Source organism: Meles meles, chromosome 14 (assembly GCF_922984935.1).
Source record: "Meles meles chromosome 14, mMelMel3.1 paternal haplotype, whole genome shotgun sequence".
In the NCBI taxonomy this organism is placed as follows: domain Eukaryota; kingdom Metazoa; phylum Chordata; class Mammalia; order Carnivora; family Mustelidae; genus Meles; species Meles meles.
The window spans coordinates 56603813-56747991 of NC_060079.1; the positions used below are offsets into that span (position 1 = coordinate 56603813).

General features: G+C 40.4%; 2 protein-coding genes across 3 annotated transcripts; both read right to left on the reverse strand.

Moving 5' to 3' along the window:
- Positions 1-34551: 34551 nt before the first annotated feature.
- Positions 34552-36884, reverse strand: POU4F1 (POU class 4 homeobox 1). The gene is made up of 2 exons (XM_045978374.1): positions 36593-36884; positions 34552-35907 (listed from the first exon to the last, which is right to left on the reverse strand). Exons 1-2 carry the CDS (start codon positions 36713-36715, stop codon positions 34762-34764), a joined length of 1269 nt encoding a protein of 422 aa, XP_045834330.1. The 5' UTR covers positions 36716-36884; the 3' UTR covers positions 34552-34761.
- Positions 36885-46442: 9558 nt separating this feature from the next.
- Positions 46443-89854, reverse strand: OBI1 (ORC ubiquitin ligase 1). 2 transcript variants are annotated; one of them, XM_045978556.1, is made up of 7 exons: positions 89733-89832; positions 85773-85826; positions 76578-76713; positions 74410-74501; positions 70982-71230; positions 67172-67260; positions 46443-49437 (listed from the first exon to the last, which is right to left on the reverse strand). In XM_045978556.1, the coding sequence occupies exons 1-7, from the start codon at positions 89802-89804 to the stop codon at positions 47922-47924; spliced, it is 2208 nt and encodes a 735-aa protein (XP_045834512.1). In that variant the 5' UTR covers positions 89805-89832; the 3' UTR covers positions 46443-47921. The 2 variants fall into 2 exon arrangements, with proteins under 2 accessions (XP_045834512.1, XP_045834513.1); XM_045978557.1 differs by lacking the exon at positions 85773-85826 and having other exon boundaries at positions 89733-89854.
- Positions 89855-144179: the final 54325 nt, after the last annotated feature.

A 144179-nucleotide genomic window follows, 5' to 3' on the forward strand; every position in this document is an offset into this window, starting at 1 on the left:
AATTGCTGATTGAAAAAAGAAAATGTTCTGCCAGAAATTCTTTTAAAAAGTGAGGTTGACAACATGAGTAAGTGTACACTTATATCCTGTAGTCTGCAGCATACTGCTTGGAGGATATCTACCCCCCAAAGCTCAGTTATCCAAAAAAGCAAGGACTAGGATGAGAAAAGACTTCTATACCATAAAATAAACATCAAAGAATGGCAGGTCAGACTGAAAGGGCTCAAATCCAGGCATTGCCACATATGAGCTGCGCTTCAAAGAAGTTACTTAGTGGTCTGGAGCATGTTTTCAACTGTATCCTAACTTTATAGGGCTATTATTAGGGTTAGTGTTAATACAAGTACCTAGAAATTGCTGCCACACAATAAGCTCTCCATGGAAAGTGATTAGAATAGTGTTATGAGCTGAATTGTGTCTCCCCACCCTAAAATTCATACGCCAAAGTCCTAACTCCCAGTACCTCAGAATGTGACTGTATTTAGAAAAAGGGTCTTTTAAGGAAGTAGTTAAGGTAATATGAGGTCATACAGGTGGAACCTAATCCAATATGACTGGTGTCCTTATGAAAGAGGAGATTTGGACACCAGATCAATACCATGGCATCCATACCAAGAGGGCAACCATACGAAGAAGCCACAAGAAGGCAGCCATCTTCAAGCCAAGGGGACCTAGGTGTCAAAAAATTCCGACACACCCACACCTTATTATTGGACTTCTACCCTCTAGAACTGTGAGAAAATAGATTTCTGTTGTCTGAGCCCCCCCAGTCTGGCGTGATTTTGTTATGGCAACTCTAGCAAACTAATACCTACTCTCATCGCCATCTTTGTCAAAGTAACTTTGCTTGAGGGGGACCAGAAGTCTGTCAGTTGAGGGCCAATGGGTTGATGTAAGCTTCTGAACTTTAAGCTTCTGTATGGGTCCAGCAGCCAGTCCGGTGGCCTGGTGCATATATGTTCTTAATAAGTACTTGTTGAATGTGTGTGTGAGTGAATGAATGCACACATGCATGACTTCATGAAGGAACATTAATAAGATGATAAGCCTCTAGTGCCAGGTATAGTACAGCAGACAGCTGACAGTCACAGGAACAATGGCTAAATGCTTATTATATCCCAGGCACTGTGCAGTAAAAACTATAAAAAGCAAATACAAGAACATAAAACCTTAGGAGTCTGAGGGGTTTTAGAGTAAGGAAAAATGGCCCACGTTACCACTTCATTACCTTTGCAAACACCGCTGTGTAATCGCTGGTCCAGAGAGGCAGTGCTGTTTATGGGAAGGAACGCTAGGCTTGAAGCCAGAAGATCTTTGTGGTGTGCTTTCTTCTTCTGTCACTTATGAGAGATTCTTGGGAAAGTCATGTAGCCACCCTGAGTCTCAGTTTCCTCTTCTATGAAGCAAGAATATTGATACCCACCCCACCTCTGACATAAAGCTGGGGTGAAGATCAAATGACAATGTATGTGTGTGAAAACGATCTATACACCACAAAACTTTATGTGCATTAAAGGCATGCCATAACCTGGATAACCTGGAATGATTAAGTAAACATTAGCTTGTATTCTGCATATTAAATCTTATATGAAAGGATGTACATGAAAGATTTTTATAGTATTCCATTCCAATCGATAATCTTCTTTAAAATTTCAGGCCACTTAAAAGTTTATTTGGATAAGTCACCTATGTGGTAACAACTCATGCCTGATGATCCCAGATAAATGTGGTCACCCTTCATTTTTTTGAGGGTATTTCTGATGAAAATTATTTGAAAGTTTTCTGTTATGGGCAATTCTGACCCTTAGATTTCTGATTTTCTGAGTGTCATCGTAGTACCAATTAGCAGGTTTCAGAATTTATCATTTTGACTGATAGATGAAGAAAAAAAAGACATCTGTGAAAATAATGATGTATTTTATATTTGTTTAGTTGTTCACTGTTAACATATTTTTCACTTTAAAGAATTTAATACAGGGGCACCCGGGTTGCTCAGTGGGTTAAGCCTCTGCCTTCGGCTCGGGTCATGATCTCAGGGTCCTGGGATGGAGCCCCACATGGGGCTCTGCTCAGCAGGGAGTCTGCTTCACTCTCTCTGCCTGCCTCTCTGCCTACTTGTGATCTCTCTCTCTCTCTCTGTCAAATAAATAAACTTTAAAAAAATAGAATAAAGTAAATAAAAAATTAAAAACTTAATACAAAAAACAGAAAACTTTATTTCACAGACATATCCACAACACACTTTTCTTGCATTACATAAAACTAATGGAAAGGAAAACAGAAACAAGAGAAGAGAGGATCAAAAAAAAAATAAATATAGGTAAGTAAAATCAATATTTAGCAAAACCCTGAGGTAGAATTATGTAATTCGTTTTTTTTTTTTTTTGGAATACTGCCAACACTCTAATTTTCAATAAATGGTAGCAAAAATTAATAAATGTTTGGACCTCCACTTGATATTTGCAACACAAATCTTTTCAACTTCTCTTTTTTCCTTATTTTCAGTGGAGAAAATTCAGAACAGCTCCCCTCCCTGTTTCCTTTTTTTCTTTTGCCGTAATATTGAACTTTTCTTAAGCATTCAGGTCCAATTGTCTTACACAGACTATCCTACATTCTGGATGTAACTGGCTGTCTCCTCGAGGTGCCCTTTAACTTGCACCCTGACGTCCTGTATTTCCTTAAACTGGAAGTTAGGTGAGAGGCTCGATTAGATTTAGATTAAACAATTTCGGTTACAATACCTCATAGGTGGTACTGGATACCTCACATTTGATTATATAGTAACATATAAGGTCAGCTTGCCCCTCTGCAAGTCATAAGGCTGACCATGTGGTGAAGGTAGTGACCACTTGACCTCTCCACTGTAAACTTACGTGTTCTTCTGTTTCAGTTACAACCATGAAAATATCCTCTTCCTCAACACCCTTTCACCCAATGACTTTAGCATCCACTGATCATACTCGCACGAATTGATTATGACATTAAGGACTACAAAATGGTGCTTTTCTAATTTTATCCTTTCTTCCACATTTATTAGTTGACATCTTTTTCCTAAAGAATTTTCCTCTGCTTTGTTTTGTTCCCCCCCATTTGATGGTTATTTCTATTATTTTATATTTTAGTCCTCGTAACTCCTCTAATATAAATAATGTCACCCCTATTTTGTAAGTGAAAAAACTGAAGCACAGGAAGTTATTTGCTCGGCTCAGCTAGTAAATGGCAGGTATAGATGTGGAACTCAGATGTCACTCCTATTCCAACACTGTGGCCAATTATATCATCACCTCATAGTATACAGCCTCACTTTATATGAGGCATCTGCTCAACCCCTTCATTACCAAAGGTCTTTCTCTTCAAATACTTCTGCTGTGGAACCATGACTAAGCCTCCCATTGGAAAAGTTCAAGAATGAATACCTAAACGTTCCCATTACTGGCTCTAGGGGCTGGGCCACGATAAATGAAAAATAAAAATAGATCATGCGCTGGCCAGTAATGGGGATGACATCCCTCACACCACACTCCAGTCACCAAAGACCACATTGAAAAATCTGGAATGCCCTTGGAAGGGGGGGGTAAATGGGATATTGACCCAGCACAGTTTGTAGACCAAGTCCCTTGAAACCAGCAGTTACACAATGTCCAGGTAATTCTATTATTGGCATTGGGGCCATCTCAGAATCTGGCTGGGGAAAGATGAGTTGTTCGACATGAAGCTAATTTTGTTCTATTATAACTAATTAAAACCACAAATGTTGGATGTATTTGCACCTTGGCAACCAGTACAGTCTCCATCTACCTATTTCCTTCCCCTCTGATTCTTCTTTCCTTCATCTCATTCCACAGAGCAGTTTTATTGTATAAACCCCTGACAGGAACAGTCTCACCAAATCGGTGATTAGCACTAGGTGCTGAAGTATTGCATGACTCAGAGATGTGCACTGGCTCTTGAATGGCTCAGATGACGTGTGAAAGAAAATACAACCATTTAAACTAAGACTCCCTGTTTTACTCTCCCTGCAACTATGAGTGAAACTTAGGATACGCAACTCTCACTAACGGGATATATTCCTGGCATTTATTTCTGGTGGGGCTTATGACTCAACTCACTCACCTCTGGTTTCAGCTCAAAGTGTGCTTCGTATCAGAGGAATGAGCCCGTTTATTTTCCTATACTGGGGAGCGTCCAGTCAAAATCCAATGGAGGATTTGATTGACTACTTTATTGGTGATAAGAAGTTATTCTTTACAAAGATATGCTGGACAGTAAGTGCCTTGAGAGATGGGAGGACCAGGCCAAGTCAGGCACCCAGTGGAGACCTGATGCTTGTGCAGTCTACTTTCCCTACCACCTGGCCCTGGTTACGGCTGGATGTGTCTGTAACATGACTGCCCTGGCTATGACGGGGTTCCTACCAGCTGACTGTAAAGAATTTCATTCTAATGTGCACATTTTAAGTGTTTGGCAAATATTTGTTAAAAATAAATTGATAAATACATACTTTTGTAATTGAAAACCTTCACAAACCCAGAGGAAATCTGGTTTATACATCTCTCCCTGCGGCTGGGCTTGTAACGTTATCAGCATTTCCTTGGACCTGAAGGGTCTGTGAAGCACAAGTTTGAATACCCTTTACATTTCTGGGGGTTCCCGTGTCCTGGTCAGTGGTTAGGAAAGCACCAACAGTTGGTGACAGGGGCAGGAAAGGATTTCTTGTGGGTATCTGGAGGAGATATGTTTTGTGTGTGGGAGAATTCTGGGCTCAAAAGTGTCTAAGTCAGCCAACATTTTTGATCATTTACCCAACAGGGAGTGACTGAGTGGGAAGCACCAAAGTTAATTGATTAAAATTATAATTCAGCATTTTTATTTTCAAAGTACTTTGTGAGTGCTAAAGAGTGAGCCTGAGAGGAAGGTCAGTGTCTCCATCCCCATTGTACAAATGAGGAAACATAGACACAAGATATTAAGTGACTCGTTCAAGGTCACACAGTAAGTTCACCTAGGAAGAGGCTGGATTGAACTTTAGGAACTGGCTGTTTACAGCTGGGCTCAGGATACTGGGGAGAGGTGGGGATTCCCAAGCGGAGTTCACTCTTCCTGGGGCTCTGTTGTTTAGAACTGTGAGTTGATGCAGGTCTGAGATCTTCTAATGACCTGAGTGCAAACATCCCCACGCCTGAAGGATGTCAAAATGGTACTGGTGGCTGAAGAATAATTCTGGGAACACACCACTCTGGCCTGTCCTGAGCTGGGGTTGTGCAAATTCTGCTTGTGACAATAATTTCTAGGGTCCCAGGGTCTTCACTCTCACTGTTCCACAAATCTCCCAGGAAATCTTTTCCTGCAAGTCTACTCTCCAAGATCAGTTCAGGTTTATATTAACATTCTTTTTAGATTGTTCTTTGATTAAGGTAAACATAATACCATATCGTTTTGTTGTTTTTTTTTTTAAGGAAATGAAGCAACTGTTCCTTCTGAATCAGGGCTTGTGAGAGACACAGAGCTTCAAGAGATTTTGGGGTACTGAGAATGTTTCTTCGTCTGAGTTCCCCAAGTCACGAGCAGACATTTATTTTTACATTTGCATTACAATGAATAATTTCTCTGCACTTTCTGGGGAAAATTTCACTACTTTTTGTCTCTAAGGTCTTGTAGCACTCCTGTCAATCATAGGCATTTAGTATTAAATGCTTGTTCCTAGAAAAATAAATTTAGGTCTCCTCCCTTGTTTTTATTTTATTTTTTAAAATTTATTCTTTTTTTGTACAAGTGACCAAACTGCTTCTTTCCAGGAAGGAGTAACAGGAGAGTGAGAAAGATGAAAAGAGCAGAAAGGAAAAATAGAATTGAAGTAAAGAGGGGTAGTGCCATATACTATCTGGAAGCTTAATTAATATTACCATATGTGGTAAGAACAAAGAAAAAAAAAACAAAATATTTCCCTCTATCCCAAAAAGTTTCAGAAGTTTCAGAGTTAATAAAGTTCAGTGGGCTTGGAGAGTACAGGCCCACAAACAGACTATCGTTTTAAAAGAATTCAACTCCCTAGAACCACCATTGGAATATTGCCACTCACTATGATGAGATACAGGACAAAATTCTAAAAATGGGTATGTAGGCAGGTGAAATGCGATATGGATTTCTAAAATAGTTATCAACCAAGTTTACATATGTTAGCAAATATTTGCACTTATTAGTATAAACAGGTTGTCATAAAATAGTAAAATGACACAAAATGAAATGACATACAATAAATTATAACAATGTAAATTTAGTCCTTGGTTCATTTTCTTCTTTTTTCACATTTTTCTAAATACTTCTGAAAATATTCATGTGCCATCTGTTATTGATTTAGAATACTATTTTTTTTTTTGTTTTTTAAGGCTATATTCTCTTATTCTGTACACAGAAAAGACACAGACTAATTTTTATATTATTCTATATAACCAGCCTTCATATATTGGAAGGCATGTTTGGAAGCAAACATGCACTCAATTTAGCTTTCCCGAACTGCTATCTTACGAGACAGGGGAGATCAAACATTATGTCCTTGATGGAGTGGGAGCAAACAGAAGCAATCTCTCGCTCTTCCCTCCTCTGTTTCCCCCATCCTATGCCTTTCCCTCTCTCTGTCTTTAGGCCCTCTGGAACAACAATAAAAAATGTTAGAAAAAATCAACTTTTCAAACATTTTACCCAAGCATTTTTTTCTTTTCATTTAACAGTGTGTTCATTATCTATCAGTGCATATAAAATCAGCCCCATACATAGCTTCTTAATATAACAAACATTTATGCTTTCATAGTTCCTGTAGGTCAAGCATCCAGGTATGGTTAAGCTGGGTCCCTCAGACTCAAGATATCTCATGAGCTTGCAGTCAAGCTGTCAGCTGGAATACGGTCACCCCCAGCCCCAAATGGGGCTGAAGGTTTTAATTTCACTCACAATGTTGTAGCCAGGCTGAAGATCTGCATGCATGGCTGGTCTCAGCTCCTCAATATGCCTTATGGGTATCTCCCTAGGACTGCTCACAACATGGTAGTATGTTTTCCCTAGGGCAAGTGGTTCCAGGGAGTGTGCAAGAGGGCACTACAAAGGAGGTCACAGTCTCTTTGCAACCTAATCTCAGAAAGGACTCCTCAGCACTCTTGGCATAGTCTATTCATTAGAAGCGAGGCACTAGGTCCAGCCTCAGTCAAGGGGCTTAGTTAGCACCACGTATCATTCTTAGATCACTCTAGAAAATGCAAAACAATGACAGATGAGTTTATTTCTGCTGAAACAAAATTAACATGCTCAGCATGACTAAATCCACTCAGAAGGTGTCTTTGATTAATCGAATTTTTATCCCCAAAGAACCTAATTTCTTCAATTTCAAAATTGTTTCTGATCAAATCCCTAAACAGTAGAGACTAAAATATGCCAGGCGCTGGTGAAGGTGCTGACTGCAGGAAGTGAGACACAGCCTCTGTCGTTAAGAAGAGGACTTTAATTTTGAACTCTGTTGTTTATTTCTAGATCTTCAAAAATCTTTTTAAATGCTTTAGTTATTTGGATTTTGTTTTGTTTTGTTGAAACAAGGAATGATTACCCTACTAAATAAATATGCAATTAATTGTGCTCTTCCAAAGAGCTTCAAAGCACTGAAGTGTCAATATCTCCCTGGATCTTAGATTCCCTAAATAAATAGAGATTCAGTTTATAGTGAGATAAACTAACACATAAAAGATTAGGTTTCCTGTCCTCTGCCACAAAGGTAAGAACAGATCATGAAGTAAAAGAATCAGTCCCACCTGAATGGCTATCCATTTCCCTACTCACCAGGGATTACTGCATTTCTCTGAGCTCTACATACCAGTTAGAATCATTGATGTCACAACCTACTCATGTAATTCACTTTTACTCTTTCACCTCTTTATCCCCTGACTTACTATAATCTAACCCTTTCAGCTTTTCCCTGCCCTTATCTTCGCCTGAAAGCATTAACTTTTGCATCATCGAGTTGTTCCATATCTCTCTTTTGTTCCAAACACACTCTGCTTTACACTAAATCTTTGAGACCACTTTCAGAAATCCATTTCAGATGTGCTCTTTGGAATTCTTTTTTCTTAAGTGGTACTGTTATGGACTTAGCTCTGATTAAGTCTCTCTTAGTTGACAACAACATCTTCCCAAACTAAAAGACTTTGAGCTTCATCTCCATGCACCAAACCAAACATGGCTATTCCAACCATTCACATCAGAATTTCCACTATCTCCAGAGTTTACCTCCCTATCTAAAGAAAGGTAGTGGAAGAGTCTTCAGACAAAGTAACAGTCACTGAAGCAAAATACTTGAGTCCTAAGTCAGAGTTGGCTCCTTAAAGTCATTTAAGGAGAATTATAGTAACATGGCGTGTTAATAGTCCACCCACATAAAAGTGAATAAATTCAGTTCTATTTCTATCATATTTTAATATAACAAGGTAAAGATTATACAGCAAATAGTAAAAGAGTCTGCCCCATTGATATTGCTATGTAGTCAACATTTTCATGGTAATATAAAATGCCACAATATGTTTTTCTGGTGTTTGACACCACATCTGCCTAAGCTTGTAACATTGCTGGTCTAATTCATATGCATCAGCATTGTGACTTTCAGGAATCTGGAATTCTGAAAAACGTAAAGAGAAAAACATTTTTTTTACGATTTTATTTATTTATTTGACAGAGAGATCACAAGTTGGCAGAGAGGCAGGCAGAGAGAGAGGAGGAAGCAGGCTCTCAGCAGAGCAGAGAGCCCGATGCAGGGCTCGATCCCAGGACCCTGGGATCATGACCCGAGCTGAAGGCAGAGGCTTAACCCACTGAGCCACCCAGGTGCCCCGAGAGAAAAACATTTTTGAAAAAAAGGGCTATAAAACAAAGATAGTTGTTCACCCAATTGAATTATATAAACATCACTGGAACCATGAGTTAATGACATAAAATCGAAATGTGCTATAGTAGGGAGTGGTCATAAGAGCTGTCACTGACAATCAGGCAGTCTGGAACCTGTAGGGAAACTAGATGTGTTCATGGCTTCTACTGTGGTTAGCACTATACAATAAACAGCAAAAATGGGCCTCCAGAGGGAATCTGCAAAAGGTTGTAGACAGATGTTCTGAATCTCAGAGTCCAACAGAAGTGTATTTAGGTCAAAGAATAAGGTTGAACAAGGAGAGAAAGAGCAGAAACAGAATTTGTTGGATGACCTCTAGAAGCTGTTTCAATAGAAAATTGTCTTGATGCTTTCTACAAGAGAAATGAGATTAGCTGTGAACTACAGTTAAACTAACATTAAAAGTCTGGATCTAAATGGAATTACATTGAAAAATGTTGTAGCATCTGAGAGTTCTAGGACAGCGTCCATAGAAAACAATTTTTTTTTAAAAAGAGGATTCATTGAGCCAAAGAGCAATATCATTTTCTTAAATGAGGCTTGGTTTTATATCAGTTGTTCAGTTAAACTGAACTATCTTAGAAAAGTTGTTTTAATTCTTGTACATACCCTTCTTCTTTCTAATATCTATGTGAGGATATGGAAATTGATGTAGCCAATAAAAGCATGAGTCAGATTGGTGTGACTGGGATTTCTTTTCTCCATTATATATGTAATTTTATTTATAGATGTAGTTGTATTTCTCTTATTTATAGATGTATAATATATACAAATATTTATTTGTATTTATTATCCATTTTGTATATATAACATTTTTCTATTATATATGTGTGTGTGTGTATGTGTGTGTGTGAGTGTATATATAAAAGCAAAATTGCATTTGATTCCCTAGAGAGAATAAGAAACACAGCAGTAGAATCCTATGTAAACTCATAGGATCCTAGGTATAATCTGGCCATTCCTATATAGAAGGAAACTGTTATAATAGCTAATGACATTAGTAGCTCAGATAACAGATTATTTAAGTAATTACAATAATAGCTATGTTATCAAACTCCCATCTTTTTCCTTTACGTTAACTTACCACTCCCTTGTTGCCACTACTTGCTCTCCCAGCCTCTGTCTCAGACACACTTATGACTCACTCCAGGCCAGATCATCTGCTTGGTTTCTAAAACTCCTTCGAGGACTAAAATGATATTGTATTTCTAGAGTTTACATGACCCCTACCTTCTAATCCTCTCCACCTCTATCGTGAAGAGAATGAGAAAATGACATAAGTTGTCCCCACATAAAAGGAGGCCCATGCAACTTCTCAGTAACAGACAAGGCTCATCATATTTTCACTCATTCTCCCCTCCATCTTTGGGTGATCCCGATGAAGGACAGTTTGTTGATGGTTAGGTTCTAACTCCACAAACTGGGCCTCCTACAAAAGAGGACCCATGTAGTGATCTCAGCCTAGATTATTTCTTCCTGCCTCTGAAAAGTACACCAAAGAATAGCATTGGAATATCAAAGTATTTCTACCATAGCCAAAGTGATCTGTTGCAAGAATAATAAAAATATGTTTACACATTTGCACTACATTTCTACTCCTGTGTTTGGAGCCATGGAAATTCAGGAAGATGAGGAATCATTTACTATAGCATTAAAATATTAAAAAGTGACTTAAAATAAACTTATAATTGTTATAATGGGGATAATGGGGATAACAACTTGTTTTCATTTGACATTTCTGGAAAAGAGTGACAAACAAGAATAAATACATTGTACCATATCAAACTAGTTGAAAGCTCGAACTCTTTGTAATTCCTATATGAAGCTAAGGGCCACAAAATCTTCGAACATTCAAGGACAAGTGAAAGAGGAAGAAAGGACTCTAATCAAACACCAAATCTGAGTTTTATTCTACTATTTAATGCAACTCTCTTTTTTTGTTGTCGTTGTTTGTTTCTCTAAGTAAGCTCTCGTGGAGTTTGAATTCATGATCCCAAGATCAAGAATCGCATGCTCTACAAAATGAGCCAGGCAGGCACCCATGTGCAACTCTCTTTTGTGGTCCTAGCACATTCTGTTGACCTAGTTTACCAATTGCTTTCTTTTCTTTGATAGCAGACAAGAGCCCAGAGACAAAATCAGAGATAAGTGGGGTCTGTATCACCTTGCTGGTGGCAGCAGTGTGGACTGTGGACAAGAGCTCTAAGTCTCAGAAACAGAGAGTTGTGCTGATGCCCATTTTTCTGTTGCCTTCTGCTCTGAGATTAGAGATATTCATAAGATTCAGTAACACACCTCTTCTAACCAACTAACTATTGGGCTGACCTTCATGGTAAATTTTTCTTGCTGCTTAGCACATTAGAAGAGACATTTTTATTTTGTGAAACTATCAATCCATAAGCAGTGGTTAAATGTTTCTTTATTCTTAGTTCTTTCTTGGCATTGTTGGGGATGGCTAAAAAGAATAAAGACTGCCCTCTATTTTCTATTGTTTAACCTATTACTGAAAAAAATACAAAACACAAATTATGACAAATGCATAGTACTTAATCGGAATATACACTGCACTCTTTGGATTGTATTAATCCATTAAATTCTCCTACCACCCAATGAAGTAAAATACAATTAACTCTTGAACAATGTAGAGGTTAGGGATGCTGTACAATTTTTTAGTTCCCCCCAAATTAACTAGAAATAGTCCACTGTTGACCAGAAGCCTTACCAATAAAATAAACAGTGAATTAGCACATATTTTGTATGTGATATATATGATATATATATGTGATATATATAATATACTGTATCCTAACAATGAAATAAGCTACAGAAAAGAAAATATTTTGAAGAAAACCATAAAGAAAATACATTTACCATCCTGTGCTGTATTTATCTTAAAAATCCACATATGAGTGGACCCACACAGTTCAACCTTGTGTTGATCAAGTGTCAACTGCAGATTATTATCTCCACTGCACTGATGAAAAAAGTGAAGCATGGAGAATTTATCTAACTTGGCCAAGGTTATATAGCTAATAAACTGCAGATCCAGGATTCAAACCCAGACATTCTGATGCTCCAATCTTATGTTCTTATTCAGCATGCTCTACTAACCCTTGAAACAGTCAAGTGTGACATGAATTTAAAGAAAAAGGAGATAAATGACACTGGAAGAGGTTCATGGGCAAAATGGAGTGGACTTGAAACTTGGCAAATAAGGAGACCATGGCCAGGCAAGGAGTAAGGAATTCTGGCAAGAAGATGAACAAAGCACGTGGAGTGTCCACAGGGGAGCAGAGGAGCCAAACCAACCAGAGCAGATGGGTATGAGGAGAAATTAGATGAGATCATTAGGATGGGGAATATTATGGAAATCCAGAACATATCTAGTGAAAACTGAATTCCTAACAGGATAAAGTAATAATTCGTTTAGAAGACATTACCTCAGAAATGTATTTTGTTTCATTCCAACACAAATAAATCTTCTCTATAGGTGTGGAGATCTCTCAATGATCATTTCATTATTGCCAAAACTGAACAGGGGAAAATATGGAGTGCAAGGTAAAGTGACATAGAGGCGTGTTTATTTTTAGGTAGCCTTGGAGAATGGCTTCCAAGGAGCTAGAGTTGTCTATCTTGACCCACAGTGCATTCTGATTTGGACTCCATCTTTGTGATATCTGACCACCAGGGATGTACCACACTTGTATTAAAGCTGAAATGGGGTTAAAGCCATGAGGCCTGCCTGAAAGACAACATACAGAGGAAAATTTTTCCCATGCCACCTGCTGTTCTGGAAGATCACTCCTAAAGTGAAATCAGCTAAGAGGCAGCAAGAAAATGCAGTCTCCCTTCAAAAAGCAGAAAGGGAGGTGAGGAAGGAGAACTTGAAACACAACTAAACCATCTGGGGTTGGGGAGGATACTATGAACAGGTTTGCCAAAAACAGAATGAAGCTGAAGAAAGCAGGCGTTCTGAATGTGTCACCAGAAAAGTTAAGCAAGAAGGTAAAGTAAGCTAGCTCAGGAATATGGCCAAAAACTTAGAAGGAGAAGAGGGAACAATTTCATAACCTCTCACTCCTTCCAACTTCCTACAGTGTTCCAGAAAAGAGAAAGTGTGCTTGATAAGGATGATTTATTGAGCAATTATCTCTTTCCGCCCTCAGCTCTCTGTAACTGGACAGCAGACAAGTCTGGTGAATTATATTTGTGGAGTTCTCCGGAAGAGCTTCCTCTCAAGGATGCACAACTTTCCAGTTAGTCACAAGGCAGCTCTACTTTCTGCACAATTTCTATTATTTTAACTTACCCTTCTCTGTCCCTTTTCGGTCCTTGCTCATTTGCCACTGATTTAGGATTGCTTATTGCACCTGCTGCCGGGTGCCTGGGTGGCTCAGTCGGTTAAGCATCTGCCTTGGCCTCGGGTCATGATCCTAGGTTCCTGGGATCCAGCCCTGCATCGGGCTCCCTGCTCAACAGGGAGTCTGCTTCTCTCTCTGCCTCTGCTGCTCCTCCTGCTTATGAGCTCTCCCTCTCTCTCTCCCAAATAAAATCTGTAAAACAAAACAAACAAGCGACAACAACAAAAAGTGCTTCCTCCTTTTTTTCCTTGTCCTACTGTTCCTTCATGCTGGTCCTACTTTGAACAGTCTGTTCTGAAAGCAAATGGGATGCCCATGTGCGGCTCCAGCTTCCCTCCCTCCTCCTCCAGCCATGCTCTCTGGCTTTCCTCTTCTGCCTCATGGCAAATACCCTGCAAAAGGAGGTCTTATGGGTTCTACTCTTCTAGTAGGTTTCTTCACCTCCCAGAATCCCAGGTCTTCACTTACCCTTGTCTATCCCCCCTTAATAGAACCGCAGTGGTTACTGCTGACAAGCATGGGAAGCAGGATCTCAGGAAATTTGTGCTTTGGTTCAGTAATTGCTCAGGTTTGATTTGGGTAGCCTGATACTGCCGAAAAGTCTATTTCGGCTTGAACATCGTACAGTCCCAAATGTGGTGAGCCGGTCTCGTTTTTCACCCGCTGTCATGGTTAACTGGCAACTGGCAGGCATGGGGTGACTGTGTGGCATCTCGAGCACACATGCAGACAATTACATGAAGAACGCCAACAGATTACAGACCATCAGGGTCATGTTTTAGCAGAGTTCTTCCAGCAGGGAATGCGTGCCAGCATCTTAGATCAATTGTGGCACACTGTTTATTTTAGAAGCTTTGTTCCAGAACTGTTGGGCACCTGATCATTCCAGCATTTTTCTGCATTACAAAGTCCAAGGAAAAACAAGTTTGGGGCTGAGGGTTCTCAAGCACCAGTGACTCAATGACAGGCACCAAACTCATTCCACTTAAGACTGTAGAGTGAACTAAAATTGGGGTCCCTGAAGTGAGGGACCAGATCCTTTATCCAGTACATTAAAGGAAGCATTTCTTATTTCTGTTAAACAATCAGGAAAGGAAAGATCACGCAACAGCGGGAACAACACTGCAAATATCAGGGTTACCAAGAGTCACCCAGAAACCTTTAAAATAATTTAAAGTGGTGATAGAACAAGTAACACAGTGTGTTTCTACTGATGCAGTAATCCTTAACCCTTGAACTTAACTTGTACTTGCACCAAGACGTCAGTAGAACTGTTTCTAGTTGCTCTACCAAAGTAATTTCCCATAGTTAAATTGATCGGGAATGGTGCTGATTTTCTCATTTAAATGATCCACAGAGTACTAAAAAAAAAAATGTGACTCTTTGCTGGAATTACTTTTCTATGAAAATAAAAGTGGGGAGGGCCTCGTAAAGGGATGGAGATCATACTGCACTGTGAGCTCTAAATACATCAGAGATAGTCGGGTATACCAGAGCTCTGATTTCCTCAATTCTTTCCAAGGTAATCAAGGCAATTCCAAGAAGTCTTGTTTTATCAGAAATTGGATTTCTTAAATATTATCCACCTGAGTTCACAGTGAGCAGACAGCTATCTTGAAAGTGGGATGAAGAAAAGATAAAATTCGAAAATCTGAAAATAAGTAATGGAGAAGCAAGATGCTTTGACTCATTACCAGCACCACACATGCACATCGAGATACAAAAACGCTAAAAAGGCCAGGACAAAATTAAACAGTAATGATGATTTATAGTAAGATACTCTGAGACATGACAGAAGTCTCAGTACACCAAAAGGAAAATCTTGTTTGCTCAAATTATTTGTTTCTTCTGTCTAATGAATGTAATTCTAATATACAAGTGATAACACTGGCATTTCTTTGAAATGTTGATTCAGTTTAATTATGAAAATCACCAAGGTATTTCCTAGCTGCTGCATCACTCCCTGTACTAAGATTAATCACATCAACATCATTCATTTAATCTTCAAAGAGGAAGCAGTTGTCCACAAAAGCCTTCAAATAGCTTCATTAGTGCAATTTTTCAGTCTCAAACACTTGGCTGGCAGCATATGATTGAGAGTAAGGTCATTATATTCAACTATTTCCTAATCTAATTTTTTTAATGTTTCTACATTTAATGTAGAAATGTGTAAGTGTGGAGTTTTGGCCTTCTCTTTGTTTGGCAAACAGCTCAAAACGTGAAGAGAAGATGGACTGTGATTGACAAAATATTTGGCTGCTGTGGCTTCAATTCAGAAAATGTAATGTGCAGGCCCCACACGAATACATGTCCCTTTTGGGGTTTGCTCAATGTGAAAAGGATTAGACATAGACACGTTGTGTTTTCTTGTCTCCTGCAGACAAAGAAAAACTTGAGCATGAGAGATATTCCTTCTGCTCTGGAACTAGAGTTAAAAGAGTCATTGAAAATACAATTTCTTTAGTGTTTTAAAATGCAGGTGGATTTTGTATTTAAAAACAGAAATGGTCAACCTCACTTAGGTTTTATTACTAAAACCCACTTTTAGCATCCTCCTCTTTAATAATTTCTTCCCATATTGGGAACTGATAAGCATCAGAGTTCAATAAAATAACACAATCATAATTGATGCATTGATCAAATCTCAGTATCAATCATTAAAAATAACCGTTGCAATCAAAAGCATCCTCAGAGACTTAGAGCAGAGCCTGACACCAACAGGGGTGTGGTGATTGAGTTATTTGTAATTACTGTACCTGCTCTGAAGTGTTATGAAATGTGTCAGAAAGTAAAGTTTGTTGAACCCTCTTACCGAGAATCAAAACTTACTGAGTGCTACTTTAAGCTTTGCACCAAGAAATGATTTATTTGATTTTAACTGGTCCACTTGCAGAAATTATTGTATGGCAATATTTAGTGAGTGTGGAAAGGAGAAGGAAAAGATAAACCAAGTTAATATATGGGGACTATATAATGCCAGATTTTGAAGATCTGCCGGTGTTGGAAACAGTAATACAGTATGTTGAGGATTAAGGCAAGAGGATTAGGGCTTTTGGTCATGAGGACAGTTCATAACCATGCAATGATCCGAGGCAATTGCTCAAATTTTGTTTCCACAAATTATATAAAGACAATTACGTTATTTAAAGTAAATTTTTTTAATTGCTTTGAAATAAAACTACAATGAGTTTTTGTGGAACTAAATTCTAACTGATACAACATACTTTTAAGATAAAATATGAAGATGAGAATAACCCCAGCTTGAAAAGTTCAGTGTTGCACTTTGCCCAGCCACATGGGAAGTCACCAGGTTGAACTGCAACCTCATCTGACCTCTTGAACAATATGAGATCCACTGATATGCAGATCTTTTTCAATAAATACAGTACAGTTCTGTAAATGTATTTTCTCTCTTTATGATAGTCTTCATAACATTTTCTCTAGCTTACTTTTTTAAGAATACAATATATGATACCTATAACACACAAATATATGTTAATTGTTTATGTTATCAGTAAGGCTCCTGGTCAACAGTAGGCTGTTAGTTCAGTTTTGTATGCCAAAAGATAAGCAGACTCTTGACTGAGCAGGGGCTTGCTGTCTTTAAACCCTGTGCTGTTAACAGATTAACTGTATGTGAAAGTGGAGTGAGAGGCTGCCTTATTTACATATGTGTACATTATTTACATATTCACATATGTTTCAATATGATGATCAGGAGAAAGAGCTTCCTGCATTCCTTAATTCACGCATTCATGAAGTTTTTTTACCCACTATTGTAATAGTGTGTTAAACATTCCACAAAATACAAAGATAAGAAAAATAAGACTCTTCTCTTGAGAAGCTTTTACTGCTTCTCAAGAAGCATTGGTGTCCTCTGCAAAGAATGATAAAAGTTTTTATCTTCACATGTGTCAAAATGTTTTTTATAACAGTAAGCAAATAAATTTAGAAAGACTCAATGTTCGCTCCAGTTGGTACTTGTAAAAATAAGTCTGAAATACCAATTTTAATGGTTAATGTCAGGCATTTAAAGCAACTAATATTAAGAGATAAAAACAAAAACGAATAAACCTGAGCAAGTGTACTTAAACATATTCTAAAAAAAAGAGGTGTCTACTTCTCAAATAACAAAATAAATTTATTTTATTCATGTAAAATTTGGCTGGAACTAAAAATGATCATAATTTAGAGAAAATGTTTAAAACTGTAAATCATGTAGCTTCATGGATAGTTTTATTGTTTCTTCCCTCCCTCTCTCTCTTCTCTTTCTCTCAGGGTATACACACATACACGCACACACATAAATGTATTCCCCTCATTCATAAGGATAGCATTCCTATGAAGTCTATCATGAGCCCAAATGGTGCAAGCAAAGATGCAATTATCATTAATCTATATGGAAAATTTTTTGAGAGTCCCCAGACCCAAAAAATTACCTCTCTTAGACTTTTCTGATACCTTAGCATACATCTTGTTAATGGACACATGCAATAAGTTGAGATAAAGCACAGCTTCTCACAGGCACAGCTCAAAGCCTATGGCAGGTGTGGCTCCCGGGAAAGGAGCTGGGGGTGCCATTCTCATTGCTTGGAGGGCACACTGCCTTTATAAGTGCACACTGCAAAACAAACACGGAAGGCTATTTTTGCGTCTCACCTTTTTTCATAAAATCAAAAATCTTCAGATTTCTTCTGGTTAGCAAAACAAGTACAAATGTGGGTCTCTCATAAAAGCAAAGTAGCATAAGTGAACTTTTGAAACTCAGGGGATACCTGTATATTTCAATGGATGCCTGAGGTTGAAGGTGGAAATTTGGTAGTGGATACAAGTGAATCTCATCCACACACCTGTAGTAATATGGGATCCAAATATTATTTAATAAGGGGTAGAAAATAAAACAAATAATTAATAGAGCTTACTGAATTCATCTAATTCACAAGCACTTTTGGCACGCTTCTGGTAATTTCAATGAATCATCTTAAAAGTAAGAAACCTGTCTTGCAATACCAGATGATACTGGAAAATTAACAAACCAAAACAGTCTCAGGAATAATAGTGTATTCCTGTTTGCAAGCATATAAAGGATAAATACAGGGGGCTTGACAAGATACAAAGAGTCCAGGAAACAAAAGTAATTATATACAAACTAATGCCTAATCTGGGTCTTATCCTGAGTGTCTGGAATATGTCTCACTGATACAGAATACGCAGTGGCTCTTTTAACAGCAAGTAACTGAGAAGCTTCTTTCACAGAACTCTAAGGAGCTTAGAATCACCTTTCTGACCATCTTTCCTGTCTTCTATATATCCTCATAAAATATTTACTGTTCTTCTGAATGACCACTCTGATTATCCTTAGACTCCTTTCAGATTCCCTGATGATGTCATGGAAATGTTAAACCCATTATGCTAAGTTAGGACCTCCATCTGCAGTGACCTCTTGGCACAAGCTTCGAGGACAGCATGATATTTTTACATAAAAGTTAGTCTTCATTCAAATCCTCCAGGTCTGATCCTGAAAAAACACTGACAGCTCAATCAACCCTAATAAATACTTAACTAGGTCCATGGAAAAAATAATAATACAATTCCCCCCAAAATCCATTATATATTCACAACAGAGTCATAAAAATGTCTATTAAATGTACAATTATTTTATCACATTTTTATTGGAAAACAAGCATTTATCCTAATTTACAGGTTTAACCCAAAGGTGGTACATGACATTCCTTTTCATTAAGCTATTAGGAGAGTGACGAGTGATGGCGCCCAGCTCTAATTATCTTTAATGTAGTGTTTCAAATTGATCATGCATAATGCAATTACAAATCATAATTAAATTAATTTGTATTGATTTAAGATTTTATAAGTTGCTAATAACTACAGTGTAGTACCTCTATTTCCACAAGCTAACATTAATATTCTCAAATACCAAAGCACTTCCTCCTTTTTTACTCCAGTTTTGTTCTCATTAAAAAGTTCACAAACTTGTCAGCACTCTACGGAGGTGAAAGCTAATTTCAAAACCCTGTAAGGAGAAGTTTTGAGTATTTACATTAGGTTTCTCCAAGAAATGATGTCTGATGCATTTGTAACTTTAGGGTCATCTAGATTTAAAAACTTATCTGTCTCTGAAACACCTTGTCCTCCTCATCTCCTAACTCTCCCACCCAGGACAACTGCATTCCTGCCTGGCCAGTATAGTCTTCACACATCATACCAGCTTCTGATTGCCTGATTGAGTCCAGGAAACCAATGGAAGTGCAAAAGTCCTTTCCTCAACATTGGGGGGGGGGGGGGTGGAGAAGAATCTGGAAGCCAAGAGGAGGCTCAAGCAAACTTTACCCCCACAACAAAACACAATTAATTTGAATTAACCACATTCAAATTCCCTCAATAATCTCCACTTCTGAAGGCAAAGTCCTAATAGACATCTGTCCCAGTAGACAGACATACAGGCAAACCAGGAACACCTCCTCCCCCTGTTTCTCTCAAGAACTGAAGGGGAAGACGGGACAAGGAGAAGAGTGAGACAAAAGAGCAGGATGGATTATTAATGAAGCAAAAAGCCCCCAGCAGTATGCTTTTGTAACAGGAACAAATATTGGACAAATTCGCCAAATCATCTGACCCGTTTTGTCACGTCTAAAAAAGTATTCCCTCACCTCCTAAAACTGTGGATTCAGCCAGCCCCAAGGGATAGAGCGCAGAGAGACATAATCTGGTCCTTCCGCCTGCTACCAGTCTCGCAACTGTTGTTGCAAGATTGTTGCTTTCACGAGGAAGGGTGGGCCTAGAGTTAAAGGTGGTTTTGTTTTGTTTTGGTTTGGTTTTTTGCGTGTCCTTCTCTGGGTATATTAAGCGCCTTAAGATCCTATACGGGGAAATGAACTAATCAGATGGGGGTGGGGGCGAGGGGGGCTTGGAAATGGAAGTGAAATGTGTATGAGAAAGGCTCAGAAATAAATACGACGGGTAGAGCTTCCCGATCCCTGCAGCCTCTCGCTGGGACCAGCCAGTAACAGGCGCCTGGTGAGCTTCGGGAGTGCACACTCCCAGCAAGTTGAGTGGCACCAAGTCAACTCCGCCAGGCGGACCTCGCGGCGCGCGGAGCTTGCTGCTCACTAGCGACCCCTCCAGCTCTCCGGGCGAACCAAGCCAATGCCGGAGCATGCCCCCGACACCCGACCCGGGCGCGGAGCCCAGCTCCTTTCCGAGGGTGGTCCCATCCCGGAGCGCGGCAAGCCGCCCACCAGCCCGCCACTACGTGGAAGCGGATCCAGAGCCCCGCGCTGGGATCGAGTTCAAGACGTTGGAGAAGAGCACCCCACTCCCCACCATGATAGAGAAGCTGAAGTCTCCGAAGTCTGAGAGTCAGCTGAGCAGGAGACGGAAATGCACGAACACCACACTCAGGTGGAACCGACGCGGGGCTTCGAGGGAGGAAACCTGGCGAAGAGCGAGCGTGGAAGCAGAGGGAGCTAAGGGACTTTCCCCCTAAATTGGCCACCACCGGCCTGAACTCTAACAGATGGGGTCAAACCACCGCGATGGCTTCCGATGAAAACAAGCTTGGGCAATACTTTCTCTACACATCCTCCACTAATCGAAAAGTATACATCCACACATACAGACACACGCCCTCCCGCAAGAAAGGAAAAGCAAAGGGGGTCCAAAACTTGACTGGGTTGCGAGGCCGGACTCCTCCCTCAGCCAAGGTGCAGCTAGTCTACACCGCAGCCTCCCTGACAAGTAGGCGGGACTCCATCCGTAGGACACGCCACGTGGATAAATGCAAGCTTCCAGGTTTCTGAGGCCTCAGCCCAATCTCTTCACCAACTGGCAAAACCAGTTCTCCAGCCTGACTTCGGAAGACGTCTCTTTCTAGTCCAGCACAACAGATGGGGTCCTGGTGGTGTCTCCTTCTCCCCAACACTACACAGAGAAACTCTGTAATGGACCCTTGTGCCTTAGTCAAATAGTTCAGAAAGAATCTTGAGTTGTGAAGAGGTCTCTGCACTAAACGGTGCTGAAAGGAGAAAGAGTAGGAAAGGGGTGGGACAAATATTTTTCAGGCAATCTCCAAACACAGTGTATACTGGAGAATAAAATTAATTCGATCAAACACAACACATTATGTTCCTTAACTAGGAATACTCAGAAATGAAGATATGGATTTCCTTGGACTTGAGTTTGGCAGTAGACACAACACTCAGCTTCAATCCTGAGACTGAAGGCACAGCCATTAATTCCCCTGTGTGCCTTGTCCCTGGGATTGAGATGATGTAGCCCTACCCTCCAGGAATTAGAACATTTTTGGGGGGAGAGGGAGGGCTCCATCTATAAAATAACTATTTTAAGATAAAAAAATGATACTCTGGTTTTAATAAAGTCTTACAATTGAGGCTGAATGTTAGGTGTTTGGAAAAGGTGGGTTTCATATTTTGTGGGTTTTGGGGTGGGTTTTGGTTTTTGGTTTTTTGGCATCGGTATGTGTGACTAACAGTGCAGGTTGTTAAGTTTCCAAGCAGGAATCAGCTTAAAATGCATGGATTCTATTATATGTACAATTTAATCACAAGGTATTTAAAATAGACATTTCCATCTAAAATCCAATCAGAAATCAACACAGTTCCTCCAGGCATTAGATGATCATCTCGATTTTGCATTTGTAAACTGGGAGAAATAAATGTGACTTGTGGATACCAAGAGGTCAAGTACGGCTGCTCAAATATTTTTCTTACAAAATGACGGATTTATTAGACAAATAAGTAGCCCGGCTGATGCAAAACCCCCAGTGATTGAATTTTGACGTTAAGTCAACAACAACTCGAACTACATCAGTGCTTCAAGATTTAGTTATGATGGTAGAGATTACTGAACAAATAAGAGCCAGAAATGAATACAGATTTCTGAGGATCTGCCCCTGGCACCCTCTTCTTGACATTCTCCTCCATATGCTCCCCTATCCCGACTGTATTCTAATTAAAGGACTTGCCTAAGCCTTGTGATTGGAAAATAACTTCAAAATAATTAGGCATATTTTCTGTTAAAAACAACAACAACAAAGAACAGGCTTAGAGAGAAAGCCAATTGAGTTTCATTATCAATTCTTCCGTGGCTTGAAAGTCACCCACAATTAGAAAGGAGGGAGCATGCAGTGGGTGCTGAGTTTTGTTTTCTAAAGATCTTATTGTCATTAAGAATTTCGATAACCTAATCTCCTACCCTTTCCACCCTTTCTCTTAAAATTCTGCTCCATAACAGACTTGAATAGATTTAAAGATTTGAAGTCCCATACAGGACTTGGGCCATGTATAGTAGCCCACTCGCGGACCTGAATCCACTGCTAAATAATTAAAACCCCCATAGACTTCCAGGAGTATTTAGATTTCACCTTTCGGGGGTCAGTGGCTACGCTCCAGCTCCACCCCACTGCGGCAACCCCCCCACCCTCTCCCGCGCTGCGATGCCGGGGGGATGGGAGTGGGTGGGTGTTGGCCATGGTGCTGAAAATCCTGCGTGAATCTTGTGGAGAGGGCACTTCTTATTTTTTCATAGAGAAAGGGGCTAATCTGGTCCTAGTGTGAAATTTTTTTTTTTATTTATTCTATGTGGGACTTCCTTATTGCTGTGGAATTGGTGACTTAATTTCCATTTAAGTCTTCTTGAGCTATCCAAGAACTCATTCCTTCCACCTTCTCTTTCTCATTTTCATCAGTTTTCGGCTATACTATGTTCCCCTAGTCTATGGAACTGCTTATTTTGCGAGGATAAATCCACATTTGATTTCAAGGCTTCATTTGATCAAAGGCTTGACACAATTTCTCTCTGTAGCTAGAAATTTGCTTTCTGAGTATCCAGGCACTGACTGCTAGAGGCAATAAACTGGTACCAGATCTTTATCTCAGATTTTATTTAAATGCAGTAATAACTGTACTCTGTTAAATAAGTTGCCATCCAGGCTTCTCTCCCAGTTTGTCATATTCTCCTCCCACATATGCATATACCCATAATTTCCACAGATGTTTTCATCATGCTGGTTTATAAAATCGCCTGTTGTATTAGTTGTTTTCACAAATAAATAAACTTGAAAATGCAAAATTGCTAACCCTGAAATAGCAATAGAACTCATAAGAAAAAAAAAAGTTTCAGAATTATTTGCCACTCCCCAGGATTAAGTAATAAGTTGTGTATTTGAAGCCTTTCTACTATTTCTCTATGCTTCTTCCTTTTTAAATATTGAGTAGTACCCTTAGTCCACTAACACATCTGTTTACAGTTTGCCTGAACTTGTTTCTGGATTTATATTTCAATATGCTCCTTAGGATGCAAAATTCCTGTCAAATTAAAGAGTGCTCATGTCTTGCCCGCTTCCAGCAAATCACTTGCAGCACCTAATAAATCCAGCTGGGGTTCCTTCCATAGCCCGATGCTGCCGAAATCATTATTGTCCTGCCTTGTTTCATGTCAGAGGCCTCTTCGCCTCATCTGTCATGAAACCAATTTCACTTTATTTACATCCATTTGCTAGTTTAATTACTGTGCTGATGAATAGCCTGAAGGAATTAAGTTACGAGTCTTTGGAAACCCAAAGCGACAGATATATGGGCTACCTTTTAACTACAGGGAAAGAAATGAAGGCTAGTGAGGAAGTCACCAAAATTTAAAGATGATAAGTGTTTCTCTCTACCCAGCTACTCTTGAAATTCAGGATGATCTTGTTTTTATATATTCATCATCTCCTGGATGAAATTCAGTGCTTCAGAGCCCCTCATATTTACACATTCACTGCAGTTCTCTACAATACAATTCTCCATTTTTCAATGCTTTTTTTTTTTTTTCTAAAAGAGTTACTGATGATTTTCTAGCTGAATCAAATAAGCTAATGTGCTGGTGTTTTGGTACCTGCCAATGTTAACCTTTCCTTCTGAGAGCCTTACTTCTATATAAACACAGATAGGTGCTTTTGTAAAAATAAAGAATATTTAATATATCATATCTAATATACACATAAAATACTCCATTTATATTCTATAAATGATATAACAGATGTCATTTATAGAGTTTTTGTTTTTCACTGAGCACAATTTCACAATTATCTTCTTCAATGTATTTTTTAGACAAATAAGGGCATCCTGCTCTCTCTTTTGCAAGTCCAATATAATAGAGTACTGTGAATCTATATTAATGACAAAGGTTTTTTGATATGGTTGTATAATCTGTGCTCTCAAATACATATAAGTAGTCAATCATTTGCATATATATTTAAAAACTAAGATCAATAAACTTTTCAGTCATTCCATTATCCTATAAATTAATACTGTAAATCACACCTACTAATCATGACATTAAAAATCATCTTCACTTTATCATTTTATCATTAATTATAGATTTTTAAACTTAAAATTAATAATCCAGAAATCAAGTCCTCATATGGTTCATCACCATTGGTTACCAATAAACAACAATAATATCTTAATTGACATTTGATTTTATATTTTCTGTATCCCCAGGTAGCAACACACAAGAAAAAAATGCAACTTTTAAACTTAAGTGATTATATGTTTTCTTTTCATTGCTCTGTTTCTGACATTTTAAAATCAGTACTTTTGTAATGTGTTAAGTTTATGGCACATGACAAAATACATTCATCATTTCAAGAAAGAATGTAAATTTTTTTCTTATAGACCTGATGCTTTATTCATTGATACCATCTTACTCATTTATACCAGTTATTTCCACTATCTCCATGCTGAGTACATAGTTACTTCTAAGGTTATACAAACTTTCTAAACTATCTATCTAACCAAAAATTTTTTTAACAATCAAGGGCAAGAGATACTTCTAAACGAAGCAGAAATGAGAAAGATGGGAGATTTAAATGCTTTCTCATTTCCTGTCCTCCTAAAGCAATTAAATACTTTTTGTACCCACTAAACTCTGCAGTTTCATTTATCATAAAGGCAGCCTAAAGGAAGGGATGAAAATGTACAGACGTTTTATTTACTATCAGAAGAACTAAAGGTGTTGAAAACGCTACTGTACATGTAGATAAAATATTAATAAATTATATATTCATTACAAATCCTCTGGGTGCCTCCCTTCAGGCCCCCTTACATCTCCTAAATGCACATTTGCCCCATTCCCCCCCTCCACTTTTAATAAAGCTCATCTACAAAACAACCTAGGACACAAAACAACACTTTTTGTATCAAGTGCTACTTATAAAAGTTTTGCAATAAAGGAACCCTTAACAAGATCCTTCAGGTAAAATGCCCTTCTATTTTAATAGCATCAGATACTCTCCCAATTCTTCTAGTAGAGATTTTTGAACAGTCTTTAACTTGACAGAAAGAAAATCTGCATTGGCTGAGTCTTCTTTAGCTATTTTTTGTTCATTTTTTTATAAAAGAAATGAGAAATGATGGGGGTTTAAAATGCTTTCTCTTCCACCTCCTCCCCTCCCCCATTGCTCTCATTCTCCCCCTTTCGAAGACCCTCTCCTCCCTCTCCAGCTCTTTTGATTAATAGATCCATGTGGCTAACGGCCTGACATATGGTGTGCGAAGCAGCTTGAGATAGTACCTTAGGCATCCCCTACGGCCATTAACATATTAGGGGCTTATGTGCAGTCAGACAGTCAGACCTCATCCAGAGCCGGCGTTTTCAGAAAGGCTGCACCCCAGAGCTGTTTGATAGAGAGTTTCAATAATGCACCACTCTTCAATTTTAAGCGTTGTGTCTGGTGCTGAAACATTGGGACAGAACCAGAATAAAGTTTAGAAATGAGACTCAGTTACATTCAACAACAGTAAAAATTGTGCCTGTTTGTATATGGAGATGCACGTGGAGGCGCAGCTTCGAGCTCACAAACACACACCAGCTCTTGAGTATTATCAGTAAACAGGCAGCATCACCTGCCTGGATTTATTTTGTTTAAGGATTTATTTTGTTTAAAGTCCTCTTTCTACCAAAAATACTGACAGTGCAAAACAGCACAGGTGCTGCTGGAGATGATTCAAAAGCAAAAATAATCCTTGAAGAAATAAACTTCTCGGAATCATGTAGCCTGATGTTTTTCCCTAGTAGAAGAAATTAAATATATTTTCACATCAACAGCTTTGAAATATGAAAAAGAGGAAGAAAAGCATGAATATTTTAACTGTAAAAGATGTGATCATGTTTTAGATACATTTGCAGATCAAATCTCTTGAAAGCTAACTATTCTTGATCCACAAAACCTGAAAGTTTACAAACAAGCCAAAGTCTTGACCATAATTCTATAACTCTGAAGGTGGGGAGAGCCTCTAGGAGATATATATATATTTATTTATTTATATATATATACACACAAATATATATGTAGGTACATATGTATCTATATATGTACTTCGTGAGGGAGATGATATTCAAAATCAAAGAAGACATCCCACTTGAAGCTTATTTCATTCACTTTAACGGTTTAACAGCATAACTGAAGCTTGAAATTCGCTTTACCCAACGTTCTCATTCCAGCCTCCTGCTGATAAACCACTGTACCCCTTTTGAACTGTACTCTGGCTGTTTGCTTGGCAAATAAATGCTGTTCCGCCCTATTAAACCTTTTAGGTAGTTTCATCTTCGGATTTCTCAAATACAGAGCTAATAAGTAGGTGCTTTGATGCTGTTTTACTTTCAAACTATAGCCTGAAGGCGTTGAAACGCGCAAAAGGTAACCGAAAAAGTAAATTGCCACGAGCAAGGCGCACCCTCCCTTTCAAAATCGCTCCGACCCTCTGCAGTGCACTGCGTGGCAGCCAAAAATCTCCTGTTCTTGGGCAGAACTATGTCCCGTTGGCAGCCCCTGGGGTTCTGAACCCGTGCCACGTTACCAGGGGGATGAGGAGAGGGGAAGCACTTTTAAGTTTAAAAGCCCTGAGATCCCTTGGGGGAGGAGAAAGACAGGAGGTAGAGACGGCAAAGCTTCTCAAAAGTTGATTCTAGGCAAACAAATATCAGTCGGGAAGTGAAGATTAAGATACAGCATCTTGTTTAAGCAGCCAGTAATAAAACTTTTGCATAAGGCGTGGCGGCGGTGTGCAACTGCTTGCTCACGGGCGCTAAGGCTGATCTCAAACACCGGGCTCAGCTTCCACTTTGGAGGGAAGACCCCGGCGCGTACTCATGCCTCGCACACACTTGATTCCACTACACACGCGCGCACACACACGCAAGCAAGCAAGTGCACACGCGACCGCTTAGTTGAATATAAGCAAATGAAACAATTGAAACATATCTGTTTTCTTTAAAACTGGGATGAAAGAGTCTCTCGCTCAATAGAGTCTAATTTCCTCTCAACTTAGGTGCATTTTCAGAAAAAATGCAAGCCCCAGGGAGATTAACTCTCTGCCCAAGTTAAATAGACCTACCTGCTTTTAAAATGCCTGTATTTTTCCATTGCTAACTCACAAAACATATTTTAAGCAGGGTAGGAGCCTTAGAGCCCCCAGAATATTCTGCTTCTCTTTCTTTCTCTTTCTTTCATGACAACGCTTTTGTAAAGTCGCATAAATGATCAAAATTAACATAAATCATTATTAGTTATTAGGATTTGGTCTAAATTACACTGCGAATATCGCACCAGCCCCATCTGCCGCCCCTGCTCTCGCAGCAATAGATTGCAGATAAAATAAATGTCCTTACCCCATTAGAAGGTTCCTGTCTCTGTAGCCAAAAGCCAAACAAAAGCAATAAATACCGGGCTTTTTCTCTCCACTATTCAGCTGTGACTCTTTTCATCAGCTCTTCCTCTAGAAAAGCTCGATAGCTGTCTGAAAATATTGCATTTTATATCACCAAAGGGCGATTAATATTGCATTAACTGTATTTAACATTTTTTAAGCGCGAGTAATCTACAATGAGTTAGTTTCTGCTCATATAAGTACAGGGGGTATCAGAACTACTGCAGACCACTTAAGATATCCGTATAAACATATTATTTGTCTCACACTTTTTTTTTTTTTAATATAATGTTAGAGTGTAGCGCGCGATGTTTGAAGTGGAAGAAGCCGTGCTAATGGTCTGCTTAAAGTATTCTGACACTGACTGGAGACAGCCAGGTCCCTGCCTTCATTAAATGTTTATTGTCAACACTTGGCGGGGGCGGAGGGGGGTTAGGGTGGGGAGAGACTGGTGTAAGTGTATTTCCTCGGCTGGAAATTGTCAACACTTTGTTTTAGTCTGATCCATGCCTACAGAAGTTTGTGTACATTATGCTGCACTGAAGCCAGGAGTCAGAGTTATCAAACTTTTGTTTGTAATTCTTTTTGCCTAATCAAGGTGGGCAGTCTCCTTTCCTCCTCCATCCCTTCTCTTGCCAGTTCTCCGTCCAAGCTCTCTTTAGCTACCTCAGTTTCCCCTCTTCTTTCTCTATACTCTTGCCTTGGTAAATCAGAGTTGCGACCTCAGGGCATTTGAGATCCGGGCGGGGAGTGGGACGGGGTGCTCTTTCTCCACCCCTGCGTTTGCGGGAGCGGGCGCTGGACTCACTACTTGTGCCTTGCCAGGTTATCTTGGACCGAGATCTTCCACCCCCGTTTTCCGATCCAGGATTCTACTGAATCCTCCCGGACGGAAGCAGAGTGGCCAGCCTTCTTAACACCCTGAGTGCAAATCCTTGCCTACTAAGTTCAAATCCTTAATAGGGTTTTCGTCGTGTGCACCTTAACTACAACAACAAAACAAAAACCGATACCTGCTTCCAATTTTTTTTTTTTAACGTAAACCAGTTTTGAAAGTTTCATGGTGTTTAAGGTGCCTGCTCGACTTAGGCAAACTGTGGTGAGGGGAGTATTTTTAACCTCTGTGGGTTACCAGTCCCTTCCCTTTTCTGTCAGGACATCCTCAAAGGCACTTAATGGTAGGGGAAGACTTCTGAGAGCTCCTAATTACCAGCTGCGGAACTCCGACTCACCTCTCGGAGGAGACTGCGAGCTCTCAGCGCGCATGTGCGAGCTCAGCGCGCTCCCTGCGCACTCCGTGCGCGCCCCGTCCACCAGGCGCTCCCAGCGGTCCGCGCCCCGCCTGCCACCCGCCTCCGCTGCGCAAGCGCGCCGGGGGCCCAGCCCTGGACCGCTTATCGGCTGGGGTGTTTGGCTGCCGGGCCAATTCCCTGCCAGGGCCGGAAGGCTGGTGGCTGCCCCGCTGTCTGAGAAGAACTGCGGTCTCGGGTGGCTGGAAGCCTTCAGACCAATCGGCAGGCGGTGAAAGGGCGCAGACCTGGCGCCCTGCGGTCGCTTGGCCGAGGCTTGCGCGCTTGGGGCGCTGGGATTCCCCGCGCGGACGGCCCCGGGTGGGCGGATGTTTCCGTGGCAGAGGGAGAACCCTACACGGGTCGGGGGAGGGCGGGTCCCTCCTGGCTTCAAATTCTGACCCAATCATCTCTGCTCGCGGTTTGAAACGGCACCCGCCCATCCACCCGCGCGGAAGTCCGAAGTCTAGCCAAGAGGACAAGTGAGCGGCAGACTGCGGCGGCTGGAGGGGAGGGAGCACACCCACGAGGCGGCCCCCGAAGTAACTCCCTGAGACCCGGGAGCACTTGCCAGCTCCACATTCAAGGCCCTTCCCCGCCCGCGCCCAGCCCACGGGGCCTCCCGATTCGGGCAGAGGGAGACAGAGGCCTGCCAGTCTCCTATCAAGTTGACTTGACAACAATTACGAAAGTTTTTAATTAGCTTCTTGTTATCATTCATTTTATTAATTTCCAGAACTCTCAATCCATGAATTATTCAAAGGGCAAGACAACCGGAGCGGGGCGGTCGCGCGCCCCCGCCGCACGTTCCCGGCCCGGCTCCGGCAGCGCTGCTCGCCCGCCGCCCCGGAGGGCGTGAGCCGACCCCGCGCCGCCAGCCGCGGTGGCGGCGCGATGGTTTGATCAAATATTAAATAACGTAATTATTGCGACAAGGCTTATCTCGCAGGTGGAAAAGAGGCTCCCCGCGAGAATTAGAATTCGGCTGCTATTTTTAAAAAATCAATTAAGCTTGCGGTCTCCTTTGAAACCGCCCGCGAGCTCTGTGTGGCTCTCACCGTGGGGCTGAGACTGCGGCGCCAATAACACGGATAAACAGAACCATACCAGATAATAATTGTGGTCATCACCTTTATCATTCCGGGGGCCACCAAGGCAATTCGAATGGAGTGGGGGAACACTGCTTTTTAGCCAAAGTCAGAACTTAACAATTCCCACTTCATGGACTAGACTATGAAAGCTCTTCCCCCAGAAAGATGCGGCAGGGATGCTTCACGCAGGGTAGAAGAGAGAGAGGCCTGGGCGACACGGCTGCGGGCCGTGGGCGGGGGCTGGCCAGGTGAGTCCTAGGGGCTAGGGCGCCCTGTCTTCCGCTGGCCTGGCTATATGTGGTAACAGGACCGAAGTAGTCTTAGTATCAGGAGAAAGTATACCATCGTGGCAGTGGGTGCTACGGTTTATTTATGAAAGCGTAATCGAAGTTGAGAATAATTTAAGAAAACGCATTAAACAAAAATCTACTCAGAAGTTAGTTGATGTGTTTTGAGGGCATCATTTCTCAGACCTATAGGAGCAGGACCCTCAGCTAGGACTGGGGCAAAATGAAATTTAAAATGAATGAATGGCATCAACGTGGCAGGTGCATTTCATGCTTATTTTTCTTTTGCCCTGCCTACTCCATGAACGCCTGGATTTCCCGAGAAGCCGAAATACAAACGGAGGGCAATTTTCCCACTCTCACCAGCTTTTTTTAAGATCATTCTTTTAAAGTTTCGCAGCCACACAATTTAGTAATTCCTCTCACCAACTGGTTTCAGAATCTGCTTAAAGTGTAGTTCCTCTTCCCAACCAGAAAACTTTGAAAGGTCAGCAACCGCTGAGTGACAAGCTTTTGCTCTCGCTTCTGAAGGACATTTGCTTGCTTGTTTCTTCCTAAATTGACAATGGTGTCTTAGAACAGTCTTATTCCTTCCCACGGTACACAGATTCATTCACCAGAGAGCAAAGCATTTCTGTTTTGCACAGTTTCCTACTACATAAAATAGGAAACTCTGCAAAGCATGTGTTTTCATGATGTTTTATTAACATAATGTTGTCTTCTTTTTATTTGATAAGGATTTTAATACAAAACAAATGCTTAAGTTCTTATTACATACATTGGTCATCATTATATAATACAAATGTATTTGCCTGCAACATTTGCGTTTGGAGCAGATTGGGGAAAAAAAAAAACCAGCCTTTGTAAATCTTTTCATTTGTTCATTCCTGGTTCTCCAACAATGAAATCCGGTCATACTTTCCTATGAAATAACGGTTTGTTTGTTTGTTTTTACAAATGCATTTTATTAAAAACTGATGACATTTCAAGTCAATAACAACAAAAACAAATCAATTTTGATGGAAGAGATCTATTTTTAAAAATACCTCTAGTGCTTTTTTAAACATTAACAACTGTTTAAAATCACAGCTTTTTAAATGTACTATTCTTTTTTGAACATCAAGTGTTTTGTTTCACAGATTTGCCGGTGAAATTAAAAAGATTTGGCTAAAATGGGATAATGTCAGAAGATATAATCCCAGCTATTAAGAAATTTTGTACATTTGGCATCTGATCTAGTCCAGGGTCACCAAGAAATAAAGTATCTCTGGTCTTTCTGGAGCAGTAGGTGGCACACTAAATGTTTCAGATGAACACAGGCATTTGACATGGTGGCTGGACAGATCCATGGATGATTTTTTATATTTATTAACCTCCAAAACAAAGTCATTTAGTTACAACATTTTTTAAAGAAATGTTTATAGGCTAGAAACATCACATAGAAATCTCCAAATGCCTCTTTCCCTGAACCTCAATTTAATTTAGGGAGTGGGCCTGATTATTTATTACCTTCCACCACTCTGCAGTGAGAACTGTGGTTTAAGAGTTTCTGCAGTTAAAAAAAAAAATTGATAAACACAGGCAACTAATATAGAATTCATTTTATTCAGAGCACCGCTTTTCACATGAGTTATCTGAAAGTGAATTCTGATTCAGCAGAAAAATACATCTTTCTCACCCCTTCCTCACTTTTTATCCCCCTTTCAATATCCTCCCTTGTATTTGTGGTTGAACCTCATTTTTGACCGGCTCTACCAGGACTTGGCCCGGTATAAACAAAAATGCACCCAAATCATAAAACTGCTCTTCTTTCAGTTATGTTTTATTTGTAAGCATACTGGGACACATCCCCCTGTTGTATTTTGGCGCACAGAAATGGTTCTAATAGGAGTGGGGAGGAGGAAAGGTATTAGAGCAAAGACATAACCAAGGAGAAAGCTCAGCAGACATACATGGACAGGTAGATCAATCGTGAGACATTTCAGGATTAACACTGGCAGTTTTGTAACCATTGTGTGAGTGTGTGCGTTAAAGAAAATATTTACAGTAATTTTCCTTTTGTTCTCTTCCTCTAAATACAAGAATATGACAAGAATGTTGTGTTTTCGGTGAAAACAGGCAGTAGACTGTGAAATCACACTATCCACAAAACGGTCTATCAGAAAGCTAGCCCAGTGTAGTGCTCAGTTTCAAATGCATAGTATGTTTGCGCTGCAAACAATGATATACAACGTAATTAAATAAATAATGCCTAACCAGAGTGAGACCTAATTGTGTTTCTTTCTGCACCTTTCAGATCATGCATGATTTCAGTCTTGTTAAATGGCAGAGTTTTCCTTTTCTCATTTGTTCTGTTTTCAATTTTTTAGTTCTTATTAAAGGATGGTGATAAACCATCTCCACAAGAGATCAAAAGAGTACCTTATGCACCAAGCAGGCATTTTACCTAACCACCACCTCCAGCTGTCTTGTTTTTGTTTTTAACCATCAGTTCAGAGAGTACCTTGATTATTACTATGAAATACTATACATGATTTTCTATTTGGGAGACTGATAGTGCAAATTAAAGTTCTTGCTACCCAACATTTATCCCCAGCAATAAATTACTTTAGAATAATAATAATAATAATAATAATAATAATAATAATAATAATGAAACACAGTTGTTCTGCTTTCCCCCCTCAACATGCAGACCCCTTTGAAACAAATGGAGGGCTTTAAACCTGTCTTCCTCTCTCCTGGGATTTAGCTGATTTTTCTCCCAACCAAGTCCTGCTCCAACTGAAAGCAGAAACTTTCCAGTATTTCCAGAACGATTTCATGGTCTTCAAGAGAGAAAGAAAGGGTACCTAGAAGAGCAAGATGGGTCTTGTTCTGGAGAAAATGGGGCACAGTATCTTTCCTAGTGTCTTCCACCCCATCAGTGTTTTTTAATCAATAGGGGGAAATGTCAGTAGGTAGTTTAAAATAAACCACACTCAGAAAAATAAATGAAAGGGCAAGCAAGTTCCATGCGCACAGGGGTGGGGGGAGAAATTTCAAAATAATCTGTTTTCCAGATCTTAGATATAAGCAAAAATGAAAGGAGAAAAACTTTGTTAAATTGTTTTATTATCCTAGAATAAAATATATATTTCGGAGCCCCTAAATTCTGCCTTTTAGTCAGCTCAGATTGTGTGTCTCTCTCTCCCTAAACATCCCCACCAGACATGACCAGACCACAGGAGTATAGGCCAGATCACCCCAAAATGTGGGACTCCTGAATAGTCTCCCTCTCCTTGCTGTGTCCCCCACCCCCACTTTCTGGCAATGGAGAGCAGCTATAGGAGTCTCATTGGAATGGATAAAAAACTCAAAGAGGACACGGATGGGGTGGAAGTGAGACTTGGGGGGGGGGGAGTAAACACAGAACAACTAGCTTTGCTACCCAGAATTTCACCTTCTGGTTTGTCTGGTTTTCGATTTTAACTCAATTTATGTATGTAGGGTTGGGGTGGGTGGTAATAATAGTGGTGCTCTTTTTCTCTCTTCCTTTGGGAGTAATGAAGCTGCAGAACATGGTTCCCCAGAGTTAAGTTTCTAAAGCATTTTTTTTTTCTTTTCCTTGTTTTGTCTTAGTTTGTCTTTATTTGTCTGGCTTTTGGTGGTTGGTAAGTTTGTTTTTGTACATAGTCCCTTGGTCCCCAGGAGATTTTGACAAGTGTCTCTGGTCAAAAACAGTCCATTTCCCTAGACTTCCCGAGTCTCCCCCCACCCTAACCCCCAGAACCAATCTGCTCCTCAAAACCCCTCCTCCAATCTCTGCTTTCCTTTCCCTTGACTCCCCGCTCACCCAAATATTCCCTCTTTCTCCCTGCCTGGCTCTCCCGCTTCCACACCCAGCACCGCAGTCCTCTTTTCTGGGGAGGGGAAAAGGCAGGGAGAGCAGAGAGGGGGATAGAGGAGAGTGCGCTAGGAGGGACTCCCCAAATGCAAGCAAGATAACGGACACTCCAAATCTAGAGGAAAACAGGCTCAGGGAAACCCCCGAAAAGCCCCTTCAGCTCCCCGCTCTGCCCCGCCCTGCACCTCCCACTCCCCATCAGTAAGTGGCGGAGAATTTCATCCGCTTCTGCTTCTGTCTCTGGTTGCAAAACCACACCCGCACCACGTTCTTTTTGAGGTCCAGTTTCTCGGCGATGGCGGCGATCTTCTCGGAGGAGGGCCGGGGTTGTACGGCGAAGTAGGCCTCGAGGGAGCGCTTCTCCGGCGCTGCGATGGAAGTCCGCTTGCGCTTCTTCTCGCCGCCGTTGAAGAGCTCGGGCTTGTTCATTTTCTCGCGCTGCGCGCCCTCGGCTTCCTCGAGCCACGCCTGCAGGATGGGCTTGAGCGCGATCATGTTGTTGTGCGAGAGCGTGAGCGACTCGAACCTGCAGATGGTGCTCTGGCTGAGCGAGCCCACGCCCGGGATCTTGAGGTTGGCCAGCGCCGAGCCCACGTCGGCCTGCGTCACGCCCAGCTTGATGCGCCTCTGCTTGAAACGCTCGGCGAAGGCCTCGAGCTCGCGCGGGTCCGTGTCCGAGTCGCAGATGGACGCCAGGCCCGCCGCGCCCACCACGGCCGCAGCCGCTGAGGCCGCCGCCACCTGCCCCGCCGCCGCAGCCGCCGCCGCAGCCGCCGCGCCGTGGTGCGCCGCAGCCGCCACCAGCCCGGGGTGCGGCAGACCCGACGGCATGTTCATGGCGGCTGCCGCCGCGGGGTGCGACAGGTGGCCCAGGCCGTGCATGTGCGGATGCGGGTGCGCCGAGCCGCCTAGCAGCCCGCCTCCCGGGCCGCCGCCGCCGCCCCCCGGGCCACCGCCGCCGCCGCCGCCCCCGGGGCCGCCGCCGCCCGGGCCGCCGCCGCCCCCCGGGCCGCCGCCGCCCCCCGGGCCGTCGTGGGCTCCGCCGCCGCCGCCGCCCGCCGCGCCCGCGCCACCCGCGCCGGCCATGAGCGCGAGCGAGGGCGACGAAATGTGGTCCAGCAGGTCCCCAGGCTCGAGCGCCTGGTGGTGATGGTGGTGGTGATGGTGGTGAGCCAGCGGCACGGTGGACGTGGACGTGCATGGCACGCTGTTCATCGTGTGGTACGTGGCGTCTGGCTTGAATGGGTGGCTCTTGCCCTGGGACACGGCGATGTCCACAGCCGCCAGCGCCTCTGCCCGCGCCAGCAGCGTTTCGTCTAGGCTGGCGAAGAGGTTGCTCTGCAGCTGCAGGCGACACAAACCAAACCAAAACAAAAAAACAAACAACCAAAAAAGCCACAAAACGAAAAAAAGCAAAAACACAAAACAAAACCACACACAAGCCAGAAAGCACAAGCAAAGGGCAAACAAAACACAAAGCAACCAAAATAACAACAACGGGGGTGGGGACAGTGGAGGCCGGGAAAGAAGGAATGGGGAGCACATTGAGGACAAGACAAGGGGTGGGGGACAGATGAGAAGGGACGTGAGTATGGGGAGAGAGACAGGTTCAGGGAAGAGTGGGACACAAGAACACATTCCGGGAACCGGCGTGGGAGACCAAAAAGGAAGGGGAAAAGAAGAAATGGAAATGTAACTCGCAGCTCGGGACCCGTGTCACGCACCCGAACACGCACAGAGACCGCCTTTCCGAGGCGTGAAATTAACAGAAAAAGTGGAGGGAAGTAGAGAGTCATGGCCCCAGCGCTCCCCACTCTGATCGCAGGCGCCCGACACGAGGCAGAGGCGACGGGAACACGACATTAAGCGGCACTGGACAAAACGTGCCTCGCAGCGGGATTCCTCTAAAAACCCCTGCCCGCAAAACCCAGCACCTGGACCTGGCGCACATCAGCACCCGACATGCAGTGTCTCGGAGACGGGGAGGGGGCAGGCGCGCGGGCCGGGGCCGCGGGCGTGGGGCGCTTACCGGCGGCGTGGGCAGGCAGGCCCGCCGGATGGCCTCAGAGCTGGAGTGCAGCGACGGGTACTTGTGCTCAGGGAGGGTGGGATGCATGGCAAAGTGAGGCTGCTTGCTGTTCATAGACATCATCTTGATGGCTTGGCATGTAAATCCACAAACACTCCGAAAGTCTGCGGGAAAGTGCGCACGCCGGCTCCCCCGGCCTCCCTTCGGAGGCTGCAGCCGCGGCGGCTGGCTGCGCGGAGGCGGCGGCCGCGCCGGGGGCTGCTGCTGCTCCTCTGCTGCCGCCGCTGCCGCCCGGCGCTCCCTTTGACCGTGCAGAGCGCCGCGCACCGGCCTCGCGATCCCACTTCTCCTAGAGCTCTAGCCCCGCGCGCCGACGGGATGCACTCCTCTTACACCTGAGCCCCACTTCTCGCGGCCGGTTCTGGGAGCTCTCGCGAGAGCTCCCGGCCCCGCCGCGCTGACAGGCATCAGCTGTCTGAGTCTGTCTGACGCGCGCTCTCTCTCCGCGGCGCCGTGCGTCTGCGCGCGCGCGCGCTCGCCCGGCCGCGACAGGCGCTTGGGAGCCGCTCTTATAGTGACCACCAGCAAGGACAGCGCAGGTGATGCACCTGTAGCTACCCGGGCATGCGCAATGCACGCCTCACCTTTCCCACAGCGGCTCTGGAAAGATCAAAAGGGCTGGCTATTGTCTCAGGGTACCCACCTTTTAGGGGGCGAAAGACAAGATGCTCAGAACCCCTTTGGTGCTTTCCCTCTCTCAAACTCTCCCCCAGCCCCATCGCAAAACCGGAATATATGCGCATTACTTAGGCACACCTCCACTCTGGGTTGTCTAACAAGCTGTTATATAATGTATACAGCTGGGTATTTGTATGTTAAATTATGCCCGCGCATTCCTCTGTATACAGTATAAATAACAGCACAGAAACGCAGAAGATGCTGTCTTTTGCTGCAAGAACCTGCTTCTTTCAAGGTTTATAAATAGGTTCCTGGAGAATAATCGCCGTGACAGACATTTGTTTGAAGCAGTCAGACGCTATTGATTTCCATATAATTTAATTTCCTCCGCATACTTTGTTGTTGTTGTTGTTGTTGTGAATATAACTGTGTCAGGCACCGACAGTGACAGCCACTTAGGAGCCACAAGGAGCGTGTGCTTTCTACTAAGGAACTGCTGTTGAAATGAAATTGTGCATTTCTCTTATTGTTTGTCTCCTTTAACCGTGTACAAACCCACATTTCAAACGAGCTCCGGGTGATCTGAGGCTTCTAGTAATCAAAAGGAAAAATAGTTAACAGGGTGTTGTGGGGATCCTTTCCTCTCCTCAGCTTGTACACACACACACACACACACACACTCACATACACACACACACACTTTATGCTGGAAACTCCGGGAGAAAAGAAAATCGCTTCAGAGAAAAAAGAATTAAGATGTTGAAAAGAGGACTTTCTTTTCCCTTCCATTGTCTTGGCTTTGGCCTCTTTACTTTGTGTGTGTGTGTGTGTGTGTGTGTGTGTGTCTGTGTGTGTGTGTCTGTGTGTGTGTGTGTATCTCGAATAGGAGACAGGATCAAGCCAGTGTATAGGAAAGTGTGATTAAAATATTAATTCAAACCAATCCGAAAGAAAGAAACCTAAGCTCTGGTCCAGACTTTATTTTTTATGTATTCTCTGATTGTGAAATCAAAACCTAAGAAGAATGAATCAATTAGCCAACCTGTTATATGGCCCTTGTGTGGCAGGCAGATCAAGCACCTCCCGGGAGAACCACAGTTCAGGTGCCGAGTCCCCAGGGACACAGCGCTTGCCCCGGGTGATAATAACAGCCCAGATGTTATCACATCTGTGGCGGGAGAGCTGGAGAGAGGCAAGGGGCTACTTATGGGAGGCAGAGATCAGATAAATAATCTTTCTGGTCTCTCCCACACCAAAGAGGTCTGTATTTCCACCAAAGAGCAGATCTCATTTCTAAAAACCTCAATTTGTATTCGTGCGGATCTTTTCCTCAGATAAACGCGTCCGTATTTAGCATACCCACTCAATACTCAAATTCCAAGAAAAGCCCACAGGCGTCACCATCCCTTTTTCTTTCTTTCTTTTCTTTTCTCTCTACTCTCCTCCCCTGTTGCAGCCAGAGAGGGGAGAAAGAAAGATGTTCACTTGCTGGTTCGAGAGGAGCCGCACGTTTCCATCCATTACATGGTCCCCTGGGAGTGCTAAATGCAACTTATCTCTATGGGGAATGGACGAGGAGCAGGACATCGCTGGAGGGAGCGAGTGAGTCCTAAGGTAGTCCTCGCCCTGGGTGTCCAGGCTTAACCTAATCCTTCCTGATACCCATGGCATCCATTCCCTGAGCTCTTTCACTAGGGAAAGGAAAGGTCCTGCAGAGGGCAAGAGCCTAGATCCTGCCCGCACCTCAGGGAAATGCTGGCCTTTAGATACCCGGAAGGGTGGAAGGGTGCATGGGAGGCAGAACTGCAAGCTGCAAGGTTCCTTCTGAGTGGACCCCCAGAGAGCAAGGCCAGCCCCCAAGTACTGGAAGCTCATCTGGACTTACCCTATGACTCTGGGAGAGCACGAGGAAACCCAGAAAACAGGCACCCTACCAGAGAGCAGGAACTCACAAGCCTGCCCAGGCTCCTCCTCTAGTTCCCATTTCTTTGGACACTTTTTTTTTTTTTTTTTTTTTTTTTTGGACAACCCATGCGGTGGGGCCAGAATTTGTCCAGAATATCTCAGCTTTTCCTGGGGCTAGAAATATGAGGGCTGTGAGTTCAATTCCCAACCCACCCCCTAACCAATGGACTGGAAGCCCATTTTAGTGCACATCTGTGTCCACAATTGTACCTAGCAAAGTGCTTGGCACAGGGCAAAAACATCCCATTGAACAACACGTGTGTAGAAGGAAGAGACGGCAGATGGGGAAGGCCAGAAGTAAAAGCCAGAGAGTTCAACAAGCCACGGTTAATGGGGGGCAAGCAGGAAGATCACTGAAGGGTCCCCTCTCTTCCAAAAAGGGAAATGGAGACTGGGACAGCGGGGTGTGCTGTCCCCATGCAGAGCTGTAAATCTTGACAGCAGCTTGTTCTTTTGCAGAGTTCAATTATTGCATCCCTCCCTCATTTACATTCTACTTTCCTTTCCTTCCTCACATGATTGGTCATCACCAGTCTGGGCCAGGGCAAGACCCTGGAGAGAAAATGAGGTATAAAACAGGGGTATCTGGGGGCACCTGGGTGGCTCAGTGGGTTAAAGCCTCTGCCTTCGCCTCAGGCCATGATCCCAGGGTCCTGGGATTGAGCTCCACATCGGGCTCTCTGCTCAGCAGGGAGCCTGCTTCCCTTCCTCTCTCTGCCTGCCTCTCTGCCTACTTCTGCCTACTTGTGATTTCTCTGTCAAATAAATAAATCTTTAAAAAAGAAAAAAACAGGGGTATCTGCCCTGCAGGAGGTAGCAGTCTCTAAGAGTGGGGCAGCCCCAGGTGAAGGGGCACTTATGGTACAGGTGTGACAGGTGCAGAGAAAGGGAGTTGGATGGAAACATGGGATGGGGTGGGAGGTGGTGCCTGGACAGTTATCCAGCCACATCCATGCTGGGCCTTGGCCCCAGGCTAGAGCTGGGGCACAGTGGCAGATCTGCATGCAGTTCCTTGGGCCTTAAGTAGTCTTTCTCTATTTACCCCAGGGCAGTGAAAGAAAAGGGTGGTGGACTGGGGCTCACCAATATGTCACTGCTTTGTTTTCCTGGTCTAGCAAGTGCAGTTAACTAGTTGGCCCCTGCCTGTGCTAATGATGCCCACATGGGGTCTGAGCCTTGGCATAGATTCCTGGAAAGGTCCCCCCCTCCTTCCTTCTTGTTTAATGACCAACACAGATTCTCCCCTCCCCCTATCTCATAGCTTTGCATTTTATCAAGAGGGGGATAATGAATGCACAGCTATTGATTTCCAAGGAATTTCTGCCCCCAGGGATAGGGAGTCTATCATCTGGATCAGAGACACATTTCTTTCCCTCATTAATTAATTTTCTCCTCCTCCTTTGGCAGGCCCCACTTCACATCTTCTTTGGCAGCTGCTGTTTCCCCGAGCTCAGAGAGCAGAGATTCCTTGGTTGGAGTGAGGCCCGGGGAGAGAGGCGCTGTTCAAGGGCCCACACTGCTGGGAGTGAACTGTCCTTGCCTTAGACACCCACCCACCTCCACAGATCAGCAGAGCGCGCCTGACAGCTGCTGCCGGCTGGGGCTGCCGTTCTCCAAAAGGGTGCGGGGATGGGGGAGAAATCAGTGCTGGACAGAGCAGCCACTACCTGCGCGCGCGCGCGTACACACACACACACACACACACACACACACACATCCCTCTGGGATGGAACCCGGGTTATTTCTTCGGATTCAGGAACAGGGATTTGGCCCTGAAGAACGTCTACTTAAGTGCGTGGGGTGTGTGTGTGTGTGTGTGTGTGTGTGTGTGTGTGTACAGGAGGAGGTATCGGACTCCACGTTCTGGCCTGAAAATCTGGCCCTACCTGCAGGCCGGCCCCCTCGGGTTCTGGCGGCCCGAGTGGGAGCTCTGCACCTCCCAGACCCGGGGTGCCACGTTCCGGCGGGCAGTTGCCCAGTTTGAAAGTGGGCACATTTCACAGCGCGGCCCCGCTCTGCGTGCAGGCGTAGGCCCCCAGAGCTCAGAGCTGGCCGGCTCCAGAGGCCTTTGGGGTTGTTTTTTGTTTTTTTTTTTTAAATATTTTATTTATTTATTTGACAGAGAGAGAGGTCACAACTAGGCAGAGAGGCAGGCAGAGAGAGAGGAGGAAGCAGGCTCCCCAAGGAGCAGAGAGCCCGACGCGGGGCTCGATCCCAGGACCCTGAGACCATGACCCGAGCCGAAGGCAGAGGCCTAAACCACTGAGCCACCCAGGCGCCCCTTGGGGTTGTTTTTAAGCCCTGTGAAGGGGCAGGCAGGGGAGGAGCAGGCCCAGAGTAGGGGGTGGGGGTCGGTTGTCTTGAAGAGGAGCTGCGCTTGGCTGGGCCCGGCGGCGCCCTCGCGCTCCGACACTTTCTGCCCGAAGCGTGGAAAAGGGGAGCTACTGGTGCGGTACTTTCGCTTCCTCTCGCGGCCGCCTTCCCAGAGCCGTGCCTGGGCTGCCTCGATGCTGGGTCTCTGTTCGCACTACCCACCCGCGCGGGCCGATCCCGTCTCTCCCGCTGATCCGGGCCCGGGCTCCTCGCGGGTCCTGCCGAGGTCCTCTGACCTCCCCCACGTGGACCCCGAGGCCTCAGTGCCCACCCTGTCCGGCTCTGGGCGGTGGCCCTGCCCTCTGCCAGCCCCAGGGCCCAGTCCTGCCCACGCAGTGAGTTCAGAGCCACTCTCTTGCTGCCCGGAGCTCGGAGATTTCTGGAGGCCCGGTGCTCCCTTTCCACCGCGCCCCGCCCGCACTCGGGCGGCTCGTCGGAGGTGAGTGAGTTACTGAGGCCCACGGTGATCTCTTAAAGCTCCCGCCCCGTGCGCGTTCAGACTGAACTCCAGCTGGGACCTGCGGAGAAGGTTCTTGAGTTAGCCGGTCAAAACCCCACTGTTTTCTTTCTTGGGGCCGTTTAATTCAAGCGCCACTTCCGTGGGCAACATTTTTCAGGATGTCGACCACCCCACCCCGAGATGACGCGCCCCAGTGAAGTTCGCCGCCGGTCATTATCACTCTTGGCGTTACGCAGGTAGAAATCAATCGATCTATCTACTATCATCTATCTGTCACCTCCACCTTCTCCGCCTTAATCTCTCTGTGGACTCAAAACCAACCTACCTAGTGAAAGATCTACGGGCGAGGCAGGACAACTAGGTCTGGGTCCTAACAGGGGTGTGGCCTCCCCCGCCCCAGCTGCGCGGTCCGTGTGAACATTGCGCTATCACTAAGCAAGGCCACGGGCCCCTGGGGTTTACATTCTAAGAGGAGCAAATTCGCCCCCGCTCCACCCGGGCTCCTTCAAAACCGGAAGAGTGCGCGGCTCAGAGAAGGGGTTCGAGGTCCCCGGGTTAAAAACAACAACGAACAAACCAACTCTACAGCAGGCACTCCCGCCAGGGACCCTATGCGACGAGACGGAAATTCCGCCACCTTCCCTCTGCTCAGTCAGCAGCCTGCCCGCCGCTGCGATTCGGTCGCACGCAGGCCGGGGTTGGAGGGAGCTCCGCGGGCACAGATGGACTGCAGAGGACCCCCGCCCCGTACGAGTGCAGTTCCGGGGACCGGCAGGCGGGAGCCCAACACCTTCGCAGGCTCAGCTCCGTCCGCAGGAACAGGATCCCCCAGGAGGGCCCAGAAGCCGCCGAGGAAAGCGCGAAGCCGCGAGTCCAAAAGCCAGAAGTGCGGAGTTGGGTCCTGTCGCCGGGCTCCGGCGCTCGCCGGCGCAGCCGCCAGCCGCCCCTCCCTCTTCGCCGCCCGCACAAATCAAAGCCCCTTGCGAGGGACTGGGAAATAGTTGCCTTGTCATGTAACACATTGCCCTGATTTATTATAAAATTTTAACGAAATCATGCATATTTTAACAGCCTTTAATCACTGCATGAAAATTTAATTCATGGACTGTAGCGCGTTTAAATAAATGAAGTGTTAATTCATTAGGATTAATTAATTTGTTAAAGGATTGTGTGCAAGGTTAAGGTGGAAAGAAAACTCTTTGTTGGTTTCGCGTCTTAATCGCCAGGTTTCGCGAGTGGTAATAAAATGAAAGGAAACCGCAAAGCAAGTCGTTTCTTTGGGTGGGGCCTGGGCAAGAGACCAGCTGAGAGCGCCCTCGAGAGCGCGGGAGATTCCGGCCGGAGGGGCACCGGCAGATCTGTCCTCCCGGGGGACCGGGGGAGTGGGGGGGTGTGATGTGCCGCGGGCTAGGGGAAGAGCCGCTCTGGCTGCGGAAATCCCGGAAGGCTGCGAGAGTTAGAATCGGAGGGAGGTAGGGGCCTCAGAGCCGAGACAAGCGGACTAGACCTCACCTCCCCACCCCAGCACAAAGATGACCCTGTGAGTGAAGCGAGGTCGCGCCTTCCGGCCGTCGCAGCGCAAAGCCCCGGCTTAATGGACAGATGATGGGCCAGCCTTGCCACCTCCTGAGCCTTCCAGCGCCCAGGGAGTCACTGTCTCGCCATCAGGCCGCCGGCCCCGGCGGCTAGGGCTAGCTTAGAGTCTCAGGAGATGCTGAGAAAGAGGAGGCGGAGCAAAGCCAAACTTGCAAGCTAAGGCTGGAGCAATCTAGAATCCCTTCTCAATCAGAAGTCCTGGCATTAGGCAATGGGTCCTTCAGCACCGCTTGAGACGTCCCTGAAGCCGCCCCTACAAGGACAGCGACCAAGTAGAGGAGACGTCCTTTTCCACAACGAGCTCTTATTCATCCTTAAAGACCCAGTGCAAATAGTACTTCCGTGAAGATGCTTATTTCCTCTCTGCTCGGTGCTATCGCCGTCACCGACTTTTTCTACTCACCGTGCTGTAAGAATCAAAATGGACCAGAACTAGCTTTTCTGTCCTCACAGGAATTCTCGGTAAATGTCTAAACCTTGCCCTTGGTAACCCCGAAATTCTAAGTGTCCCACAAGGCACACACTTCTCCACATTTGGTTAATTCAACTAACATTCATTAGAGAGGGGTCTGCTCCCTCTTAAGACACAGCAGACCTTAGAATCTTCCATTTCAAGAAGTGGAGCTCCAATTCAAAGTATTCTAGGCTGCTTCTGTCATGTACGACTGAAGATCACCCTAGCTTGAGCTCCAGATGGGTTCTTAAAAGAAATCTGCATCTTAATAGATGTTTCCTCGCTCAGAGTGGGGTTCCGAGAATTAGGAAATAAATGTTCACTATGCACTCTGAGATCATTGCTTAAAAGGTTTTCTCTCTGCCAAGTATTATTAAAAGGATTGGGTTACATCATCACAGGCAAAGACTGTGTTGTAGGACTCCCACAAATAGGAATGAAAGACCTTCTTATGAGGCTTTGGAAAACACTTTTTAAATCTAATAGGCTATACTCCATAAAGTTACTGTTAATCTCAGTTTGATGTTCTACAAGTATCATTCACAGGTACAAAATCTATGTATTATACTTTGGATAACTGAAAACCATTCAAGTATACAGAAACAAGTTCCTGAAATATTTTAGGATTTAAGACCAAAGTTCTCCCCTTGTTCAGTGGTACCTTCAGTTTTAAACCAATATAGATACAAAAGACATTATAGGAATACAAAGTAGATTTGAAATTAAGGGGCTATAAATCTTAAAAGTCTACCATTTTCAGTTTTAGTTTCAGACGATACATTAAAACAGGAAAAAGTCATTGTTGATGGGATTAAGATTTTGAAAATTAAAAGATGAACACTAAAGTTCATGTCAAAAAAACCCCCCAAAACAAAAACCTACCATCATATCACATTCCCTTAGCCATTATATTTCAGAAAGATGAGCAATCAAAAGATGTTTTTATAGGCATGACTGATTAGTGTCTGCTTCCCTTATCACAAGTGCATCTTGTTCTAACATGGCCTTTATTGCTATCTAAACTTCCCAATAAGGGTTAAATTCATCTAAATGTCAGAGTTAATGCAGATTTTCCTGCATTTATTGAAAGTGGCAAACAACTCTCATCACTGAGCTTCCACTTAGTAGTGGAACATTGGCAGGAATAAAATGCTACTTGAAAAGAAACATGCCAGTATTTCTAAAGTAGTACTTTAAAAAAGAACCCTTGGAAATTTCAAATCTATTCATCCTTTGGCCTTCAGATGTGAACTTTCATGCATCAGGGAGGAAGAGTACATGCTCTAGAATTAGGGGTCCAGCTCTAAGACATGGTTCTATCCCATTCCAGCTGTGCGACCACTAATCCTCAAATCACTCACTTTAAACTAAGGCTCTTGCCTTAAAGAATTTGAAGAGGATTAAAGGAAATATAAGTTAGTAAAGTACTTGGTTTAAATAAGTTTGTCTTTCATTTTTAGAGTGTGTGTACAATATACTTAAAAACATATGAAACCACTACATGTATCATGATATATCAGATTATGGTAAAAGAAGAGTACAAATGAGAATGTGATTAAAATAAAATCCTGCAGGTTATTCTCTTCAATGGAGAAATGTCATATGTTTGATTGGTTTAATGTATGACATATTGTTTTGGGAAGGGTGGAGCAATGTTTCTGAAGCAGCTGGGAAATAGTCTGGTCCAGTAGAGACACTCTAACCCTGATTAGGCATCACTAAATCAGGTTACACATTCTGCACTGCCATGGCACATTGCTGGTATATATTTGGATTAATGGACTAAAAACTGACACATTCATAGTAAAGAAGAGTTACAGACAGAATTAAAGTGAGGCTTACTCCCTAATTTACTCCATGATTACTCAGAAAAATTATAGATTTCTACATTTAATAGAATTTCAAATATATTACCATTGTCAAAGATATCTAAACTACTCTCTAAAAGTATCTACCGACTTCAACACGTCAAAAAGAGTAAAACAGCACACAAATACTTATTGGAAAATATATATAATAAAAATTATGCTTCATGTTAGCTTTTCTTTTTGCCCCTTATTATTTCTAAAAGTGGAGGGCATGATTCTCCAAATCATAAAAGTGATTTGTTATACTTTTACGGTTTCACTGAATCCAGAGTCTATTATTAACAGGGGTCAGCAAATATTTCTGTAAAAGGCCAAAGAGTAAATATTTTAGGCTTTGTGGGCCATATGGTCTCACTGGCAACTATTCAGTTCTGCCACTGCAAAGTAGAAGCAGTCATAGATAATATGTAAACAAATGAGTGTAGCTGCGTTCTAGTAAGACTTTATTTAGAAACACTGAAATTTGATTTTATATCATTTTCCTGTATTATGAAATATTTTTTAATTCTTAAAAGCCATTAAAAAGTGTAAAAACCATTTTTAGTTCACAGGCTTTTCACAAAAAATAGGTATAGGCCAGATTTAGTCCATGGTCCATAGTTTGTCAACCTCTATAAGATCAATTAAAAATGGTAAGTTTTACTGGTCGTTATAGGCTAATTCAATATCTGAGACAACATCAAGGATTACAGTGCTTATGACATCCTTTATTCAATTCACATAGAAAAGCATGCAGTATTAATGTAAAACAGTACAGTATTAATGTAAAATGTTCAGTGCACATTAGATAAACAAATCATTAGCATACAAACCATTTTTAAAGGCCTATACAGGCATACCAAACATGTTTAGAATATACTTTTTCAGAGCCTAAATTAAAAATTGTGCTTAGCTCACCTATTCTCATCTCAACACTCCTCATGAAAAAAAAAATCTGTCCTACATAAAAGATATTCTATTAACCAACTAAAACTTCTTTTTCTAAGTAAGAAAAACAGTGCAAGAAAGAATGCTACCATGCATACAGAGTTTCCACAAAGAACAGTAACATGCAAACAAGAACTTCACTCCAAAAAAGCTGCCCTGGGATGAAAGTGAATCAAGCATTTGGCAAAGAGCACTTCCACACCTGTGTATCTGGAACAATGAAGCTACCATACTTACGCTCCTCCAAACTCAACCAACCGTTCTACGCCTTCTTTCCAAAGTAGACTCAATTTCTGATTTTCAACACACACAAAAAGATGAGAAAATGAAAGCTACCTCACATAAAACAAGTATTTTCATATAGAAAATGTGTTTTTTCATTGTAGCAAAAGGTTCTCACAAAAACTGTACAAAACACAATGTTAAAAATGCAAACATATATACAAAACCTAAAAAAAACCCCAAAAAACAAAAAAAGTAAATGAATATTGGACTAAGGTTAGAGTATTCTTTCTCCACCATGGCCCTGCCTAAAAGTTGAGCCATCACTAAACATAAATTAAAAAGGACAGGCAAAATAACTCCCAGCTTAGAAAAGCTTTAAAGAAACTCAAGTGTTTTATGAGCAGTGTATAGACAACCCCAAAAATTTTAATTATGGAATCCAAGTTTTGAAGACAACCGAGGCTCATTAATTGGCCACTGTATTTAACAGCTAAATCAAGACCTAAGAAAACACACCCAAACCAGATACATATAATATTCATTAAAAGAAACCCTCTCCCTATCTTTTCTGGTTAAAAAGATGCCCAAATGAAATGAAAACATGACAAATTCTTTAAAATGAACAGAAGTATTTTAGGTACAGGCTAATCCACCATTCTGACTTGATACTTGACTACAGATTATCAATTCAACATCGTACACAACTTTTATGAGGGAAAAAAGTAACTTTAAAAATTTCTATTCCTCTCAGGACAAAAACATAAATGACACCTTTCTAATGAGTCAACTTTTAGTTGCTTTTGATGGGCTGGCATTGGAAAGACTGCTCTGGATTTTTCTTTTCGTTGACTGATTTGTATTTTTATTCCTCTTCTCAGGCACAAAGGAAGTAGACCAAGGAGACTGAAGGTGGTTATGAAGACCATGCATCTCTGAGGTCATCTTAAATAAAGATGACCCAAACCTCTGATCTTCAAATAGCCGGTGTGAACTGCTTAACAAAACACCCTGGGAAAACTCAGTCTGAAACAAACAGCTTGGGGGTTTGATTTCATTAGTTCCTGAGTTAGAACTGGTATGGAGAGAAAAATCTTCATTCATTTCTTGGTCAGATGGAGAGAGGAGGAAAAAAGAAGTGGGTTTCCAATCATTTCCATTTTCTAACTGATCAGTAGTTAGAGAAGCTTTGGAAAGGTTTGGCTTAGTTCTTTCCTCCAACTTATCTGGTTCCTCAAGAAATTCACTGCCTTGAGAGGACTTTGATAACATATCTAAATCCACTGACTTAAAACCATTATTACAAGGGCTCTTGCTATTGTCTGATTCCGACATCATTGAATCCAATTCAGAGATTTTGTCAAGGTAAGCTGCGTCCATGGATGCTTCACTGGATGTTCTTGTCCGATTCATTTCAAATGAGCGAATAGAATTCAACCTCTTAGATAAGCAGGAGCCTGATTTCTCACTTAATTTTAAAGAAATTTCTCCAACAGAATTTGCTATTGTGTTCCCCTCTGAGCTTTCAAAATCCAAGTTTTGGGCATAGCTTGTGGAACAACAGTCCCAAAATCCTGTCTTTGAGGAAGCAAAACATTCTGATTTCTTTTCATTTTCATTTCTATCATCTTCTGATGAATCTTTATTACAAACATTCGGAGAATCACAAAAGTCATCAAACACCAATTTTCTAAGATGGTTTGAGTGCTTTTTGGAACCTACTGCTTTGACTACAGAGCTCTCTCTATTCTCTGGAGTACTGAGCTGAAGGCAACTAAGGGACAAAGGGGTACAAGGAGCTGGAAGATCATAAAGTTCTTCATCTTTGTAGGGTATACAATCACTTGGCTTATTACCCCATTCTCTTTCTAAATAAGTATCCATGCTTGTATCTGTCACATCTAACATGATTTCCACCTGTTTTTGATATAGGTCTTTGTTCTTAGAACAATTTGGTTCTGTTTTGCTGGTGCTTTCCTGCCTGGCAGAACTGCTAGAAGGTTTTGCCAGGTGAGAACTTGAGGTGGATGAGCCAAGCTGCTTTCTGGCACCATCACCTTGATTCTTTGATGTCATATCCTCCTCGCTGCCTATGCTCCCTTTGCCATCTGTAGAAAGTGCTCTCTGGCAAACGGAATTCATAGCTTCCTTCTCTTCACTTGAATTTTTTAGCTGTGAAATTTGAGATTCTAGTTCCTCTATATACTTATCACTTCGTTCCAGGGCTTTCTTGAGGCGATTGGTTTCACGTTCATGCTGTTCTACTTTGGACTGAAGAGCAGCTACTGTAAACCTTCCAAACCTGCAAGGAATGGAAAGATAGTTAACTTTACAGTTCAAGCTTTTTTTTCCCTTTACAAAGTTTAAGAGGGCATACTGGCTCCACCCATTCCAATTTCACATACCAATGACATTTCAGACCACCCGATGAACAGGTCAAAAGCAATGCCAGATGTAGTATCTTCAGAAAAGAGTTTTTCACTTTATGTAATAATATGCATATGATAACAATGGCAAAGATCTAATAGGATACTTTTGTGGTCAAATCAGATTAGTAGTGGCAGAAGGTCAGACACTCACAAACTCACTGCTGATTTCCCTTCCAAGAGCTAGCTCTCTCAATTCAGCTCATATATGCATGCAGGGTTATCCCCTAAAACAATGGCAAAGATTTATGATAACATTTGAACAGTGGTCCACATCCTGAAATATTTACATTCAATCATTTTCCCATCGTACAGCAGTGTTTTACAATACATTTCTTATACAATGTCACCTTGTCAAACATAAAATGCCAATTTGAAATTCAGAAGTCTTAGCAGTCCCAGCAGGGGTGGTTTTAAATACTTATTTGGACCCTTTCAATTATAGCTACTCTTGATCTGAAGCTTTTACTTGGCTTTTCTGAACACTGGGCTTTAATTCATTCCAGCTCTACTTATTTTTGGCATTTTACAACTGTGTGGGACATCAATCTCATTTCTTCCAACTTTGAAATACAAAGTCAGTGCTTGTGGTTCCAATATATTACACATAAAAACATTTTCACATTTTCTGAAAAGGAACATTTTGGAGAGTAACTGAAAAAGAACATATCAAAAATTCATTTCTTTTAGTCAGGATTATCTTGTTTTCATTATTCCCTTAAGAATGGCTACTGGGGGGTGCCTGGGTGGCTCTGTTGGTTGGATGACTAACTCGATTTCTGCTTGGGTCGTGATCTCAGGGTCATGACTCAGAGCCCTGAGTGGTGCTCTGCCCTCTTCACAAAAGTTCTTTTAAAAAGTCTCTTTCTATAATCTTTTTAATAACTTAAATATTGACCCCTGTTAAAGAATTCACAGATTATCTGTTTGGAGCAAAGTACTTGAGAAGGTGGCTTCTAAAAAAATTTTTTTTTATTCTATGGGTTTATCTTTTTCTTCCTTTCCCCCCTAATTATAATTAAAATTAAGGGGCACCTGGGTGGTTCCTTGGTTTTGGCTCAGGTCCAGATCTCAGGGTTGTGGGATCAAGCCCTGCCTAGGCTTCCGCTCAGCAGAGAATCTGCTTCCCCTCTCCCTCTGTTCTCCCCACCCCCAACCATGCACCCGCCTACACACAGGCTCTCTCTCTCTAAAATAAATAAATAAATATTTAAAGTTACTACAATTAAGAGAATGTACTAGGTATTTTAACCAACTGAGCCACCCAGGCACCTCTGTACTAGGTATTAAAAACAAAAAAACAAAGAAGAAACCCGCAGTAATTACCTTTTAGAGACAACCACTACATGTGCTCTCTCACTCAATGCCCAACACCACCTCCTACACTACAGCCCAATTCACTCTCTAGCTCACTCTGACAAAATTTCTGCTCTGGTCACTGTGGGGGGAAAAAGCAGAGCAAAGGTAAATACAGATTCATAAAATCTCAGGCTTATAATGGCCTTAAAAGACACAGTATTGAATACTGATCTACTCAGTGCAATCAACTTCTAAAAAACAAAGCAAAAACCACAGGTATAACAAAAACAAAACCAGCTACAATAACAAGTCCCCCTGTTTTAAAACAAATTTTACTACTAAGAATATCTGGTTAAAATGAACGATGGTAGCTTTTCCTTCTTTGTTAGAGAAAAATATTTTAGTTCATATATGCAGTATTTGACAGTTTCTGCAAGAGAACTTTAAAGAGCAGATGAATATCTTAAGGACATCAGCAAAAATGTTTTTAAGTTCTTGATAATAACTACTCTAAAATCAAATAACCCACGTATTTTTAAATGGAAAAAACATGTAGCATGTTTACTTAATGCAAACAGCAAAAGTGACAGCATTAAATTTGCTTACCAAGATAAAATTTTCTTAATTTCTTACATGCAATTTTTACAATAAAGGTAAACTCAGAAAAAAAAAATCAAACAATTCTTTAAAGATTTGCGGGGGAAGGGCAGAGAGGGAGACAAACAGACTCCCTGATGAATGTGGAGCCCTACACGGGGCTTGATCCCACAACCCTGAGATCATGATCTGAGCCGATCTTGAGTTGGATGCTCAACCGACTATGCCACCCAGGTGCTGAAAAATCAAACAATTTAAAATCAAACAATGCTGGGGTGCCTGGATGCCTCAGTGGGTTAAGCCTCTACTTTTGTCTCAGGTCATGGTCTCAGAGTCCTGGGATCAAGTCCCGCATTGGGCTCTCTGCTCAGCGGGGAGCCTGCTTCCCCCTCTCTCTCTGCCTGCCTCTCTGCCTACTTGTGATCTCTCTCTCAAATAAATAAATAAATAAAATCTTAAAAATAAATAAATAAAATAAAATAATGTTATTAGGTAGGTAAGTCAGCTATTACCAAAGGATGTCCTTGGGAACTCAGAGGCTTACGTAAAGAAAGATTAGTGACAAATAAGAAATGTTTCCCAAAGTATTAGCAGCTTTTTATTAGAAGGTTTTAACCTGGAATTTCAAACATGTCACTTTAAGAAGCTACATTTGCCCCTCTGTTTTTTCTTTTTTTTTTAAATTATGTTTTTAAAAGAAGTTAACAAATGGTTCTGAGTTGAAGTCAAAATGACGGCCCCATCCATGTATTCTGGGTTACTTCAGAAAGCTGAAGTGCCATAAGAACTAACAACAAAGGCCAGCAATGGGGCACATTTGACAGGGACAGCCAGCAGAAATCACTGATGGGTCTGGCTGTTTTCTAAAAGGTCACTGCCCTCAATTCCCCAAAGTTCCATTTCAATACTTTACAAGTCTATAATACTTTGAGTGATCAGACCTTTTTACCATGCTAATAAGAGGCCTGTGCTGGTGGGCAAACTAACAGAAATATATAGTGAAAGCCATGGAACTGATCAATTAATTAACCTATCCACGTAATTTTTTAATCTTTCTCTCCCCGATTAGAGTATAAGCTCCAGGAAAGCAGGGAGTCTGACCATCTTACATTCACTGCTAGCTCCCTAGAACAATTCCTGGTATACAGCAGTCCTCATTAACTATTTCTTGAATAGATGTTATTTTCTTACTTTCAGATAGATGCATTAGTGCCTTATATTAAGACAGAGCCAACAGCATAGGATAAGCCAAAGGTCCTTGGGTCTCTTTTACATGTAAGTACTCTGAATCACTACATTACTAAACTGAAGGTTTCATACATTTGACTGTTTTGTTTTTTTTCATTGACACTAAGGAAAGTAACAGAGAACAACATATATAGAATATAGTTCTATGGCTTTTGTTTTGTTTTTTGTTTTTTTAACTACAGGCTTGCCATCTTATATAGTTCCTTCTTAAAAAAACGTTCCACTTATGGCACATGGTGGCTCAGTCAGTTAAGCATCTGCCTTCAGCTCAGGTCATGACCCCAGGATCCTGGGATGATTCCGTGTCCTGTCTCCCTGTTCAGTGGCAGTCTGCTTCCCCTTCTCCCTCTGCCCCACCCCCTGCTCATGCTCTCTCTTTCTCTACTTTCTCAATGAAATAAACAGATAAAATCTTAAGAAAAAAAAAACTGACACTTTAACCTTAGCAAAAGAATGGAAACGTATGAGACTTTTGACATAGCTATTAGGAATTTTAAGCTTACCCTGGATTAGTGTATTAGATTTGGCAAAAGGAAATTAATCAAGTCACAGAGAAATAAGAATTATTTGTTAATAATATCTGCATATCTGATGCTATACTTCTATAAAAGAAGACAATGACGATAAGAGCTTATTTAACTTTGGGTTTTAATATTATTATTCACACGAATTCCAGATATTTCCAGAGTACATAACATTAAATGAATCAATGCCAAGGCAAGCCGGAGGGAATTCTAACATCATTTACCATACTTCCTTTTCCTGAGCAAATTTCAAAATGGAGTATTTTTACAAACATTCCATTAGAGACCAAAAGGCTTTGATTTTCAAAGTAGCAGTGATGGCCAAAGGCTTCATTATGTCAGAGAAAACATCGTAAAGCAGTTTGGGAGCCGCAACGGATATATTGGAAGTGTGCTAGAATCTGGGAGAAGCTTAAAGGATTTCTCAGCTTGCAGTGTTAAGGGATATACACATTCTGGATTAGGGCTCCCCTGGCCTTAAAAGCTACAGAGGTACAAGATTGTTCCTGTCTCTACTAACAGTAAGAGGAATGAAAGTCCTATTAGTTTGACCTTTAAGGTATTACACCTAGAATAGAGTATGACTGATAATGAAGAGCTCCTCAGTTCATATTTTCTCATAGCCCATTACGCAGGAGTAACAGGATGTGCTTAAAGGGAATTAAAAGAAAGCAAATGTGGTAAAAGAATAAATGCCAGAACGAAGTACCAAAAGACCTAATTTCTAGAGCTATGCTGTCATTAACTAGTTATGAGAACTTAAGCAATTAACTTGCCTCTCTAGTTCTCAACGGCATCCCTAACAAAAGGGACAAAGTCAGCAAGCCCAGTGCATTGCTGAGACCATTAAACTTCTAAAACATCTTCAGGACATAGGGAGACATGAGGGAAGTGAACCCATCTGCCCCCTATGTATCTTTGATTTCATATCCTTTCCTTACTTGCTAGATGAAGTAGTAATTATGAAACAAAGTGAAAGCAATCTTTGGATCTGGACCAGCTTTTAGGATCTGGCCTACGTGACAGTTTTTCAGCACTGATATCCTTGCCATACATGCTTCCAATATGCATAAATTTCAGTTGCCACAGTTTAGGTAAATAACTCAGTTATTTAACAAAGGGGCCCAAATTTACCACATTATATTAACTGTAACTAGCTGCATGAAACTGCATAAAATAAACATTTCAATACTTGTTTTTCAGTTCACAAAACAGTACATACCTAACTGATGTACATCAGTGACCAATCAGGTCACTTCTTTCCAAGTCTGAAAGTGGTTGGTCCCTCTGCATCTGTTACTCAGTTCACACACAGACAGTAACACACGCAGTACTGTCACATACATTTTACAAGAATGGGTCATCAAAAGACAGAACTGGCCAACAAAAATGAAAGTGCAGCAAAGAACTGAATAGTGATCAATGCCAGAAGTAAAACTGGAATCAAATGTAAACGTAGTTATGGAAGAACTGACCATGGAAACATTGAAACTGCCACCATCTGAGAGACCCTGGCAATGCCCGAGGAATTTGGGAGTGACAAACTTATTGACATAAATGAGAAAACTAGTTTTGATGAAAAGAAAAAAGATATCTAGAGAAAGTGACAGACTAGCAAAAAACTTCACATTAAAGCAATATGGAGATATTTCACGACATTGAAAGCATTAAGGATAAAATGTTCGAAGTTGATGCAAACTCAGGAGTACGACAATCGTCAAGGCATTAGAAAAGATGCTAGCAGCTTCATATCATAATTATAGGATAAGAAGACAAGCACTATTCGGATTATTTCCCACAGTTTTTTTTACAAAGAAATAAAATGCTTTATTTCACAATGTTTCTAATGGTTTAAATTATACTAAATATTAGTGTGCTAAATATTAGTTTTACTCTTTTCATTTCCATAAACATTTATAACTGACAGTAAGAGATTTAATGTTTTGACCAAAAATATTAAAGTTTATAAAGGAACTTGATTCTTCCCATTGATTATTAAGACTACTTTTCATGGTTTTTACTTGAATGGCCTTTTTTTGGTCCTCCACTGTGCAAAGTAAGGATTATCTATACTAAAGGAATAGTTGCTATATAAGAAAACCAAGTAAACTTGCGTGAGTCTTGGAAGTTTTCTTTAAAGAATAACCCATTCATAGAGGGCATTTTATTGCAGAGTTGCCTGTTTACATAACTGCAGTTACATATCTTCTCATTCCCTGACTTTCAGAGATATTAGAAAATATCTTATTTTAAACATAGAGCAGAGGTAGGGTTTCAAAGGAAAGAACATTCCATTATTCTTTTCCCTTTCTTAAATATTTTCTCCTAAAGTAAAACTCACCAGAGATTACCTGAATTTGCAAACTCCTCTTTTTGATTACAGGTAACAGAAGTAGCTTGTAATATGAGCTCTTCAGAAACATGAATTTTGATAGGAGTGGGAAGAAAAGGGAGAGACCCAGTACTGTGTTCTGCCTTGTGCTTATGTGTGCAAGTGGGCAGAGGGCATATTTCAGGCGAAAAGGGCAGAGAGGACCAGGACTATAGGAAGCTCAAAATTGTACCTGGTGGTGGGGGCCTTTTGCCCTCACTGTTTCCAAAGAGATGCTTGTGTTTTCCCTTATCTATCTCACCCCTGTACACATGTCAGAGGATGGTTGTAGGCATTCTGTCTTTAAACTACTAGGGAAGCTTTGGGAAGTAGCTGATACATTTTTATCTGCTGCAGAGCTGTATGACTTGCCAGTGTTTCAAGAGTTTTCTCTTTTTAAAATTAAACATCCAGTGATGAAAATGCTGCATTCTTAGAGAATTTATTAATCATAAAAGTACCATCTATGACCAATCCTAGACACAAGTTGGTTCCACAAAAAAGATGTCAAATAATATAAGCCATACAAAGAAAATAGGAAGAAATTCTCTCCCTCCCCCCCATGACTCCAGGCAACATTTGTTTTCTGGACCACCATCAAATAAACAAAGAAAGAAAGAAACAGCCCATAATCAAATAAATAAATAAATGAACTTTTGTGATGGAATTTACCAAAAGTAAGTGTAACAAGTAAGTCTTTAAGAGTAGCCTGACCACTACTGATGACAGCGACAAAAATAACAGCAGCAAGCAAATTTACTAATTGTTTACTTAAATCCAGCACATCGCTATATGCGTATTATATATTATCTTTCTGATTTAATTGTCCTATCGACCTAATGAAGGAAGATCTGTTATTTTTTATTTTAAGGATGAGAAATGAGAAGCTTAAAAAGACTGTCTCTTGTTCACGGATTTGCAGAAAGTGGCAGAAATGGGATTTGAATTCAAGTTGTGTCTGAGTCCAAACACCATGTCTGACATTATATAAAGTGCTTGAACATGAGCTCCCTTCTTCAGTAATATAAGTACCTATTTATGCTGAAAGTAATGTAAAATACAGGCTAGGATTGCTGAGCACACAGTTGGTACACACAGTTAACTAACCAGGATTGTTGTAGTATTTACTAATACATACACATGCTAATAATACATGGAGAGGAAAAAAGGGATCAACAGATATGTATATACAAGGCTGATAAATATTTATCAAAAATCTACTATGTTTTAGACACAAGTTCAAGAATATTTTGCAATTTCAAAAGATCATTTATTAAAGTTGCCTTGCAGGAAGCACAGACAGATCACCCTGACAAATGCCAACCCAAAGAAGGTAGATATTTTAACCAGAGATATGTAGACTAAATCAGAACCCAAACCACAAATTTGAAAGCCCCGTCCTTTAGGTGTGCTAACAACAGAAAGTATATATGATCATTTTGTCTACCTCAAGCATAATCAGCAGGCATCTTCAACTATAAGAAAACTGTTACTTAGGTGAAATGAGAAAATTAAAAATGTAAAATTTTAGGGCCGAAGCATCACATAGGTACTTGTCCCGGGGTCTAATATTGAGGAATAAAAAAAAATACAAGCCATATTATGCTGCCTCTTAGTTTTAGCATAAAACAAAGTGCTGCAACATTTGCAAGAATAAAAAAAGTCACGATTTCCTCCTTAAAGACAAAGGTCACACGAGCAGTGGAACCAGTTAAAGAATTAAGGCCCATGCAGCCATTTTCCTCCTTCTACCTCCCAGAAGTACTGTTTAAAAGATTAAGGTACAGTCTACTTTGCAAGCTTTCAAAGAAAGAGAAGCTTCCAAACGTAGAGCAGAGTTTTAAAATAACAGCTCACATTATTAACACAATTTTAAAGGAAGTTTTATATGTGTGTGTGTTGGAAATTGTGACGTTGAAAAGTCTTGCTGAGATACCTAGAAATTCTTAGCACAAACAACCTTAGTACTGGGCTGCATATGTAAATTGAAGAGGAACAGATTCCCTTTTGTGGTCTCTAAAAAGGGCTGATCTATCTATCTACATCTATCCTTATATCTATATTTACATATATATAGTGTGCGTACATACACACACACACACACGCACATATAAATTTTTAGTGTACCTGTGAAGGTGGACTACTCTTTTAACTATGAAATAAATTCCATTTTATTTGATAAATACATTTCACTTCAATTCCACATAGAAATGCACCCTAATTTTCTGCCTCAAAAGAAAAGATCAGCTTTGAGTTTACAGGATATCAGTGGGGGATCCTAATCTTTCGTGGAAGGAAATAAACTATACACAAAAGATATTTCATATCTTTTTACAGTTCTAAAAGGAATAAAGGACTTATATGTTTTCCCAAATATAATAACCTTAACAAAATCTTAACAGTATAAGAGGACGACTATTGTTACATGAAAAAAGCATACTTAAAAATCTCTGGACTGGTATTTATCTATACATTTTTCACTACAGTTAAATCAACCTCTCTCTCACCTTGAGGAACAATCTAAAACAAAATAAAACAAAAAAGACTGTGATCCAGCCACCCTGTAATTATTACTATGATGACAGCTACTAAGGACTTAAAGTATACTGAGGGGTAAGAGAAAGGAAAACAAAAGGAGTAGAAGACATTCTTGTTCTTAAGCAGTTCCTAATATTCCCAACAACCTTATGGCTTAGTCATTAGCATGCAATGCGGGCTCCTAAAATATCTTATCAATATAATAAAGACAAGTTGACAGAAAACTGCAAGAACTGTCCATCTCCAATTAGCTGAATACCCAGAGAAGGGCCCCTCAGGCAGCTGAGGGGCCTGAGCACACCTGGCTGTCACTGTCTGGCCCCAGGGTATCATCAGACTCCCCTGACAGTCTACAAGTTCCCCTTCCGGGAAAACCAAAGGGCATAGCAGAATCAGTCATCAGATCAGGCTGGGGTCAAATACCAGGAGTCATGGCATTTGTCAGAGCAGAATCATGAGAAGTAAAAAAGCCTGTAATAAGTCAAGAAGGGACAATAGCCAAGACAGCAAGACCAGAGGTGCTGCCGGGGAAGCTGAAAGACAGGAGTAGTCTGAGTGGTACTAGCATGTCTTGAGACACAGTTTAGGAAGAGCAGAACTGTGAACCAAGGAGACACAGCTAAGAGTCAGCATGGAGACAGATAAAGGCAAGATAAACCCAGTTCAAGTAAGGAGACATAGATAAAAAATCTTGTCTGGGACCCCAGCAACATCATCTCCTCTTTTCTTTCCCCTTTCTTGGTCCCAGTCTCTAGTATGACTCAGGAAAACCCTCCGCTCTTCTCATTTAGAGAAAATCCCAAGCATCTTGGGATTTCTTTTCCTTATAAACTCTTTGTACTTTAAGCTTCAAGAAATCTCAAAATCTTAAGTCTCTGGTTAGTTCCCTCCACATTGCAGCACGAAGGACTCCTTCCTTCTCCCAGTCTCCAGAGAAGGAACACACACACACAAACACACACACAGTGATACACACACTTACATGTATTTTAGACAGATACACATATGGCATGCATTTTTATAAATATGTCTTAGCTCCAAGAAGTTAGCTGGTAGATTAATTGAGCATGAAAGTCATGGAACTTGTCAGTATACCAGATCCTTAGTAATACAAGAACAATGGGAAAAACAAGAGGAAAAGTGTTTCTTCTATTTTAGGAAATCATGGAGGGCTTCAAACAGAGTAACAACTGAAGAGGAATTAACAAGGCAGAATAAAAGGGAGAGGCTAATGGAGGGGACCAGGGAAAACAAAGAAAAAGGCATGAGCAAAGGTGCTATGGCATGTCATAACATGGCGAATCTGGGCCCAGTAAGAAACAGCATGGCCAAAGCAGACCATAAGGAGGGGAAGGTTGGAGAGGTCACGAAAAGGCCAAAGCTCAAGTCATATTGTAAAGAGCCTCCCATATTTATGAAGAAATTTGGGCTTTAATTTGAGGACAATGGGGAATCAAAGGTTATTAAATAAGGGAATGAGATGATCAAATTTATATTTTGGAATCTTGGCAACAATAAGGCAGATGCTTTAGGGTTTGAGAGTGGAAAAGAAGAGCAAGCATAAGATGGTTAAAATAGACTAAGCAAGAAATCATGTGGATCTAAACTAGTGGGAATATGAAGATGGATTACAGAGATATTTAAGATGTAGGATAGATAGAATACACTAAACAATTAGGTGTGGGATGAGGAGAAGGGGTGGATAAAGAAGACTGAGGTGTTTATCTGAGGCAACTAGATGAGTAGTAAAGCCATTAAGGATATGAACAAAGCAAGAGGATAAACAATCTTTGGAGTAGAAAGGATAATTTAGACACACCTCTATCAGTTCTTTGTGCTACACGTGGTTCCAAGGACATAAAATTACTTCCGTTCATCCTCGCAGTAACACATCCTCCACATTTTATATAAAGAAAATGATGGCTCCAAGGGATTAAGTAATTTATTGACTGTTATTTATCTATTCATTTAATTATTTAACAAATATTTATCATATGCCTTTCAGGTGCTCAGGTTTTGCAAGCAAAGGAAATAGGCAGTAAGATTCTTACCGTTGGGGAGCTTAGAGTTTAGAATGGAGGGGACAGACAACAAACAGATCAAGTAATTAAACAAACAAGATAATTTCAGACTGATTAGGGTTAGGAAGACAATAATACTATAACATTGGTTCAGTACTAGCTGTGGGCTCTGTTAAAAGTACATTTCAAGTATTAATTTATTTAACCCTTACTACTACCTATAAGATAGGTACTATTATTGGCCTCATTTCACAGAAGTCAAGAACAGAGATACAAAAAGGTTAACTGTCTTCCCCTAAATCACAGAGAGTAAGTGGACAAAAGCAGAGTTCAGTCCTATGGAGTCTGACTCTGGAGCCTGTGCTCATAATCACACACTATACTGCTTCGTCATGCCATGATTTTATCACTGTGGTATCACAATAAGACTGAGTAAGGTCTTTAGAAGGTACTAAAGCAGATGGTTGCTTCAGAATGATGTTCAGGAAAGGCCTCTCTGAATCTGATGACAGAAGGAGTCAGCCACATAAAGATAGGGAAGCATAATATTCTAAGCAAAGAGAAAAAGTCCATCATGTTTTAGAAACAGAGGAAGGCCAGTATGGCTGGAGCAGCATGAGCCAGAAGAATGATTTGAAGTCGAACAGGCAAACATAGACTGGTTTGTGAAGAATCTGGATTTTATTTTAGGGGAAAAAAACAAAACAAAACAAAACAGGACACTTTTAGGTAGGAGACTTTTATATAAATTTTGATTTATATTTTATAAAAAGACAATTTCGAGTATGGTGAAAATGAACTGGGTAAGGGAAGGAGGGGCAGAGTGCAAGCAGGGACATTTGCATCCAGGTGATCTGTCTCCAGTGCTAAGCATTTATTTGAACACCACACTATGTGGTGAATTTAAGGTATAGGATCTTGGGTGAAGGTATCAAATAGACAAATATGAATCTATAGCTGAGGAAAAAGGTAAAACCAAACAAAGATTTATGATATTTTATTTTATCTCTGACATACAGGTAGATGATTATTAAAGCTATGGTAGTAAATGAGATGGCTCATCAAGGAACACAAATACAGCAAAGAGAGAAGGAATCCAGGTCATAATCTATGAAATCAATCCTTTCCTCTTCAGGGTACTTTTTTTTTCTTATACTAATAACAGAAAATACTGTTCACTATCCAGAGAGTATCTGGAGCCTTTATCTTCCCCCAGAAGGAGCAGGGGCAGGGGGAAGACTGGTCCATAATGACAAGCCTTGGGGTTGCTGTGCAGTAAAAGAGCTGCATGCAGGGAGACATTATCAAATCCACAGATCTCACTAAAGACACAATGACAAGAACACATAACATTCCTGAATACATATTTCCGGAAAGGAAAGCCATTAATCCAACTATAACCAAGTTTGATATTAATGGCCTACAGAGTTTTGTACATGGAGTTTAACACCCTATGCTGTTAAGGTAAGTTAGTAGCCAAGGACAAGAACTGTTTTTCCATTAAAGCCTCCTAATGGCTGGCACAAACCACAAAAACCCTGCCTAATGTGCCCAGAGCAAAAAAATGGCACAACTGAACAGAAAGATCTCAGAGAGAGGCATGAAACTTTCTAATGCTTTAAAAGTCAATTCTTCATATCTCTTCAAGCTTAAAAAAAAAAAAAATTACTAAGAACTCCTAATTCTATCAAGAACAAGTATATCCACATTTCTGGGCACAGTTTAGCAATAGTAACTGAAGCCAAAGATATTTAGGAATATAAGAAATGTTAACACTAAAGTCTTCCCTTAAGCTTCTCATTCTTGTTGTATTTTTTACCATGTGGAGGTGTGACATGCTTGGCATTCCCCACTGAACAGGAGACTGAGAACAGGCCTTTCTGTTTAAAGCACAGAATGATGGATATCGTGGAGTCATGCTAACCAGCTATTTAAGTGGGGTGATGAAGGTCACAATGGAGAGATATGCAAATTACATAGAGGACTTCTGCTCTGATGAGTTTGAGAAGAAAGCCACCATGTTTCTCAAGTGTAACTGTAGCTACTACTGGAGACAAGGGACTGGAACTAAAGGGACGACTTAGTATTTCTAACAGCTCAAGCTGTTTCCCTCGAGCTCAGAATGCCTTCCTTCTCATAGAAATCTCCATCTTTCAAAGCCAGGCTCAAGTCCTCCCTCTTTTTTTTTTTAAGGATTTTATTTATTTACTTATTTGAGAGAGAGGGAGACAGAGCACAAGCAGGGGGAGCAGCAGAGTCAGAGGAAGAAGCAGACTCCTTACTAAGCAGGGAGCCTGACACGAGACTTGATCCCAGAACCCTGAGATCATGACCCAAGCAGAAGACAGACGCTTAACAGACTGAGCCACCCAGGTGCCCTCAAGTCCTGTCTCTTTGATAAACACTCTCACCATTGCAACACACTGGTCATTCCCTGAACTCCTACTGAGGTCTCTGATATTTGATTTAGTATCTGTTCTGTATTTGTTTCATATATTTTTGTCTCTTGCCTTCGTTAGATTATGAGCTTTCTAGAGGTAGGAACCATGTTTCACGGGTTTTATTTTTTTATTATACATCCCCTTTCTTTTATTAAAGTATTCTATAGTCTACATTTTAGTATTCATTTCTAGAAGAAAATATAGACATTTTTCTTAGGTAACCACAATACGTAAATAACATTAACAGTAATCCCTTGGTATCACCTAATATCCGGCTCATACTCAAATTTACCCAATTGCCTCAAAAATGTCTTTGAATGCTTTGTTATGAATCAATATCCAAAGATCCGTACACTGCATCTGATTATGACTCTTAATTCTCTATTATTGTAAAGCACATCCTGCTTCCCATTTTGTCAATGTTTTTTGATTCATTTTTAAAAATTTAAAATCAATTAATTCAAAATCAACTACTATAGCATATCATTAGTTTCAGAGGTAGAGTTTGTGACTCATCAGCTGCATATAACACCACCTAGCCATTTTTCCTATTAAGTGGGATCTGTCTTATTTCCTCCTAGTCTTAAAAGCTATGTTTATCAGGGCACCTGGGTGGCACCGTCGGTTAAACATCTGCCTTTGGCTTGGGTCATGGTCCCCAAGTTCTGGATCGAGCCTCACAATGGGCTCTCTGCTCCGCAAGGAGTCTGCTTTTCTCTCTCCCTCTGCCTGCTGCTCTGCCTTCTTGTACTCTCTCCCTCTCTGTCAAATAAATACATAAATAAAATCTTTAAAAAAAAAGAGAGAGCTATGTTTATCATCCCTTTACTCAACAAATATATATTAGGAGAAGAATATCAGCCAAAACTCTATAAATGCAGTGGCTAAAATAGTGAATACAACTATAGTCCTGGCTTAGATAGAAGAAAGCCGAAAAACAGCTGTACAAAATATTAAAAACTAGCAATTATGAAATGTGCTATGAAGTACAAAGTAGTAAGAGAAATTATAGCAAGGCAACCTAACCTACTTTAGGGGTCAGGAAGAGTATTTACTTTATATAGTTCAATGCACCTTGTACAGTGTTAAGTAAATAAACATTCAGTACTCCCAGGCTGGCTGGGAGAGTACGTTTTCTTCAAATTATCAGCCTTATAAACTAAAGGACATATCACCACCTCTGGAGTTACAAACATTAGATATGATTCTCTTAGGAGTCCATGTTAGGGGTGCCTGGCGGCTCAGGTCATGATCTCAGGGTCCTGGGATTGAGCCCCACATTGGGCTCTCTGCTCAGCAGGGAACCTGCTTCTCCCTCTCTCTCTGCCTGCCTCTCTGCTTACTTGTGATCTCTCTGTCAAATAAATACATAAAATCTTAAAAAAAAAAAAAAAAGGGAGTCCATGTTAAAGAAAACTGAAAGGCCAAACATAGCATTTTCCGCAGTGAAATAAACTTATTTTAGAAGAGAAGAAAAATTCAGGAACTGGCTATATAAAATCAAAGAAAAAGATCCCATTTTTGGACCATCAGTTTAGATATTAGGACAATGGATTTTTGACAAGGAACAGAATGGATATTACTGAAGCCGAGAAGAATATGCTTAGTAGAATATCTAATATACTGCTCAAAAAGGCTTTTAGGTTAAAGTTGAGGAAGGAAAATTATCCAGGCACACTTTAAGACTGGATATAATGGATGGAAACAGAACAGAAAAACAGTAACAGAGAAGATAAATAATAACCCAGTTTTTCATCTTAAAAGGTTACAGCACTGTTTTTAAAGTATTATAAAATACATTACTTTTATACAGCACCATCTACTTGAGACCAATATAAATGTTTAAGTCACCCTTATCCACATCATCTGTTATTCTCATTATAGGTAACAGGATGATTTGAGTGTCTTGGAAAGAAATACCTTCTGCTATGGATTGTACTATATTCTCCACCCACAGCCAAATTCGCATGCTGAAGCCCTGACCCTCAGTCTGACTATATAAATACAGAGTCTTTAGGAGGTAATTAAGGTTAAGCAAGATCGTAAGGATGAGAGGCCTTAGTGTGACAGAACTGATATCCTTATAAGAGGAGGAATAGAAGGGACACCTGGGTGGCTCAGTTGGATGAGCATCCAACTCTTAATTTCAGCTCAGGTCATAATCTCAGGGTTGTGAGGTTGAGCCCTGTGCTGGGTGTGGGCATGCAGCCTGCTTAAGATTTTCTCTCCCTCTACCCTTCCCAGACCCTCCTCTCTTTCTCCCTCTCCAAAATAAAAAAGGGGAAGAGAGACCAAAAATTCTCTTTCAGACATGTGAAGACATAGCGAGAACGTGGCTGTCTGCAAGTTAAGAAGAGAGCTTTTGCCAGAAACTAAAACGGCTGAACCTAGATCTGAGACGACTAGCCTCCAGAACCATGAGAAAATATTCAATGTTTAAGCCACTCCAACTTCAGTATTTTGCTATGACAGCCCAAGTTGGCAATTACACTCTTCTAAATTTTTTCCTCTCTAGTATCTAAACCTTAAAGCTCTCTCTCTTGCATGATTTGTAGAGTATGTTTGCAAAATTTGAAGGATACATCGGAAACTAAAGCTGTGTGCATAAAATGGACACCTTGACACCTGACCAAGTAGGCAAAAGAAAAATAACTGGTTAAGGCACTTCCTAATCAAGGGAACAAAATGGAACAGATGGTTTTACTTGCTTGCATTTACTTTTAAACTCTTGAAATTTCATATTTTCTCAGTACAAATAGGAGCTCTCCTCAGATGAACCAGATCTGGATATTTTCAGCTGTGGTCAGCTTCTCTCTGAATCCCACTAGGGTTTGGTGATGCAGAGTAAACAAGGCTATAAATCAAATGCAATGCATTTAATACCTCAATGCATTGCAAATTGATCTGGAATAGGGGTCAGTTCAAATCGTTTTTTAAGTGAAACTATTCCCTACCCCTGAAGGAAGGAATGGAAGTTAAAGATAGCAAGTCTGAAAGTTATATGGGATTCAGAAGTATGGCTGTTTGTTAGAATAGTCAGAGGCCAGGTTTCTTCAGGTGAGATTCTTCTGTTACTTATCAAGTTGGAGCCATGGATATTTAAAAACACATCCTGGTGGCTGGCATTAAATCTGAAATCTGGTGGGCAACTTTTCAAGAAATAAAAGCTATAGACAAAATAGCTTTAGTTCCATTCAGCACACTGTGGGAAATGCAGCTAATGGACATGCATTACTATGACTGGCAGGGCGGGGTGCCAATAAATGAGAGGAGCAGAGATTCAAACCACCACATAACAGCAACATTTCCTAAGCTTATTTCACTAATTTGTCAAAGCAGAACACTATCTGAACAGTGAAAGAAAAATGAGGTTGGAAAGCACAGGGGAAGTAACTATTTAAAAGTAAAAGCTATGCTTCTTTCTCTATTGGTTAGTTATCTCTGCTTTGAGTAATTATGGTTTATTTCTACCATTTCCTGATACCACACTTGGTTTTACTAAAGGTAATGTTTTCTCTTTTTCATATGATAAGCAGAGAGCTTTTTCCAGTAGGATAAATTTCCACTCGTTGCTTATGTCTTCCTTGCCTTTTTCCAGTAGGAAGAAATGAAGTCTAGTAATTACAGAAGGAAAATGTGGAGTTCTGATACGCCACCCCTCAAAGAGGGATGGAAGGCAATATTCTCTGCTTACTTGTCTTTTTTTTTTTTTCCCCTAGAGAAGAAAAACTTCAAGTGTTATCTCCTATCTTTTCTCCATCTTCAATTTTTCAATTCTCAATTGTTTCTTATAATTTTATAAATCAAACTGCTGAACAGGTCAATACTTGTACTCTCTTACTTGGAATGGAATGAAAACTATCCCATCATAAAGGAAGAACAGATTCACTTAATTGTACAATTAAAATCAGTCTAAACTTCAACAAATAATGCCTTAAACTCTATTTCAGATATGCTTTCTAGTATAATGATTAATGTAATAATGTAAAGGTTCTCTGTGTAATGTAACACAGCGTGGACTCTGGAACTGGACTACGTGGGTTTGAATCCTATTTCCACCACTTACTAGCCTTGCAGATTGGATAAATTAACTTAATCTCTCCATGCCTCTGTCCTCTCATCTGTAACTGGAGAACACTAATAAGTACACCATAGGTGGTTGTACTTGGCAAAGAAAAGCACTATACACATGTTAACGACTATCAAGATTATTTCAGAGAATATCTGAAGGGCATTATATTAATCGCCCTACTCTCTGTTAGTACTATTAAACATTTACATATAAAACCAAGTGAAAGTTCTCCTGTCTTAGGTCACATAAAACAATCCTTTTGCTAATCAGATAAGGAAAAGATAAGAAGGAAATCCTTTCTTCCTTCAAAATTAGCCTTAAATGACACAAAGATTTTACCAATAACATAAGTATCCACTTGACTTTTACAGTCAAGATATTCTATTTAAATCTACCTGTTTCAATGAAAATAGTCAAATGAAAAACCCATACAATAATAGCAGCTTATTCTAAAATATTAACATAATCTGAAACATTGCTTTATGAGCAAAATACATACTTCTGGGGTGATCTGTTATCAACTTCAGCCTTCAGTCGTAAATTCTCCCTCACCAGGCCACCGTTTTCCAATTTCAATTTTTTATTTGCCTTTAAAAAAGAGTTGAAAATAATTAAGCACGAGCTAAAACAAGTACCTTGTAAAAATTATGTCATGAGCCATCTGCATTTTTTAGAGTGATATCAGAAAATTGAATACTAGCACATGGCCTTCAGAAACTTAAAATCATCAGTGGGAATGACTTGTGAAACTGTGAACACAACCAAGCATTTTTAATCCATAATCCCAAAGCACTTTGCAATTCTTCTATCCAGGGAAATAAACAGAGCTATGTTAGTTATCTTAGAGTCATTAAAGGACTATACTAATGGCAAATTTTTTTTTTCCTTTTCACATAAATGAATATTCTAAGCATGGTAACATTATACTATATGGAATCATTTGCAAAACTAATGCTAAGAGTTAATTCTCATGAACTCTGAGCTGTAAGATTGATTTTGGGTTGCTACTTAAAAAAATAGTTTTTTAGTGATAACAAATCTAACATAATTTAACTACTTGCTTTTCTTCAAAAGACTTTCCCAAATGCCTTGGCCCACAACTTCTGGGGCTCTCAAAACTGGGTCAAATTTTTTTTTTAAAGATTTTATTTATTGGGGCACCTGCGTGGCTCAGTGGGTTAAAGCCTCTGTCTTACGCTCAGGTCATGATCCCAGGGTCCTGGGATCAAGCCCTGCATCGCATCTGGCTCTCTGCTCAGCAGGGAGCCTGCTTCCTCCTCTCTCTCTGCCTGCCTCTCTGCCTACTTGTGATCTCTGTCTGTCAAATAAACAAAATCTTTAAAAAAAAAAAAAAAAAGATTTTATTTGTTTATTTTGACAGAGAGAGAGAGATCACAGGTAGGCAGAGAAGCAGGAGGGGTGTGGGGGCAGGAAGCAGGCCCCTTGCTAAGCAGAGAGCCTAATGTGAAACTCGATCCCAGGACCCTGAGGTTATGACCTTAGCCAAAAGCAGAAGCTTAACCCACTGAGCCACCCAGGAGCCCCGGGTCAAAACTTTCTAATAAATTCTAAGAATTCTCTTTTGATTTAAAAAAAAAAAAATCCAAATACGACTTTCTTTCTGAATTGTCTGATACCTAAAAATTGTCTAACAAAACATTAATTGCTAGAAAATTTAGAAGTTGAATATTGATTCTATACAAAAAGTAGTGTGCCTCAATTTTAGAGTCTTCTTAAAAGCTATTTAAATTCCTCAGTCATGGCATTTTTTTTTAATTCCAAAGAATAACATTCCCTAGTGGAGAAACCAATCTCACTAACTTGGCAAGAGAACTGTCTTTTGTTTCACTAGAACACTAACATCTAAAACATTTTAAAGTGAATGGGTCACAAAAGCTACTGTTAACAAAAGGCTTAACCCAAAATACTTAAAAAAACAGATTTCAAAATTCTGACCAATGTTTCTGACTAATTTCCAGAACTTCTGACTATATTGCTCATCCACCCACACACAAATACCCCAGGAGGATGACAAGAGAGGAAGGGCAAGAACATTCTTCTGGGCACCAAGGCTAGTTAACTCTTGCATTTACACTCATGCAGGTCCTTTCTGGGCTCTTGAGCAGCTGCTTATCCTCATGGTTGCAAACCAACCAGTACTGTGGAGGGTTAATTCTTTAAGTGACTGATAAACACTATTACTGCCCCTCTGAAGATGCAAGGAAAGTCATTTACAATGAATTAAGCTTTCAAACATAGCACCATAAGAGGAGGCACTTAGTGAATGCTTTTTGATGATGATGATAAGCTTAAATTAGAAACTCATTGGATTTCTTTTCCCCATGCCTTCCATACTGTATCACTACATTTCAAGATCTTTCACCAGTACTGTGGCTCTCTAATATCCTCATTAGGAGCTGGCTGGTTCCTCAATGGTATCAGAGGTATTTTCTTTTCTTTTTTTCCCCCCAACCATCAAAGGCATTTTCAGTTTAGGGAGGTCAAGATTACAAAGGGCAAAGTTCTGCCCATTTGCTGCACCTAGAAGAGTAATGAAGACTTCAGATAACTATTTTGCACTGCAACACTGATTGGGTAAGGATACTGGTCTCATAATGGTTTCAAAACCTACCGAGGCCTTGAAACATAAGAAAACAACTCCATTTCATTCATGCCATGTAGTCTGAATCTCTCGTACTCCTGTATTTGTTATTTTGTACTTCACACTCAAATTTTGCTTCCACGTTTTTTAGTCCATTTGTGTCCTAGTTTATTGCCTAGTACTACGTAATACCACCACTAGGCATCCAAAAATGGGCTTATTAAAAACCCCCAATAATTCTGAGATCTCAGTGTAGCTTTGGGTATTGAATTTAACACGTAACCTTTAAAAGAGCAAAGAAAAACTGTGTTTTATGTACTTATCTTTCACATAAAAACCCCTACACCACTTTTACAAGCCCAGAGTAATGTCTTCATACAGATCCTCATCTTCAAAGAAGCATTTTATTGCCAAAAATTTAAATGAAGTTTAATAACTATAAAGGAAACCACACAGAACTTAATGATAGCTCAAGAATACGAAGGGAAGTTAAAGGGACATTGTAGATTAATGATACTGTAACTTTCCAGCTATCTTTCCTTTTTATATGCTCTTCTGGACAAACCAACAGGCTAATGTTGGCCTTCAATACCCAAAGAAACTCCACACTTCCCCTAAACTTGTAACAAATTCAGTGCAATTACAACTGTAGTTTCTTTCTTCTCTGAAAGCACAAAGTTCCCTTCTTTCATTTTGGCCTTTCCTGAGCTCAAACAACATTTATTTTAGAGGTAGGTATGTGAAGATGGCTTGGTATTTACACTAAATTGCAGACTTCTATGCTACTTAGCTTCACTGAGGATCTGAGGGTCAGTATGTGGTGGTACTTCTTTAAGGAGTTCATTAATGATTTCAAGGAGACAGGATTCAATAATTCCACACAGTAACAAGTTTACGGGAATACAGACAGGTTAAATGGGTGGTTGTGGACATGGGTACCACAAAACCATCTCCATTCAGCACCGGACTCCACTGTGGATAAACTTGAAAGATAAAGGCTGGTCCCTTTGGCCAACAAAACCCTCCAGCGCTTGGTTTTAACAACCTCTCATACTGATGATAGGGATCTTCTCTCTTTTCCTAGACTGAAAATCCTAGAGGTTGCCTTTCCACCTATGCTTTATCTTGTTGGATGAAAGGAAGAATAATTGAAGAAAATGAACCCACTCCAAAAGCTACTATACTTTTTTACATCGAGTATTCTAAAGCAGTTACTCAAAGCTTTTTTGGAATTAGTCATTAAGTCTTTAAATACTTACAACCTTAAAAATCAGAGAAGGGTAGTATTAGAAAAGATATATTCTATACATTCCATTTTATAGGTAGGGAATTGGATACATGTTTGTTTTCATTCATATAGGGCAGTCACTGCTTAAGAAAATAAGTAAGGCAAACCACAAAGAGGAGAAATAGAAACACATCCTTTAAACTGATGTCACTCTTGTACAAGAAGATGCAAACTCATACAGAAGCACTACAGTCTCCAATTATGGTCACAAATGGAACGACCTGATATTTCTTGGCAGCTAATGACATTTAAGAAGAAAAAAGTTCTACTGTTTGAATGCTCATCCAGAGATTTTTGTCTTTCCCCCAAAATCTTCTAATAAGTGAAGTTAATATGGCTATTTTTACTTTTGAAGGTACTTGAATTACAGAATTTTAAAAAACAACTACAGTAGAACTTTAAAAACCACCACTACTTACTTCCTTTAACTTATCCACATCATCTTTTACTTTTTCATATATTTCATTAGCTGTTCTAAGTTTTTTCTTCCACTCTGCTACAGTTTCTGGGTCAATTTTACTTGGATTTTCTGCAACTGGATGCTTGTCTTCATTTTGGTTGCCTTGCATCAAGGTTAAAGGATCCAGAATAGTCTTAATTTGTGACTCCAAGCTGAGATTTTTACTCTTAAGATCTTCTACTTCCTTCTGCAGACAATCTATTTCATCCTGAAAAAGAATCATATGGCCAGTAAATAGACACAGATACTAAACACATATGTATGCTAAATTGAGGTCAACGTGTTTTTAAATTTTATACTCAAAATTCTGTAGGTACACAGATGCATCAGTATAGTTTTATAAGCAAAAAGTCACATACAGCTGAAATTCTCAAAATGTATTTTGACACTGATAAAAGCGGGCATTTCCACTGTCTTCATTTTAATTCACTGATAGTTTGGTTAAAAAAATAAAAATGTTGGGGGTGCCTGGGTGGCTCAGTGGGTTAAGCCGCTGCCTTCAGCTCAGGTCATGATCTCAGGGTCCTGGGATCGAGTCCCACATCGGGCTCTCTGCTCAGCAGGGAGCCTGCTTCCCTCTCTCTCTCTCTGTGTCTACTTGTGATCTCTCTCTCTGTCAAATAAATAAATAAAATCCTTAAAAAATAAATAAATAAATAAATAAAAATGTTGGGGTGCCTGGGTGGCTGCGTTGGCTGAATGTCTGACTCTTGATCTTAGCTCAGCTCTTGATCTCAAGGTCATGAGTTCAAATCCTATACTGGGCTCCACTTACTTAAAAAATAAATAAATAAAATTAAATTAAATTTAAAATGTCAAATCTTGAATTTTATTGAAGATAGCCAGAAAACAAGACAAGTCACATGAATTCAATAAGGAAGTAGATTCCGCAGAAGAAAATTCTTAGGCATGTTTAATTGGTTTAGTGAGGGGAATTATAAAAAGACAGTGTTGATCAGGGTCATAATAGTTTTGCTTGATGTTTGTATTTTTGCTTCTGCATTTGAAGTAGGAGTGTAACCCTATACCATGTCTTTCTGCTTTCCACTCAGAATACATGTAGTTAATTTTTAGTTTTACTTTTAACTCTTCTACATTCTGGTTCTTCAATTATCACTGTGACTATTTCAAGTAATAGTTTTCCCCATCTGGAACTGCTTACTGTCTTAAATCCAATCCCTAAACATTTGGTCTAGAATTCTTTTATGTGATACCATTTATTAACCTATAATAGATATTTCATCTTAAACTAAGATTGTTAGAAATTCTGTTGTTAGAAAATAAACTCCAAGTAGTTCAATAGCCAGTGAACTCTTTAAAGGATTAATCTGATTAATACCTAAGTGTGATAAATATTAAGTATGTAAGAATACATTTTAGAGTTAACAGACAGTACTATTTACTATTTTAAATTGCAGTACACGTCAAGTTAAATAGCATTATAAATAAGAAAGTAAGTTTTTTGTTGGAATTAATATCTTAATGAATAAACAAATATGAATAGGAAAACATATGAATGAACATTTATGCAGTCATTTATTTAATCCCCACTTTATTTCAAAATATTTTTGAGGCAACTGAAAGCAGTTTCCATGCATACACTTTAACTTAAAAATATTCTATATTAAAATAAGAGATTAATAATATCCCCTTTGGAGTCAACATAAAATATCAACTGGGCTTAAAAACCGTGCATATTCCAGGGGTACCTGGGTGGCTCAGTCGGTAAAGCATCTGCCTTCAGCTTGGGTCATGACCCCAGGGTCCTGGGATTGAGCCCTACATTGGGCTCACTTCTCCCTCTCCTGCTTCCCCTGCTTATGAGCACTCTCTCTCTCTCTCTGTGTCAAATAAATAAATAAAATCTTTAAACAAACAAACATATTCCATTAGCATGAAGCTAATTTGGAAAATTTCCATCACCATATCAAATTGGCTTCCCAAGAAAGAAAACTGCTGCACGATGTCACTAAAATGTGGTATTTAAAAAAAAAAAAACTGGATACATACAAGCAGAGTTAAACAGTAGTTACCCAGGGTGGGAAGGTAGAGAAAATGGGGAGGTAGGAGAAAGGAGATGGGTTACTATGTACAATGTTGTAGTTATGTAAGATAAATAAGTCTAGATATCTCACGTACAGCATGATGACTACAGTTAATACTGTACTGAATACTGGAATTTGCTGGCAAAGTAGATTTCAGGTGCTCTCACCACAAAAATATAAGTATGTGAGGAGACGGCTATGTTAGTTAGCTTGACTGACACAATCCTTCACTATGGATATGGGTATCAAAACATCATGTTGTGGGCACATAAATATATGCAATTTCTTAGTTTTTTAAAAAGATTTTATTATTCGGGATAGAGAGAGAGAGAGAGAAAGAGCTCAAGCACAAGCTGGGGGGAGAGGCAGAGGGAGAAGGATAAGCAGACTCTATTAGCAGGGAGCCCTGCATGGGGCTCCATCCCAAGACTCTGAGCCTATGAAGTTAGACACTTAGCCGAATGAGCCCCCCAGGTACCCCAAATATACAAAATTTTTATTTAAAAAAACAAAACAAAACAACCTCACTGATTAACATTTAAAAAAGGAAAATCGCATATTTCACACCAAAATCTCTTCACTGGTAGCTGACATAGGTATATTTATTTTATGAAAACTAATCAGGCATAGAATTATCAGGGAATTTATAGAGAAACAAAATGGAATGAAAGTTACAGTCACTGTTTACCAGAGCACTCATAATGTCCTGTGGGGGCTAGAAGACTGACTTTCACAAGAGGGTTTCTTTTCTCTCCCAACTTGAGGGAGCAAATACTTATAAAATGATGTGTCTGTTTAGGACAAATTTGGAATTAAAAAAGGGAAAAGAATGCTTATATTTGTTCCTGTCTTCTATTTGAAATAGAAAAGGGAAAAAGAAAAAAAATTCTCAAATAAGACATTAAGTAGGCTCCACAGCCAACATGGGGCTTGAACCCATGACCCTGAGGATCAAGCATCACATGCTGCCAGCCAGGCGGCCCTCAAACAAGATATTTTTAAAATGGCATCTGAAAACCATGAGAGACTATGGACTCTGAAAAACAACCAGAGGGTTTTGAAGGGGCGGGGGGGTGGTGGGAGGTTGAGGAACCAGGTGGTGGGTAATAGGGAGGGCACGTACTGGCATGGAGCACTGGGTGTGATGCCAAAACAATGAACACTGTTATGCTGTAAATAAACAAATAAACGAATTAAAAAGAAAAAAAAACCCTAAAAAAAAAAATGGCATCTGAAATAAGATTTCATTGGATGTTTACTCTAAAAAGTCCAGGGATTCAGATAGCTCAGTTTTAGCTTGAATTCAAAGCTGTCCTAATTTTAAATTATAATTATTATTTACCTCATACTCTTTGTGTAGTAACTCAAGTCTAGTTTTCCGAAGGTGCTTCCTGACTGTATGGCTTAGCATAGGTTCACTTTCACTTGTTCCTCCTACAATGGGAAAAAAAAATCGAATTTTCATTCTGATTTAGGCTGTATGAAAACAAAGATAAATGGTTTTCTTACTGTATTATATAGTTCTCTAGCTAAATTTCTACCCTTTCCCTTACATACACACTTGGGGCTGCCACCTAGAGCTTTTCTCTATCTCAATCTTGAGAAAAGATAAATATCAAATAACACCATAATACCTTCAGTAAAATATCACAGGTGTTTACTTACCTGTGTATCTTATTATAGTAAATTCAATGAAGGCAAAGGCTATATTTTGTTAATTATCAAATATGGACTACCGCAAAATCTGAATACCAGACAACTGTTAAATGATTATAAAACTAATGATTATATTTATATTTAACCAATTAACATATTATCTACACTATCTACATTTAAATTTCACATAATTATCCAATGCTTATATATATATATACAAACACATATGAGTTCACATTATGATATATATATTATTATAACCAATGTATTCAAATGTACCTAGTTACTGGTAACACAAATGAAAAGACTGATGCATCTTTTTACTGAATCTAACAACCCAGTTATGATGGATTATGAATCACAGCATTAACTGTATGCCTGTAATACAATACAAATATACTTAAAATGAATTCTTCCTGAGAGCTCTTCACCTATGCTGTGGTTATTTTCTTTGTACTTCTTAGTATCATGACAGCAAAGGCATTTTACAGATGTTCTTTTTCAGGACGTTCTATCCAAGTAAGGATGAATGAGCAATTTTACTTGAATTAATTTATGAAATATCACTTAGATATCAAGGCAGGAGAAGCGACGTGAGGAGAAGCTGGGGAAAACACATTCAAATTATTTTAATCATCAGAGTTCACAACAGAAAAATATTTCTTTACCATATTTCACCCAGGTACCAAGAAAGAAACCTTGGAATAATCTGATTCCTCCTTTGGATTTCTTAGTTTCAAAGTCCTACTAATTCTTCTTTTGTTCTAGTATGTATCTTCCTTTCTATTCCCACTATAAGAATCTTACTAAGTCCATTTTCCCTAAATTGGGATTATTACAATCACTTCTTAGGTTTTCTGAAAAGTGTTTTCTATACAAATGACAGATTCACTTTCAATTTTTCCTAAAGCAGGAACAAGTAAAAATCATTTTAATTTCTGTAATCTAAGAATGATAACTTACAAAATAAAATCCAAAATAAAATCCAAACACTAAAAAAGCTCTTTAAATACTTAATTTTTCAATGATCTTCTAGTTCAAGTTTTATCTCCCTTTTACCCACACTGGTATGGCACTCGGTGCTCTTTTTTATCCTTAAACCAGACTCACGTTCTCCCTTAACTGGGCTAGAGCCTCTTACTTGACATACTCATATTGTGTCCCTTCCCTTCAACCCAACTCACATATCATCACCCAAGTAATATTGCTCAAGCAAATTTTGGATCTTGCCACTCCCTTGTTCAAAACCATCAGCTCACTTTACTCCTCTATTCACCCACAAAGCAAGTCCCTGAATTAGTTTGTTACTCAAGATTCTCTGCACTAGAGTGTCACTTTACTTTTTAGTCTTATTTCAGTAGTCAGACCCAAACTAAACTATTGATCATTTCTAAAAACTGCTTTGTTTTTCAACTTCTAATCCTTAGTTCATACAATTTCCTCTGTATGAAATGCCCTCCCTAATCTTTACCAGTTGAAATTTTATCCACTCTTAAATCTTGTGAAGCCACCTGCTTTATGAAGCCTTTCTTGATATTCCCAGCTGAATTTCCTTGCCTGAATTCTATAGGCCTCTTTTGACCTTCAGCATCTGCTGCTTTAAACCATTAATATTTTAGTCCACATGCATAGCCTCTACCATAATGTTAATTCCACAAGGCTCTAAGATTTTTTTCATAGTGGCTTGTGCCCCTCATATGTTCACTTACAGATTATGCAAATGGCCAATCCATCCAGGATGACAGTGGCAAAATGACGTCAGTGAAAATTGTCTATTTTCGTCTTTCTCCAAATATACACTATTTAGAGATTGTTTCAAATCTGTTTTTGTGTGTTTATAAAATAGGCCCTTACCAATAATCTCTTTGCAAGGATTTTCAGGCGTGATGGGGACTCTGCAAGCTGGACACTGGCTATTATTCTTCAACCACAAATCGATACAAATTGAACAAAATACATGGTTGTTGATGCATATGACAGGCTGGCGTACCTTTGAAAAAAGAAACATTACTTTTAGTACAGGGCAACAGTCGTAACTAGAATCCCAATAGGTTTAGTTTAGAGCAAACAAATAGTTTCTCTAGAGTACAGTAGAGTAGGTGCTTTAAAAGGAAATTATTCGGGATTTATAAAAACACTGGTTTATAACTTAAACAGCAAACAATGCTGACAAAAATAATAACATATACTAAATATAAAAATCGTTGACTCCATTTATATAGCCACAAATACTAATACATTTATATAGTCTTATATTTTACAAAGGGTTTTCACATGTATTTTCTCCATGTTTTTGTTTGTTTTAAAGAGTCCTGTGAGGTAAACACAGTAAATACACCTCACAAATAAGGAAACCAAACTGTGAAGAAATCAGATGGTTCGTCAGGATTAACTAGGTGTTTTGACTGTGTCTAGCTGTTTTGTAAGACAAAATAGAAGAAAGAAGTTACTTTAGTTTTCTACCTGATATTGTTTGTTTACACATTTAATGTCTATCTCTCCTATTAGAAAGGAAGCTGCATGAGAACAAGAACTTCCTTCATTTCATTCATTCCTAAATCTCTGATGCCTAGAAGACAGCCTAGTACACAGTAGGTACTCAATAAAAACTCATCGGATTCAGTAAATGCTATTAAGACAGAATTTAACATTAATTAGCTAGGGAACTGCCGGAGGGAATAACAACAATATTCATCAAGTGGCAAAAATTTTAAAATAAAAACCAAAATGACATGGAAATGTTTAGGCTTTCATTTGATTCACAAGGTAATGTTACTGTGGGACTCAAAACACTTTATAGCATTTTCAATATTTTCCTGTTCTAATAATAAAAATACCATTTTATAGTCCTTCTACACTAGAGATCAGAAGATTAAGAGGAAACAGAGAAAGTACTGAGAGAAGAGACAGAACCACCACAAACTACTTCTTTTTTTTTTTTATTATGTTCACTTAGCCACCATATAATACATCAATAGTTTTTGATGTAGTGTTCAGTGATTCATTAGTTGCATGTAACACCCAGAGCTCATCACAACACGTGCCCTCCTTAATACCCATCACCTGGCCACCCCATCCCCGAATCCCTTTCCTCTGAAACTGTTAATTTGTTTCCTGGAGTCCAGAGTTTCTCATGGTTTGTCTCCCTCACTGATTTCAACCCCTTCAATTTTCCCTCTCTTCCCCTATGGTCCTCTGTGTTATTCCTTATGTTCCACATATGATTGAAACTATATAAATTATCTTTCTCTGCTTGACATTTGACTTAGCATAATCCCCTCAGTTCCATCCATGTGAATGAGAATGGTGGGTACTCATCCTTTCTGATGACTAAGTAATATTCCATTGTATATATGGACCACATCTTCTTTATCCATTTATCTGCTGAGGGGCATCTCGGCTCCATCCACAGTTTGGCTATTGTGCACACTGCTGCTATGAACACTGGGGTGCATGTGCCCTTCTTTTCACTTATATCTGTACCTCTGGGGTAGATAGCTAGGAGTGTAATTGCTGGGTCACAAAGCACTTTCTACAGAGAAAACACTTGTGCTGCTCTATGTCTGCCTCAGAAAGATAGTATTCATTAATTTGAAAGGGGGCTCTACTTTCAAAGAAATCACAGATGTATGGCAATCCATGAAAGGCAGGAAAGTCTCACTGTAAAGAACTCCATGGTCTTAGTCTGGCTTTCCGAACACTAAGATGCTCCCTTGATTATGAACATTAACATAAGAAAACTAAACAGAAAAGATGGTTCAGCATGAATTTAGACTTCCTTATGGAGAAACCAATTCTAATTCATTCAGTTCAACTAATTTGAATGAATGAATGAATGAATAAATGAATAAGACCATGAAGGACAGCTTCCCATACTCTTCTTCCAAAGTGCTCCTTCCTACAGCAAGGACTGAATGCTTATCTAGAAGGTACTCCTGGTCAGAGTCTCAAGAGGCAGACAAGTCTAAATTTCCTTTACAGGTTCTGTTTTTTCCTAAAAAGTCATGTAATTTGTCCAAGCTCACCATTATATATTCGTCGGTGTTTCATTTCATCTTCAGTCATGAAATGCTTTTTTTTTTTTTAAGAATTTATTTATTTATATGACGGACAGAGATCACAAGTAGGCAGAGAGGCAGGCAGAGAGAGGAGGAAGCAGGCCCCCTGCTGAGCAGAGAGCCTGATGAGAAGCTCGATCCCAGGACCCTGGGATCATGACCTAAGCCAAGGGCAGAGACTTTAACCCACTGAGCCACCAAGGCGCCCCAAGTTATGAAATGTTTTAAGAACAAAAAATTCTCAAACTAAGTATGAGAAAGATACTGCCAAATCTATCCTATAGCTTCCTGCAACACACACACACACACACACACACACACCCTAAATTACTACAATACTCCTAGAAGTATGTGTACCTCTAAATCAAAAAATTCAACTAAAGAAAGAAAAGTTAGTTCCCTGGGCTTTTAGAGCAGTGATTTAATCAATCAATTTATTTATTTATTTTTAAAGTCATGAACTGATCTAAAATGGGTAAAAGCCAATGGTCAAAACATAAAACTGTGCACATTTGGAAAGATTCAAGAGGCTCTCCTGCTTTTACAGGCTTCCCTCATTAGAAGCACATTTAAAGGTAATCAGTATTTTCTATGTAACTGCTTCCACAACAAAGGTTAAATATCTCCCCAATCTAAGAAATGGGTTTGGATAACTCAGTGGTTGGTGCTATCATTAAATAAGGTGAGAAAGATGGAGGAAGAGAAGGTCTGAGAATCACCAGCATAAAAAACGATGGCATTGGGGCACCTGGGTGGCTCAGTGGGTTAAGCCACTGCCTTCAGCTCAGGTCATGATCTCAGGGTCCTGGGATCGAGCCCAGCGTCGGGCTCTCTGCTCAGCAGGGAGCCTGCTTCCTCCTCTCTCTCTGCCTGCCTCTCTGCCTACTTGTGATCTCTCTCTGTCAAATAAATAAAATCTTAAAAAAAAAAAAAAAAAAGATGGCATTTAAATTGACAAGACTAGAGGACAGCCCTCCATGGGCAGAGTAGCTGCAGACAAGGCATTCTATCAAGCAGAAGAAGGAAAAAGAGGAACAGCCAGCAAAGCAAACTAAGAAGGAAGGGACTGTGCTGGAGGACAAGAGTATGGTCTTACAGAAGGCAAGAAAAGAGACTTCCAAGAGGAAGACAGTGGCCAAGCATGTCAAATAATAAGAGAATGAACTTGGGTGGCTCAGGCAACTAAGTGTCAGACTCCTGATTTCACCTCAAGTCATTTTCTCAGGGTTATGAGATCAAGCTCCATGTCAGGCTCTTCACTGGGCATGGAGCCTGGGAAAGAAAAGGAAAGGCAAGGAAAGGGAAAGGAGGGGAGGGGAGGGTAAGGGAAAGAAGGGGAGGAAAGAAAGAAAAAATGAGCTTGATATGGACAGAGAAATGACTATGGGATTTAATTATATGGAAGTCATGTGATCTTACTGACAAGCACTGTTTCAGTAAATGGTAAGAATGGAAACTTGATTGAAGGCTGAGAGACAGTGACAACAGAGAATATAGACAATTCTTCATGTTTTGCTGTGAAGGAGTGAGCGTAAGAATTAAGACCATGGTAAGAGATGCCAGTGAGAATGATACAGTTAAGAAGGGATATTAATGATGGAGGAAGAAGAGGAGGGATTAGAACCATAGGCAGCAAAGTCCCTAAGAAGTCAAGAGAGAATAAAATCCAATGCACAAAGCAGAGGTTTTGGCTTTCAACGGACTGAGGATCTGTCTTTCATTGTAACAAAAGGGAAGGCCAAGGGTGTCAGAACAAATGTAGAGGGGTTAGAAGATCTATTGATGGAAAAATGAGAGAACTCATGTTCTAACTATTCCAACTGCTTATATTTTAATCATTAAATATGAGGAGAGGTTACCAGCTGAAAGTGAGAAGTGAGTATCAATATCAACTTGAGAAAACAGAATAAAGCAGCTATTTTGAAAAGCGAGAAAGTAAATTTACTAGTAATTTACAATACAGCAGGATTGCCAAACACTGTTGAGTTCCTATTTGAGATCTGCGATTTTTACTATAAACAAAAACCAGTTAACACAGGTATGTATTTTTCTTACCAATTTTTACCTATTCAGTTTCAGGCAGAAAGCAAATAAGTAGATGGGTTTACTCAGAGCTGGATTTTTGCCAAGGAGAAAGAGAGAGAAAAGGGACTGATGATAATAAATGACCATGGCTAACAAGGGACATGAGTATATGAATGGTAATGATGACCATGAAAAAGTGATATTCATGGAGTCAATGAACTGGTCTCGATAAGGTTGAAGTAATGCTGGAGAGTAGGTATGATAAAAAGAGGATCAGATAGTCAAAATACCAGAGGTGGTACAGTTGCTTTCTTTAATGTTTTTTCCTGGGCCATCTCATCTGGCATAGTTCTATTTGCTCTCTTAATCTCATGTATCACATGATGTTAACATCTTTTCTATGACAACTCCTGAGAACCCTCTGTAACTAGACCTCAGTAAGTGGCAGAGCTTAGGCTTTGAGAGACAAACCTGAGGCTAACTCCACCTCTGCCACTTGAGCTGTTCGACCTTGAGTAAGTCTTTTAGTTACAATGAGCATAGGTTTGTCTCTGAAGATAGCAGCTTAGTATACTTTCCATCCAGGCATTAAGATTTAATAACGTAAAGATATAAACACAAAGGGTTCCAGATAGCAATCCCTCCAAAAAAAAAAAAAAAAAAAAAAAAAAAAAAAGAGAGAGAGAGAGAGAGGGAGAGAAGGAAAAGAAAAGGTATCAATACTACTGTATCTGTGCCTCGGAGCCAACTCCATGTAAGGCTCTTGTAGCTGCCTCAATCATAACATGTCCAAACCTGGACTTTGCCTCCTCCACTCCTTATCTAAGTTAATAGCACCACCACCTCATTACTTTAACTAAAATACTCAGTGCTCTCTCTGACTTACCCTTTTTACTTATCCCTACCACCCAGCTGGTCACCAAATCCTGGTATCATATAACAAGTCTAAGTGCCCACAGATTTTAAGATGCACCAGTATTTTCTGTACCACAAGAATGAAAAATGAAAAATGCTGCCAATTACAAATGCGAGATGCCATCACTTGTAAGATACAGCCAGGTTTCAAAAAAGTTATAATGTGGAAAAATTATATCCCAGAATTGTCAAAATTTGGCAAAGCTACCTCTAAATGTTTTTTGCTTTTACTTTTACCTGTCATGTATCCCTTCCTTTCCATCTTCACTTCAATAATGGGTTCAGGCTCTCATTCTTTTGCCCATGGATCTAGAGCAATGATCTCCTCCCACCCAAGCTTCCTGGCTTCCAAATATTCACTTCTGTCCACCTTTTTTTTCTTTCTTTTTTTCTTTTTTTTAAGATTATTTATTTATTTGTCAGAGAGAGAGAGAGAGAGAATGCACAAAATCGGGGGGAGGGGGGGGAAGGGCAGAGGAAGAGGGAGAAGCAAGCTCCCCCACTGAGCAAGGAGCCTGAAGCAGGACTTGATCCCAGGCAGAACCCTGGGATCATGACCTGAGCTGAAGACAGACGCTTAACCAACTGAGCCCCTGTCCACCTTTCCTACTGATGCCAGAGCTATCTTTCTAAAATAGGAATTAGCAGCTTTCACTGCTCTCCTGCAAAACAGCAATGATTTTTCCCTGTTCACAATTCTAAGCATAGCATTCAAAGAGCATACTCTGGTTTGTAAACAGCCCTTTCATCTGCTATTTCAATACTGATCTTCTATTTCAATACTTGATATAACCTATCTTCAACCACACAGATCTACTTGATGTTCACCAAATTAATAGGAACAGGGGAGGCTCCCTGTTTATTGTGCTCTCATTTCTTAGCTTGACATAACCTGCTGGTCTCAAGCTTCCCCATCAAAATAGAATCTCTTCTACCTTTTAAGATGAAAATAAAATGCTACCTCTTCTAAAAGGCCTTCATTAATCCTTTTTAGAATTAACTGGGTCTTTGTCTGATTTTCATAAGGGTATTCTTTCTGTACTGATTTAATGTTCATTTCTTTCTGAACAGTACTTAGAAAATTGCTTACATCCTACTTCCCTATTAGATTTCAGGCTCCTTGGGGGCAGGGGATGGGCATCCTCATCTTTGTATGCACCAACAGCACTTGATATAATGCCTTGCACACTCTAAAAGTGAATTCTGATGTAGTAAAATGAAAGGCTGAAATAATGTTCCTAAAGGCATCTCAGGAAGCAAAAAAGTCAATGGCCACTACAAAACTGAAAAAGCAGAAGTTTAACCTTCCCATTTAATATGCCAAATTCTATAGAAGAACAACCACAGGCAGATTACCTAGCTCTCTCCTCTAAGACCATTGGCAATTCCACCAGAGAAGAATCATTTTCACTGTCTGATACCTGGTATTGTCACTGTGTTGTGTCATTGTGTTGGAGTTTCAAAACAGCTGACTAATTTTTTTGGACCAAGTACTTATCAGATGACAATTTCTTTTTTTTTTTAAGATTTTATTTATTTATTTGACAGAGAGATCACAAGTAGGCAGAGAGGCAGGCAGAGAGAGAGAGAGGAGGAACAGTTCGCTGCTGAGCTGAGAGCCCGATGCGGGACTCAATCCCAGGACCCTGAGATCATGACCTGAGCCGAAGGCACAGGCTTAACCCACTGAGCCACCCAGGTGCCCTCAGAAGACAATTTCTAAATAATGGTTTAAATTTAGCTTAGGAGAAAAAAATCTATAAAGAAGAAATAACTACTAAAACAAATGACTTATTTATTTGACTATAACTTACAGGAGCAAAATACAAAGAATCTAGCCTTCCCTCAATTCCTGTCCACCCCTCTTCCTCTACCCAGATTCTGGGATATATAATACCCAAACACGCACATAATTTTCCTTAATATAATCTTCCTGAGATGCAGAAATAGTCGTAAGTTGCCCATTATTAGACTTTATATCCAATTTACTCTCAATGAGGTCTGTGGCAATAAAACAGTATTCTTGTGAAATAAAATACTGATGACAATGGCAAATGACAAGTACAATTTCCAAACTCATCTGGAGTAAACACGTCGAAATGATATTCTAGGGTAATACACCCTGAAGCTGGTGAGGAGGAGGAGAGAGAGAAGAGAAAGCAAGGTATAAAAAGTGGGCCCTTCTCACTGGAATGGGCCTGAGGGGCAGTCTTAGGTGCAGAAAGATTAACCCTAAATCTGTAATTCTACTGCGTACTTTTCATTTCTTTTATTTTAAGATGTTTCAGTTTTAAGAGACCCTACCACCAAAGCTCCTTTCTTAAAAAATAGATGTACCTGAGAGGAGTCAAAAGGGGTTATTCTCTAATAACCTTATCATCCTTGACTCACTTACTAGATGTTACTATACATTGGTTTATTAGGACAAGGTTTCTCATCTTCAGCACTACTGGTATTTTGGACCGAGGGAATGTTGTAGGGAGCTCTCCTGTATATTGTAGAATGTTCAGCTAGCAGCATCCCTAGGCTCTACCCGTTAGACATAACTAGCACACCCCTGGAGTCAATTAGAAACATCTCTAGGCATTGCCAAATATACCCTGAGGGATGAAATCCACTCCCACCCCTTTAACTGGTTTAGGATATTTACATGAATTTCCCTAATACCATGGCCCTGGTAGTGTCAAATTCATTTTCAGCTATGGAAACTGAGACTCAAGGAAATAATAATACAGGTTATAAGTAGCAGAACCAGTATTTAAGCACCATGCAATGTGACTCAACTGCAAACTGGGTGCTCTTTCAAGTAAGAAATAGATTTTTCTTCCTTAGGCAGAGTTAGTAAACAACAGTCTGAAAGGAAAAAAAGAGAGGACACATGCCTGAAAGAAGCAAAAGATTACAATCAAGACTTTTGGATCAGTGGGGGCTATAGAAAAGGGGCACTGATAAAGGTGATGGGAGGGAAAGACAACTTAATCAACTGGCCTGGCAATTACACTTAAAGTCAACTCCTTGGCCTTTTATCACCTTTGCTAGAGACTAGAGCTAATCTTTCTTCAAAGAATATTCCTTCTTACACCTATGTCAAAATTTTATGGGCTTCATTAGACAAGACCTAGAAAGACTGTGAAAAAGAAGGCTGAGGTAGAGAAATGATGGTAATAGCTCCCCCACCATCACCAACTTTGGGAATTTGGAACTTTTCAAAATAAAATTTCTGGGGACGCCTGGGTGGCTCAGTGGGTTAAGCCGCTGCCTTCAGCTTGAGTCATGATCCCAGGGTCCTGGGATCGAGTCCCGCATGGCCTCCTTGCTCGGCAGGGAGCCTGCTTCTCTCTCCACCTCTGCCTGCCTCTCTGCCTGCCTGTGCGCTCTCTCTCTCTCACCTTCTCTCTGACAAATAAATAAAATAAAATATTTTTAAAAAAAAATAAAATTTCTGGATTGTTTTTGTTATGTTTCAAGAAATACTTGGTTCTGGATCAAAATTTTGGTCCTAGAACTTTAAAACTGTGTGATCCTGAGAACTAAGTTCCTTAAATGCCTATTGGTCCAGGTCCCCATTTCTCCCTAGGTAAAACGAAAGGTAATACATTTTGCCTCACCTTTATCCCTCCTTAGAATGCTTTCAGGAATCTTATTTGTTTAGTAAGCATGCCAGCTATTACATACCAACTTTAAAGTACTAGGATATATCAACACTTTTTTTTAGTTAATTTTTTTTTATACTCTAAGTATGTTTAAAAACCCACAACATTATTACACATTTTTTAAAGTGTCTGCATTCTTTAAACTTAATTTGGAAAAGAGAAAAATGTAGTCCATGTGGCTTTTTTCAAAGCAAATTACTTGTGACAGTTATGTACAAGATTGGTTCTTAAATCCACTCCTAGGAACTAAGAGGCAATCAGGACTCCAATGTGGGCTCAATGTACTGAGGCTGATAACATGCTGGCCAATCACCAGCCTCTGATGAACTCTGATGAATAAATTTAGTCAACCTAGAATGAGGACTCTAAGTTGCATAAAGCTTTGTACCTAGCCTTACATTGTCAACATTTTTAATGAACAATATGGGTAGAAAGCAGACAAGAAGTCCTCCCTGGGGGGAAAAAAAAAGAATTCTTCTTGTAGTACTCTTAGCTGGAAACAGTCCACCCTATCACTGGACTCTATAAGAAATAGACACCCCACAACCCGAAGGAAGCTGATTTCATCTCAGATGACTGCAGCCAGAGAGCTTGCCCTTACAAAAGTACAAATCTTAATATTGCAGAGTTACATAAAGCTTGATTCCCTTCTAAATGAAAGAGTTTATATTTAAAGATTCACTATTAGGGTGCCTGGGTGGCTCAGTCTGTTAAGCATCTGACTTCAGCTCAGGTCATAATCCCAGGGTCCTGGGACTGAGTCCCGCATTGGGCTCCCCACTTGGCGGGAAGCCTGCTTCTCCCTCTCCCCTGCTTGTGTTCCCTCCCTCTCTCTGTCAAATAAACAACAACAACAAAAAAGATTCACTATCATGTCCATTCATGCCAACACAATTCCATTCCACTTATTTTTAAACGTCAATTTCAACTCCTTTCCAAATGATTTCAAAATACTCTTGCTTATTTATATTTATTTTAAAGTCTGGTATCCCAAACTGTACTCATACTCAAGTGAGGAATAACTGAATACAATATGCTAATATTAAACACCATCAGAAGTCTAGCTGCTTGGCACTTCACTTCAGAACCTCCTACATCCTTTCATAAAACTAACTAGGGGCCACCTGGGGAGACATGTCATTCATGGAAAAATGCAGACAAAGTCAATAAAGGTACTACGTGCAACAATCATTTGATTTCACAGCATGAATCCTAACTGAAGAGACAAATGACTGGAATTATCTTGAGATAAACTGGTCTGTAGCAATCTGGTGCCAGGACCAAAATGTCATTTAATAGATATCCTGAACTAGATGATTCTATATTTCTGCTTGCTGGCCCACTAGTCCAAGGCAAAGGGAAAAAATTAAGGAGGAACGGGCAAGAAAATATGTTACTCATACTTTCATCCCACAGGATGTATACCTACCTTCTTCAAGCCACACAAAGCTCTTGTGATACTGGCAAGGTTCCTAAACATTGTTGGGCAGAGAATCCACCTTTAAAACTGAGGTAGAGACAGGCAGAAAATTCAAAATGTCTAACCTGTCCAATTTTAAGTACATTTATAAATCCAAAAGGTAAAGTATTAACAATGTGCATGCTTAGGCTATCTCCACTACTTCTTCACCTCTCCATTCTTCCCCATCCCAGTAAGCATCTATATTTTCTATTTAGATTTGAGATCTCTCCTACCCCCACTTTCTCCTTTAAAGTAATACGCATTTTTTTTTCTTTACAGTGACCTATCAGGGATAACAGTCCCTAACTCTTTGAATAAGCAAAAGAAAAGGATCTTGCTGATAGTGAGATTTTGGGACAAATAATGAGGGTGGCAAAAGAATGGTTATCTGTGTGAGGGCTAGGCAGAAAGGACCTTAAGGCAGATCTCAGAGTTGGCTGGAGATGCTGTGTCAGGGAGGTAGAAGTAACAATGGGAACACGGTACTTACTACCCCAGGTTATGCTATCTCCAGTACCCCCATACCCCACAAATTCCAGTATGTGGGGAGGGTAAATGGCCCAAGCATATCAGATTTGCTTTAAATATACAAAAAGCAACAGTTATATGGAACCAGTTAAAACCTCAGGACGTACTGTGGCAATTTCCAGAACAAACAGATGTCACGCCATTGGGAAAGCAAATCTTCATCAAGTAAGTGCACTGCCTCAGAAAGCAACTGGGAAGAACAGTTACTTGAAAGGCCGGTTTCCTTATATGAGGGCCTGTCTCAGCACCCATACTAAAGGTAACCATTCATTGAATATTATCATGTCCCAGACCTTATGCTAAACACTAAAATGAATTACTTGATATAATCATCCCAAAATGCAAGGAAAGATGTTGCTACTCTTAACCATTCCCATCTTACAGATGAGGAAACTGCTCTTAAAGAGGTTAAGTAACTTGTATAAGGTCATGTAACTAGTAAATGATAAAAGCTAGAACTTACGCAGTCTGAACATAGAACTCAGGCCTTCAATTACCACACCTATAGATGACAGTTTATAAATCGTTCATCTTTTATTTGCAGATTTCATTTTAGAACACTGCTAACAAATACAGGGGAAAAAAGAGAGAGAGAGGAAGGGAGGGAAGGAAGGAGATCCCAAAGATGTCTGCTCATGTGAGTTTTTAGGAAGAAATCTACTGAAGACACAAATGATAATGATAGAGGATGAAACCATAGACTATGACCCTTAATTTTCTCATGTTTAAAAAGCGGGGTGGGGGGGGCGGCAACCAGCCTATCTGTCTCACAGCATGGTGAGAGGAATTAATGAAGTACTTAAATACATATAAAAGCATTCTGTAATCTACAAAGCACTATACTCTACTAGTATCATTTCTGTTACACACAAAAAGTATAGATATGGAAAATTAACCAGGCAGAACACATTTTCAACACAACTACAAAAGGGCCTATTAACTAATGGAAACTAGATAAAAGCATAGAACTGAGACCACGTAAAAATTATTTCCCAAGATGTTTCTATCAGCTTTTAATGCTACTGCTGGGAGTATATTTACTCAGAATTTAACACATACTTGTGGGAACTTCGTATCGGAATCCAAATGTAGACAAGCAAACACAAACATCACGTCCTCCTCCCAGCTATGTAAGTAAGGCAGTGACAGCAAATGCCAGCTCAAATACCACCCTCCGTGCAGCCATCCTTGATTTCTCCAGTCAGAATTGATCAAGCCATCCCCTATATACCTTCACACCACATCTGCTATTTCCTTGGCATTTCATTCTGAGGGATATCAAGTTATCAGTTGCTTCCAAGCCTGACTTCCTACTTCTTGAACTCAGTAAATTCACACAGAACCCCAAAGACCTAAGGCAGATGATCATGCTGGCTGGCACTCAAATGTTTGCTCTATGAAGTTTGTACGTCTCAATTCTGAGTAGGTGGCTGTAGTTTCAGTCTGCATTTTAGGGTAAACACAGACAGATCACAAAGGTAAAAAAAAAAAAAAAAAAAAAATAATTCCGGGTGGAGAAAAAGCTCATTGTTCATATACAGTATCTTCTCCTTTCTTGATCTATGCGTTAAAGAAATGCTCTTTTAAAAACCGAATGGGAGGCACAAACGGAAATGGAAGAGCGGAGGAACGCTTTAGAACCTTCAAAATCCCGTTTCTAATTCAGAAGTACTCTCTCCTACCTACTTTCACAAACACAGTAGGCACCTTCTGCAACACAAAGAGAGGGTACTCTAACTCAAGGCTGATAGTTCTTGGAAAAAAGACCATGCCTCTCATTTTAAACACCACTCAGGGGCGGGTACTATTTACTTTTCACATTTTGAACCCAGAGCAAAGGCCACTCTAAAGGCTGGGTTAAGCAAAGGAAAGGAGGCTGGAAATGGAAAAGACTCCCCAGCTAGCACTGCCGGCAGGCCCAAGGACAGGAACACTCGCGCAGGAGTTAAGGAACCCTAGGCAAGGCTCCCAGTAAACGTGCTTCAATGGGCTTCACTACACGCCACACGGGTGGCACAGGGGCGTACAACACCGTTGTGATTCCTTCCTGACGAGGCCTCCTTCGACGCCGGAGTCGGCCGGGCGAGGCCGCCGGCGGACGCAGAGCCTCTTGGCCGCCCTCCCTTCAGACCCCAGGCCGCTGTCATCCTCCTCCAAAAGGCACACAGATGAACCTAGTCATCACGACGCGCTCCCTCCGTCCCCCAGGACGCGGCCTCCCGTTGCCGAAGGAGAACGCGGGTTAGCGTCTGCACACATCTCGGCGACTCACGCCCCGTCCCCGCCACGCACGGAGACCGCCCTTGGCTGCCGAGGGCGACTTCATACCCGACCCTGTTTCGTATTAGTGCCCAGAATCACCCATTACCTTCCCCAAGCAAATGTGGCACGTGATGGGCAGAGTGAGCGACAATGTAACGTTCTGCACAGTCTGAGCCATGGCAGCGTTCAGAATCCCGCCAACACGGAAGTCCCGCCGACGGCGGCTGCTCGCCGCGTCTGGGGCCGCGCGAGGCCGGCTACGGCAGCCCGGCAGGGCCATAGTCCGCAGGGAGAGGAAACGAAAACGCGCTTTCGAAACGCGCGGTCACCAGGGCTTTTCTTTCTTTCCTTCCTCCTTCCCTCCCACCCTCCCTCCCTTTCCTCCCTTCCTTCCTTTCTTTAAAAAAAAAAAAAAAGAAAGAAAGAAAGAAAAGAAAAAAGAATTCCCGTGTTGGGGAGCTGCACGATTCTTGAGAATGGGAAGGAAGGCTGTATATTACAGGCATCCGTGGAGGATCCTGAAAGTTTAAATGAGAAAGTGCGGAGCCTAGAGGAAGATGGGGAAGGCGATTTTAAATGCCTTGTCTCTTCCCAAAGGGTGGAGGGGGGAGAGATTTCCGTCTAAAAATGAAACAGCTTTCTGTCTCTCTCAGGTCTTTTTCCATCCTGAAAGGATGTAATGTCACTTAAAAGCAACAAAGAGTGATTGTCTCTTGATCTGTTTCCGAGACAGGTTACATTTTATCACAACTTTCCCTGAAGACATGCTTTTCGTTGGTCCTTCTGTGGTTTCTATCAGAGACTTAAGGGTCCGAGCCACCGACTCTGATTTACGCTCACAGTGAGAATGCCGCAAATAGAGCCAGCCATCCACACTCCCGGAAAGCACGTGCGCAAGAGTTAAAAGCCTTCATTTCAGGCGCATGTTGAATAAGATATGTATCATTGTGCTGTAGAACTCGGAAGGACAGTGTGCGAGGCTCGAAGTCAGCATTTCCTATCGGTGAAAAAGAAAAACTCTAAAAGTTCCTACCTCAATCTTGAATAGAAAAGATTTGAAATTTAACAGCAGCTGACTTAGTGAGAAAGAGCCAGTGTGATTAAGTTATGCAAACAAATACAATTTGTGAGTAGAGAGATCTAGAAACAAACCAATGGGACCACTTTTGGTAATCTTTACGGAAAAAGAGACAGTAAGATCACAAGAAGCACGTGGTCCGTGGAAAGGGGTTCTGGACCTGCATCCGGAGGGTAGAATTCCCTGCCCCAACAACTTCCTGGCTCTACTGGCTTCAGACAATTTATTTAATCCCTCTGCTTCTTAGGTTCCTTTTTGGTAAAGAGTGTGTGTGTGTGTGTGTGTGTGTATCAAATGAGGTCAATGTATACTTAAGATCATGTTTCAAAGAAACAGACAATAATAAGACTGGACCAGCTAGGAATTCACCTAAAGAAGGCCAAGTCCAGTTCAAAATTGTCTCACAGACAACAGTGAGAATTCTAACAAACCGCTCAAAATTTAATTTCCTGAGAATTGGAGGCCATTGTGTGTTTGGAATTGGAGAATAAGGCAAAATAGTCCCATCGCTTGTCTGGTTATTAGCCACTTTTTCAAAATGCTTGGCATACAGTCATCTGGTTTGGTTATTTTCTGGCTACTCGAAGTGGTATTTTTTATGGGGTCGAGCTTATATGTTTTGCTAAAGCATTGTTCCTGTCCCTGGGTATAGATCTTAAACTTCAGAATGAGAAAACTCTAGGTCATTCATTACCACTGTCATTCAAGTTTCACCTTTCCTGGGTCCTGCTGCGTTCTTCGTACTCTCACCTCGCCCATTCCCTGTTCTCACCTCACTGATACCTGAGATGGTATGTTAGTACCTATCATACCCACCCTCTGAGTAGGATGTAGGACTGAGAATGTTCTGTCTCCCACATCCATCCCTAAAAACAGTGCAGCTAGGAGACATGTTGAAACATTTTTTTTTTTAATTCTTTTCCGTTGTTAATGGAGCAAATTCATTTCTTATTAACCACCTTGGTGACTGGTGTTAATATTTAGTCACCAAGTGAGTTTGAAAAATTGTAACTTACGTTTTAAGTAGAATGTTAATATCTAGAGTATTCCCAGCCTCTCTTTTCACATTCACTAACATTGTCGCAGCTCCTCAGTGCTGTTGTCGTAGTTTGTCCATATAGTTATTTCTGTTGTGATCACATCATACTATAGTTGGTTGTTCATGTGTTTGCCTCCACAACAGACTGTTTTTGGAGGGCAGAGATTGTGTCTGATTTATCTCTAGTATCTGGTACTAGGTGACTCTTCCACAGAAGGTAGTATTTTCTTTAGCTACAGACTCAAGCTGTTTTAAACACTGTCTTTACTTGTTTTTCACTGCAAAATGGAAGACTGCATTGCTTTTTTGCTAATTATAAAAATTGCTTCTCTTAAGAAAATTAAGCCATTTATAAATATATAAAATAATGGGGAAAAAAGTTCCTCTGTATTTATGCCTCACCTTTCTATCCTGTGTGGTAATCACTATTAAATTCTAAAGCAGGGGCACCTGGGTGGCTTAGTGGGTTAAGCCTCTGCCTTCGGTTCAGGTCATGATCTCGGGGTCCTGGGATCGAGTCCCGCATCGGACTCTCTGCTCAGCAGACAGCCTGCTTCCCCCTCTCTCTCTGCCTGCCTCTCTGCCTACTTGTGATTTCTGTGTGTGTGTGTCAAATAAATAAATAAAATCTTAAAAAAATTCTAAAGCTTATCCTTACAGTTTAATTCATATACTTATGCATAGGATCATAGTATAACATACCTGTTTTGTTTACTAATATTTGTGAATAGGTGCACAGATACACACACACACACACATCTAAGTAATATTGTTAGCAATATGGGCTGATGAGGACTATCCTTAGGTCCAAACTGATGCCAGACCAATTCCCAGACTTCACTTCTAATTATACAATGGTTTAAGGCCAGAAACTATCCTTTCCCTCTGCTCTATGAACACCGTTTCTTTTTGTTGACAAATCAGGTTCTAAACAGGTGATTTGGCCAAAATTGTTAAGTACTGCTGCCATTACTCTAATAGGAAAAAACAAAGATTATATGGCCCAATGACTTTGTGCTTAATCTGTGCCTTGGCTTCTTGGTAGCCTTATGGAGAGTCCTGTGACCTGGGACAGGCTAAACCCCCCTAAACTCTTAGAATTATAACCTTTTAGAACTAGAAAGAATCTTAGGGGTTTTTATGCAGGCCTCTCCTTTCACCGATAAAGACATTCAGATCTAGAGAAGATAAATGACCAGAAAATGGTAGATTTGAAGCAAAATCCTAGCTCTTACTTGGATTCTCTGAGATTGTTGGCCCAATGCCTTTGCGTAAGTGCAAGATGTATTATTATTAATAAAGTAGCTCGGTAATAAAAAGTCAGTCATAATTGAATTTCTTTGCTAAGAAAACCATCAAATAGCTATGGAACACCTTTTACCCCTTGTTTAAATCAGATTCATTTTTATGATAAATTATTTAAAAGCAAGTTTAAAAAAATATAAAATCTTAAGTGCTATTAAAAATTGATTAGGCATGCATTATTCTTTCATTGACCCAGTTCAGATTGTTTTTTAATTTTTTTGGTCAAAGCTAATAAATTTGAGTAGATGTTTCAGACAGACGTTTTGTAATCATTTGGCCATCAGTCAATTAATCACAACTTCATAAATATTGATTTCAGATTACATTTATCTTTGATTCCTGAAACACAATCTTTTTTGTTGTTGTTTGTTTTAAATTTATACTCCCCCACTTGGATTGTGGTTAACACTGAGGAAACTCATAAAAGTTGGATTAAAAAAAATTAATCATAGGTGCTGGCCCAGCTGTCTGGGCATCAAGCATGGGACAGTCTTCTCATAGGCTTGAGAATTCTGAGCTAGAATATCTCAGGATGGTGGCATGAAAGATGCTTGTTAATAGAGCTGAAATAGTTCTTGCAAGTTTTTTTTTTTTTTTTTAAATACACTACTGGTAGTTTGCATGCGTTCATATAATGAATTTTTTTTTAGATTTTATCTATTTATTTGACAGAAAGAGACACAGCTAGAGAGGGAGCACAAACAGGGGCATGGGAGAGGGAGAAGCAGGCCTCCCGCGGAGCAGGAAGCCCGATGTGGGGCTCCATCCCAGGACACTGGGATCATGACCTGAGCCAAAGGCAGATGCTTAAGGACTTCTTAACACTCAGGTGCCCAAATATAATGTATTTCTATTAAAAACATTAAGGAACAACTAACTCAGACAAAGTTCCGTCTCACGGAGCCTTTCTTCCAGTGGGAAAGTTATCCTGCACTGGCTTACAACCAAATCTCGGCCTCTGGAGTAGCAGTTGAGATTTTAATGCTGAATCTGCACATCAAATTTGTATGTAAATCACAATATAAGTGATTGCAGAATGAACGAATAAATGAATAAATAAAATTAGTTATTTGTTATTCTACCAATATTTAAAAGTTGTCTTTTGTTTTTGTTTTAATGTGCCAGGCACTGGTCTAAGAGCCTGGTACACAGCTATGAAATCCTTCCTACTTTTATTCATTCAACAACCACTTTGCTGACTACCATCGAGGTGCCAGCCACTGTAACTATTGTGTGTGTGTGTGTGTTTCTTTTCTTTTCTTTTAAAGTAGGATCCACACCAAAAGTGTGGCTTGAACTCCCAACCCTGAGATCAAGGGTCACATGCTCTACTGACAGAGCCAGCCAGGGCCCAACCACTGTACTATTAATGGGCCTCTTTATAAATGGAATTACGGAGCCCAACTCTTCTATTTTACCATAAAGTGCCTATTTCTATAGTGATTTCTTTTCCAAATGTTCTTATTATGGGTTAGCCTCTGGCGTTGTGACACAGCAAGTTATAGTTTTAAATATTTAAAATGTTGCAAATTGGGTGATTGTTTCAAATTAGGGGATTTTTTAAAGAATATTTTAGTTCCACCTAAGGCTAAGCGGTACTTCACAAATGTTTGTTGAATGCTAGAGAATAAATAAAGGAAATATTATCTCCAGTAATATTGTAACAGGAACCACAGAGACAGAGAAGTTGTGGGATTTGCCACAGTAACAGAATAGGGAACCCCGCTCTCATATCCTAACAAACCACATTCCTTTTCTTTCTGCACTTAGTTCTGGCAATTTCGGTGAGATCCTCCATTAAGATGATCCTCCATTCCAAGGTGAGATCCTCCATTAAGACGTGAAAGCCAGGGGTGCCTGAGTGGCTCAGTCAGTCAAGCATCTGTCTTTGGCTCAGGTCATGATCCTGGGGTCCTGGGATTGGGCTCCCCACCCGGACTCCCTGCTTGGCAGGGAGTCTGCTTCTCCCCTCCCTGCCACTTCCCTTGCTTGTACTGTCTGTCTCTCTGTCAAATAAATAAAATGATAAAAAAAAAAAAAGAACTGAAAGCCAGACCCTTGTTTTAATGTTATTTACTCAAGCCCTATGAATAATTGCATTCAGAGGACACCTCTCCCACAAAGGCATCCTGCAGTCAGCCATAGAGTCATGGCAGCTGGCTGCAGTCTTGCCAAGTTGCTTTACTATTTTTTACACACTCAACACGCTGGTCATTGTTTTAGATGCTGAATCCTTTATTACAGGTGTTATTTAAGATATGGCTTCACGGAGCGCCTGGGTGGCTCAGTCGTTAAGCCGATTGCCTTCCGCTCTGGTCATCTGGTCCCAACATCCTGGGATCAAGCCCCACAGTGGGCTCTCTGCTCAGCGAAAAGCCTTCTTCTCCTTCTCTCTCTCCCACTCCCCCTGCTTGTACTCCCTCTGTAACTGTGTCTCTCTCTGTCGAATAAATAAATAAAATCTTTAAACAAATAAATAAAGATATGGCTTCATTTCCCCATATCGCACCATTCTCAACTCTTTGATTTGTGATTTCTACTTCTCCCCTCCCCCCACCTCCCACCACAGCATTCATTATATTCATTATGACCAAGTCTCAACTTTCATCTCTTTTAGGATGCTTTTCTTGTCGCCCCAGCCTCCTCACAAACCCTCTGACTTTCAAATTCTGAATCACGACTAACCTATATCAACCAATTTTTGTACCTCATGAATTTATTTTACAAGCCTTTCTTTAATGCCAACTGTGGCTCAAGTGCTGTGACAAATCCCAAAGGTAACAAGTTGAGACCGGCTTAAAGTCTGAGATCAAGGTGTCACTGGGTTGGTTACTTCTGTGAGGAAGAATCTCTTCTGTGCTTGCCTGGTGTTTTCTGGCATTCACTGGTGTTGCTCGCTTATAAAAGCATCAGTCAGATCTCTGCCTTCATTTTTACTCGGCATTCTCCTTGCAGGCATGTCTGTGTTGTAATTCCCCTCCCTTTTTCTTTTTTTTCTTTATCTTTTTTTCTAATTTCCCCTTTTTTTATATATTTTATTTATTTATTTGACAGAGAGAGATCACAAGTAGATAGAGAGTCAGGCAGAGAGAGAGAGAGGGAAGCAGGCTCCCTGCTGAGCAGAGAGCCCGATGCGGGACTCAATCCCAGGACCCTGAGATCATGACCTGAGCCGAAGGCAGCGGCTTAACCCACTGAGCCACCCAGGCGCCCCTAATTTCCCCTTTTTATAAGAAGGGCAGTCGTGGATTAAGGACCCACCCTACTTCAGTGTGACCTTATCTTGCTTAATTAATTAAGATGTGATGACCTGATTTCTAAAAGAAGGTCACATTCTGACAAGATAGGGTTAGGATTTCAACACATGAATGGGGTGGGGAGCACAATTCAACTCATAGGAGTATCCATGAATATTATTTAATATGCTGTCAGCTCCCTCCCTCCTGAGCACATGATTGGTCTGCTCTGCCTTGCCCTCCTGTCTGTGGTGGGACTTTGGGTCTAGTTTAGCAAATAAGATGCAACTAGAAGTAACATGGTTCCTTCTTGGCCGAAAGCCTTTCATTGTTTGAGGCTGCTGAGAGCTCTCTGTCCTTCTGCCGTGTGACCAGTTGTGCAAGATGGAACACATAACTAGAGCAACATGGAGCAGAGCTCTGACTCTGACAGGGCAAAGAGCCTGAAAGAAAACTAAACCTTTATTGTAAGTGACTAAGAGGTGTGACCATAGCGTAAGCTAGGCTTTCTGGATACAGTAACTTTGGGGGGTATGATTTATTTTTATTTTTGCTATGGACTTAACTGTGTCTCCCCAAAATTTTTACATAAAAGCATGAACCCTCAATGTGAGTGTATCTGGAAATAGAGTCTTTAGGATATAATTAAGGTTAAATGAGGTCATGAAGGTGGGACCATAATTCCATTGGACTGTGGCCTTCTAAGAACATGAAAATCTCTCTATAGCTCTCTGTATCCCTCTCTCTCTCTTTCCCTATTTTTATTTCTTTCTCTTTCTTCATTTCTCTCTTTCTCTTCACTCCCACCCCACATAGGGACACATAAAGACAAAGGCTGTCTGCGGGGAGCCTGGGTGGTTCAGTTGGTTGAGAGTCTGTCTTTGGCTCCTGGAGTTCTAAGTCTGCTTCTCCCTTTCCCACTTCCTCTCCCCAAGCTTGTATGTTCTCTCTCTCTTGCTCTCTCTCAAATAAATAAATAAAATATTAAAAAAAAAAGACAATGGCTATCGGCAAGTGTTGGGGAGAACTGTCATCAGAACCTGACCACATCTGACACATTCTGATCTGAGACTTCCAGTCTCAGAACTGTAAGCTATCCCATCCATGGTATTTTCTTATGGCAACCTGAACTAAGACACTTTTTTCACTTAGTTATACTGATATATATAGGTTTTCCTACTTGGACTTATTTAGACTCTTATGATTTTTTTCTTACTTATACTTTTGTCTAATCTATAAAAAATACTAGTTTTATAAACATGAAAGATTTAACATTAAAAAAAATCTTTCAAAGCATCATAATGCCATATATTTTAGTAGATCTGCTACCCAGGTTATCTTTACAATGAACTAAATTCAAAGGAAAATGTAAATTTAATTTCATAGAAATGTATTGAGAGCCTCAGCTCTCACGGCCTCTATCCTTAAGAGATTCCCACAAATCCCTTACCTTTCTTTCTGCAGATACAGACTTTTAATGACAACACACACCATTTCTGTACTTCATGAACTTAAATGGCAATTTGTGGTATTGTTCTTCGTCTCACTCGAGTGTTCTTGAGTTGAATGTTACTGTGGTATCTTGTATAACTGTTCACCAAAATCTGCTTCCTATCCACGCCCTGGGTGAGGATTCTATTTTAGAGTCCCACTGAAGTTGGGCTTGATCTGGCCAGATTTTCCTTGGCCAACGGCATGTGCGCAGAAGTGATCTAGATCTCTTCCACAACGAAGTTGAAAGAGCCCGTGCTTTCTTTCTCCCGCCTTTTCCCCCTGTCCTGGGAACTGGGAGGCTCTCAGCGGCCCTTGTGTCCTGTACCTGGGTGGCCGTGAAGACAAAGCAGAGCAGAGCCTCAGGCCACATCCAAGAGACTTAAAACATGATCTGGGAAGTCATTATTGTGATAAGCCCCTGATATTTTGGAGTTGTTTTGTTTCATTTTGTATTGTTTTAAGGGCTGCAAATCCTAGTCCAACCTCACTGATACAACATTATGTAAGACCCACGTGGTGTGCGTCTGAATGTGCCACAGGCTAGCTATTCCTTGGGACAGCATGTGTGATGGACACAGAGACAAACCAGTCCATTGTTAAAGATTTTGCTTATTTATTTATTTGAGTGAGAGACTGCACGGGTGGTGGAGGGGCAGAGGGAGAAGCAGGCTCTCCTCTGAGCATGGAGCCAGAGGGGGTGGGGTGGGAGTGGGGTGGGGGGGGTGGGGGGGATGTCTCTCGGAACCTGGGATCATGACTTGAGCGTGGCAGGCCAGACTTAACCGACTAAGCCACCCAGGCGCCCCCAGGGGAATCTTGACACAGCTGTTGAGAGTATTGTCAGCAAATGTCCTTCAGTTCTCCGCCCCTTGGGGGTTTGCCACAGTGGCAGAGAGGCATCTCAGGCACCTCATATTCATATCCTTCCTAGGCTGGCCCGCATCTGGTAGCTTGTGGGGGTAGAGCTATAAAGCCTTGGCCAGTGAAGGACAGCTCTGTTGGGTCATTCAGCTCTAGAGCTCCTTGTGGAATGGGTGAGGTGTTGACGGGCCTGCACCTCAGCTTGTCTTCCTCCTTTGCCCGGTCCTGCTTCCTTCCCTTCCAGTCCAGAGGCCTTGACCACAAGGGTACTTCCTGATAAAACTTGTGCGCATTCAACATTGTTTCAGAGTCTTCTTCCCAAAGAACCCAGTCTGCAACCAACATGCTTACCTTTAAAGGAGATAAGAGAAGTGAGTGAGTGAGTGTGTGTCGGGGTGCGGGGATGTGAGTGTACACATATACCCTCCCAGGGGGTCTCTGTGTTGGTTGTCTCCCCACTTTCCTCCTTTGGTGACCCATTTGTTCGTAAATATGCCATCATTACTAGTTAGCTGCAGCCAGCCTCTGCTCCTGTGGGCCTTGGAGACCGTCTGCCTTCTTCTAGCGGATGTGTCAAATGTGCAAGCATAACTTCTAGAGTGTGACCTAGTTTCTTTGCTTAAAGTCACTGCGAATAAAAAGGACCATTCAGAGGTCAGGAGGCAGGGCCACTTTAATTTTGGCTTTTTATTTATTCTTAAGATTCTCCAGTATATTAAAAAATGAAAAAAAGCCAATACAGCATCACAAATTTTGTGGTGGATTTTGAATATTTACGTTTAACAGATTAATTCCTTTAGCCCAAAATACGGACCAATGTAATTACTTCCACATTGCCCAAAATAATTATAGGATTTATCATAGTATATGAATTCCTGGCCCCCCTACAGGTAGTATTGTCTTCTAAATTGTTTTTGTTTTTTTCAGCCCATGGGTCACATCCGCATTGGAGGATCATGAAATCAATTTCTGTGAAGAACAGGGCAATCGAGGTGTGAAAAACTGCTTCATCCTCTCTCCCTTTTGCCAGGGTGAATGAACATTTGTATGTGGAATTTGTGATTACCCCTTCTAGCCAAAACACCCTCAGTAATTTATCCTGACTTTCTCCACTTTTCCCATCCCTTCCCCTTCACCTCCATCTGCCCTGGTTGTAACCAACAGTTTAAGCAACTTTCACTTGCACACAATGGAACAAAAATACACACTGCATTGCATGTGGTAATAGTAAAAGTGTTTTTTTTTGTTTGTTTGTTTTTGTGGTAGTCTCCCTGCCCCGGGTGGAGCCTAATGTAAGACTTGAACTCATGACCTTAAGATTAAGAACAGAGGTGATATCAAGAGTCAAACACTTAACCAACTGAGCCACCCAGGCACCCCCATGGTAAAAGCATTTTTTGTGATGTAGAATAGATTTCTTTTTGAGGTGTGTATTAAAACATTTGAGAACTAGTATCTTAATGTACATATTGGGTTGAATGATAGATGACTCCTTTTAATATCATCAGTGTCTCGATGAAGTATTCACATTCTTTTTGAGATAATGTTGAGTCATCTGATAAAGGTAGACTTGGGGGCACCTGGGTGGCTCAGTGGTTTGAGTCTCTGCCTTCGACTCAGATCATGATCTCAGGGTCCTGGGATCGAGGCCCGCATCAGGCTCTCTGCTCAGCAGGGAGCCTGCTTCCCCCTCTCTCTTTCCGCCTGCCTCTCTGCCTACTTGTGATCTCTTTCAAATAAATAAATAAAATCTTAAAAAAAAAAAAAAGTAGACTTGGGGCAAATGAATCTTCCGGTTCTCCTCCAAAAGGGGCCTCTTTGCCCCCAGTGTCTCTTCTTCTCACCCCTTCATCAAAGCATACGGTTAGACATTATATGTTTTCAGGAAATAGTCTGAACCTCATTGCTGTGTCTTTACAAAAACTGAGGAGACACCAAAGGAAAGGGTCTTTTATTTATTATCCTTTTTTTGATCTATTTATTTGAGTGAGAGAAAGAGAGTGCAGTGAGAACACAAGCCGAGGAAGAGGGAGGCTGGAAAAGAGAAGCAGATGCCCCGCTGAGCAGGAAGCCTTACATGGGGCTCAATCCCAGGTCCCCAGGATCACCACTTGAAATGAAGGCAGATGCTTAACCAACTGAGCCACCCAGGTGCCTTGGAAAGGGTCTTTGATTGCATTCCCCCGTCCCCAGACACATATCTCTAGCAGAGCTCCAAAAGGTAACTCAGTGAGAGTGGTGGTTCAGTCCAGCAGACATTTCTGGTGTATATATGTGTTCCTTACAACAGCCCTCGTAGAAAGCCTGCCATTCTTCCTGTTTTAGAGTCAGAAAACTGAGGTTCGGAGAGGTGGTAAAACCACATAGACATTAAATGCCATAAATAGATTTTCTGATTTGTATTCCAGCGGCTGTTTATTCAACAATAACTTGTCAAAGATGCACCATGTTCTAGAAAATATATACTATACCTGGAGGATATGAAACTGAGAGAGGCCTGGTGTCTGTCTTCAAGGAGCTTGAATCACTCTGATGTAGAGATATATTTAAAACTTGATCAAAATGAAGTGAGATAATATAGCCATAACAGCGACCACCAACAGAGAACTTACTCTGGGGCAGGGGTGAGATCTTCACAGTGCTGTGGAGACCCTGAGGAGAAAGGTTGTTTCAGGGTAGGAATCAGGTACGCTTTTGCATCCCTGGAAAAGGATAGTTGGAATATCCAGCAGCCAGAGGGGAGAGCAGGACCCCTCAGAGCAGTGGGAATTGTACGTGCAGAGGAACTGGCTGGGTGAGAGAGAGCCTTCTGTTATCAGGATGCATGTAAGACTTTGGCTATGCGGTAGGGGAAAGAGATCAGGAATATTCCAGAATTTCTACTTGAACAGCAAAGTGGGAAGTGGGATAGAGGCAATTACTGAATTTTAGAAGTTTGTTCAAGATTCAGTATTGTGATCTTAGCATGGATATACACTGTTTAGAAGAATTAGCACTTTCGAAACTGTTAGGTTTATATTTGTCATAAATAACTGAATTGTGGGCAAAGCTGGTTAAAATCAGGGGTTTTCATTGTTATGGTTGTTAGAGAATTTATTTGGAAAAGAAGAATGTATCTTGGTGCATTTGAGTCTGCAAACTCTTCAATGAATGGCTCTTGTCTCTTGATTTAAAATCAATACCTAAAAGATTAATGAAATAGGAGAACTCAGTTTTAGAATGTTTATATAGACCTGAGAAATGAATGCAGTAGGTGGATAATGGACAGAGGATAACTAGAAGACACAGTCTTGTTGAATGAAAACAAGATCCAGTTAAAAATAAAATTTGAGGGTCACCTGGGTGGCTCAGTGGGTTGGGTCTCTGTCTTAGGCTCGGGTCATGGTCTCAGGGTCCTGGGATGGAGCCCCACATTGGGCTCTCTGCTCAGCAGGGAACCTGCTTCCCACCCCCCCACCCTCCCGCCTGCCTCTCTGCCTACTTGTGATCTCTCTGTCAAATAAATAAATAAAATCTTAAAAAATAAAATAAAATTTGAATTCAATGCTGTTTGAAGAGCTCTGTCACTACTCTGTTATTTTAGTCATTATTTGGATGTGACCTACAAAGGATAAGACATCATTATTTAAAAATAAACTTCTATTTTTTAAAAGATTTTATTTTTAAGCAATCTCTGCACCCAACATGAGGTTCGAACTTACAACCCTGAGATCAAGAGTTACATCCTCCACCAACTGAGCCAGCCCAGCTAAGTGCCCCTAAAAATAAACTTTTAATTAAAAGTGGGAAAGTGTAAGTCTATAGGAGTCAAAGCATGTGCTAAATGGAAAATAATTGAAAAGATTGTATTCATTTATTTTAGAGAGAAAGGGGTAAAGACTGTTGGGGGAAGAACAAAAGGGGAGGGAGAACAACAAGCAAGCACCCCACTGAGTGCGGAACCCCAAGAGCTTTGGGGGGAAGGGAGGGCTTAATCTCAGGACGCTGAGATCCTGACCCCAGCGGAAATCAAGAGCTGGATGCTTAACAAGCTGCACTGCCCAGATGCCCCAGAAAACATTTGTAATTACTGACTAAAGCCCTTTTTTAAACTGGTGAAAATAGAGTATGTTTGGGCTTTTTAGGGAAGAAATGGAGTCAACGCTTTTCCTTTAGAAAAGGAAAGCAAGGAAGGAAACCTAAATGTTCTGTATACATACTGTGTTCATGCTGTATGTGTATACACGAACTTCCCCTCCACATACCTGCTTTCTTATATATCTCTATAATGAATAACTTTTATGCAGAATTTAAACAACCAGGGATCTCAGAAAAATATTATCGATACTACACAATTATAACTGAAATTCTTAATGATGATTCTGTGACTCTGAAGGATCTTGAGATGCCTCTGGGATCCTCGAGGCTGTGTTAAATTATGTTAAGGTCAATATTAGTAGTAATTATATTTTATTATATTATTTGAATATTGGTTATCCCTCTGTGCTATACATTGTTACTCTCATTTGACCTAATAGCTAATTAACTATGTTTTAACTTACTGCGTGTGAAAATTTGTGAAAAAGTGCATTAACATGCATGTTTGATTTCATAACTGAGTTTTAGCTGTGAGTGTAAATGTGGCATATAATAAAATCTCCCATTAATATGGAAAGAACATAACCTAGATGCCCTGTTACCATGTTATTTATATTTTTGCTTCTACATTGAAGTTTTTAGGCATTTGGTAGGAAAAGGTGTTTTCTTTTTGGTTTATAAAAAAAATCAAACTATAATGTTAGTATATGGCGTCAGCGAGCCCTTGTCCTTCTGTAGTTTACTGTTTTGTTCTCTAGCTTTTCTTCTGGAGCTCTGTTTGTCCCTAGTAGTTATAAGTTCTGATCTTTGGTGATAATGCTTGATTTGTTAGAGCTATCTTGGGGCAATCAACATATGCCAGAACATGCTTTCTCTTTCTCCCTAGATTTGCAAACGTAATAACCAAGACTGGGTGTTCAGGTTAGATAACCCATTGTTTTAGAGTCTCCCTCCTCTAACCTAGCTCTAATTGGAAGAAATGATAAGAGGTTTGTTTGCAGTGTAGTAGTAATGGCCGGTGTACTGGATTCTGCTTACTGGATTTCAGGCACTCTTAAGAGCATTACATGCTACTGTTCCTTTAATTCACAGTACAGCTCTATGAGACTGTTAGTGTTTTACTTGGGAAAAAGCTGAGGTACATTCATTCATTTAACAAGTGCCCATTAAACACATGCTATTTGCGAGGCACAGATCTAGGTTTGGGTCCACAGCAAAGAGTAAGATAGACACAACACTCCCCACCCTCTTGGAATTTACATTTGCTGAAGGCTCCAAAGAGGTTTCGAGAACTGGGGAACCTCAATCTACCCTGCCTTTTTGGCTCAACAAGTATTTCTGAGTGTTTATTGTGTGTGGTTTAATGGGAATAACACAACACTGAGAGTCAGAAATCCTCATGGTTTTGTCTTTGACATTAGGTAGATGCAAGTACCCAAGATTCTCTGACCTTATGGGTTCTAGAAGAGATGTCCCTGAGTTACTCTAATTTTATAATGGTTCTATGTGTCTAAAACTTTTTAGGTACAGTGTATAAAAACCTAGGTACTCAGGAAGCATATGCCAGATGCTGACTTGGGAGAATGTTAGTTTCAAAGCTCCTTATGGGGACTCAATGAGCAGACTGGAAAGAGGAAAACTGAGGCCAAGTGGCATGCCCTAGGCCACGGAACTAACAAACATTGGGACAAAGATTCAAATTCCTCTCATCTCACAAATGCTGGCCCAGCCCTGTCCCTCTTTGAAAGATAAGATTGAGCTTGTCTTGGAAAGAATTACTAATCTTCGACTATATTTGAGACACTGTGAACAAGATAAGCAGAATATGAACTCTACTGTGTAGCACCTGCCGTTCAGGAGAGGAGAGAACACTTACACATAAAAACTCCTAAAAAGGGGGCGCCTGGGTGGCTCAGTGGGTTAAACCGCTGCCTTTGGCTCATGTCATGATCTCGGGGTCCTGGGATCGAGTCCCACATCGGGCTCTCTGCTCAGCAGGGAGCCTGCTTCCTTCTCTCTCTCTCTGCCTGCCTCTCTATCTACTTGTGATCTCTCTCTGTCAAATAAATAATAAATAAAATCTTTAAAAAAAAAAACTCCTAAAAAGGAATAAAACAGTAAGAGTCTTAAGGAAGATTAAATGGGAATTGGTTGATGGGATAAATTACTTTAAGTGGGCTTAAAAGGGAAGATTACATAGAAAAACCCCATTTAAGCTCATCATATATGAACATATGGACATATGGACTAGGGGGAAATAGTCTAAGTAAAAGTGATAGCAAAAGGTAAGTTATGGAAATAGGGAAGGATTAAGGAATAGCCCAGAATTCAGTTTACTGGAGCGTAAAGTGGGTAAAGGCAGCAGTAGAGAGGCTGGTGAGATGGCCTTGAAGCCAGGGGTGGAGTTTCCCAAGACTTTGGACTTTGCTCTGTAAGCTCTTGGGAGCCAAAGGACATTTCTGAGCAACGGAGTGTATGATTGGACTTATGGTTTGGGAAATCCAGCCCATCAACTGTGTATAAAACGGATTGGATTGTGGAACCAAAAGGCAGAATATTATGCAGGCTGCATGTTGCCAAGAGTAAGATAAATGGATATATACAGACTAGAATATTGAAGGATTTCCTGGAGCAGGGATAATTTGGTCTGGGCTTAGAAAAAAAATGGTCAGATTTGCTAAAGAGAGGTCTTGGTGGACAGGGATGAGAATGAGTGAGATTATAGCATTCATTCTCATAAGGACTCTGGTTGTTTTAGAAATAAAAAGATCTATGCCCTTTGAACAGCAAAGTGAATAAACAGAAGTGCCCCCAGAGTGAATCTAAGGGTTCAGAAAGTTCCAGAATCAACCTAGGATGAAGACATAGGGGCCAGATCTGCCTCCTGGTTCTACATGATCTAATCCCAGGGCAAGTTTAGCCCAAGAGGAATACTTACCACCACTCTGGGGGCCACAAGACTGTAAGGCAACTGGTAAGGAGAATATCAGGATTTATGGTATTTCCAGTAGCATCAACACTTAAAGAATCATCATTAGATTTGCAGAGGATGGATGGACAGAATGAGACCAGGTGTCTGGACAAAGCACAGAAGCTCAGCCTGAAGCAATGTAGCTCTGCTGTAAACAGCTGGGAAACAGCTGCAACTAACAGCCCCTGCTGGCAAGCTGCTGCCAGCGACAGGCATGCTCAGTACCCGGAGAAGCGACAGGAAATCTGCAAAGCTAAAGCATGGGGCATCAGGCCTTCCAGGCCAAACCTGAGCCTCTTTCTGCTGGTTGACTTCCTGTATTTCACTTGCCCAGGAAGGAAAAATGCCAGCAGATTGTCCTTCTTGCTGCAAAGGGGGATCAGGAACCTCCCTTGTGAGTTTCTTAGGTCTTATATGCCATCCTTGTCTACACCGCAAGCCTTCAGCAACTGCCAGAATACAGTTAGTTAGTGTTTAAGAAATTGTCAAGAATTTGTGTTTGTGTTTAAGAAATTGTCAAGAAATTGTCTGAGAACGGGGTGCGTGGGTGGTTCAGTCGGTTAGGTATCTACTTTTGGCTCAGGTCATGATCCCAGGGTCCTGGGACTGAGCCCCGCATCGGGTTCCCTGCTCAGTAGAGAGCCTGCTTCTCCATCTCCCTCTGCCTGCTACTCCCCCTGTTTGTGCTCTCTCTGTCAAATAAATAAATAAATAAATAAATTACATATATATATGTGTGTATATATGTATATACACACATAAATATATATGTATATATATATTTGACAGAGAGAGAGATCACAAGTAGGCAGAGAGGCAGGCAGAGAGAGGGGGAAGCAGCCTCCCCGCCAAGAAGAGAGCCCGACTCTGGAAGTGATCCCAGGACCCCGAGACCATGACCTGAGCTGAAGGCAGAGAGCCCAACCCACTGAGCCACCCATGCACCCCAATAAATAAAATATTTTTACAAAAAGATGTTGTCTGTGATGATTCATGATTTTCCATCACACCCACCAGTGCATGGAAACTCCAATTACTCCACATTCTTTCTGGCAGTTGGTAGGGTTCGACTTAACACATTTAGTCATTCTAGTAAGTGTGTACTGATACCGTTACTGTGTTAATTCACATTTCCCTAGAGGATCCTTTCATGTGCTTACTTGCTATAGGTGATCTTTGGTGAGGTGTCCTCAAATCTTTGCCCCATTTTAAAAAACTGGAAGCTCAACTTCTTTTGAGTTGTAAAGTTTCTGTGTATATTTTAGATACAAGTCTTGATCAGACCCGTACTTTGACATCCCCCCCCCACCCCAGTTTGTGGCTTCCTTTTTATTTTCTTAACAGTTGAAGAGCAAAAGCTTTCAAATTTTAAGGAAGTTTTTGCTTTCTCCTTCCATTATCTCTTTGATTCTTTCTACTGCAGGAGTAAGGCAGATTCTTCCGGCTCAACCATGGCTGATGTTTGAACAGGGTCGTGTTGGGGTCAAATTGCTCCTGAGTTCAGTCCAGGCATCCCCCTTTCTATTTGTTTGTGATTGCATGGTTTTTGTGGCAAAGAGTCGAGGAATAGGAAAGAGGACCAGGTAAGGTGGAGCTTTTAGGAGAACTATCATGAGATCTTCAGCTCACTCAAGAATGGCACTCAATCCATTCCAAAGGATTTTGAGGGAGTTTCTCTTCTATTCACTTCAGAGGGCACAAGGTTGCTTTTTGCCTAATCAATTTATTTATTTACTTGGAGAGGATTGAGAGTCAAGGCTAAGAATAACTAGTCTTAATTTCCAGAAAGATATCTGGAATATTCCTTAAAAACTATTTTCATGATCCTCTAAAAACTGTTTCTAAAAATGTGTTCCTACAGTAGAACCATCTAAGTAAGAGCAGATAATTGTTTCCAGACCTGCACTTAATGAATCAGAATTTCTAGTCTGTGGGTCTCCATGTGATTCTTATGTGATTCTTATGTACACCCAAGTTTTAGAAACTGGGGAAAAATGTCTTTACTCATGTGTTTCATCAATTACATAATATGGATGCTGGTCTTTGTGCTGGGTGAAAAGGTCATAGGAACGGAGAATTTATAACCAGTGTCATGCCTTTTATAATCAAAATTATGTGTTTCTAGAGAAAGTGTAGGAAACCGGGATGAGATTCCTACACCTGCCTCTGGATGAGAAGAAGTTAACTTGCAGGATGCTAACTAGCAGGGTTGGATTATTACCTGCTCCAGGCAGGAATGCACCTGAGTCTATTGGCTGTAGGCAACAGAGTCCCTAAAGGGTGTGGGGCAGAAGCATCTGTGGTTGGGAGGCATTATTTACTGCCTATTCTGCGGGGCTGAGAAGAATGGATGTCATTTTATTGAAGTCAGAAGGCGTGGAGAATGGCAGAAGTCATTTCCTAGAGGTTTGGCATTTGGTGGCAAAAGTATAATACATGTCAAAGAATGTCTTTTTTTTTTTTCCTAACAAGATACAAACCTTCTTGTAATGCTAAAAAAGAAATGGCGTTTATCACGAAACACAAAAGACTGCAGACAAGAGAGACATCCCGTTTAACCACCAGGTGAGACCCCCCAAGCCAATAATAGAGGTTTTCAGCCATATTGGATATACACTGTACTTTCCCATCTCCTCATGACTATGTGCTTTCTCCTAACATTTATCAACAGTCTATCCATCTTCCAAGGATGGACTTAAATACCAAGCGCCCCCTAACTGTACTCCCATCCCCCACCCCCATCCTCCACATCTTGCTGCTATACGCTTTCAACTCTTCCTTCCTAGGGGAACTCGTTGCCTTGCCCAGATTAAGTCTCCTCACTGTCCTCACAGTGCCAGGCACAGGATATATTCCATCATACCTGCCATATCTTCCCCATTGTCTAATATGTCTTTCCCCTTTCTGCTCTTTGAATACAACCCAATTTTAAGACCAGAATAAATCCCACATCTTTCTCAAGTTCTTGCCTGACCTTGGAAGACTACCATTATTTCTGCCTCCTCTGGTGTTCTAAGAATCTGTACCTCTTCTTTGGTGTTTCTTCATGATTTGTATGATTTATTATCCTTTCATGAGTTTTATCTTTCTGACCAAATTATAAGTTTCTTGTAGGCTGTATGCCTTTGACTTCTTCACGTTCCTCTAGGTTGTCATTGAAATTTGGCAATTCTAATGTTTCCGTGAAATTCAATATTCAAAGAGAAGATTCTAGAGGCTAGAGTAATGCACACAGAGTTATATTCTAAAATGTGCTTTAGAACGTATCTGAGTCATGCCTGTGCTTCTCATATCTCACCAGATGGTGAGCCGCTCGATGGCAAGGAGTCTCATGTGTATCTCTGAATTCCTAGTTGACAGTAAATTCATGTTAATTGAACTGATGATTAGGAAGGACTTTCTTTTTTTTCTTTTTTAAGATTTTATTTATTTATTTGGCAGAGAGAGACACAGCGAGAGAGGGAACACTAGTAGGAAGAGGGGGAAAGGGAGAAAGAGGCTTTCCACAGAGCAGGGAGCCTGATGCTGGATTAGATACTAGGAGCCCAGGATCTTCACCCGAGCTGAAGGCAGACGCTTAATGACTGAGCCACCCAGGTGCCCTAGGAAGGACCTTCTTGTAACACCAAAACACATGTTACACTCTACTCCTTCTCAGCAACCTTTCTTTTCCTCCTTTCTTTCCTTCCCTCCCTCTTTCTTTCCTTTCCTCCCTCCCTCTTTCCCTCCCCCTTCCTCCCTTCCTCCCTTTCCTCTTCCCCCTCCCCTCCCCTCGTCCTCCTCCTCCTCCTCCTCCTCCTTCTCCTTCTTCTTCTTCTTCTTCCTCTTCTGATGTGCTTTTAAAACTCGTATCAATGGATAGAACTGCTTAGGGTTGGATATACTACCTTGTGTATACCCTACTGTATTCCACACCTCTGTGTCTTTACTCAGTGTGGGCCCTCTGGAATGCTCTTTCCCTCTTTCTTTATTTGGCTAACTTTAAATTGTTCTTCAAGTCTCAGCTCAGAATCTCTTCTAGGAAATCTCATCAGAACCTTTAGGAGTTACGTTGCCTTCCCTCTGTGTTTCCAGAGCGCCGTGCACACACTTCTGTTTTCACCCTCACATACTGTGGAAATGTTCTGTTCGTGTGGCTGTCTCCCTGGTAAATTATACTCCCCCAGGTCACAGCTGTGTCATGTTTTGACACAGGTTCTCAACCTGTTACCCATCCCCCACCCCTCATGCAGAGTCTGGTATAATATAGACATTCCATAAATGTTTGTTGAACCATTAGCCAGTAATTCTCCACCGTGGGGAGAGTGATTTTACCCTTCAGAGTTTATTTGGCAGTGCCTGAAGGTATTTTTGTCTGTCACAAGTTGGGGGGCGGGGGGGGCCCTACCGGCATCTAGTAGGTAGAGGTTGGGGATGCTGATAAACATCTTACAGTGCATAGTTCAGACTATTGACCCCCCCCCACACACCTGGCCCTTCCCCAACCCTAGGAACTACCCAGTTCAGAATGTCAATAGTGCTGAAGCTGAGAAGTCCTGGCTTTCACACTGTGATTGGAAAAAGTGTTGTTTGCTAAAAACAATGCTTCGAAAATTTTAGAGGCTGTGCTCTCCTCTCTCTCTTACCTGGCTTTCAGGAAGATTTTTAGATTTGCATTCACAGATGGGCACAAACTTACAATAACAGCAACTTGTGCTATGCTAGTGAAATGGCTCGGTTTCTAAGTGTGATCAATGTTGGAAATTAGAAGTTAAAAGCTTTTGTTCATGCAGGGTTCTGTGGGTTTACTAAAAAACTCTGTGCAACTATTTGAATTAGTTTCAGGTGAATTTCAAAAGATCAAGCCTTGGTGTGTGAAAAATCAATCCCACAGGGATTCAGAATAGCTTCTCCTGGTCATTTATGGATTGAACTGGGGAACTTTTTGAATTTTATGTACTAAATGTAGCCATACTCCCTCATAAAGCTGCAGGGGGAACCGTACTTACGCAGGAGAGACTCCGGTATGGAACCGCACGCAAACATGGTTTTCAAATGACTTCGACTCACCTACTTAGACCAAAGAGGCTGTCAGTTAATTTAACAAACTATCCCTGTTCCCTGATCTTTGGGCCATAAAAATTGTTCATCTGCTCAGTCACAGGCCATTTAATTTTGGATGCATCGTTGCCAGTTGGTTACAGTAATTAGCATTCCGTATATCGTAGCAGCTTCCCTGAAGCTATGCTAAGTAGGGTTGCACTTTTGTGTGGAAACATAAGCCGGCTTGTGCAAATGAGCCTGGCCACCCATCTTAGACAGAAGCCCTAACTACCATCTTCTTGGCTCGGGGTGCCTTCCAGGCCCACCTGCAGATCTTATTTACTGATTATTAATGACAAGAACTGTAGGCAGCTGTGAAAGGCACAGCATGGCAACTCAAAGCTGCAACTCAAAACTATCCTCCGTGGGACTGTAATTTTCTTGAATGACACCTGACTTCATTTTAATTTCTTTCTTTGCTCCAAATGCACTTGTGCTGGAGAAATGCAATAGAAATTCAATGAGCTCCATGTTTAATAGGCAGACTTGCAACATTTGTTGGTGCATCTGTTAGTTTCCTGGCAGAAGTGGGGCATTTGGAAAGGAGATATACATTTGTGTTTGTTCCAGAGTCAGCACACAACCTGTAAGGCAATGATTCAGCAGGGCCCCTGGTGAGATACCAAAGAACAAGGTTACCTAGTGGTTCACTAGTTGCCAGTCTGTGGAGATCACATATTATATGGACTTAAAAATCAAATTTGATTGAATAAATGTTAATTTTCAAATAGTGTCAATGTTCATGGTTAGGAGATCAGATTTTTATTCCAATTTAGAGGGACATGGTATTCTATGTATAACTGCAAATGAATTGGCTTCATTAGGAATGAAAACAGGATAGAGTTCTTTCAAATGCACACATCTGCATTTTAGTTTGTACATCTGCAGAGTTTCGGTTTCCCAGGAAACCGCCGAGCAAGAGTTTGTAAGAAGGTTTACTCACTGCACAATGCTTTATATCCAGAGTAATTTTATTTCTTTTTCTCATATTCCAGAAAGTAATATTTCATCAATGGAATTCATTTTCTCATGTTTAATTTCCAGATTAATAGAATGAACACCTTGAATGTAATTAAAAATAGGTTATGTTGTTTTCCTCCATTGACTGGTGCTAATGCAAATTTGGGGCTTTAGCTCACATTTGTTGCCTTCTTGTCTTTCACTGCAAGGCTGAATTGTTCCAATGAATAAGGGCATCTGAAGTTGAAATTTTGGGGGGTAAGGAACTTATAAATTTTATGATGGATTGACCATTTTGCTGTCCTCTTTAATCACCATACTCTCTAAGCACAGTGAACTCTGCTAATTAAAAAATGATCTACGTAGTCTGGGCACAATTAATCTTTATTTGCATAAGTTCCGAGGAAAAACCAAGTAAATATTACCAGTAGAGGAAAGAGCTACTTTCAGTATTTGGCGACTATGCCTGTGGCGGGAAACAGTGATGAGGACTGACAAGATGAAGACAAGGAATGTGCTCGTTAGTGTAGCTGTTTCTCGCTACATTTTTAAACAGTAGTCCACAAAGTATCATTTTCATACATGCCAACACAAGCTTAGGAACCCAATAAGAACGATGGATGTGTGGGGGAATAAACTGAGCCTAAATTCAATAATTTCTCATTTTGTTACGAAAAAACCCCCCAAACAACAACAATTCCCCCTAACCCCCGCAAACAAACAAAAAACAAAAACAAACAAAAAACCCCCCCCACGGAATGCTGAACAGAATAGCCACAGCAGGGGAAGCAAGGAGCAAAAGGACTTCGGGACCTGGTTTTAGAAATTCCTTTAGACCACATCACAAGAACTGCAGTAGGAGAAAAAAGTGGGACAAGTTCTCATTGTCCATGATGTATTTTTGTTAGAGCAGGTAGCTTTTAAAACCATCGCGGAATAGAAAAGCTAAGGTCTGCTTCTACTCCCATTCATTTTTTAAGGTAACAAAAGTAGTCTCGCTTTTGATAGGGGAGGAGGAAAGAATGTAAATACTTGTCTGAGAGTGCTGTGGTGAATGGCCTTTGGAAAGCTTTATTGACAAGAGCAACCTCAATTATAAATGAAGGGAAAGGCAAAGCGTTTGTCAAGGCAGTCTTTTTATTGGGGTCTCCTAGCAGGTTATTCTGGTCAATGTTCAGGATGAATCAAAAAGGGAAGAATTCAGAGCCACTAAAGTTCTGTGCTCCATTTTGCCATCCTCAATGGCTGTGGGAAGGTGGGGAGACTCTCTGGAGGGTGAGCGGTTTCTTAGTTGGTTGCAAGGAACTTTTACTTTGGTCAAGAAAACTTTTTCTAGGGGAACCACTGATATAGAAATAAACAAAGTCCAAAGTTTTTCTTTTCTTTTTTTTCTTTTAAGATTTTATTTACTTATTTGACAGACAGAGATCACAAATAGGCAGAGAGGCAGGCAGAGAAGGAGGAGGAAGCAGGCTCCCTGCTGAGCAGAGAGTCTGATGCTGGGCTCCATCCCAGGACCCTGAGATCATGACCCTAGCTGAAGGCAGACGCTTAACCCACTGAGCCACCCAGGCACCCCAACAAAGTCCAAAGTTTTTGAACTTCACAAAGCCATTTCTTGTACAGAAAAAATACACCTATATTGCTCAGTACCTTCGGTAGTTTCATACCTCCTCATGGTATCTCAGCAAATTATAAAAAGTGGTGAGAAAATAGAATGATGGTAATAGACATCAAATCATATAACTTCAAAACTGAAAGGAACCTTGAACATCATCAAACCAGAGAAAATAAATTAATAGGAAGTGAGTTTCCTCCCAGAAAAAAATGCGATTTTTGCTCCATTGTGACTTATATTTAAAACAGTGGCCAGGCTGCCTCTTAAGTCTCTGGATGCTTTTTGTTCTGCATTTTTATTGACTGACTGCAGGAAAATAAAGGGACAGTTGTAAGCTCACTGAGGCCTGGGGTTCAAAAGCTCTCTGCAGTGAATATCCTCGCACTGCAGTTCAGAGGTGGTGTTAGGAGTGAGTTGGACAATTAGGTAGTCAGGGCTGGGGTCCCCAGCAAGAAAATATGGAGTCGGGACAGCTAAGATAAAACAGCACTAACGTCCTGTTTTGCAGCTGAGACAGGACTGCACTGACATTCTGCTTTGCAACCTTTGCAGAAATGACTTTTGCAAAATGTCCTAAAATAAAACAATTAACTGCAAAATATTTGTCACCATCATGGGCAAGGGGCCGTTAAGACATAAGCCCTCAGATGTCAGCCAAAAAAGACCATCAGCTCGTGGACATTAACCTAATAGGTAGACAGATAACTGACCAAAGCCCTGATAGGCACAACTCAGCACACCCTGATTGCTTAAGATAGTTCCACCAAAGAGCTCATAAAATCCCTTAAACATAGAAACTCCAAGGGCAACCCTCTTGGGCTCCTTCCCTGTCCAGGGGCTTAGTACTCTTGCTCAATAAACTTTGCTTTGTTGCCCACCACTCTTCAGGGGGACTGTCCCTTATTCTTCCAAGTGGCTTGACCAAGAACCACAGGCACACAAGACAGAGAAATCCTGCAACGGTGGGTGTGAACCTGGCCCAACTTTCTGTGTAGATGATATTCAATCCTGGAAGTTATCTTTGAGAAGCCAAATCAATTCTCTAGTAATTGTAGATACTCATGTTTAATACCAAGTAGATTTGGAGTGGAGGTGGGGAGAGGTTTATCATTGAGGAGACATGCTGACTTGGTGTTTGAGAGTTCGTTTAAAGAGGTGATTGGGGTTATGAGTTTTGGATCCTTTAGTTTGTGTATCAAAAGCAAGTTTGCACTCAAATCATATGCTGTCTCTAGGAATTAGCTAACCCTGGGAAGAGGAGTCCCTCCTCTGGTCCACAGGGCCCCCCAAGATGCCAAAGATTCATAAAATATAGAAAATAAAAAACATGGTTAATGCACTGGCCCTACTTCAATCCTAAAGCCCTGTCCTGTAGGACTGACCTGCAATCAAAGATGAAATCTTAAAACTGACCAGATGCTGGTCTTCCTCTCCGGAAAAGAAAGTGGGACCTTGACAACAGATGGCAGCTTGTCTTAAGCGTTTGGCCAAATAATTCTCAAGGAAGTATAATAATCATCGTAATTACTATTTATTGATTCATTACTCTGTGCCAGGCACTATGTTATGCACTTCGCATATATTATCTTATTTATTTCTTTTTTGACAAAGTAGGTACTGTCATCTCCCCTGTAATATGCATACACCGGAAGCCTAAGAGAGGTTTAACAGCTTGCCTCTTGTTATTTCCTCAGTAGATAGCAAAGCAGGGAATCTTACCCAGCTCTGATTACAGAGTTCAAGGTGTGTATTCTTGCCCTCTACACTCAGACCCTAAGATTCCACAGAGCAGTGAAAAAGAAACATTAACAAAGATGAAGAAACTGAGAGTTGCCAGCATTTTAGTTTTTGCAAAGTAAGACCTTGTAATAAGAGGTGGGGGGAGGTTATTGTACTATTCTAACAAAAGAAAAAAAAAACCAAACATTTGAAACACCGGAAATAAGAAAGATGTAATCTCAGAGCACAAAACAACTGTTTCCATGGAAATAATGGCAGTTTTATGAAAACTCACTCTAGTGCCCTCATTTTTCTCCTGCCACCGTGGCTGGCGCTGATGGGCGCAGGTCTGGGATTGGCGCAGGTCAGCACAGTAGCCCTGAGCAGTGACAAAGACCTTAGCATCTGTTGGCACTGCGCAGGATCTGGGTTTAGGCCCTTTGGGGACACATCCCCCGATGTTGTGAAGAGAGCCATGAGGTTAGCCGTGGCAGGTGAGAGCTAGGTAGCTCTTTCTAGAAACACCATTTTCAGAAAAGCAGAACAGAGCCTTGACAAAGGATGGAAGGGATGTGAGGCAAATGCAAAGAGAAGGGCATGCATTTAGTATTTTATCTGAGTGAAAGGCAGCAGGGAAAATGGCTTATGCAAGAGATAAAATTTAGCAAAGCGGATGAGGACAAAGGTGAGGGATTACTGAATAAGAACATGAGAACTTTGCTCCAAGACAACTGGTGACCAAAGGTCCTAAATCCTCATTAAGGACAAAAAAGACACATTGGCTAAAATAGCAGCTGGAAGGTAATAAATCAGATAGAGCACATGATGATGACGGTAAGATTCCTGAAATACTGGAATTAAGAGTAAGAAGCCTCATTAATGCTTAGCTGTTGGTCTATATAAATGATGAAATTCATTCTTTTGATCCTCTCATTTCTATTTACAGCTGAAATGAATTCTAGGACAGGTCTTTCCCACTTGCCACTTCGCACTTTTCATTCTGATAAAATAGTTTTACATTTGTTTTTAGAGCTGTTGTTGGCAGAGGTCATCAAGAGACGTGACCACAGGCTGACCCAGAGCTGGCCCCGGGAAATGGGGGGTCTCTTCCTCCCCTACCTTGAAGCCTATGCCCTGCCCACCATTTCCACACTAGGAGCTATTTTGGGAACAGCCTTGAGAGAGTAAGGTGTTGTTGAGACTTTCTGGACTGTTTACATGATTTGACCCCATTCAGGCTTCTATGTGAACTTTAAAGTGGGCGGGTGTGGGGATCTACTCACCTTGTAGCCATCTAAGACAAGCCTCGGAAGTAAGTCCCCTTGCTTCTTCTGTAAGCTGCCCCGTAGTAGTCTAGAATGGTCTGCTTCTGTTTTCAATCTGTTCTTGCCCTCTGTGTATGGCAGCCAACTTGCAAACCAATAGTTATCCATGAGACTGAAATAAGTAATTTCTTTTTCAAAGTTTGGAAAGATAAATAAGGGGGATTGAAGAGGGAGGTGTCCTACCTAGGTCTCACTCTGGCCTTTAGAAAGGACAGCAATATTGTGTCTATATACACATAGACTAATCTGACCTATGACTGTGATATTATGTCCAGGAATATATAACTTGGCAATTCAGGAAGCGGCTTGGGGGTGGGAAGGAGTATGAGCTTTGTGATAAGTCCCCAGCAAAGTCAAACATGGTGTGTGATGGTTTGGCACTCAGGAGACCTGGATTCCTATTTTTGCTTTTTTCTATCGGTTTTGGGAATGTTAGCTTTCTCTCTGCACATTTGCACCTTTGCACTTGTTACCCACTAGCAAGCTATGGTTATTATAAAGAAAATGGCAGATATATTTTGAGCTTCTTGGAAGAACAGTCTTAACGTTAGCACATTTTGGAGCATGATTTTACCAGATCCCTTGTCTCTACCCTCATGACCGCCTAGCAAGGGAGGTATCATTTTCTATATTTTGTAGATGAGGAATCAGAGACTCTGAAAGCCTAGGTGAATTGCCCACAGCCATGTAGTAGGGGAATGAGACAAAACTCAAGGCTGTCTAGTTCCACAGCACGTCTAGCATACTACTCAAGGGCTTCTCCACCTGTACAGTGCATACGGACTACCGGAGACCTTGTGAAACTACAGGCTTTGGCACAGTAGGTCTAGGTCACAGCCTGAAACTCTGCATTTCTAACGTACGCCCAGGTGTTGCCCATGCTATTGGCCCTGGACCACACTTAGAACAGCAAGGTATTATATTACCTCTTGTCAAAAAATATGGTAGAAGTCTTAGTTGGCCTCTCCCTTAGGGAAGAGTGTTCAGTCTTTCACCATGAATGTGTGATGTTTGTTGTAGCTTTTTTTGTAAATGTCTCCTATCAAGTTGAGGAAGCTCCCTTCTCTTCATAGTTTGCTGAGAGTTTTTAATCATGAAGAGACACTGAATTTTGGCAAATACATTTTCTGCATGAATTGATATAAGCACATGTCTTATATCAATTATATCAAAAGCAAGTCCTATTTTAAAGACTCTAGTTACATTTGGGGTGCCTGGGTGGCTCAGTGGGTAAAAGCCTCTGCCTTTGGCTCAGGTCATGATCCCAGGGTCCTGGGATCAAGCCCCACGTGGGCTCTCTGCTCAGCAAGGAGCCTGCTTCCTCTTCTCTCTCTCTGCCTGCCTCTCCGTACTTATGATCTCTGTCAAATAAATAAAAAATCTTAAAAAAAAAGACTATAGTTACATTTATTTTTGAATATTGAGCTAGCCTCGAGTAATAATTTTTAAAATAATATTTGTTTGGGGTTTAAATTCCATACGTAAGTTACGCTAATTGAAGGATATTCAGCAAATAGAAAAAGAAAAAAGGAAATAAAAATCACTTCAGGGCACCTGGGTGGCTCAGTGGGTTAAGCCTCTGCCTTCGGCTCAGGTCATGGTCTCGGGATCCTGGGATCGAGCCCTGCATCGGGCTCTCTGCTCAACAGAGAGCCTGCTTCCTCCTCTCTCTTTATCTCTGCCTGCCTCTCTGCCTACTTGTGATCTCTCTCTGCCAAATAAATAAATAAAATCTTAAAAAAAAATCACTTCAAATTTCACCACCTAGAGATAATATGCTGCTGTATTAGTGAACTTCCATATAGTTTTGAAGACATATTTATGTATTTATATTTTTACAGAGTTAAGAGTAAAACCACATACATATGCTATGTACGTCTTCTTTTATTTATGTGACATTTTATCTTGAACATTTTTTTTAAGATTTATGTATTTATTTGAGAGAGATGGCGAGAGAGAGAGCGAGAGCATGCGTGAAAGGAGGAAGTGGGGAGAAAGAGAGGGAGAGAGAATCTCAGATTCCCTGCTGAGCATGGAACCTGACTCAGGGCTTGATCTCATGACACTGAGATCATGGCCTGAACTGAAACCAAGACTTGGATGCTTAACTGACTGAGACACCCAGGTGCCCCTATCTCAAGCATCTAAAATTTTAAAGCTTCTTCCTTCGGCTCAGGTCATGATCCCAGGGTCCTGGGATTGAGCCCCGCATCAGGCTCTCTGCTCAGCAGGGAGCCTGCTTCCTCCTCTCTCTCTGCCTGCTTTTCCTCTTACTTGTGATCTCTGTCTGTCAAATAAATGAATAAAATCTTTTTTTTAAAACAAACAACCTGATTTTATTTTATTTAATTTTTTAAAAAGATTTTTATTTATTTATTTGACAGAGATCACAGCAGGTGGAGAGGCAGGCAGAGAGAGAGGAGGAAGCAGGCTCCCTGCTAAGCAGAGAACCCTATGTGGGGCTCGATCCCAGGACCCTGAGATCATGACCCGAGCCAAAGGCAGAGGCTTTAACCCACTGAGCCACCCAGGTGCTCCTAAATAAATAAAATCTTTAAAATTTTAAATATTACAGACATGCTTTTGCCGCAACGACTATGAACTTCCTTTAATCTGGAATCTTTATGGACAATTAGGTTCTGTTCTGTTTATTTGTTGCTTGTTTTTGCCATTATTAATTTTTTGTTTTGTCATTAAATATTATAAACACCTGTATATATAAATCTTTGGTAATTCTTAACAAATGAAATTCATTTCTGGAAACAAAATTATAGGCTCCAATATCTTTTATATTCTTAATGCCAAACTACTTTTGAATAGCAGTGTACAAGTGTTTTGGTCATTATCTTTTTTTAAACTAACAGACTGTTTTTAGATTCACACCAAAACTGAACAGAAGGCACAAAATTTCCATCTAGTACCCCTTGTCCCCACCCACATGCACAATCTCCTCCCCATAAGCATACTGCATTATGAGGGTACAGTTATTAGAAAGGTGTGACCAAATATTGACACATCGTTATCACCCAAATTCCATTACATTAGGGCTTATTCTTAGTATTGTATATTCTATAGATGTTGACAGATGTTATTACTTCTTAAATATTTCTACTAGGGGCGCCTAGGTAGCTCAGGTGGTAAAGCATGTGCCTTTGGCTTAGGTCATGATGCTGGGGTCTTTGAATTGAGCCCCATACATGGAGTTCCTTGTTCAGTGGGGAGCCTGCTTGTCCTATGCTCTGCACCCCCACCCCTGCAACTCCCCCCCAACATGTGCTCTTTTACATGCATATGTTCTCTCTCAAATAAATAAATAAAATCTTTCAAAAAAATCTTTTTATTAAATTAGTATTGCTCTTCTAGATTTTAAAATTTATATTTTTGTTTCTGTTTAGGAGATCTTACATATCCAATTGCATTGTTTATGTTTGCTTACTTTGCCTATGCTATTAATAGTCTCTTGTTTGTTATTTGTTTGTAAAAGCTTTTCCTGTATAAAGGCTTGTAATGCTTCTGTCCTTATTTATCTTTCCCCCAATTTGTCATTTTATTTTGTAGTTAGCAGCATACACAGATTTGAAATTCTTATTTAGTTAAATATATTAATTTACTGAAATTTCTTAATAGTTTCAATAGCTTTTCTATTGATTTAAAAAGATTCCTTCTGATCATCTTCTCTTCAAATAAGGACAATTTTCTCTTGGCTATTCCTTACCTTTGCAATATGTATGTACATGTTGTTTCTTATTCTTGTCTTTTTTCATTGCCTAAGATGTCCAGAATGCTGTTAAAAATAGCAATGATAGTGAGCATCTCTTGTTTCTGTCTCTAATTATCAGGGACCTAGTGTTTTACCATTTAGAATGATCTTTATCACGAGGTCCTAAAATAAACTTTTAATATGTTGAGAATGCTTTCTATATCTAGGTTACAATGAGTTATTATCAGCAATGGCTGATTCCTAATTTCAATGAAAATACTGTAGATATTCAACTCTGGTATTCTTAGCACCTGCACACCACAATGGGGCCTTGAACCATAGCTTAGCTTCCCACGCATGTCCTAGAATTCTTTCTGGCAGCAGCCATTAACTCGCCGTCTCTGGGTGGTAATTTTGTACTCTTCCACAGTATCTCCACACCACAAAAGTCAATGCAGAATTTAGCTGCTCAGAGTTCCACGTGCAACAGAAGCTCCGGGGAAAACTAAGCCCCTTTGTTATCAGACACTTCTCCTATTTTCATCATTTGGCAGAACTCCCGAGGAACAAGGCTTCCTCTTTTTATTCTCTTCTTTTGGGTTAGGAGACCTTCAGAACAACAGCTCTTACCTGCTGCTTCTCAGGGCCCGTGGGCCACTCTGCCCACTCCCAGACTGTCTGAGAACGGCTGTCTCCAGTATTTTTAGGAATCCTGTGGCCAACCAACTGCTCTCTGACTCCTGTCCACTTGGAACTGAGGTTTTGGAAGGGAGTTAGAAAAACTGTAGGTGAAGAAGGTAAGCCATTTGACCATCTTGAAAAGCATCCCTCACACCTAGAGAGACAACTCCTCAGAATTCTGGAAATTACAACATGGACGGGACTGGAAGAGATTATGCTGAGTGAAATAAGTCAAGCAGAGAGAGTCAAGTATCATATGGTTTCACTTATTTGTGGAGCATAACAAATGACATGGAGGATAGTGGGAGATGGAGAGGAGAAGGAAGTTGAGGGAAATTGGAAGGGGAGGTGAACCATGAGAGACTATGGACTCTGAAAAAGAACCTGAGGGTTTTGAAGGGGCGGGGGGGGTGGGAGGTTGGGGAACCAGGTGGTGGGTAATAGGGAGGGCACATATTGCATGGACCACTGGGTGTTGTGCAAAAACATTAAATACTGTTACGCTGAAAAAATAAATTAATTAATTTTAAAAAATCCTGAAAAAAAAAATGAAATGGAAACACACACACACACACACACAAAGAATTCTGGAAATTACAAAATCTGCTCTACTGAGTGAGGGGTGGAGGACTGAGGAGTGATTGGGGTATCTTCCAATATTCTTTTGGATGAAGGGATTTGCTCCCTTTCTTAAAAGACATAATAACAGAGTGGGTAAAAGCAAAGCTCTGGATCCTGAAAATCTGGACTTGACTCATAGTTGCAACACTTTTAACCCTTTGATCTGTGTAAGTTACTTAACTTCTCTGTATTTCAGTATTTTCAGATATAAAATGGGGGAAATAAAGGTATCTCTCTTGTAGGATTCCTTTGAGAGTTTAGAGTATATATCTATCTGTATCTGTACCTATCAGTATATAGATATATAGATAAATAGTGTTTAAAACAAATGCATGGGGCACCTGGGTGACTCGGTTGAGAGTCCAACTCTTGGTTTCAGCTCGGGTCATGATCTCAGGATCATGAGATTGAGACCCACGTTGGGCTCCACACTTAGCAGGGAGTCTGCTTGATATTCTCCTTCCCTCTCTCTTCCTGCACTCCTCCCCCTGCTTGCTTGACCTCTCTTTCTCTCAAATAAATAAATAAATCCTTCAAACAAAAACCGATGCATGGCATATAGTAAACCATCCCTATTGAAGGTAAGCATGGTAACCCTCTCTTTATGGTCTTAATCCAACTCCTTTGACCTTTTAGTTAGGAGAAAATCTCCCCAATTACTAGCATAAACTGCCACTTTCAGATCTTAGTAGTGGTGTGAGTTTTTATGTTTTTAAAAGTACTTTATATATTTTCATAGATATAAAATACTCTTGATATATTTTAGTGTTAAGGTAGGAGAGACTATTAGAGTCTGATAGGCAGATGCCATTTAAAAACTGGTTTGCAACCTTGTAATGCAGGGATAAAATAATGGGGAATAAAAAATAAAATGGGTTTGGTGATTCTACTGAATTTGTTGTATGTATAAACATATATGAAGAATTCAAAAGGTACTATGATAGATATACTACTCCCTAACTAATAACTGTGAATGTGTGACTACTGTCAGTAGCATTTTTTTTTAGATTCAGCCTTAAGTTTTGGTGTGGTAGACCAATAAAACATCTGCTTGATATAAGAAGAAATATTTTTGTATGTTAAGCTGGATGCAGAACACAGTCATATTTGCCATCAGATGATACTCCAGTACTAGATTTGGAGGCTGACAATTATAATCCAGTATATTTTTCAACTACATGCAAATATAAATACATATTGTTTGCATACCCCATTATACATTCACCAGAACTCGTCACTACTGTGATTAAAGGTAAGGATTCTGGTTATGGATAAAGAGGATGCATGACCTCATTTCCTGCATTACCAATTTGGTCATGGAAGTACCTTGCTACTTAAAGCTTGGTCTGTAGATCAGGAGCACTGGTAGCATTGGGCAACTTGTCAGGAAAGTGGAATCTTGGACCTCCACCAAGACCTAATGAATCAAATCTGCATTTTAACCAGACCCTTCAGGTGATGCACATTCACATTACATTTTGAGAACTACAGGTCTGGTGCAGTGGATTTTGAACTTCTCCGTACGATTGAATCACCCAGTAAGCCTTTGTCCTGGCACCCCATCCCAAGTAAACCAGAATCTCTGAGGGTGGAAGCCAAGGCCTCAAGCATTTCTGAAAACTCCCCATTTGATTCTAAGTGTGTGGTCAACGTGAGAACCAGTGGTCAAGAGTCAGCTGAGAAGTCTTCCAAAAAGACCCCACTTTTCTTTTTTTAACTCTCTGATTTCAAGCTGGAGTTTGGGAGCAAGAACTATCTGATTAGCTGGAAGCCACTGAGACTAGAAAAAAGAGGTGAAATTATATATGGATCTTAAGACCTAGATTTCCCAAAGACTCAAGCCTTCAACTCTATATTCCCCATGACTTTAAAGTGCTCATAAGATAGGGTATATTAGAGGTAGCAATTTGTTTTTGACACTTTCTAGTGAATGTTACTCAAGGTAGAAGAGCGACTAGTGATGTAATTTTCATACTGTACAGTGTAGCCTGGGCATCTCACGGAGAAAGCTTATTACTTTCATTTGCAATGATGGCGGCCCAGCGTCCATGAACGGCACCATGTAAGCAGCCTACTGGGAGAAACTTCACTCTCAGTAATCAGTCTGGAGGCCTTGGCTCAGCACCTGGATGATGGGGCTACATCCTAAAGAGCACCATTGGTGTTGCTTTGAGAAAGGCCAATGCCCACAACGTTGCCTAAGTTAATTTTTTCCCCTGCTGGGGAGCTACCTTCATTTGCATCGACTCTCAATGACCTACCTTCCTTCGGGCAAACACCGACCTGCAGTCAGAAGTGTGTTTTAAAATAGAACCATGTATTTAATGAATAATAATCTCCACATGTGGGTCTTGGTGATCTCTCATGCCAGCAGCATCTACAAGCTTGTGCTCCTGAATCAAGCCCGCTGCAGGTAGGAGACGGGCATAGGTAAGGAGTAGAAGAGGTAGTGCAAAGGATAATGGGCTACTACTCCAAGCCTTGTAGACTTTCTCCCTAAAACCTCCCTTGTTCATTTCATTACAGTGATTATAGCCTTTTCATTTTTTCTTTTATATACTCACTTGTGACTTGGATCATTAGCACATGCTCTCTGCAACAGGGGAGGCTGACTTGAGGTGAGAGGGAAACAGCAGGAGAATATGAGCTCGTAAAGATTCAGCTTTCATGGCAGCCTTGCTGCTTGGAAATAGACATAGAAAAATAGAGACAATATTAAGAATAAGCAAAAGTATTGTTGATTCGAGTTTTTGCAAATAATTGCCTGGATGCAGGTAATTTTTAATGTAGAAAAATGCCCTTAGGGGCTTGGGGAATAAAGGAGAGCCACCTGAGATATTTAAGTTTTGCAAAAACAACTATTTAGCATGCACAGTGGCTACTTTATCTGCTGTATTTTAATGTATGCAAATGTAGTTCATATTGTAACGAGAATCTCATGGCAGGTCCGAGTGAAGCCAATGCAGGTGGCACTTTGATGCAATTTTGATTTGAAATTACTCTTAGAAAATGATGAGTGTGTCATGTGATGGCAGCATGTGGATAGTGCAGGGAGAGCATATTGATTTTTTTTTTTACGCTCATTTTAAAATAGAGAAAGTGTTGTATTCCAAATGATGTGATTAGGCAAACTATTAACATCATAAAGCTCTCCATAAGATTTGCTTTTTATGTGTTTTGGACAAACAAATCAATACCGAATCCTATTGTTAGCTTCCTTGTATGCTTGCATATTGGGGTGTTATTTAACTTAGATATAAGGGGAGAAGAAGCTCCTGATCTTATATCACCAGTTCAGAGATCTTTTTCTATAACCATTAAAATCTATTTTAATATAAGTCATAAATACCTACTGCTCTGTAATTCGATCACTAATCCTTTTTTGGACTCCATAGTTATAATCATGTTGTAGAAATCCAGTTTACATAGAGGTGGTGGTGATTATAATCTGCTTATATGCAGTCTTGGTGAGATATTTTGATGTCGTCATTCAGCAGTTATTGAGTGTCTGTTGTATATAGAATTCTTTACTTTGCAGAAAATCGTAAAAGTTATAGAAACCTTGAGCCCTCGCCCAAAGGGAAACAAGAGGGTATTATCAGTTATGGAGTATTTACTTCCCACCAACCATTAGTTTATTTTTATGTTTTCCCACATAAACCATACATGAACCTCTCGAACAGGTATTATTATTATTATTATTTTAAAGATTCTATTTATTTGACAGACAGAGATCACGAGTAGGCAGAGAGGCAGGCAGAGAGCCCAATGCGGGGCTCAATCCCAGGACCCTGAGATCATGACCCGAGCCGAAGGCAGAGGCTTTAACCCACTGAGCCACCCAGGCGCCCCTGGGACAGGTATTATTATCCTTGTTTACAGATGGGAAAACTGAACCTCAGAAAAGTCACTCATTCAGTATCACAGAGCTTTTAGAGGCAAATAAGGATTCAAGCTCTGATGTCTCTTACATCAAAATCTTGCCTTTGCCATTAGAAAGAAATAAGCATAGATTTAAACATTTTTTTATATTTTATTTATTTATTTATTTGACAGAGAGAGAGGTCACAAGTAGGCAGAGAGGCAGGCAGAGAGAGAGGGAGAAACAGGCTCCTCACTGAGCAGAGAGCCTGATGCGGGGCTCGATCCCAGGACCCTGAGATCATGACCTGAGCCGAAGGCAGAGGCTTAAACCACTGAGCCACCCAGGCGCCCCAGATTTAAACATTTTGCTATGATCACAACTTTTATAGACAAAATGTAAATATTGAGGGAATACTAGAAAAATTAAGCTGAGACTTCTTAGAGAGGGTTTTGTTTTATTTGGTTTTGTTTTTTATAAGCATCTTGTATGTAAGTGTTACCATCACCATCCTCTGTCTGGTTAAGTTGTTTTTCTACTACTATCTTCTGCCTTGCAGAGTATTTTTTTTTTTAAGATTTTATTTATTTATTTGAGAGAGAGAGAGCACGAGCAGCAGAGGGAGAGGGAGAAGCAGGCTACCCGCTGAGCTGGTGGCCTGATTCCCGCTGGATCCCAGGTCTCTGAGATCATGACTTGAACAAGAACAAAGGCAGAGCTTAACCTACTGAGTCACACAGGTGCCCCTCCCTGTCTTACAAAGTCTTGACGCTAATTTACTAACAAAGCTGAAGTATGTCAATTTTCCTGAAACTATAGGGGTGAAAAAATACTTTCTATATTTTTAGCTGTTCCTATATACCTGTATTTTTAAGTTCACATTACAATTTTACCAAATTGTGGACTTTTAAAGTAGAATATCACTAAGAAATAGATTATTTCCTAATAATCCTAAGAAATAGGTTGGTTATTCACTCTTAAGGTGAAATGGGCTAGCATTGAATTGATTCACATCTATACTAGTGATACACTGATATTATAGCTCCTCCCTTTTTTCCCTCAATTACCCAAATTGGCAACTTTGAAGGATTTATATATTTTATTGAGATTATGTGGATTTCTCACCAATGCTAGTAAATCAACTTCTGGATGATAACTCTTAATACTTAACTGCGTTACAGATAAGAGAGAAAGATAAGAACCTCCAGAGACAGATGAAATTAACCTGGGTGAGACTCCTCATGCAGTGGTACTTTCTGCAATATACCAGTTTCAAAATTATGCCACCATCATTTCAGGCTGACTGTGTTTGACATGGACCAGAATTCTGTTCAGTACTATGAGCAGTACCACACTTGATATCACAGGTTGTGCTCCTTTCCTACATTCTTGTAATACTTATTTCCTGCTAAATTAAATAATCTCATCTTTGACTTATATGAAATATTGAGTTTATTAAGGCAAGCTTTCTGTCCCTATTTAGGGCATGGTCTCCTGCTGGGCATGAACGAGTGGCTTCTAAAGAAACCGACAGTTTGCCTTCTACAGAATGATTTGGGGGTCTCTGAGCTCTTTGTATGATTATCTACAACAACTAATCCATAAATCAATACTGATATTATCATCTGAGAATGGCTTTATTGTATTTTACATATTAAAACATAAGCTTCTGATTTTTTCTTTAAAAATAATATGCTGATTTATCCTTTTTGAATTCATGGCATGGATCCTAACAACACAAAATTATTTTAAAAATTCGATATTAAATGATCTCCTTGGAGTCAAATGAGAAATGAGCAACAAAGACTAATCATATATTGCCTAGAAGAGCTGTTAGTTGGATACAATGGGAAATGGTATTTAAGCTGCTGTTAGCTAGAGGTGATTCATGAAATAATTTAGAGAACTCTTAAATGTAGAGGTATCTCTTATATAACAAGGTGTATTTCTTTGGTCTGGAGCCAGGCCATTACACCAAGAGCTGGAAAATCTAGGTCCTACTCACGATTCAGTTACTGTGTACACATCAAAGCAAGTCATTAAGACCCCGTGCCACATTCTATGGGAATACCTAACTTCCAAATATGTGAATAAGCCAAGTATTAAGAAGCTACTGCTTATAATAATGTCTTGGCATGTTTCATTTCCTGAAACTCTAATTATATCTGATTTCACATCTATCCTTTGAAATTACTGATAATACTAGATTCATATTTTCCATTGACGCCTTTTTTGTTGTTGTTAAACATTACCTTTGCTTTTATTTTTTTAAATAGGCTCCATGCCCAGTGTGGAACTCAGCATGAGGCCCCAAACCACAGCCCTGAGGTCAGGACCTGAGCTGAGATCAACGGTCAGGTGCTTAGCTCACTGAGCCAACCAGGCGACGCTTGTTTTTAAAATTTAGAACTATTCCATGTGGTGTGAATGTATCATTCTTGCCACAGCTCTAGTCCATGACTTATTGTATGTAATGATATTTACAGCTTTGCCCTTTTTAGCTTTTCATGTTAAACTTTTTAAAAAATATATTTTTATTTATTTGTTTGCTAGAGAGAGAGAGAGTACAAGCAGGGGGAGTGGCAGGCAGAGGGAGAAACAGGCTCTCCACGGAGCAAGGAGCCTGATGCGGGACTAGATCCTAGGACCCTGGGATCATGACCAGAGATGAAGGAAGACGCTTAACCGACTGAGCCACCCAGGAGCCCAGCCACTGATTTGTCTTATTTTTTAAAATATGTATTTATACTCTCTTTTCATGTTAGGGCCCTACCTATATGATTTAGTATATTAGGAAAATGTGTTGATATATCAGTTCTTCCTTTTAGAGGAAAGGACATTTACAACATTAAATATGATATTATTTTATGATATTTAAAATATTTTAAATGCAAGTCAGCAAATGAGAGGCTCGAGCAAACTGGTTTGGGAAAGGGAAAAAAATCAAAAGGGAACAATGAAAGGGAAACAAAAGGAGGAGAGAGGGGAAGAGGCAAAGAAACTTATGAAATCTTTCTCTTGTCTTTCTAGCTCAGGACTGGTCATGTTTGACATTCTCCAACCCCGGGGGTCCTGGGCAGAATCTCTGTTGTGTTTTTAAACAGACCACAGGGCGGGTGGAGGTGCTCAGCCATTGTTCATGCTATAGAGGATAGCAGCACGCTTAAGGACATGAGTCTCGTTAGTCACTAGTCACACGAAAAGGAAATGAGGCAACCTGTGTCTGTTCTGTCCTGATTTCTGCTCTTTTGGCATTTGTAGTCTTTCTTTCCAGGCCTGGGAGGGTGATGTGGGCCAGGACAGCAAGGACACTGGTCCTGAGCAAGTTCTTTCTCCAGATTCCACCAATCTTGAAGTGCTGGGGGAGGAAAGAACATGCTACAGTAGTGTCAGGCATGTAGCAGGGATTCAGGAAATACTTAGTGACTGAATAAACAAATCAAGGGCTGTGAGATGAACCTGGGTTTGTCTGAATCCAGTTGGAGGCTTGGGAAGCTGGCAAACCTAGACCATGGAAATGCCAGGGGGATGTCATATAGAGATCACTCTTGATCAAATCTCATCATCACTTACATTTTTAAAAACAGGTTTATAGGAGCACTTGGGTGGCTTGATTGAGTGTCTGACTGTGTGGTTTTTTTTTTTAAGATTTTATTTATTTTTTGACAGAGAGAGACAGTGAGAGAGGGAAAACAAACAGGGGGAGTGGAAGAGGGAGAAGCAGGCTCCTGCTGAGCAGGAAGCTGGATGTGGGGCTCAATCCCAGGACTCTGGGATCATGACCTGAGCCAAAGGCAGACGCTTAACAACTGAGCCACCCAGGCGCCCCAGTGCCTGACTCTTGATTTCAGCTCAGGTCATGATCTCGGGGTCCTGAGCTTGAGCCCCATGTTGGCCCCAAGCTGGGTGTGGAGCCTGCGTAAGATAATCTGTCTACCTCTCCCCCCCCCCTTTTTTTTAAAGATTTATTTATTTATTTATTTATTTGACAGAGAGAGATCACAAGTAGACACAGAGAGAGAGAGGGAAGCAGGCTCCCTGCTGAGCAGAGAGCCCGATGCGGGGCTCGATCCCAGGACCCTGGGATCACGACCCAAGCCGAAAGCAGAGGCTTCAACCCACTGAGCCACCCAGGCACACCTCTACCTCTCCCTTTGCTCCTCTTTCCCGCTCATGAACTCTCTCTCTAAAAAAATTTAAAAATAAGTAAACAAAGTAAGCAAAAATGGGTTTATAATTAATGTCATATAACAAGTACAGATTTTGCATACAATTCAATGAGTTTGACAGTTGTATGGATCTATGTCACTGTCTCAAAAAGATGCAGATAATTCCAATCATTCTGGAAAGTTCCTACGTGCCCTTTCTCCTTCGTCTCCCTCACTCAACACTCACTCTGGGCTTTTCTGTAGAATTCTTATGCCTCTCTTTGGATTTCCTATATATGGAATCTGGTTTCCATTTCATATAAATAAGTGTGTATCTTCTTTCATTTAACCATGTTTTTGAGGTTCATCAATGTTGTATCAGTAATCCTTTCTTTATTGTGGATTGATATTCTATCTGTATGGATATACCTCAATTTGTTCCTCTAGTCTCCTGTTGACACACATTTGAGTTTTTTTTTTTCAAGTTTTGAGTGTTATACAGTTGTCATAATCATTAAAAACACTATCCCTAACCCTTGGCAACCAGTAATCTGTTCTTCATTTCTGTTATTTTGTCATGTTAAGAATGTTATATGAGTGAAATCATGCAGTGTGATCCTTCAGGTGGTCTTCCTTCACTCAGCATAATGCTCTGGAGATTCAGTCAAGTTGTTACAAGTTATGTATAAATGATCTGTTCCTTTTCATTGCCGAGTAGTGGTCCGGGTGTGGACTTACCACAGCTTCACTAACCATTCACCAGTTGTAGGACATCTGAGTTGATTCCAATTCTCAGCTATTATAAATAAAGTTGCTCCAGATATTTGTGCATAGGTTTTTGTGTGAGCATAAGTTTTCTTTTCTCTGGGATAAATGCCCAAGAGTGTAATTGTCAGGTGGTAAGGGAAGTTGCATTGCATGTTTATTTTTGTAGAAAACCACCAAACCATTTTTCAAAGCCTTTGTATCATGTTACATTCCCACTGGCAATGTGTGAATAATCCAGTTTTTCCACATCCTCTTCAGAATTTGGTGTTGTCACTATTTTTTTTTTTTTTTAGACATTCCGGTAGGTGTGCAGTGTGATATCTCGTTGTTGTTTTAATTTGTACTTCCCCAATCACTAATGATATTGAACTTCTTTACATGTATTTATTTCCCATATATATTCTCTTCATGTCTTTAGCACATTTTTTCATTGAATTTTTGGTTTTTCACTGTTAAGTTTTGAAAGTTCCTTATATAGTCTAGATATAGGTTCTTTGTAGGATTTGTGTTTTTTAGATACTTTCTACAAATTTCCTCCCAGCTTATCTTTTCATCCTCTTAACAGAGCTTTTCACAGAGCAAATTTTTGTTTTGAAGAGGTATAACATCAACTTTTCCTTGTAGGGATAATGGTATGGTGTTAAAATTTAAATCTTTGCCCAGACCTAGATCCTGATGACTTTATTGTATTTTTTTCCTGAAGTTTTTTAGTTTTATATTATACATTTAAATCAGTGATTCATTTAGAGTTAATTTTTGCAAAAAGAATGAGATTTAGGTTGATGTTCTTTGTTTCTTTATTACTTCTTCTTTTCTTTTCTTTCTTTCTTTCTTTCTTTCTTTTTTTTTTGGTCTATGGATGTTCATTTGCTCTAGCAGCATTTGTTAAAAAAATATTCTTCCATCGAATTGCTTTCATGTCTTTGTCAAAAATCAGTTGGGGATATTTGTGTGGATCTATTTCTAAGTTCTTTATTCTGCTCTCTTGATCTCTATGTCTATCCTGCCAATACCATTCTGTCTTGATTATATGGCTATATCATAAGCCATAGTATCGGGTAGAGTGATTCCTCCCATTTCCTTATTATATTTTAAGAATATATTAGCTATCTGAATACCTATGCCTTTCCATGTAAATTTTAGAATAAGTTTATCTATGTACACAAAAACATAGACAAAATCTCCTTGCTGGAATTTTGATAGGAGCATGAAACTTATAGATCAATTTGGGGAAAATTGGCATCTTTATTACATTGAGTCTTTCAATCAGTGCACATAGTTCCTTTTGTTTTTGTCATGAGCATTTTACTTTTCAGCCTATGCGTTGTGTACATATTTTGTTAAGTTTATACCTAAGTATTTTATTTTCTTTGGAGCAATTGTATGAGTGGGAATTTTTAATGCAATTGTCCTGTTTCTATCCAACCATTATATATTATATATATTGGGTGGAGGAACCAGATAGCTTGTCTTCTATTTTGTAGGATGTCAGATTAAGAGAAACCACATCTTGATCTGATAGAGGGAACTGGGCATCTCCCAGAATTCCTAGACTCTAAGTTCACTTAATAACTAGATGAAAATTTGGGTTGCTTCTTTTGAGAAGAGTGTGAGCATACTCTGTATATGAAGGAACGAGGACATGGGTCTTTGCATGGCCAGAGAGATGGATTATGGCAGAAATTGTCTCCTAGTATTCTGTTATTCCTGTTTACAGAGTACTAGAATTTTTAGAATTTTTCACAAAATCACCTAATTTATGACTTAATTTTTCAGCCTCATTTACACTGAAGTGTAGCCATGTGATTAAGCTCTGGCCATTGGATAATAAGTGAACATAATATGAAATTTTGGAGTCATACCTTTAAAGAGGAGGAATGTAGCCATCATGACTCCCCTTCCTTTTTGCTCCCTGGAATATGAGTGCAGGGCCGAGCCCTTCTTGATGTGAAAGAAGGCAACATTCTCCATTCACATGAAGAAGATGGGAATGGTAGTAGGGATATTAGACAAACAAGATGGAAAGAGCTGGGGTCCCTGAAGTGTGAGGCCATGATATCAGCCAAAAACTGTTTATGCTCAGTTTTGGGCCCTTATGCAGTAGTTGAACTTGCATCCTAACTTACAATTTACCAATCAAGAGATAAGAATTATTCACATTTGGGGGTAGTGCTTAGCAGTCATTTTTCTTTGTGAATATGTGATTTTATACTCACATTTCTCTATACTTACTCTTATTAAACAGCATATTATGACCGTCTTCCTGTCAAATGATGTACAACTGTGATTAAACTTTTAAACAAGGACTAGCATTCCAGTATGCATCTACCATAATTTAATTAGAAATTTTCTCATTGTTGGACAGTTTTTGCTATGACAGTAATGTAATGGACATAATCCTTGATCACAGTTCTGACCATTTTGGGGGGATGGATTATTAGAATTAGTTATTATTTGAGCAAGAGAATAAAGCTCTTTAAAACTGACAAATTGCTTCCAGAAATGTGCACTAGTTTATTTGACCAAAAGGTGTACTAGTTTATTCTCCCACTGTAGGAGAATGTGTTTTCCTGTCCTTACCTAGAGAGATGATTTTGCTCCTTGGATATGTGAAAACAGTATCACCTTGTTGTTTCAATTTGCATTTTAAAAATGACCAGCAAGGTTGAATTATTTTTCTCATTTTTATCAGACCCATGAAATTCTTCTTCCATACATTAGTCATTCCTATTGTTACCAGATAGAATGAGCCACCTTACTTTTTTGAAATTCATTTGAACAAATACTGGTTAGAATCAGGGAGTGCCAAACTGAAAGTGGGTAGCTCCACCAGCAGGAGCCAAGGAAAAGAATTCCTAAAAGCAGACACAGAAGCAAGCAAGGGAGTAATTTAATTGGCTGTAGCTTCAGCAGTTATTTTATTGGGGAAAGTCCACCTGGCTGTTTGTGATTGGTTTTTCTTAAGCTTGGTTTCGTAACCTTGAGGCATTTTTAGGAATCAACTCTGGCCTCGATTTCTTTTTCCTGCAGGGGCCGCCAAGACCATAGGACCACCTCCATCTTGTTTAATAACCTCCACTATATTCATTTTTCATATTAGTGCTGATTCTTAGATGATGATTTCATTATTCAATTTCCATGAATTCCTTCTGTATTCAGAATACTCATTCTTTACAATATAGCATATGTTTTCTTCATTTGTTTCATGTCTCAATTTTATGATATTTTCGATTAGCAAAAGTTCCTAATGTGAAATGATTTGAGATATATATGGACATTTTCCTAATTCTTTCATTAGTTTTATGATGAAAAAGCATTTCTTTCTTCAGAAATAGGATATGTTTTCAAATTCTTACATGTTAAAATTTTTATTTACTTATTTATTTTTTAAGATTTTATTTATTTGACAGAGAGGACATAGCAAGAGAGGGAACACAAGCAGGGACAGTGGGAGAGGGAGAAACAGGCTTCCCGCTGAGTGGAGAGCCCGATGTGGGGTTCCATCCCAGGACCCTGGGATCATGACCCAAGCTGAAGGCAGATGCTTAATGACTGAGCCACCCAGGCGCCCCTAAAATATTTTTATTTTTACAAGGATTTTTGAAAGCAACTTAAAGTTTTTTTGAGTGTCTGCTATGAAAAATCGAAATAATTGTTTCCTCATACATAGTTTCCTCAGTGACATGATTTGAACATTTCATTCCTTTTCCATTATTTATGATTCTTGCATGATCACATATCACGTTTTTACAGTATCATGTTTTACTGTAGTTAACACTGCTGTTTCATGTAGAGAAACTTGTTAATAGAGAAGATCCTAAGGGTTCTCATCACAAGGAGAAATTTTCTTTTCTTTTTATTATACCTAGATGAGGTGATGGATGTTAATTATACTTGGTGTGGTAATCCATTTCACAATATATGTAAATCAGACTATCATGCTGTAAACCTTAAACCTACACAGTCATGGGGCGCCTGGGTGGCTCAGTGGATTAAGCCGCTGCCTTCGGCTCAGGTCATGATCTCAGGGTCCTGGGATCGAGCCCCGCATCGGGCTCTCTGCTCCGCAGGGAGCCTGCTTCCCTTCCTCTCTCTCTGCCTGCCTCTCTGCCTACTTGTGATCTCTCTGTCAAATAAATAAATAAATTCTTTAAAAAAAAAAACTACACAGTCATGTATGTTAATTATTTCTCAGTAAAACTGAGAACAATGTTATTTTACATATACTAAGGTTTATATGGCAATCTATATTAATTCTCCCATTACTCTTCAAATAGTAACTATATTTCTATTGATGAAAATAGTAACTATTTTATTTTTATTGACCCTTTAAATTATATATGAAAAAATTAATATAAAAAAGAATAATATAATAATCATTCATATTCCAACTACCTAGAATTAATACTGATTAACATTTTTCACATCGTTTTGGTACCCAATTATGTTAGTGATTTTGGCTATGTAATATTTTATCATAACTGGTAGGGCAGCTTCCACCTAACTCTTTTTTCCAAAAGTTTCTTTTCTATTTTTACTTATTTATTCTTTAAGTGAACTTTCAAAACATTTTATTAAGTTCTCCTAAACATCCATTGAGCATTTTATTTTTTAGAATTTTGCTGATCCATAAAGTAATTTGCAGGGAATTAACATTCCCAACCAGAAAAATCACATTCTCTTATTTTCTATTTCTCAATAGATGCTAATAGTTTTTGTTTACATGAATATCAAAATTTTTGAGTTAAATTATTTCTTAGCATCCAGTGATTTTTAAAGTTTTGGTATCTTTTTTCTCCATTGTATCTTCAAATTTGTTACATGCTCTTGCGTGGATTTGAAGAACCTAGTTCGGAATGATTAAACACCTTTCCTAAATTCTACTGTTGAATGGAAGAATAAGATTTTTATCTATTTTTTAAAAAAATCTACATATTTCTAATTAAAGTATAGTTAACAGACAATATTATGTTGGTTTCAGGTGTACAACAGTGTGATCGCACAGTTATATACATTACAAAATGCCCACCACGAAAAATCCAGTCATGATCTGTCACCATACAGTGTTACTATGAGAGTCTTTTAACTAAGGGTGCAAGTATTCCTTCCATTCTGTTTCGTTCTATCACATTCCGACATTTGACAAAGAGCCTAAAAACTACTAATAGGAAACAGAATACAAAACATCACGTCAAGTGCTGGAAGTGGAGAAACAATATTATGAGAACTGGTCTTACAAGAAACATTTTTTTAGAAGACAAAAGCCCAGTGGAAGACACACACAATTAATTAAAAACCAATGAAAGACTACTAGAACTCATACAGCAATTCAGTAACATGGCAGGATACAAAGTCAATGTACAGAAATCAGTGGCTTTCTTATACACTAACAATGAAAATACAGAAAGGCAAATTAGAGAATCGATTCCATTTACTATAGCACCAAGAACCATAAGATACCTGGGAATAAGCCTAACCAAAGAGGTAAAGGATCTGTACTCGAGGAACTACAGAACACTCATGAAAGAAATTGAAGAAGACACAAAAAGATGGAGGACCGTTCCATGCTCTTGGATAGGAAGATAAAACATTGTTAAAATGTCTATACTGCCTAGAGCAATCTATACTTTTAATGCCATTCCGATCAAAATTCCACCGGTATTCTTCAAAGAGCTGGAGCAAATAATCCTAAAATTTGTATGGAATCAGAAAAGACCCCAAATTGCTAAGAAAATGTTGAAAAACAAAAACAAAACTGGTGGCATCACGTTACCCGATTTCAAGCTTTACTACAAAGCTGTGATCACCAAGATAGTGTGGTACTGGCATAAAAACAGACACATAGACCAGTGGAACAGAGTGGAGAGCCCAGATATGGACCCTCAAATCTATGGTCAAATAATCTTCGACAAAACAGGAAAAATATACAATGGAAAAAAGACAGTCTCTTCAATAAATGGTGCTGGGAAAACTGGACAGTTATATGTAGAAGAATGAAACTCGACCATTCTCTTATACCGTACACAAAGATAAACTCAAAATGGATAAAAGACCTCAACGTGAGACAGGAATCCATCAGAATCCTAGAGGAGAACATAGGCAGTAACTTCTTCGATATCAGCCACAGCAACTTCTTTCAAGATATGTCTCCAAAGGCCAAGGAAACAAAAGCAAAAATGAACTTTTGGGACTTCATCAAGATCAAAAGCTTCTGCACAGCAAAGGAAACAGTCAACAAAACAAAAGGCAACCCACGGAATGGGAGAAGATATTTGCAAATGACAGTACAGACAAAAGGTTGATATCCAGGGTCTATAAAGAACTCCTCAAACTCAACACACACAAAACAGATAATCATATCAAAAAATGGGCAGAAGATATGAACAGACACTTCTCCAACGAAGACATACAAATGGCTATCAGACACATGAAAAAATGTTCATCATCACTAGCCATCAGGGAGATTCAAATTAAAACCTCATTGAGATATCACCTTACACCAGTTAGAAAGGCCAAAATTAGCAAGACAGGAAACAACGTGTGTTGGAGAGGTTGTCGAGAAAGGGGAACCCTCTTACACTGTTGGTGGGAATGCAAGTTGGTGCAGCCACTTTGGAGAACAGTGTGGAGATTCCTGAAGAAATTAAAAATAGAGCTTCCCTATGACCCTGCAATTGCACTGCTGGGTATTTACCCCAAAGATACAGATGTAGTGAAAAGAAGAGCCATCTGTACCCCAATGTTTATTGCAGCAATGGCCACGGTCGCCAAACTGTGGAAAGAACCAAGATGCCCTTCAACAGATGAATGGATAAGGAAGATGTGGGCCATATACACGATGGAGTATTATGCCTCCATCAGAAAGGATGAATACCCAACTTTTGTAGCAACATGGACGGCACTGGAAGAGATTATGCTGAGCGAAATAAGTCAAGCAGAGAGAGTCAAGTATCATATGGTTTCACTTATTTGTGGAGCATAACAAAGAATATAGAGGACATGGGGAGATGGAGAGGAGAAGGGAGTTGTGGGAAATTGGAAGGGGAGATGAACCATGAGAGACTATGGACTCTGAAAAACAACCTGAGGGTTTTGAAGGGGCAGGGGGAGGGAGGTTGGGGAACCAGGTGGAGGGTAATAGAGAGGGCATGTATTGCATGGAGCACTGGGTGTGGTGCAAAAACAATGAGTGCTGTTACGTTGAAAATAAATAAATAAATAGAAAAAAAAAACAATGAAAGAGATCAGCAGGACTGTTTTGCAATAGTGATTGCTCCGTGGACATTTGTGAACTGAATGAATACAAGAGGAGCTTTCATGAGATTTCCTGTTTTTATTGTTGCCCATCCAGTCCTGTTTTAAAACGTTGCTGCACTGTTTACTGCTCCTGCTTATGTTTTTTCTGGCTTCTAGATGCCTGTGGCTCTGTATTCACCAATGTTAAATAAACAGTCAGCATCCTCCAGCTGGATGCCTTGCTTTTTGAGACATGTCTGCGGTTTTATTGCAACAAGTCCTAAAGAAACTTGGTCCAATTCTATAAACTTATTAAATATTATATGAATAATATTGCCACCACCGCTGATGTATGCTGTGATTCGCTCCTGACTCCGCTGACAATGGATAGCCATTCCCCCAGAGAAGCTTTTGCAGATGGCTACCTCTGCTCCCCATCTGCCTGCAGTTCCCTCAGAAAGCTGACTGGGGGGGGGGCACCTGGGTGGCTCAGTGGATTAAGCCACTGCCTTCAGCTCAGGTCTTGATCTCAGGGTCCTGGGATCGAGTCCCACATCGGGCTCTCTGCTCAGCGGAGAGCCTGCTTTCCTTCCTCTCTCTCTGCCTGCCTCTCTTGTGATTTCTCTCTGTCAAATAAATAAATAAAATCTTAAAAAAAAAAAAAAAAAGAAAGAAAGCTGACTGGGTTCCACAGCCACAGAAACGACAGTAAATCTAGGATGCTGATGAGGTGCCAGCCTGGGGCAGGGCAGAAAGGGGGCCATTTATCACGGGATAAAATTCTTCCTATCTACATGTGTAGGAATGAGAGGTGGGATGGTATCAGGAATAGAATTCATCTGGCAGTTTTATTTATTTTTTAAACAAATCCTCTAGAAGTTATTCAATCAAGAATCATGCCCTTGAAGGTAATCACTTTTCTCAGGAGAATTTTTACATGGCTTTCTAACTTTTCTTGAGAGATTTAGTTGAGAAAATATGTCTTCACGATCCCATTTCGCAGGTCTTCGGCAGAGCCTCATCTTGTTTCTTTGAGGATGGCTTTCACTTCTGGAGATAGCCAAAATTTTGGAAATTAAGTCTCTTGGGTAAAGCTGGTGAGTAAATTAGATACCCGGATGTTTGATGATGACTGACACACGATTGTGCTGTGATGATGTTGATTTTTATTTGGATTTGAACTGGTTTTAATGACTGGGGAGTTAAATATAATGGCAGCCTCATTGGTTTATGTAGATTTATAGGTTTTATAATTCCTGAGGTTTCTCTTTTTTGAGGTCAAACTCATTTGTAAAAATACATTCTAGGTTGCCTAGTTAAATGCCAATCAGATGATCTGAATATCTCTTTCGTGTCTTGTCAGGAAATTGTGGGATTAACCAGAGCCTCACTATTTCCTTCTGCTGCCAAATTCAGATTGCTTCTCATTTAATTTGTTCCCTGTCCAAGGGCCTGATAAAATCCATTTATAACACAGTCTCACCCAGTCCCTGATGGAAGAGATAATTTTTGAGTATTAAAACAATGGATTGATTAATTGTTGGACCACTTGGCTATTTCAGTGGTTTTCTTTTTTTGGAAAATTGCTGCCATTTTATATCTTAATTTGTTATAGTTTGGCAAAATCCAAACCTAAATTTATTCTCTTAGGTGATCTCTCTTAACCTTATTCATAAGGAAATAGATCTTCTAAAGTGACTTTGATAAAATACGAATGGGCTTATTCAACCTTTTAAAAAAGCAAACTGGATGCTTAGATGATGAAATTCAGTGATCCAGTGATAATCATGGAACAAGCAAGAACAGCCTTGAAAAGAAGAAGAGGTGGACCAAAGACGAATAAAGAAAAAAACTTCTGGAAGCACCAACAGTAGGATAGCTGCCACCACGGAGTAACCCTGAGCCAACAGCCATGCACTGTGTTTGGGACATGACCTGTATTGCCTTGTTCAGTTCTTACTCCTACTACATTCTGTAGCTATCTTCCTCCCATTTTATGGAACACACAGTAATATGTAGTAGTGCTTGGCTTTTCCTAATTATGAAGCCCATTCCTCTGTTCTCTGTCTTACTTGATTTGCACTTTGATGAGGGCTATAAAAGGTGTGTTGGCCATTATGGTAGAAAAAAGAAAGAAGGTCCTTATTTTCTTCATTAAAATGCTTACAGCTAGTGTAGAACTTGGCTGAAAATGTAGAAGACACAAAATGGGGTAGAGAAACAAAACATAAGAATGCAATAATAGCCAGGTTTGAGCCCCTGGAAAAGTCATGTAATGAAAAAAGATTCAATTGGTCTGCACATTCAATAGCACGCAGAGTGAGTTTCCTTATTAAAGAGTAAAAGCATTTTGTAGTCACCATTTTGCATAATCAAAAATGTGTAAGGTAGGTTATCTTTACACAACATTTCACACTTTGATGTTTCCATTTGCTATGCCATTTTGGCTTTCTGATACAACACTCACTGTATAGTCAGTCTCCCTCTGAGAGCTTTCTTCCAGATCAAAACAAAGATGGAGTGGCATGGATTATTTTGGTATGTACACTGCTCCTTCTCTGAGGCAGAAATGTTTGCATTTCTGTGGTAAGGTCACTGGGAGACTAGCTCTGCACATAGAATTTCAAATATAGCCTTTGTACTCCACTTCTCTCAGTTAATTTACATATTGTTGCTGTCTCACCTGTTAGCTTTGCAGAGAACATATATTCAAGAAGAGTAGGAAGTTTGCTGTTGCCCAATGAGGAGGCTGAGATCTTTATAGTAGTTGGAAAACTAGATCCAGGTGAGAAGGATTTCTTGTAAGACTCTTGTCTTCTCTCTCTCCCACTGAAACAGATTCTGAAAACATCAAGAGAGATTCTCTGTTTTGCTTCAGTTGATTCTTTGTTTTACATCATCTTTCCTAATACTGTTCATTCTCTTCCACTCCTTTCCACTTTTTAAGTTTATTCTGTAATCTTTATGCCACACTTTATTGTTAAATTGATTAAGTCGTTGATCTCCCCCACCAGACCATAAACTCTCTTTGTCTTGTTCAAAATTGTACACTCAGCGCATAGCCAAGCACTTGACACTCATGGGTTATTTATAGAATGAATGAGTGTTAATTGAGTGGTTGGCTTCAGATTTTTTTCCAGGACCCCTTACACGTTCCCCTCAATATTCAATATTGTTTTGTTATGAATACATGGTATCTTATTTAGGCACTATAATAATCAGATAAATATATTTTGCAAAGAGTGTACAAAAAAGCTAAGACAAGATGAGAAATTGCGCAGAAAAGGAGCTCCCACGTATGCAGAATTATCAGCTCCTTTTTTTCCCCCTCCAGCTTGCAGAGAGTTTGAATCTTCTCCAGCTCACACTTCCCTCTGCAGCTGCTCGCCCATGGGGACCCTTCCAAAGCAGAGCAGCCAAAAAGGCTGCGGAGAGATTGTTGCCTGTGGGGAAACTGAGGGGTAGTGTGACTTTGGCTGTCAGTGCCAGTAGAATTTATTTAGATTTTAGCATGATAATCAGACAGTGCCCACATTCTCAGAAAGACACAAGTTTAAGACAAGTTTATTTACTAATATAATGAGTAAACCTACTTTTTTTTCAAAGCTTTTGAATTAGAAGAAGATGGGTCATACTGAACACAATGTAGATTCTTAGGCTTTCATCTTTATGTGCTTTTAATTTAGTTTTCCTTTCACTTATTTCCTCCTTTATTTGATTTTTTTTTTTGTGGAAGAGGAAGGAATGCAGAAAACATAGAATAATTATTTGTTGTAATTTTTTGTTCTTACTCAAAGGTAATACGAAGTATCCATCTATTTTTTTTTAAGATTTTATTTATATATTTGAGAGGGGGGGTGGGGGGAGGATCAGAGGGAGAAGCAGACTCCCCGCCGAGCAGGGAGCCCGATCTGGGACTCGATCCGGGGTCTCCAGGATCATGACCTGAGCCGAAGGCAGTTGCTTAACCAACTGAGCCACCCAGGTTCCCTTCCATCTATTTCTAATAAAAGACTCATATAGATGAGTTAGCCTAATTTAAGTCAAGTTTATTCCTCAACACCAACATTGTAAGCCCATTTAATTCAATTCAACAAATACTTATTGGTCATTTTCTTTCTGGGTAGTGAATGTGAGTATCTGATCCATATAATATATAAAAAATACATAAATGAAACTGAAAATAAGACCAATTGTTCAAGCTAGAACACAACAAAAATGCAGACAACATTTCTAAAAAAAAAAAAAAAAACCGCCACCCATCTAAGTAGAAAACCAAGATGAGCTTATAGGAGTTTTCCTTTTTTAATTTAAATTTTTCTCTGATTCAGTTCCTGTAATTACTATTTTTCTTCCAAAGTCTGTAGGCTGAGTCCATGAGCTGCCAACGCTATGGGCCTGAGATACTTGGAAAATAACTAGGATGTTAAAATTTCAAATAGAGTTTGGACCTTCCATTTCCTTAGGCAAATAATTATTCTTGTGTTGCCAACTCTACTGATGATCTTTTGCTTCTAGAAAAATTTGAAAAGGAAATCCTCGGAGTTTTTTGGTTTTTAAAAATTGACTTACAAAACCAAAACAAGCTTGCCTGGTGTACTATAATAGTTTCTTCCTGAAGATTTCTCAGGAGAGTGAAGTGATCAGAAAGAGAAGTGATGGGAAATATTTGCCTTTCTTCATTTAAAAGACAAAAGCAAAACAAAAGAATAACAAATATTTGCTATTCTGAGGAAGTGGAAGAAAGGTACAGATTGTAAAACTTCATTAATATTGTAAAGCTTGTTAATATCATGTGGCCTTCATAAGTTCCTGTTATTTGATAAACTTGCAGGATAAAAAGATCCAAAGATGAAAGCCTTGGAAAGTAGTAACTTTGTGTGCACGTATATTGCTGTCATGGAATCCTGAGGACACTTGTTTAGTTGCTCCCATTATGAAGTCTGATTCATTCATTGGCTTGTACTTGAAGACGGTCATATTCTGCTACTTCTGTTTACCACTGTTGGGTTCACTTAGGTGGGATCAAACGGAAGGTACTCATGCGAGTTACCTGATCAGCCTGCTTTAGCTAGCACCCCTTGGAGCAGCAGACAAAGGACTAAGGGGCTTATGCAAAGGACTCATGGTGCCAGCATGGCTGAACTGAGAATGAGTTTGGTTAGTAGAAGAGAATGGCTGTAGACCAAAGTTAGCTTCATCCAGAAGAAACTGAACAGGGTAGAGGGAGCTGCTGCTTACGTATTGCGTTTTGAAGTCCATGGAATTTTTGTTTGGAGCTGTTAGTTGGAACTTCTTTTCCTGGCTAGTTTTGCTGCTGTGACAGATCTGAATTCACTGGGGCTATGAGAGAAGGCAAATGTGAATGGAATCGGTAGCATGTGAGCATAATAAGGTCCATCAGGTGGACTCCCAAAAAGGCAGAAGGCCCTGCCAAAGATCTTGAGGAGCAGGGGCAAATTTGGACTTGAACAGCCATTTTAGCTCTACTTTTTAGACTCTGCAAGCCTTTAAAACCAATCTCGTTTTCAACACCTATGTGATATTCTCCATGGACGAAACCAGTAACGTTTTAGTTTGCCTTCCATTTTCTTTTAAAAAATTTGTATGACTGGATATTTTATCATACACTAAAACCGAATTATTCTCTTTAAATAGCACCTTGAGGGGCACCTGGATGGCTCAGTGGGTTAAGCCTCTGCCTTCAGCTCAGGTCATGATCTCAGGGTCCTGGGAGCAAGCCCCACATCGGGCTCTCTGCTCAGCGCGGAGCCTGCTTCTTCCTCTCTTTCTGCTGCCTCTCTGCCTACTTGTGATCTCTCTCTGTCAAATAAATAAATAAAATAAAATCTTTAAAAAAAAATAAATAAATAGCACCTGAAAGTAGATCACATAAAACCAAAATAAAGCCAGATAGTTTTAGTAAATATGTGTTGGCCTTTAGAGAACTTGTTTTGGTAACCAGTTGAATTTCTTTTTAATCACATATTTCTGCTCCACTGGAAGATCTGCTGATTTTGGAGTTCTAAGCAACACTAGGCCCATAAAGTTTTCATCCACCAGATCTGTTCTTTATCATCTTGTCTTGTGTAAGAGACTTCTGGAACATGTAAACCAATGATGAGCTACAGATAGATCTCTCTCTCTCACCTTAGTTCCTAATTAGCTCCAGTTCTGGATATAGTTACACAGGAAATATTTTCTTACCTTTTCTAACAAATTATTTTTTTAAGTTTTTATTTAAACTCCAGTTAGTTAACATAAGTGTAAAATTAGTTTCAGGTGTACAATATAGTGATTCAACACTTCCATATATCACCCAGTGCTCATCACAGCAAAGTGCTCTCTTTAATTCCCATCTATTTAACCTGTCCTCCAACCCCCACCCCTCTGGTAACCATAAGTTCTCAATAGTTGAGTCTGTTTCTTGATTTCTCTCTCTCTTTCACTCCCCCTCTCTTTTTTCCCCTATCCTCATTTGTTTTCTTTCTTAAATTTCACATATGAGTGAAATCAGATGGTATTTGTCTTTCTCTGACTGACTTCTTTCACTTAGCATTATACTCTCTAGTTCCATCAATGTCACCGCAAATGGTGAGATTTCATTCTTTTTATGGCTTTTTATGGCTGAGTAATATTCCATTACACACACACACACACACACACACACCCCATATATATATATATATATATATATATATATATATATATATACACACCATCTCTTCTTTATCCATTCTTCAGTTGATGGCACTTGGGCTGTTTCCATAAT

Bases quoted from the DNA above. Each gene is read 5' to 3' on its own strand.
- POU4F1 (XM_045978374.1), bottom strand. From the start codon at position 36,715: ATGATGTCTATGAACAGCAAGCAGCCTCACTTTGCCATGCATCCCACC. The intron at 35,908-36,592 runs GTAAGCGCCCCA...TGTCGCCTGCAG, and splicing joins CCTGCCTGCCCACGCCGCCG to CTGCAGAGCAACCTCTTCGC.
- OBI1 (XM_045978556.1), bottom strand. From the start codon at position 89,804: ATGGCTCAGACTGTGCAGAACGTTACATTGTCGCTCACTCTGCCCATC. The intron at 74,502-76,577 runs GTAAGGGCCTAT...TTCCCATTGTAG, and splicing joins TCCTTGCAAAGAGATTATTG to GAGGAACAAGTGAAAGTGAA. The intron at 71,231-74,409 runs GTAAATAATAAT...ATTCTTTTTCAG, and splicing joins TACTACACAAAGAGTATGAG to GATGAAATAGATTGTCTGCA.